Source organism: Lacerta agilis, chromosome 3 (assembly GCF_009819535.1).
Source record: "Lacerta agilis isolate rLacAgi1 chromosome 3, rLacAgi1.pri, whole genome shotgun sequence".
Taxonomy (NCBI): Eukaryota; Metazoa; Chordata; class Lepidosauria; order Squamata; family Lacertidae; genus Lacerta; species Lacerta agilis.
In genome coordinates this window covers 37,573,455-37,692,625 of record NC_046314.1, presented here as the reverse complement: position 1 = coordinate 37,692,625, position 119,171 = coordinate 37,573,455, and the positions used below count along the sequence as shown (strand labels likewise).

The window sequence follows — 119,171 nt, the reverse complement described above, 5'->3', positions numbered from 1 at the left end:
TTTTGTGTGGAAGGAAAATGCTGCTGGCTACAGCAGAGGTGATTAAGCTGTTTTCTGTTTCAGACTGATGGGTTTCAAACAGCAACTTGTTTACCATAAAGGGAATGTAACTTGGGCACAGCTAAGGAAATGCAGGTTTTTCTTTTTACTGCCTCATTCACTGAATTTATTGGAAGCTCGGTATTCTACAACATGGAGAATGCACCTCAAGGCCCAGGACGGACTGCACTGTTCTGAACTTGAGAGACAACCACACTGGGCAGTGTTCAACTAAGCTTTATTCAGAGTAGAGCCTCTAACATCAATTAACCTAAGTTGGGGCCATTAATTAATGTGGGTCTACTCTGAGAAAAGCCTCGTTGAATGCCACCCACTTATTTCATAAAATTTACACACCACTTGATTTTAAAAAAAACAACAACCCCAAAGCTGTTTACAAAAAGATAAAATAAAAACATTGCTGCATGCGCTTACCCAGGTTTTGTGTTCCCTTTGGGAATGAGGCACAGTGGAGACTGCAGTGTCCTTATGATGTATGGTTTAATTACACATATATACACCCTGAGCCTACAATGGAGGGGTTCACAATATCAGCACCCCAATAGGGTCTTGCTTCTCCCTGGATTCAAACAGGCATCAGCCATCATGCCCTGCCGGCTGTTTTGCATCTTGGTCACATAACTTCTAACTCTGTAAGCCAGGCATAGGCAAACTCTGGCCCTCCAGATGTTTGGGACTACAATTCCCATCATCCCTGACCACTGGTCCTGTTACCTAGGAATGATAGGAATTGTAGTCCCAAACATCTGGAGGGCCAGAGTTTGCCTATGCCTGCTCTAAGCGCTGACATTTCCTATTGAGAAAGGAAGGCGCCCCATCCATTTGCTGTCTCGGACCAAGTCCCTTGATATTTTATTCAAAATGGCCCATCCCCAGGCTATCGCCACAACACAGGAAGCTTAGCATTGCTTAATGAGTTGTTAACACCTACTAGTTTATTTAAAGGATTAGAAGTGTCTAGCATACAGTCTAATATGCACAGGTCTGACACCTAGAGCTTTAACACCTGGAGTCTTGATTAAATTCTGACACTTACTGGTTCCAACAATTTAGAAGTGTCCAGCGCTCACAAACTCATCACAATATGCTTGTGGCGAACAAGCCAAACCCGAACTGCTCGATCTACGCGTTATTTTGAAAAGGAGTCGTTCCACGTTCAATGCCGCATAAGTGTTCAGTCCAAGGTAAGAAACAAATAACTTAGCAGAGGGTTAACCTTGCATAAGGTTAAGCTGTTGCCTGTAGGTCAAGTTCTTGGAGCATGCAGGAGATCCAGAACTATGTAAAAGACTTACGTATCAGTGCAGATTTGGCCTATGCAGCTTTGAGTTCCCAAGTCATGCACTGCACATGAAGGAGACCTGATGCAATAAATAACTTGTTTTTGCTGCATACCTGGGCCTCGAAATGTGGGAGTCAAGTGGCCGGCAGATCTCCATATATGACTGGTGGTATCTCTGGTTTGAGTTAAAAGGTTTGGAGGCCTGGACTTTATCTTTGTAGTCTTGTGGGCTCAGAGCAGAATTCTCTACCCCAGAGCCTTTAACTGAATAATATATAGTCAATTTATAATTATCTCTCTCTTGCCCAGAACAGATCAGCCCCTTCTCAATGAAATGTTATTCTTCATTGCCATTTCTCAAGCTTGAGAGAGGCACAAGATGACATTGAGTCAACCAAACAGGAAAGCCACAACACAAACAGACAAAGGCAGAATCGCTATGGTGGAAATGTGAACAGGAGAGGGCAGGCCATCACCAGAGAAAGAGCTAGGCAACACAGGTGCTTGCTTCAGTCTGCTTAGAGGAGATACATAATGGACTAGACTAGTCTTGTCGTTCTCCCACCTTTTATTTGCAAGTTAAGTTCTCGCCTCATCCAGTTTCACAACCCATCCTGGCTCCTCTCCCATCCCTTGGGAATGGAGTGGGGCTGTCATCACTGAGGATTTCTGAGTTTATCATGCACCTTGGAGGGATGGGCTGTGAACCTGATTAAGGGCTGTGTTTAGAAATGTCATTCACTAGTTAAGAGGTCTCGGGTGTCAGATTTCACAGGCAACACCTGAAGCTCCCAACCATTAGATGTCCACCCACATTTTTTAAAATGTTGAGCATTGATTGCATGGATCCACAGATGGAAAGAGGCTGATTTGATTTGTTTTTGCAGGGGAGGGGTTAAAGCAAATGCTGAGTTGCAGGCAAAAAAAAAAAAAAAAAAATGCACTGAGGTGAATAAAGAAAAGGAATTTTTCCTGCACCAGAATGAGGCATCAGCTGTTGTGGGTGAAGGGAATGTGGAAAACCCATTATCTTCTCTCTGTATGCATTCTTGGTTGCCCTTTTTAGTGGGCTTGACTAGCCATCTCAGTTTCACTGGAAGCAGCACCCATATTATTATCCCCCCCATTATTATTGTTGCCATTATTTCATTTCTATTGCTTATTAATGCAGCCCATTAGCTTCTTTCAAATTGCTAAAAAGAGAAAGAAATCCAGTTGTGGACAAATAGTTAAACTCCTCCCACGAGTCTTTACACAAAAGCGCTGCCGCCTATCAACCAAGGAGTCCCTGCAATTTAATATAGAGCATTGCATATATCATTCGCGATAATGACAATGCCATGAGATTGATGCAAATGAAAAAAAAAGACAAACTAGCATTCATTTACATACCGGTATTTCTTCCCATTACAGAACTCAGTAGATGCAATGCTTTGAGAATTCTGCATCAGTAATAAGAGAGGGAAAGCAATCAGGGTAGAACAGATAGGACTTCCAACTAAGTGTTGCAGCGTGAATTGCTCCTGTTCAAATGGTTTAACTAGTTTTATATGATTGCAGAGCTGGATTGCGAGCCATCTTTGCTATTGGTGCTCCAGACGTTGCTTAACCGTGACTCAAATCATCCTAGGCCATTGGCCATATGCTTGCTGGAGCTGATGAGAGTTGGAAGTTCAGCAACTTCTGGAGAACCAAAGGTATCCCCATGCTTGTTCTATATGGTAGTGAAATCCTATAGTAGGAGCTTTACACTCTTAGAAAGCCCTTTTGCCTTGAAAGGGAGCCTAGAAAATTTAAATAATCAGTAACAGAGTTACCGGGTAAGCTCCAAGTTGGATCCTGGCAATCACATACCAAGCTGGATTTGATGTTTACAGGCCTATTTCTATACACATTCCCACCATTTGGTGGACTCTGTGGCAAAGTAATAATTACTTATATAGTGCTTTAAAAGAACAACTCCTAACTAAAACATTTAACATATGAGAAAATGAAGTACAGGTTCTTCTTGTAGGTTCATAATATGAAAACAGCCACACCCATCCCCCAAGAATTGCACAAATAAGGCTAATCTCCAGAGAAAGAAGTACTGCCAAAATTAAAAGCAAGCCACAGTATTTAAAATCCAATGTTGCCATTCCTGAAACTGCATTGGAACAGGTGTTAATCCCTGGACTAAATTATTCAGCTATAATGCAGATTTAATATGCTTTCTCTTTGCCTGAATGATGTCATAATTGTGCCTATAGTTAGAGGAAATGTCTACCATCTTGACATTAATGAAGAACAAATTCATAGAACTTGAAAAAGTTAAAGGAGCTATCATGGTTGAGCTGGAGACAACCTAAGATTTCACATACAGGATTATTTTGGTCACCTTTCCAAACTGTAAAGGTACTCAGTATTTCAATACTTATAGCTATTTAACTTTGGAAGAATTCTTCCATTAAAAAAAAAATCACATTCTAGGAATAACAGTATAAATCTTTTATTATTATTATTACTATTATTTACAGAGTTCATTTCTTATTTATTACAACATCTGGTGTCATTTATAAATCAAAACATGTCCATGTCGGTATTGTAACAGCATAAAACAAGAAGCAGAGCATAAGAGTAGCTAAATTATATAGTGTCCCACATCACCAGTAAACGAAAACAAAGAAGTCAATATTCCAAGAAAAATACTGGCAAATACTAGAGGCTTGCAAATAAAGTTTGTTCTAACCCAAAGTCTTTTTTTTCATGATTTAAAGAAATGCAACAAAATATCTCCCACATTTTCAACTTTTAAGGCTCATCTGTATTTTGTACTCAAATACCCACACATTGAACCAATCTGTTAAAGTTATATAGCAAGAATGACTGTCCCATCATACAAATACTGGATAAACAAATGACAAAGAACATTTAGACCATAAAACAATTATCAGAGGCAAAGCAGTTCAGTTTAAACTGACCAACTATTGCCTAGAATAGTCTTATCAAGTCCTCATTAACACTTTTTGAAGCTAAACTGTATGTATCACTTTGTGCTCTGTGTTTTCTTGTCAGAGTTTGCAAAAGCAGACACATCTAACCCTTCACCGTTGCTGCACTGCTCGTATAAAGCCTGAAACATAAAAAAGCAAATTAGATCATCAGATGCTATCATGTTTTCTTTCAACCCCCCCCCCCTTTCAAAGCTCATATTTTGCATGGAGCGTTTGACTTAACCCTTTCCCCCATATCCCCAGTTGAAAGCATAGTTATTTGAATTCTCACATAATCCTCCCCATCTCACTCTGTCTCCCCCTGCCCACAAAAAATCTAGCCCCAATTCCTTCCACTCTCTCCCAGTCACTGATGAAATTTAGACTGCAAGCTCCATGGGAAAGGGATCCTTTTGTGATAAACGACCTCTTGTCAATATGCCATTTCCATGTAGAATCTAGTGAAAATTCCTCTCCATAAGCAGGGGTTGAATGCTCACACTAGCCAGTGTCATACTGATTCTGGGAAGTGAGCCAGCAACGGTATTGTGTGCACAGAATTTAACCCCTCCTTCCCCCAGGGCTCGCAGTGCTGGGCTCTGTGTCCTTTGACAGCCCCTGCACCACCCCACTGGTCTCTGACGGTTACCTGACATCCACCCCCCCCCTCATCCCCCAATGCGTTCCAGCTGCCGGCCGAGGGTGGGAAGCTGGCGAAAGATTCCTCACTCTCTTTGGTGGGATCAAAAACTCTTTCCCAATCCTTGGGGCTTTCGAGCAAAGGGGGAAACCCTAGGAAGGATTCTTCGTCGGTTGGATTAAAAAAGGCCTCCCACCCCCCAGGGCTGTTGAGTGAGGATTGGAGCTCCCTGCTGCAAGATGGAGTTGGTTCTCTCGGCTTGCCCATTGGTTTGCGGGTGCCTGGCTGTGGAGAAGCTCACCTCCACCTGCAGCAAACTCATGAGCATGCACCAAAAATGAGAGGTGAATTGTACTCCACGGTCACTAATAACCCACGAGGGCATGCCATGAAACCTGAAAACATCATCCACAAACAGTTTGGCCGTCTCCTCCGCTGACACCACCCTGGGGCAGGCCACAAAGTGGCCCATTTTGGTCAACAAGTCCACTACCACCAGGACGGCTGTCTTTCCCTTGGATGTGGGAACATCTGTGATGAAGTCGATGGAGATCACCTCCCAGGGCCTGTCAGGGGTCTGCAGCGGCTCCAACAGCCCTGCTGGTGCGGTCCTTTTCCGCTCGGCTCTCTGACACACCCTGCACCCCATGACATAATCACTTACATCCTCCCAAACCTTGGGCCACCAGAAGTCACGTGTGACCAATAGCATGGTTTTGTGCTGCCCAAAGTGTCCTGCTGTGGGGTTGTCGTGAAGCTGTTTGAGGATCTTAGCTCTTAAGGCCTCCCCCAGGACATATAGTGATCCTCTGTGAAACAACAGCCCCCCTTTGCCCTCAAAACTTTCACCACCACCCCTGCCCTCTTTGAGATGCCTCAATTTCCATTGTGCAAAGGCATCCTTGAGTGTGAGTCTGACAAGCTCTGTGTTCTCTACTAAAGTGGCCCCACAGGTCCACTGTCCCGGCTGGAAGATGTGCCTGGCCACTGGAGGTCCCTCATCTTCAAAGTACAGTGGTGCCTCGCTAGACGAAAAACTCGCAAGACGAAGGCATTCGTCTAGCAGAAGGCTGCCCCGCAAGACAGTTATCCCACGGGGATTTTTCCTTGACTGTGGTTTACTTAATCTCGTAATCCCTTAATTCACTGTGTCCCTCAGTTTTTATCACAAGATCAGTAATCATTTAAATAAAATGCCTTGAGGGAAGTTTCTGCTGGAAACATCATATAGTTTAAATACAATAGGTTATACTCAACTAGCTTCTATTCAGACTAGACCCACTGAAATTAATGGACCTACGATAGTCATACAATTAATTTTAATGGGTCTACTCTGAGTTGACCTAGCACTGGAAACATGCCCAATAATTCATATGAATGGGTGACAGACTGAGCTTCAGCAGGTGGGTAGGAGGAACTACTGCTCTCGTTTCTGAATGCCTCCTGCATGCCAACCAAATCTTTCTTTTAAGTGAGAGCATTTCCCTTATACGTATTACTATTATGAAGTGCTGTCTGGTTTGTTTACTTGCCATAACACATTGCTCTGAAGATTACGAGCTTATATTCTTTTCTGTTTTATACCATGTCACTCCCTGTTAGGGTGAAAGCCTTTCCTCTCTTTATACACCAAACCATTCACCACTGCTTATTAAGATCCGCTGCTTCTCAAATCCACTATTTTTGCACCCTCCTCTCATGTCCATCTCACACAACATTCCTCAGTACACTTTTGTCACACACACCTTCCTGCCCCTAGTGGAATTTTTATGTGTCTTGTTTTGTATCTTCTTTATTTAGTATAAATAAATAAAAATACGAACTGTATCAGTTCTACATTCTCTTTCTGCTTTAAGTATTATAAATATTATGTTCTTAGTAACAATACCACTGCTACAAATACATTTACTTACTCTAGTAGCTCTAGAAATGGAGTTAGGAGAGTTCAGACCAACAAGATGACCGAGGATGCGCTTTATTTCCTCTGTTGTCGCTTTTGTACTTGAACCCACTAGAAAAATGTTAAAATCTGGTTATGCTTAAAATGTCCAGCTAAGCTGTATGAAAATAAAGATACCAGAGCACTTGGCGATATACTTAGGTTAGCAGGTATATTGTTTACTCTGTGAGAGTATCAGACAAGAGAATGAACACCTTTATATAAAACTCTGGCAAAATAAAGTGAAATTCAGTAACAGATAGTTACCTGTTTGTGAATTGGTTTGGATATGTACATAAGGATGAACCAACAATTCAGAGACAGATATTCTTTGCTTGGGATTCCTTACCAAACAGCGCTGAGGGGAGAAATTACAAGATGGAATTAATAAAATTCAGTTTTCTAAAGAATATTGTATCTCAACATTGTTTCCCACATTTTATATAGGGAAGGTATCCCTAGTGAACTAAAAGTGCACTCCATTAATCTAGTTTGTGCCTTGTAGCATCAGATTCAGCCTGCTGTTTCACAATGCAATGGATTCTGTAAATATTCTATATCAATGTTTCCCCAAAAGTGATCCATGGCCCACCAGCTTATTCAGGCGGTCCCTGCAGTTTCTGTGAAGAACACTTACAATTTAAATTTTACTGCTTCTCTTATATGCTTATTGTATTACAACTTACAGAATTTAAAAATTGTCATACAACAAACGTATTAATAGAAGCAATAAAATTAAGACTCATACCACATCTAGCACAAAGCATTAGAATCGCTACAGCAGGCAGATTTAAAAAAAACCCACTAAGTGATCTGCTAAGACCCTTATAAATTTTCAAGTTGTCCATGGGAGGGAAAGTTGGGGGAAGTACTGTTCTACGTCACAGGATTAAATAAACAGTTGGTCCAAATGATGCACTAAATGAATAAAAGTTATATCAACTCCGTAAAGAAACTGGCCATGTTAGAACAATGATAATAATAATGGATGATAATAAACTAAGATTAAGCAGAACGCCACCTTCTTTCCAATAGGCTATAGTTATCTAAAAGGAGCCAAGAAGAACTTTTTACCTAAAACACTTGTATGCTGTATCTTCTTCAGGTATAATCAAACACAGAACATACATTGTCTTTTTAAAAAAAAATAAAAATACATGGTGCTCTTAAACTTGCCTAGGCATTGGAGAGAAACAAACACATATAAAAGTGCACAGAGCTTGATTCCCAAGAATCAGGTGCCAAAAGATGCTTGTGGAATGTACTCTTTCTTGTCTCTGTCCTCTGCACTACAGCTCTACCCCCCCCCCAAAAAAAAACCCTCTCAAGGAAGAGGACCTTCTGCCAGATTTTGGGCAATTTCTTCCTTCCCTCAGCAGCTGCCTGTCTGTGCCCCACTGCAAGCTGTTCAGAGGGACCTTTCAACTTTCCCTGGGGCAGGGGGAGAAAACGTTAGGAAGGAGGAGAACCAAGAAAGTCCCCTTTTGTAAGCTTCCTTTCATGGTTCTTAGGATCCAAGCCCAGATGTAGTCCCCCACCCCCACCCCTCAGCCACAAATGATAAAAAGTCAGGAACTGTTTGATATATACATTAAGACTGCTAAACAAAATGATATTGTACAAATTTACACAGGGTTACCTTTAAGACATCCTGGAGGTCTTTTTCTGCAATATCAGGGAATGCTATTTCATGACTAGGGTCAATTATGGCATGAAGTTTTGCAATCTGATTTGTTATGTGTTGAAATGGAGTTCTTCCATAGGTCATACAGTATAAAATGCAACCCAATGACCATACATCATTTTTTGGACTGATCTAAAAACAAAGGCAAAACCTAGACAGCATCTTAAAAAGCAAAGACATCACCTTGCCGACAAAGGTCCGTATAGTTAAAGCTATGGTTTTCCCAGTAGTAATGTACGGAAGTGAGAGCTGGACCATAAAGAAGGCTGATCGCCGTAGAATTGATGCTTTTGAATTATGGTGCTGGAGGAGACTCTTGAGAGTCCCATGGACTGCAAGAAGATCAAACCTATCCATTCTCAAAGAAATCAGCCCCGAGTACTCACTAGAAGGACAGATCCTGAAGTTGAGGCTCCAGTACTTTGGCCACCTCATGAGAAGAGAAGAATCCCTAGAAAAGACCCTGATGTTGGGAAAGATGGAGGGCACAAGGAGAAGGGGACGACAGAGGATGAGATGGTTGGACAGTGTTCTTGAAGCTACTAACATGAGTTTGGCCAAACTGCGAGAGGCAGTGAAGGATAGGTGTGCCTGGCGTGCTCTGGTCCATGGGGTCACGAAGAGTCGGACACGACTGAACGACTGAACAACAACAACAACAAAAACAAAGGCAAGGATAGATAGATGATAGTACAGGTTACATACGCTCAGGTTACATACGCTTCAGGTTACATACTATGCTAACCCAGAAATAATGTAGGTTAAGAACTTTGCTTCAGGTTAAGAACAGAAATTGTGCTCTGGCGGTGCAGCGGCAGCTCCCATTAGCTAAAGTGGTGCTTCAGGTTAAGAACAGTTTCAGGTTAAGAACGGACCTCCAGAACGAATTAAGTTCTTAAGCCGAGGTGCCACTGTAGATAGATGATAGATAGATATGCCTCACACAATTAGCACAATGGCTTTGAAGCTATTGCTATTACATTAACATATGTGGTACAACTGAATAAGCAATCAATTATAAAACCTGGTGCAATAGCATAACAATTAAGCAATGAAGGAGAGCGTCTATATTTCAAAATCTGATCAATGACACACCTTTGCGTCGATGCATATTGCCGAAAGGGGGGTGTTAATTGTCAGGAAAATTAATTTGCAGAGTTAAAACCACACAGAGAAATCTACATTATCAGTTTTGTAATTTAAAAGAATGGAAACATTGCTTCAAAGGCAGACCATTTAAAATTATGAATAATATTGCTTATAAAAATTGTTTAAGAAACTGATGCCCTGGCAAGGGATCAACAGAAAATGGAATACAATGATAAAGATTCTCTCATACTACCTCGCACTGACTGAAACATAAACCTGTTACACTGGAATGTCTACTTTTTAACTCAGCATGAGTAGGTGAGTTTCAGAAGAGGAGGAATATGGACAACGGGGGCCTCCGTTTTGTGTATATTTAACATGCTGGCACAGGAGTCAGCTTATAGAAGAAAATGAACATAGGCAACTTAATGTAGGGCAATTTTACTCTGCTCACTTAAGCCCACAAGTCTTTGGCTGAACCAATTTTGCACAATAGTAAAATAAATTGCTCCCCACCTCATACCCCCATCTGCATGATGGGAATGCTAATACTTTATGGGGCTGCTTAACAAATTACTTAGAAAATGCATGTGAAAACCTTGACGTGTTTTTGGCTCGTCTGTTGGCTAACATCACCGTTACACAAGGTTTTTAAAAATTAACTTCAAGACAGACCACAGCAAGTTTAATCGTTTTAAAAATAGTGTAAACAAAGTGTTTTTGGCTCTTCTGTTGGCTAACATCACCGTTACACAAGTTTCTTAAAAAATGAACTTCAAGACAGACCACAGGACCAGTGGTCAGGGATGATGGGAACTGTAGTCCCAAAACATCTGGAGGGCCGAGTTTAGGGGTGCCTGCCGTAGCGGATCTGGGCTGTGAGTCCTGGGAGACCTGTTCTCTGCCTTGCAGGCCTTTTTCTGTCTGACCTGGGAGGCAGACCCCTGATTCACTTCAGCTACAAAAGCTGAACAGACTCTTGGGCTGGCGTGTTGTTTGGGGGTTTTATTGGGGGGCACTGTTGCCAAACTGCGAGAGGCAGTGAAGGATAGGCGTGCCTGACGTGCTCTGGTCCATGGGGTCACGAAGAGTCGGACACGACTGAACGACTGAACAACAACAACAATTACTTTCGTTATGTGGTAGTCATGTGAGCATGGTTTAAACTGTGGAAAAGAAATGCACACCAAAAATTATGTACATATGTACATATGTAGGCATGTTTTCCTGACCTCTGCGGTATTTTTGCTGGCTGTGTAGGGTCAAAATATCTCCCTGTCCTTACTGCAATGTCTAACAGAAACCAAACAGTTTTCTTTATGCTTTTAAAATCAGAGACAACCCTTCCCCAAAGTTCACTCTCCCATGTGGTTGCCTTAGGTGCTAGTTTCACATTTTAGATCTTCCTCTCACAAATTTTCATTTGGAAGCATCCAGCGCCAGTATAAGGACCCTTGCTCCTCCACACAGTAAGCCGTCTCCATCAGATGCCCCTCCCCCCATTCCTACTGCAGCCTCTTGCCCATCTCAGGCATTCCCGAAGGATCCCCCGATTGCCAGCCATCCAAGAAGGCTGCAGTGTCTTTAGGCAGGGACTGGATATAATCCATTATGAAGCTCTTATTAAACCCATGGTCAATTCTAATTTGATGCTACTTCAACTTCTGCTACTGTCACACCACACTGCCCATTACAAGCTTTTTTCTGACTGCTTTATTCACTGCATACAAAAAACCCCCAATGATTTTTTTCCTGGGTTTGTGTAAATTTAGAAAGTAAGATCCAAACCAAAGCATTTCCCTCCTTCAACCACAGGGTATGTTATTACCTTTGACCTTGGTTTTCCATTTTCACCACTGGAAGACATGTCTTTAATTACCTCTGGTGGCATGTAGTTAACTGTGCCAACCTGGTAACAATAAAAAATATAATCATGTAATTAACGGATAATTTAAATATAGAATCTCATATTTTGTTTGAAAAATTGCCCTAAAAAGGGGCCTGAAAAACAATGCTCACAAACCTTTATTTAAATTAATCCTCTTGAAATCCTGCTATAGTTCATTAGAAACTTTAGAACAGAAAAACAAGCTTGTCTAGGAAACTTCAGAAAGCTCTTAACATAATGTTTAAGGCAACTTTATCTCAGAGAAAATAGTAATACAGGCAATTTTCAAAATTCCTCAGTGATTCTAATCCAACACTCAATGATTCAGACAATGTCTACATTAACTGATATATATATATATATATATTCTTTGTACTCAAAATGGTGTTGTTACACTATATGCCCAATTCTACACCCCAATAAAGCCACCAGCAACTTTTGTCAGGTTTGGCAAGTCAGTTTCAAGCAACAGAGCTACAGTAATTAAGAGTGCTCTGTGGGATTGTGCACCTCCTCTCCACAGCTCTGCCCTTTCAGAGAAAATTCCTCCTGTTGCCTTAACTGAAGCTAAGGAATATAGCCACACGGATGTTAACCGTGGTTAAGGCAAATCAGATTCTGTGCGTAACCAGGACTTGAGGGTGGCTAAGAACTTTGGTAAAATAGGAGCCATAGCTAATGTCCGAACCAAAGTATCCATTGACTGTGGTTAAATTGGACAGGAGAGAAGGAGGAAATAATATGGCCCACTCCCCACCTCTTAAACTTTGTCATGGGATTAGGTCTGCTACATACGTATTGATTCTAAGTGAGCTGGATTATGTTTAACTATTTCCTAGCTTTAAAAAAACCCACAAAACAGTATTTTTCTAACTCTGTGAAATTTTATGCTATTTCACCCTTTATGAATACTCTTATCAGACTTATCTGAAGTGGGATATGCCCTGCATGTATACACTGCTATACATCTGTGTTGGATGCAGACATAAAACCTACACCTTGCAACATTTCCGCAGCAACCGGACATAATTCAGGCTGCAACTCCATGCCATAGCACACATACTTTCCATGCAATAGACCCCAGGTTCAATCCCTGGCATCTCCAGGTAGGGCTGGAAAAGATGGTGTGAAACCCCAAAAGATGCTGTTGTCAGTGTAGACAATATTGAGCTAGGTGGATCAAAGAGCGGACTCTGTATAAGGTAGCTTCCAATGAACCTTTGTGCAATATCCCTTCTCTCTTTCATCTGTGGTAGTTATGACTCCTGTAGTCCACACCCCAGGAAACCATGTGCCATGACTTTGTCTAGACCTGCAACCTGCCTAAAACAGGCAAACACAAATCAAGACCCACAAAACTCCTCACATTATTCCTGATGTCCCCTCATTGTGAAAACAGACATTTGTACTATTTTATTCATAATAGGGTAGCACAAGGATGCCTCAACAGTCTCACCTGTGAATCTTTAAAAATGCTCGTCACATCTGGCTGCATTTGATTTGCAATGCCAAAATCTATTAGTTTTAGCATTCCATCTACTAGCAGAAAGTTTGCTGGTTTCAGATCGCTATGAACAATACCTGCAAATTAAAATTTGTTCAATTAGTACAAATTAAAAATATGTGCATTTATTCTGTTCTCTCACACCAATCCTACAAACCTTCTTGGCCCAACACACAAGGATGGGAGGAAAAACCAAGTTCTTTTGTAGCTATGATAATAGATCTTGGAGATTGCAATTTGGCTGTGACATTCTCCCTCCTCTAAGAAATCGATTTACTTTCACACAGGGAACAGGTTTTTATCTAACCATCATCATTGTACAGCAAAGGAAAACAAAACCCCTCTGGAAACATATTCCCTATTAGAACTAGTTCATGTTAATTTACAAAACAAGACACTTTTCCCCAGAATGTTATAATTAAAATGCTCCATTCAACCGCTGCTACTAGCCTGGGTCACACTGAACATTATACCAAAATGAAAGTTCAATTTCATGTAATACAAATAGTTAACTTGCATGAATTCTGGTATACACTGCTAAGTACATCTGCCCATTACTCCTTCCTGACTTTGCTGTGCATTGGAGGAAACCAACCACAAGCATAATCTTGGTTTCTGCTTGTGGTTTGTATGGAAAGAAATCACAAGCACTGGTTTACACCTGGTTGGCTTCCTCCTGCTCCTGACTGGCACCAGCTCCCTCAACATCAACCTGGCCGGGGACACGAGGGGCTAGCCCATCGAGAGCCCCACAACCCAACCCAGATGTCCAATCCTAAGCTAACTTCAAACCAGTTACAGGTAGGTAGCCGTGTTGGTCTGCCATAGTCAAAACAAAATAAAACGAAAGCTCATACGAAGAACAAACTTAGTTGGTCTCTAAGGTGCTACTGGAAGGAATTTTTTATTTTATTTTGTTTTAACTTCAAACCAGTTACTGAAGCTGGCTTGTTTAAACTAACTGCAGTTAAGATTAGCTTTAATCCAAGGCCAGAATGACACAGCAAACTGTGGTTAATCGAAAGTGAAAGAGGAAACTTCTGAATTTCTCCTACTTGCACAGAAGGTAAGAATGCGGAACATGTGAGCCTTACGATTGTGGCAGCTCATTCCCAGCACACTAGACTATTAGTTGCAGTGATAGTGATGGAGATAACTAGATGGAGCTTTAAAAAGTATTCAAGTATTATAGTTATATAAACAGTTAAGGCAATGCAAACAAATAGTCAAATAGCATATGTCCCTCTCTGTTAAGATTTCCAGGAGGCAGTTTATGGATGCATAAAAAGATAGAAATCTAATGCATTATTTGACTAGTAATTCATTGGTAGCCATTCCTGTGAACAGCAAGTGTTGAAAGGTTCAGTAGAAGTCTTCAAATACATAGAAATAAGTTTTTATAGATACCATGTGTGTGGATTGTATGGACAGCTTCCAACATATTTTCCCAAAAGCTCTTCCGCTCCCATGGGTTAATTTTTTTCTTTTTAAGCCAAGTATTAAGATCAATGTTTCCACATTCCATCAGCATGTAGATACTCTTCTTGCTAATTTCACTAAAAGAAGTTATGAAAATGAAGTCATATATGGGAAATGGCACTTGGGAGGTGTTTTTAATTAAGTTGGGTTTGTAAAAACAATTACTCACTAGTCATACAGTCGGATAATCTTATCGCAATGTTGCTGAAGTTTATTTAAGTGTGCAATCTCATTTTTATAGCTTTCTAAAGTTTGTTCCTCTGCCTCTTCTAAATTGACATATTTGATAGCATAAAGCTGATTCTTTTCATCAAGTACTTGAAACACCTGTAAAAAAAAAAGCACCAGCTTTGCTTGTTTTTCCAAATGTTAAATACACCAAGGTCAGGGACCTTCTTAAACTTACCCTGTAAGGGAAGCTACCAATTACAAGCACAATACAAAAAGAATGGTGTTGCTTAAGAGAGATGGGGACAGGGGAAGCAATGGCATGGTATGTTATGTCAGTGATTATTTTTAAACCACCTTCCACAAGCAACAGTTATCAATGAACTAAAACCTAAATTTAAAATCTTACCTTACTTGATCCTCCCCTGCCGATTTGTTTCAGCACAGTGTACCATTTTCCTTTAATACTGATGCAATCATTTTTAGGTGAAGGAGTTGAAATCTGAATTTAAAAAATACACATCAAAAGCAACATAAGTTAGATATTTACCGTATTTTCCCATGTATAAGACACCACCATGTATAAGACGCCCCCTATTTGGGGGGACTCCAAATTAAGTAAATACCTCTCAGCACTACCCGTGTATAAGACGAGCCCCAATTTTAAACCTTTTTTTGTAAAAGAACCTAGTCTTATACAAGGAAAAATACGGTACTTAATATTCTTTCTTACTAGTATGTTCAGGTATTTCTGATAGTCCCTTGCAGGGCTGACATATAAAATTGTCAACACATTGCAGATTACAAGCACAGCTTAAAGGGCATAGCATCAAACTGCTAATCCAGAAATAAAATGGAAATTTGTTACCTATTTAAAACAAGACAACCATGTTATGAAAAATTAAATGTACATTCTTTCTTTCTTAAATTTATATCCCACCATCCCTCTTAAAGGAGTTCAGGATGGCAAACAACAAGTGATAAAACAATAAAAATTCCTAACTGCTTGCTTGTCCGTAAGGAATGGGTTGCGCCCACTATGAATCAGTTTCCTTCACTATCTCATAATGCGCTTTCAGAGTCATTTATTTTAGAAAGGTTACCGGTAATCCAGTACGCACTTGGAATGGAGTTGAGGGAGTACAAGGTTGCAAATAGGGAAACTGGTTGTATGGTGTGGTGTCCTTACTCAGGCGAAGAAAATTATTCGTTACAACTGGAGTACTGAAACGGTCAAAGGCATTTGAGCATTACAATCCTTGCACAAGCAGCAATACACTCCCCCACCCCACCCCCACCCTGCAATCAACCATATATTTAACCAGCTGCTTATTTTTTTTATCCAAGTCACAATATTTGAAGTTAAATGCAAAGTTTAAAGCTAGCTCAAAATAAGTAATACATTGCTCTAGCATTTTTTAAAAAAATAAAACTTTCCAAACATCTAAAAAAAATATTAAACTTAATCTTAATTTGAAGCGCATGTACTTCTAGAAAGAGGCTATCAATACACAGATGACACCCAGCTCAATCCTTCTCTTCCCCTGACTTGGAAGAGAAGGTTGAGGTGTTAAGACGAGTGCTTGGAGGCAGTAGTAGGCTGGATGTTGGCCAATAAATAGATGCTGAAAAAACTGAGGAGTCATGTGTCCCAAGTTCTCAAGTCCAGGAGAAGGGCAACTGGCATGTTCCGGATGCATAGCTGTCAACCTTGCCCCTTTCTTGCAGGAAATTCCCTTATTATAGCATTGGGAAACAGCAGGGAGGGTTGACAGCTATGCGGATGGGGATGCTTGGAGGTCCTTTTGGATCAAACATTGTCATTGCAAGGCTCGGGTGGCCTCATTGGCAAGGAGTCCCTTTTCCAGCCACAGCTGGTCTGCTGACTACAGCCCCTTTCAGGCAGAAATTACTGGACCACTGTACTCCACCATGCTCGGGGAACTTACAAACTGGATTCTTGCAATATGCTGTGTGCAGCTGCCCTTGAAGACAACTCAGAAACTTCAACTGATCCAAAACACAGCAGCCAGTTTACTAGCTGGGGTTCCCTTTAGATCTCATATAACCCCTATTTTAAAACAGCTGCATTGGTTGCCAATGGGCCCAATTCAGGGAGCTCACGTTAATGTTTACGGCCCTAAATGACTTATGCCCCAAATATCTGGAAGGCCAATTTCTTCTGTGCAGACCCTCATGGGTGTTTAGATTGGCACAGTGATTGGAATTTGTTTTAAATTTGTTTTTAATGCATTTTAAATTGTTGTGACTCGCATCCATTTAGGGTAAAGGGTGGACAATAAATAAAACTACTGCTGCTGCTGCATTTTTACGCCATGCAGAATTATTGATGGTGGATGTTTTTTCAAGTTCAGGCACTCTACAAATACTTTAACCAGCACTGAAGACGCACACCTCTTTTTAGTACATATAACTATTAGCTTGCTTAAACAGCACAAAAGCAAATTCCATCAAAAACTAAAATTGAAAAAATAAACCACACACACACACACAAACAAACAAGTTACCAGGCCATGTAATCTCGCAGTGTGTTGTTGCTAGCTACTGGGCCAACAAGTGACTGACTGTTTATCTTTGATGCAGTCTCTGGCGGTGAAAGTTTTCGAAAAATTGACTCTGGTGGTGAAAATCTTTTAGAAACTTGAAATGCTGGCTGTTCAGCACTTGAGGTTTTCCCCTATAAAATGGAGAAAATGTCATCGGTTCTCAAGTAAGCATACATCGTATAAAATCCACTTACTAGTGCGTGCTTGCTAAATAAATTTTAAGTGGAAATCAAAGGTGCAATTTCTTTTCTTTTTTCTTTTTTAAATTTACTGAAGATTTTATTAGACAGATTCTTAAAATACATGCAATACCAACAGAACAACATTCACTGTGTTATAAAGATTATAAAGAATAGAAATATAAAAAGAAAGGAACGGGAAAGAACAGAAGAAAAAATAAAGAAAAAGAAGAAGAATGAAATTGTGAATAAAGGCAAAGACATAATGTTATCCACTGTTTGAATCAGCAAAGAAAAGAAATTTCCGACGATGCCCATTGTACTAATTTACAATTAAACTATTATTTACACAGTTACGTGAAGTTGTTTTTCATTAATTTAACTATTTAACAAATACTTTATATTGCATGGCTCATTCAATATCTGCCAGAAAGCATTTATTATTGCAGTACCCCTTGAGATATTCCTTAATTATTGACCATTCCTTGTTTACTTCTTGTGTTGAATTTCCTCTCATTGCCCCCATTCTCCTTGCTAATTGTAAGTACTCTATTAGTTTGGCTTGCCATTCGATCTTCAAGGCGATGGTTTCGGTTTTCCATTTTCTTGCTATTAAAATCCTTGTCTACAGCCATACTACCCTGAACATGCCCAATCTCGTCTGATCTAGGAAGCTAAGTAGGGTCAGGCCTGGTTAGTCCTTGGATGGGAGCCCCTCAAAGGTGCAATTTCACTTGATCTTTGAATCGCACACATTTCTGGAATTCAAAGCTCTGCCTATCCCTTGAATATTATGGTTTGTACTAGCATTTGCATGTGATCTGTCATGCATATCTAAACACTAGGCAAGCACCAAGTACTTTTAGGAGGTTTTGATAGTAAGTTTGTCCACACAACACCATATTCAAGCAATTCTGGCCTACTAGAGATGGGAATACTGGGATTTAAATTATATGCCTGTATCACGTATGTCTTGAAGACCACTGCTTTACTGGTTAGTTGCACTACCAATACAAATTTTATATTTGTATTTTAAAGATGCCTCTTTGCTAGTGCCATCTTTGAATGCCACTGACTAAAAACAGGATTTAATTTATAGCTATGAACTGCTTCCTGGCAATGAGACACTGAATGAACATGATATACCACTAAAGTATTACACTAAGGATTGTATCTAATGAAGTTGTACGTGAAAGGCCTTCCACTTTTGCAATGAAAATCCTTTCTCCCCATGTGCTCCCAAAATCTGTTCTGGGGTTTCCAACCACCTGGAACAGATTTCATGGGGTGCAGGGGAACAAGAGAGGGAGCAGAAGTTCCAATGTACAAGTGACTCAACATATTTCTTTATACAACTTTTATTCTACTCAAAAAGGGATTTCAGGGTGGCTAAAGTATCACTACAAACAAGGCAAGGTGGATTTTTTCTACATTTCAGTACTATTGACAATGCAGACAACATAACCAAAAAAATCACTTTTATAAGTCAATAAAATTACCTCCAAGTTTGTTTTGTGCATTGCTTCAAGATTAAACCACTTATTTTCAGATGCATGATAATTTAATCTTAACTGTTTCTTTTCATCATTTTCAAGAGGAACAGAGGGTTGCTGTAGTCTTTCTAGGCAACTTGGTTCTATGGTACTTGGCTCCTTGTGGTGCTCCTCAGTTTCTAAAACAATAGTTCCAGTTATCCAAAAGAATATGGTGGGGTTTACAGCAAGATATTCAGAAAAGGAAGAGGTTGGACTACACAAGGAGCACAAAAAAACTTAACATGAATAGACTAAATGTACTGCTGAGCCTTACTGAATTTATACATGTGGTGGACTGGGAGAAAGTAGCAGTGTGTGGTAGGAGCTATGGTCATCCTTAGGGGAAGGGGAGATGCACTGGGCAAACTGAACTTCTGCAGTGGCCTCAAGTTACAATGGAGACAGAGGATCTAAAATATGGGACTCTAGGGCAAGCAACAAGAACTACATTCAGAGAGTCATGCTTTGGAGGGAAAAAAGGTAGCCACTTTTCATTTCTTTTCTAATTTTCAGCTAAGCCAACTATGCTCTGGCTACTTTAATCAAGGGCAGAATGAACAATCCACAAATGCTGAAGTTAAAAGTCTACTGAGATACCCACGTCAAATCCCCCAGAGTTAAAGCAAACCTTTTTGTTTAACAGCGTAAGTAGAATCATATTTATTCTTTAAGGTTGGAGCTGAATTGGTAGCTACTTCTGAGCTCTCTTCATCAGGTGGCTGCAATTCCATTAACCATCTGCTTGGTAAAGGCTTAAAAAAGAAGAGTTTTTTAATAAAACCAAGAAAAAAGATAGCCACACACTCAGCTGACTCCATGGTTTAATATAGAATTAAAACTAAAGGAATTAAAACTAAAGGAACCTAGCCTGCTCATGCTCCTGCATAATCTTGATGCTGGTAGTGGTGGTGATAATAAATAAATAAATAAATAAATAAATAAATAAATAAATAAATAAATAAATAATTTTATTATTTGTACCCCGCCTATCTGGTTGGGTTTCCCCAGCCACTCTGGGCGGCTTACAGCACATATAAAAATTGTAATACATCAGACACTAAAATTTTCCCAATACAGGGCTACCTTCAGATGTCTTCTAAAAGTCAGAGCATTGTTTTATTATTTATATCCAGCCACTCTGGGCGACTTTGTTAAGTTCTTGGAAAGTGAACTATAACTTGACTGCAATAACAAGACAGACTCTAGAAAGAAGCAGCTTTTACAGTTTTATCTTCTATTGGAGCAAACTCTGAAATTTGTGTTGTATAATCTTCAGTTGCTTGCTTCCTTTTTTAAAAAAAGTTGTTGTTGTTGTTATTATTATTATTATTATTATTATTCTATGAATAATTTCTATGAATATTCTATTACGGTTTACCATCTCTCTTCCCCCTCCTTCCCCCCCCCTAGTCCTTCCCCCTCCCCTCCCCTCCCACCCTCCACCCTGGGCAGACCTTCCTTCTTCAGATCTTTATCCATGTACACAGTCTGTTCATTTGAGCTTGTATGTTAGGGTTGGCTTCCCCCCTTTCTATCCAATTCCTGTAAAATGCCCATTTATTTGTGATTCTTTGGCATTTATTTTCCCATCTACCCTCTGCCAATATCTGTGCAAATATTTCTGATTGTACGTATTCAAAAACATAATCATTCCATTTTTTCATATTCCATTTGGCCTTTTCTTTCCATCCCAGAGCAATAACTGCCATTCTGGCTAGAATCATAATTTTATACAACTCTTGCTTATTACTTTTTACTTTGTTATTTCCCAGTATTCCCAAAAATAGCAAATCCCTATTAACTTCTATGTTTATTTGAAATAATCCAGAAATTACTTTTATAATCTTTTGCCAATATTCCTTAACCAGATTACATTCCCACCACATGTGTGAATATAGTCCTTTTTCCTGACCACAATGCCAGCATCTGGGACTAAACCCTTTCACTATATACGCCATTTGTGCTGGAGTTCTATACCATTTTAATTAAAAAAAATCTACTTAATTCTTTATATTTTTCTATTTTAATATTGTTTTTATTCTTCATCAGTTCTTGGACCATGTTTTGATGGATCATACCTTCTTGCTCCTATTTAATCTGGATTATCTTTATCATTCTTTCTTTGTCACTTATCAGCAGTTTATATAACATCCCTGCTATCCCTTTCTCCGTTATTTGTCTTTTGTTCAGCACCATATCTATTTTCCTTTCTGTCCTCAACGTCTCCTCTGCTCTTTCCGTTTTTATTAAGTCATAAAGTCCTTGCACTTTCAGCCAATATTGTTTTCCTATTTTTTCTATAAAAAAACTTTTGTAATTAAATTCCCTTCTTTTAATTTATAAAATCCCCGATCTTCTAATTTCTTCCACCAACCAGGTTCCCTTTGACACTCCTGCATATATTTTAACGGCATCCACCTTGAGTATGTTGGCATCCATGTCTTGTTCCAATTCTTCCAGATTCCTAATGCAGTTTTCCTAGGGGCCATGCTAATCTCTGTATCATTCCAATTTTAGTATATGTGCTGCCGAAGCGAGCACACTTCCTGACAAAATGTATCCTTATCTTCAAAATTGAAAGATGAGAAATGCCACCAATAATATTTGCATATGGGAAAACGCTTGAGATTTGTGTCTGTAAATCTGTGCAAATGCCTTGGTTTGATGCTTCTGCATATTTAGTCAGCAAACTGGCCAATTTGAATGGCAACATGATCTCCAGTTCAGAACAGTTTCCCCAACCTTGCTTCATTTCTTTCCTGTCACATAAGATGCCACAAGCTGCTTTGAGAAGCAGCTCATTAGTTCTAGAACATCAGCACACCAATTCTATGGGCTGCCACCCACTTAAGGTTTGGTTTAGTGTAGCAGCTAAGAGTGGATTTCCTCGATTAAAATCTCACCTCAGCCATGAACTCACAAAGAGATAGGTGGGCAGACTTCAAGCTTGTGGGAACTACTTTATTTTTAAACTAGAACCCCATAGTTGATAGGGCCAAGGTGCAAAAAAAATGGCAAGAGATGTGGGAGGAGTTAGATGCAAGATAATAGTTAAGGGAGTGAATCCAAGGAGCTACTGCAAGTCATAAGTCAGAAATTCTAACAACTCTAAAACTGTCCAGCGAAGCTTCACAATTCAAAAATTGTTCAAAAATTAATAGGCAAGGAATACCAAGACATGCCACCAACCATGGCAGAGAACTCTTTTTTACTTGCTGCTGAACAACTACTGAGTCAGAAAGCCTTGCCAATAAAGCAGAGATCCAGATCTGCCTTCTGCCTGCCCCTGTTGACATTTAGGCTAGCTAATTTGGCTGTTTTCATCTACAATATGGGAATAAGTTTATCAATGTTTGTATTTTGTAAGGATGATAAAAAATGAGTGCTTTAAACACTTAAAAATTAGTATTGTCATTAAGCCGTGACTTCCTTTTCTTAACAGCCATTCATATTGTGAACATTTCCATAGGCCGAATCTTATTTTTTAAAAAGAACATTTTAAATGATAACTGAAAGGTGTAGCTAAGAATAGTTTGTTTATGATTAATACTAAAAGTGCCTCCTCTAAGAGCCCAAATAGAAAGGTTCTAAATCTAAACCACAAACTTTTCAAACTACTGCACATAAATAGCAACATCTACATAAACAGTAACTCGTTTCATTGTTACCTTAACCCACAAATGATACTCATGCATGTATTGCTTAGTCCAGAGCTTTCCAAACTGTGTGTTGTGACACGTTAGTTTGTCAGCAGCAGTGTGCAGGTGTGTCACACAAACTCTCCTCATGCTCCTCCGGAAGCTGGAAAGGGGTTGCTTGCTAGTAAGATTGAATTACTGTGTCGTGAAACGATGCATGTCTAAAAGGTGTGTCACCAACATGAAAAGTTTGGAAACTCTGGCTTAGTCCCTTGGGGAGGGGGGCAGAAATGAGTAAGGAGTTTCCCAAATTGAATGTTGTAACTTCACTGGGATTTTAAAATGGGAAAGGTGATCATGGAGTCTTGAATGAGATCAGAAGGAGAAAGCATGATTGCATGCTCCTACTCCCATATCCTCCTGCTCACATGCAAATTTCCCCCCAGCTAGTTTAAGCCATGGCAAGAGGAAGAACATGATTTTCATGGCCTGCTCCTGCACTCTTGGTTCCATGAACTGTGAGCAGTGGATCCTGCATCAGCTTAAGGAAGTTTGCAGTTAAAATGATTCAATGACAGGTGGGATTGCCAAATTCATTTCTCCTGAACCCCCACCTCCTTTTTGCCCCTTCTTTTATTGATAGATTGATTGATTGCACGCCCAAGTCTGAATGTACACAAGTTAAATGAGTGTATGTTGCGCACTTAGTGTATGTCTGAATGAGGCAAGGAGGGAAACCACCCTCAGTAGCAGCAGTGAGTAGTTTGCTTACTTTGTATTTCCTCATTTAGTACCAAATTAATCTGTTTTTGCATCATAGTGTTACTAAACTCCTACTTTGTCTACACATTCTGAGCCTGTTTCTGCATCCCCCACCTGCAGTCTTATCAACCATGACCATTAACTTGAGTAAGAACATTCAAATTACCTTCAAGTCTCCTGGTATATCGCTTCCATTAGGTTTTGACTCATGCAGTGGCAACTGGCTCAAATTGTTGTCAGATATTTTCCTAATTTATTAAACAAAGCATTAATTGTCTGTTAACACTAAGCCCGCACAAGTTAATCTGCATGTGTCCAGAAAAGTGCAAATACACAACTCTGCTCAGGTATAAGCACAGAAAACAATTGCATAGCATCATGTTAAAATTAGAAGGCTGGCATTTACGCATTACAGAGCCCCCTACAGTAAATGTTGTCATTATTAAGAACAAACCCAAATGGCGTATGACACATCAGAAGACCCTAGTAGGGATGTAAAAAGCAAAGCTTGTGAAACTCTTTAATGACTTGAAATGTGGAGAAAGAGCATCTGTCAGGCTAAACATAAACTTGCAGTAAATAAATGATCAGAACTAAGCCTCTCAAATTCACACAGGGACAGACACAGTGCAGTCTCAGCTACTAGCAGTAGCTGTCCCATGCATCAACCACAAGTTACAGGTAGCTGCTTGCAGTTTTAAATATTTTCTACATTTTATTTAAAGCTACTGCTATTGGTTGGTCAGGAAACGGGCTGTAACCATCAGCTACAGGATCCTGCCCCTTTACACTATGGTTACCAGATGTTTTTCAATGAATCCGGGGACACTTTTCAACTTCAATGTATTTTGTCAGGCGACTGATTTGTAAATCCGGGGACTGTCCCTGGGAAACGGGATGTCTGGTAACCTTACGTTATACCTGCCCTTCAGGAAAGGATGCAAAGATGTGGTTTTTAGCTGATGTTGGCAGTGGAGTCCTATTAAGCAGTAGCTGCAAGAGCTACTCACTCTTCTCTGCAGAAAAGTGAGGTGTGAAAAAATGCTTCCCATCCCAACCAGCTCAGCTTTCTTCCATGCTTTGGAGCTTGGAAGGGGATAAGGAACTCTACCAAGACAATCCATGCCCCACCTGCGCAGTTCAGAATTGGGAGGAATAATTTTCACTGCTGACACTCAAGAGCTTTAGGCTTCTTAAACACATCTATTGCTTGCCACTAAGAAAAAAGCCCCAAAGCAATTCAAAACCAAGTAACACAATTAAAATTATAAAAATTGCATAACTACTGGAGTACAATTTAATTAGTGCTGCTAAAAATCCTGGGAAAACAAAAAATGTATTTTGCCCAGCCCCCAAATGATGACAGCTAGTGCTAGGCAGAGAGCATTCCATAAATCAGAGAGTTGTTTGTATGTTTACTAGGGGGAACATAACTGTTGAAAATCTGTATATGGACTATTTGTTTTCTCGAGTAGACTAATAAATGACTTAATAAAGCCATCATCCTTCCTTCTGGCTGGTTGTTGGGCGTGCATAGATCAGTACATACTGGCCATTATTCTCAATGGAAACCTCTGGCGTACATCCTATATAATGATTCATCTACCCCTTCATTCCCTTTTGCAGTGAACCACAAATTGACGCACCAGAATAATGGATTGTACTTGATATCTTTGTTCAATCAACAGATACTTTAGTGTTCGTGAGTATAAAAGGGACTGTACCTCTTTGCAATACTAGTTGCACATGGAATATCCATCCCCACAGAGTCATCCTCATCATCGCTTACTAATCTGAAAGGAACTCTTCCAAACGGACGCATCTAAAAATGGAAATGGAAGTAGAACTCAACTCAATTGCAAAAAATCAAGTACAAGAATACACAAACATTTAAACAGGTCTACCTTGTTAGACTTATTTAATTGCTTCAATGGTTTGCGTTCACTTTCCTGAGGAGAATATTTTTTCTCCCTGAAAGAAAGAGTTGAACAGTTCAAATTGTACCACAGCACTTGGAAATAAAATAAAAATAATTCCACACAATATTTGAATTTACTTACCCATGGCAAGAACTATGAGTACTGGCAGTAATCTCATTAGAATCAACATTTATTTTCCTATTCAGGAAGTTTCCAGCTTCATTATGAGAGTTTAGAGCTGTAAACATGTAATTTATTAAGAGACAAAATTAAACATTTTAGTTGTTGTTTAAATACCAAAAGTTGGGCATTTGATTTAAAACACAGAACAATGCAGCCTTTATATACCTTTTAACCACACTGTAGTGATCTTTAAGGAGTTTATTTTAGCAATACAAGGATTAGATTCAATACAACTGTGGCACTTGAATGAATGTCTAAATTATATTGATCATGACTCCAAACCTAACATAGAAACATGAATCTATAACTTATTTTCTCCCACCTTCGATTATGTTAACTATATTCAGCTCTGTGTATATGCTAGGATTTCACAAAAGTGAGTGGGAGGCATTGGTAATGAGCACTGTATTTAGTTTCTTGAAAATCTCAAGTTTCTTTCTAGCCCCTTGGCTGCAAAAGCAAGCTAGGAAGCAAAGAAGCACGTACATCTGGGATCGTAATGAAGTGTCCATGGGTTCCTCCAGAGAGCTGCAATAATCTGTTGCCTTCCACACCATTTGTATCACTTAAGAAAAATCTAAAGGGTTTACTGCACACACCCACTGCCATTCTGATTAGACAGCAACAACCCTTGAACTGGTTGGAAACGCGAAGGACTGATGGTGGCTTAACTCTGTCCATGTGCTCATGGATTCAAGTGTGAAAGGTAAGAAATATGGCACAGGGGAGGAAGGAAACAGGACATATGGAGATAGGGCAGGAAAGAGGCAAGCCAGGCTCATGGGAGGAGAAGCCTTTTTATTGCAACAAAATGGACCAGATTCAACTAAATCAACTAAACCAGATTCAACTAAATCTGCAGGAGACAGCACACCAAGTTCCACGAGTGCAAAGGGGCTTTCCCTCCTTTCCTCCTCCCAAGCCCCCTCCCATCGGCTCGTGGGGGTTGGGGCTAGCAGAACACTCAGCATGCAGTAGCAGAAGAGGGGAGAAATGCTTGTGCTGGATCACCTTAGTGCAGTGGCGTAGCTAGCCTCTGCGCTGCTGGGGGCGGCGGCAGCGCAGAGGCAGCCCCCCTGGGGGAGGGGCACGAGTGTGTCGTGACATCATCATGACGTCACGACGCACGTGGATGCAGAAAGGGGGATTTCCCCCTTTCTGAGGCTTTTTTTCGGCGGGGGGTGGTGGCCAGCGGGGAGTGGGTGACAGGTTTGACACCCCCCCCTTGCGGGTCCGACCCCCCCCACCGAAAAAAGCGGCGGAAAGGGGAAAAAGAAGCAGGGCAGGGCTTGAATGCGCCCTGCTCTGCTTCCTCCCCCCCTCCCAGCGGTTTTTTCGGCGGGGGGTGGTGACCAGCGGGGAGGGGGTGACAAGTTTGACACTCCCCCTCGCGAGTCCGACCCCCCCGCCGGAAAAAAGCGGCGGAAAGGGGGAAAAGAAGCAGAGCAGGGCTTGAATGCGCCCCGCTCTGCTTCCTCCCCCCCCAGCGGTTTTTTTCGGCGGGGGTGGTGACCAGCGGGGAGGGGGTGTCATGCCAGCGTGACACCCCCTCCTCGCTGCCCCCCCCCGCCAAAAAATAGCTGCTGGAAGGGGGAAAAGGCGACATGCCCCTGTTCGGGTCCGTCCGTCGGGGCGGGGTGGCAGGGGCCGGCCAAAGTGTCACCCTCCCTCCCCTGGAACTAAGGGCCCCCCGCCCCCCCTTGCGACGCCCCTGCCTTAGTGCAACACTCAATTTCACCATATATTCCACTTCAGACTCACCTGTCAGGTTCTCTTTTTCTTCAACCGAAAGTAGCTGCTTTCTTTGTAAACTTAAGTTTCTTACGGCAATTTCCAACATTTCTACTGGAAGTGCTCCAACTTCTGCAGCTTTTTCAAGCAGCTGTTTAGCTTTTTTCAGATTTCCTAATTTAAAAAATACGAAATAATGAACTTTGTGCTAAAATAGAGGGGAGGTGACTTTAAAAAATAAATAACAGTATCCCTTTCCAAGCTGTTAGCATTTTACAACCATTATCCAGGATAGGAAACGTGGTCAGTAACAAAGCTTAGCCATGCCAAATTTTGAGTAAATCTGTATCCACATACCTTGAGAGAGTTCAAATTGTGCAAAAGCCACATGAACAAAAGAAAATTTACTGCAGGTTAGTCTGGCAAGATGAAACTGATCGCGTGCCTCTTCTGGGTCTTCAGTGCTGCAAAGAAACAATGGTTTGAAACAAGTGTTTCTATCATTCACCCTGTCTCACACATGCATGCAAATGATATTTGTTTACTGGGAAAAGGGTGATGCCACCTAGATTTTGCAGTGCTTACAAATTAGCCCAAAGAAAATTAAATTGTTTTCAACAGGTTAGTATGCGTCACATTACATACTGTACAGCAAACCAAGTAGCCTGCAAATCATCTGTACTCACTCTTTCCAGTCAAAAATCCTATCCTGGATCCACTCTTCTTTGCAGAATTTAGACAGAGATAGTCCTTTTTTTACACAGTTTAGTGCTGGTATTGGTGAAAAAATACCTTCCACCTGCAAGCTCCACTCCCTCTCAAAATCTATTAAATTTTACTTAAGTACATGAAGGAAGCCACCTTCCAGGTGTGGTCCAGACACATTTTATTTAGTGTTCACAATAAGAAAATAAAATTTTCAACATTACCTTATCTTCACAATGCACAAAGAACTGCAACTCCAAAAGATAGGAACCTCATATATTGCCTATTGAACAAATGCTGACTGTGCCTCTATTCTAGAGGCATATATATATATATTCATATATTCAATCCTAAGCATCAAAGCAATTACCGTATTTTTCCATGGATAAGATGGCCCCATGTGTAAGACGACCCCTATTTTTTTGAACCCTAAATTAAGAAATCAAAACTTTAAACACCCGAGATCACCTGAAGTTGTTGAGCTTGTTCACCCAAAAAAATCTACCAGTGGTGTGTGGGAATCAGGTGGTGCTTGGCTTCCCTGCCTCCTCCTGGGTGTGGAGCACTGCTGCTGAGGCACATAGGCAGGCAAGGCAAGGCACGGCACAGCAGGCAATAGCTAGCGGGAAAAGGAATTGCCTTCCTGGCCGCCTGCTCGAGTGGAGAGACCAAGGAGGTCCTGCGACTGCTGGAGCGCGGTGCCAACATCAACTACACGACACCATCCTGGGTGTGGTGTATTTGCCTTAAACAAAAAATATCATCTTATACATGGAAAAATACGATATATAATATCAACAACTGACATATGATTTTTTCCTTTTAACTTAGGTATTGTAAGGTTCATGTGGTGGTGCTTTGCAAGTAACGGAGCAAGAGCCCAAAAAGTCTTTTGCAGTTTTATTGTGCAAACTATTTACAGTGCAGAGCTACAAAAAGCATGTCTGTCTCAGTCGCTGGCAGAATCCAGGAGTGGCCCCTTCCAGCTCCTTCCCCAGCATAAGAGCTTTGGCACCCCAAATCTCCTCCTACCCTCCTTGCGTTTCACCCCTCTGTGCAATTGGGGCGCCAAAAACGGCGTGTTTCCCTCCTGACCAGCCGAGCGAGGTGGGGTGCTGGGGCTCTTTGCAGCACCCCCAAGCCCTCTCCTCTCCCGGCTGGCCCCTTCCCCTTCCTCCTCACTGGAGGTGTGGCTGCTCTTCGCACTGGAATAAGTGCTGCTGCTCAATTGGCGTCGGGGCTCTCTGTATACTAATAGACCCTCCATTCCCCTCAGCGAGCCAAGAGGCAGTTCCCTGACATCCATAATAACAATTACAAACAAATATCAAACACTGGGAGAGTATAAAATTTTATACAGTAATCTTCAGGGACGGTATCCAGTAAGTATAACCAAAATAAAATGTTTTATGTTGCAAATTCAGGAAATGGGGATATAAAAAAGGCACGTAAGAAGAAAAGATACAAAGAAATCATGAAACTTCAACTTAACCAGGTTGTTATAAATGCCAATGGCGGAGACCAACTGCGTTCTTGGATATTGACATAGGTCACAAAATCAAACCACACAGATATAAACTTCTGTTCTACATTGACCTCTGGGTACTTCTAATTAAAATGTTAACTTTTCCACTGATACAATATCCCATGACTTTCTGTGCCATATCAGCTCCAGCAATATCTCCCCAAAACCTTGCAATCATGAGTCATACAGGGGTCAATAATGTCCAACTAGCTCCCAATTGTAAGCAACAGAATCATCTTCCATAAAAGATTAAGGAGTTGTAGTTGCAGTGAGGGTAAAAGACAAATGTTGAAACTTTCTGTTTGCCAGATATGAATACTTACACATTCAGTTCTGCAAATCTAACCAAGATGCGAGCATAGCTTTCATTCTGATGGTATTTTTCTGCAGACAATGATGCAACTGCTTGCCTGTAACAACCAATCAGTCTATTTAACAAGCTGATGTCAGCCTCAGGTGTGCACTTAGCCTCCAGTTTAAGCAAATGATTTAACCAATCTTCAGGATTATTTGCAGTCATCATTATCTGATTAACAGTTCCAGAGTTATCTAAAAAAAAAACAACCAAGAGAAAAGCATTGTTAAGATTTTTGTTATAAAGAACAAAATGCAGTCTTGTCTACAAACAGCTAAAGGAACCATTAAAACAACACACATTTTAGTTTCTTTTGGTTCCAACATTTTGATTCATCACTCTAGAAATGGCCAGGCTACTACCTTCTGATCTAGAATGGGCAAACCTACCTTTGGTTTTGAAGGGCACTGCAACAAGCAACAAGCAACAAGCAACAACAACAACAACAACAACAACAACAACAGAAATTATACAACACCAAAATGTCAATTGTGTTCCACCTGCCAAAAGTGTTCTTATTTTCCACATGCCATGGCACAAGCCATCTAGTGGCGTGGACTTGAAGTGGCTTCACAGAACTGGGTTGCAAGAAGGATTTAAGAGGGGTGCTAGCAAACCAAATGAAACAAACAACTATCCAAGTCTTAAAATGCACCAAGCTTCTCTGCAAATAAGATCACTAGAGACACAAAAATTCCGATACAATCTCGGCAAAACAGAACAATGGAAACCCCTTTGAAATCTGCACAGAAGGGGACATACTCTTAAAATTGGAGCATTTCTCCCACATCAGAAAAAGTAGTGTATTCAAAGTGCTGAGGGATCCACTTTGAATTCAAACTGTTTCCTCAGGAAAGAAATAAAAATGTTCCTTTAAAAAAAGCTCCCCAGCCCCGCAATTGCCAAGTCCCTTGTGAAGCACTTTTCAAACACCCAGCAACTAGCTAATTGTTAAGTGTTTAGGAAGCAACATGCAAGAAGTCAGTTGCAAGTTGTGTGGTCAGCGCTCCCCAAGCAGCAATCACAGAGCTTCCAAAGTTGCTTGTGCAGCATTTCAAAAACATCTGACAAACATCTGGTTGTCAGGCACTTTGGAAGAGCTGCATAAAGCACTACCAATCAGCAGTCACAAAAATACTACATACCTGTTGTATCCACTGATGCCTTGGTGAAATTAAGCTCAGCTGTAGTATTGTCGTCATTTTTATATTTGCTTTTCAGGTCTTGAACCCTACTCATAATAGAAGCAACGAACATACCATTTTCACTTAAATCTTCTTCCTGCATTTCTAGAAAAAGAAAAGTCAGTGTTGAATACAAAAGGTGACAAATGTTACAGATATGTAACTGGAGACTGAGGGGGGGGGGAAACAAATTCCTTCGTTGCTAATGTTTTGGTCCAATTACTAAACATGTCCTAATCCTATACCTAATGCTATTTATATTGTTGTAGTGTCTTCTTACAATCAAATAGCATATAATTTTTGTTAAATAAATTATTTTTAAAAATTATTTCAATAAAATAGAGTAATACAGTAAGTCCACAATTTATGCAAGGCTTATGTTCTGGGATTGCGCCCAACGACAAAACTGTGTATAGTCAAAACACATTGGGTTCAACTACGCCCCTCTTCTCTCCCCACCTCTCTTATCCCCCAACCTTATACTGTATACAATATTAAGTCTCGCATCAAATATAACTGATCTGTAAAATGGACTTTATGGTCTGAAAATAGAGACGATGTATGTACTTTTATAACGCAATAAACTTTAATAAAAACATTAAAAGAAAAAACAGTGGGTGGGATTGTCAAAGTCATTTTTTTCAGAAGCCTGCCCCCTTTCTGCTCCTCCTTAAATTTTATTTGCCACGTGCATAAAGCTGAATGCACACAAGTTAAATGTGCATATGTTGTGGGCCTACTGTACTCTAAGGAAGCAATCCTATGCACAAAAGTTGGTGTAAAGCAAGCTGGTGTAGATGAGCCAGTGTAAAGCTACATGAGATCCAAATCCCATTTAGCAGCAGATATGCTACTGTTCTACTCAAGCCTGGCAGAGGGAAAACAAGTATTTAAATTAGTGTTTTATGCTGGGTTGCCAAGCCACATCAGCTTCAGCTGAGCTTGTTATACCCGTATAAGACAGAAATCAACTGGGTGAGCCAGAGGCCTACTGCATCCCGGTGGATCTTGCCATGCCACGCAATTGCCCTCTCAAGCTTCTAGCCTAATCATATACATTTAGGGGGAAAAACAAATGACTCAATAGGACTTACTTTGAAGTAAATGCATTAGATTATTGGGGGGGGGCGACCCATTTAGTAACTTGATGGGCAAGAACAGGTATTTGCCCTTTCCCTAGCTTAAAAAAAAGACAAAATCCTGTATATTCCCACAAAGCCAGTCAAGCAACTCTTCTGAAGACATGACACAATCACACATACATGTATGTGCCCGTTTGCTGTCAGTAATCTACTTGTGATATAGCAAACAGAGATTGCAACAACTACAATGTGTTGAAATAGTGCAAGGCCACCCTAGAGAGTTGCCACATTTGTCCCACCCCAATCCACCCTAAAACTATTCCCATCTGTACCTCTGGGGCGAAGCAAGTATTATACAACTTCCGTATGTATTCAGGTGGAAGACAAGGGAATCACATTTGAAGTAATTTTGGTACAGTACTTCCAGCTGCAAACCTTTGCAATATTTTGCTAAAAATCTTAAATTCTCTTCTTGCCAACAACCCTAGAGATTTATTTCAACTAAACAAAATAAGAGGTAAAATTCAATGTCATTTGCACAGCAGGACTTCCCCGTCTTCCCTTCACTTCTCCAGCTTCCTGCACCCTCCCCAAATCTGTTCTAGAGGGTACCACAACCCTTTAGAGATATTGGGGTTATGCAGCTGGGCAAATACATGTAGATCAAAGTTATTGCCATTTTGTCACAAGGGAGCCAGTTCTACTAAATGGATTATGAGTCTGTTGAGGAAGCTCTACTAGATAAGATAGTGGCCTCTTCTCCAGAAGGAATAGAGCAGTAACCTGCAGAAGGAGGAGCACCAGACTAATTCCTCAATGACCACTGTAGCAGCGGGAAACTCACAAAATGTGAAACCAGGTTCAGAGAGGTTTAGTAGACCGATGCAGTGTTTCTCCTTACACCGCTGGTTAAGACCATAATATTCCAGGGCAAAAGGTTACTTTTCCTACAGAATTATGTGAAAAGTTTATGTAACATTACCTTTTTGTCATTGAATTGCTGTTCTCTATACAGCCTGCAAATGTAGAACTTGTTCAACAAACATACCGGTAAATTGTAAATATTTAAGTTACTCGTCCTGTTTGCAAACTAAGTATTTTTCTATTGGGACCAAAACATCAAATTGTTTATTCAATTAAACCTTGGTTATCAGGAAACTAAACTTCCAAAGCGCAAGATTTTACAAGGAATGGGTGTAAACAGGTTTGGATCACATTTTAATGGCAAAGTAGGCCAAGAGCTGCTTAGCTCCTTAACATAAGCAAAATAACTGAGTTTCTATAGTAAGCCCTGAGGGCAGCTGGGAATCAATTTCATCTGAGGCGTACCTATGAACTGTGGCAAGACTCATCCTTAAGGGCAGGTGGTATCCGCCTTGCAAATTTATATAAAAGGGAGTGTCAGAGGCACAGCTAGAGGCATTGCTTCATTCACAATACACCTTAACAGATCCTTCTTGAAGGTAACTTTTGAAAAACCTTAGAGGATTGGTCTCTTGGTTTCCACATATTCAGAACTGAATGAAACTATTAGCAGTAATAGTAATATATTTTTTCAATTTAAATAGAGGAATTAACAATGAAAATCAGAGACTGATTAGGATTAAGTATCACTGGAGGCAATAATACCAATAGCATACTGCTATCATTTTGCACCAAGTCCCTCCCTATCAAAGATTCTTTGCAAACATTGACAAACGTAAGCAATCTCATTATGATTTGTTGCTTTAATTTTATGAATTATGTATATTTCCCACCACTTCCTACTACTCTTTTTTTTGGCGGTGACAGGGAGAGAAATTATCTGGATGTAAGTACACAATTTTTCTGTATATAAGACGCCCCCAGGTATCAGACAACCCCTATTTTTTAAACACAAAATTTAAAATCAATATTTTAAACATCAAACAGAACAACTTTGAGCATTTTCAGGGGAGGTCGCCCAAAGTTTAAGCTGCCATATTTCAAGAGCCCATGCCCAAACATGAGCGTGGACCACCCACACCAGAGCCCAAACCCAGGGCCAGAGCCAGAGTCCAAATCCCTGTGCATTCACAATCTGTGTATAAGATCCAAAAAAATTGACTAAAATTGCAAAGGAATTACAATCACAAACCAAACAGACTAAAAAGCAATAAAATAAAATGGGCCTGTCAAGCAAAATGTTCAACCAGAACTGTGACCCACCAAGCTAAATGGAGCCTATTAAGTCTATATAGCAGCCTGGCAGGTTTCACATCAGAGGCTGGAGGCTTAACTGAGATGCTAGTGGACTGCTTTTATTGTGTTGTGTCACAAACTAGAATGACTATCATAAGATGTGAAGTAAAGAGTTAGGAGGTGAATGGGAACATTCTCAGAAGATTCAACGGCCACAGGATGATGAGATCAAAATTTCAACTCTGGGATTTAGCCCAGAAATTCTGTTGTTGTAGGCAGTCTCCAGAGTGCAAAAGAGTTTAACATGTTGGCCAATCAAGGACTATGCTTAATTGCATCCAGGAAGGGAAGGGAATCTAACACATTCAAATAAAGAGCATCTTAACTGCATCTTGAAATGAAACAAATTGGAAATGCCAATAGTAAGTTCAAACATTTATTTTCTAACACAGATGCACACAAACCCATAGAGCAATAAATCCTTCACAATCTTGGGAGAATGATTTTAAATAATTAGTTGAAATTAATCCCAAAGGAGCAAGATTACAGATAGCTAGTATGAGTAGGTAAAGAATTCCCACGCTGTCACACAAGTAGAAGAGAATTAAGAAACACTGTGTTACATCGACACCAGACCCAGTGCCCCAAGTCTCACTTATGTGGGGGTGAGAGAAATTGCAATTACAATATCACAAAGTTATACAACTTCTCCCACTGGCAATTTCCATGGGTTAAGACTAGTAACCAGCTTCCTTATATGTAAATGTGAATAGGTTTGGACTGCATAGCAGCTATTTGTGAAGTTTTATTACCATTTACCTACATTGTAAATTGCCCTGTGAACTTTTGAAGAATGGTGGTATATAAATTTAATAAATAATATCAGCCACCACAATTAGTTTGGTTTCATCTATGCAATGTTACTATACTTTAGGATAGCAACACTACTCAAGCAACATCCTCAAAGTCTGTCAGTTGCATTTAGAGTGGAACCTTGGATCCTTTGAACTCTTCTGACTATGAAAGCATTTATAATATCTTCCTTCCTAGCCAACATTAAGCCCTGGTTTAAGAAGATGAATTCTTGTTTGATTAAAAAAAAATCAGTGGCTCCAATTTGACCAAGAAAGAGTAGTTTATGGAGCTCATGTTTTCATATGGTTGGGGGCAAGGGAGTTTGGTGATTATTGGACAAATAGGCAGTGTTACACCCTAATTAATTGTGGTGAGGGCTTCAGCCTTAAACAGGCTTACTGTACAGTGGTACCTCTGGATGCAAACGGGATCCCTTCCGGAGCCCCGTTCGCATCATGAGCAGAACGCATCATGAAGCGTCGTGTCTGCGCATGTGCACAACGTGATTTGGCGCTTCTGCGCATGACATTCCGCGCACATGCATGAACCGCCGAACCCGGAAGTAACCCATTCCAGTACTTCAGGGTTTGGTGCGTTCATAACCCGCGCCAAACGCAACCCACAGCGGCCGCAGCACAAGGTATGACTGTACATCCTCACGTTAGAAGTTTGAATGTCTAACCCTCCCCAGAGATAATATATGGAGCATAACAAAGAAAGAGATGAGCACTTTAGGAGTAACCCACATGATAATCCAAATAAAGATTGAGAGGACATGTGGTCAGCCTAACTCCAAGTGCCCCATCCACATGATCAAATAACGCTGAACTGAAACTGCTATCAGGAATTGGTTGTGTAAATACCTTCACTATGCCTGCTTAACTGTGGCATAAAGTCTGGAACAGTTGCAAGTGACTTTGCTCTCAAAGTGCTTTGCAAAACGATTAAATAGCATTCAACTACACCTACATTGGTCTCATTTAGGCACAAGGTTAAAATGTTTTTGTTTGCCCAGGTCTTAGTAATATAATTAACTTCCATACTGACACTGCTACTTTGCATACATTGCTTTGTTGCCAGTATTTTTTATTGTTGGACTATATTGTTAGCAACAACATGCTACTAATGGAATGGTGGGACATATACAGTGGTGCCCCGCTAGACGAATGCCTCGCTAGACGAAAAACTCGCTAGATGAAGGCATTCGTCTAGCGGAAGGCAGCCCCGCAAGACAAAAAAGTTTATGGGGCTGCCTCGCAAGACGAAAATTTTTCGTCTTTTTTTCTTTTCGTCTAGCGAAAGCGCGGCTTGCAGTGCCGCTTCACTAGACGAAAAACCCGCTAGACGAAAATTTTCGCAGGACGAATTATTTTCGTTTAGCGGGGCACCACTGTACCGGTAAATCCTCTGATACAACATTGCGTTTTAGAGGTGTGACTTCAAGCTCTGTTTATAATTTCCTGTTATTAAATATACTGTACCAAGAAAATTGGGAATTTAGGAAGTTACGAAAAGGTATTCACAAGGGACGCAGGAGGAGGAGGCAGGAGGAAGTCCCACTACAATGTGAGGAGGTAATATTCGGTATAAGAATCATGTATTGTTTTTATTTGTTGTTTATGTAGTTTTGTTATTTGTATGTTATATGTATGTTTTGGTGTAAAAACCTTAATAAATATTATTTTAAAATAAATAAATAAATAAATAAATATACCAAGAAAAAAGTGCACCAAGAACTCTGGCCAGTAAATTTCAATGGTGGGAATAAATCCTACTCACAAGTCAAAAATCAAACAAAAGTATGTATTCTGAAAAGAATTACAAACTTAAGCAAAGAATGCAAACTTTAACAAACAATACAGCTTCAAACTCACAATGATATGTGCAGCACAATAATTCGTTACAGTGTAAGAATACAAAAGTTTTTAAGTAACAACAAATTCATATTAGTCCATACTCAGAATGGCCGTTTCATGTATTGAGCTGAAGTTAAGAGTCGATTCTGGGTCAAGAACCAGGACAGGGCCCTGTTTCGATGTGGACACCTTCGCCACCTAGTTTTTTGGGGGTCGTGTTAATTTGTAGAACTCGTATGAATATATCTTGTAATTTCTATGATGTAGCAACTAGGTGTGGATTGATCAATGTGTATCTCAAACTTTTCTGTGCGCATCGAAGAAAAGTGAGGGAGAAGCCACCGAAGGTCCCCCCTCCCCTACACCCCCCTACCAAGGCCAGCTCTCTTATATATGTGGTCAGCTCACCCAAAGCCCAAGGGATGCTTCCTTGTGTAATATTCCCACATGGTCTCTTACCCGTCAGGGGAGAAAGGCCCGCGCGAGCAAGCAGGCAACGGAGGGCAGCCTCCTCAACAACCAGGCAGACACCCGCCAATGCTAACCTACCCCCACCACAGACCCGGGGCGGGCGGGTAAGTCGAGACTCACCGTTTGTTTTTTATTTTTCCACGCCTCCCAGGACGCTCCACGGAAAGGGTTGGGAGAAAAGTAACCGCTTTCCTCAGTTTAAATTCCGTCACCAACCGAAAACTGGCTCGTGATTGGCCGGTTCTGTAAACGCCAAAGAGATACGCCCAGTTCCCGATTGGCGCGCCGTTTGATTGACGAGCCGGCGGGCCGCTTTCTTTCCCCCTACACACACACTCCGCCCGCCTCCGCAAGGTCCCGACGGCGGCTTCCCATGGGCTTGCGCAGAAGTGGACGCGGAAAGGACTCGCGACGGGGAAAACCGAAACGAAGCGAAACCTTGGAAGTGGCAGAGGCAGAGCGCGCGCTGCAATGACGTAAGAAAGCCACGCCCATCCCTGGCGCCCGAGGGGGCGGGGTCTCCAGGTCATTCCGCGCCAGCCTTGGGGAAAGTCCGTTCAATCCGGCTCTGCGGGATGAGAGCGGCTGAGAGGCTTGACGTCATGGAAGGCGGGAGGCCCCGCCCCTTCTTGGGCACGTGAAGTAACAAAACAGGAGCGCTGCTGAGGCCGGAGGTGACCGGGAACCCAGCGCGACGGTGGAAACTAGTCTCCACGCGCCTTTAATGGCTATAGGGAGACTTGCGTCGCCGTCCTGTCCCCACGCCACCCTCAAAGCCGTCTAGATGCTTTCCAGCGCTGCTTAGGAGCAGCCTTGGCTGCCTCCCTCTGGTCGTCAGTGGGGGTGGAGGACGACGACGACCCCAAAATTGACCCTAAGAACATGAAACGGACTTGACAGCGCACAGTCTATACAGGCCCCAGTGTTTTGACTTTATAAAGGAAAGAAATTTGAGGAGGGGGAGATCAACAACAGATCTTGGGAGTCCAGCAGGAAATCAAAATTCTCACATTAAACTCTTAAGCTTTTCTCTTTACTTTATTGTTACTTTTCTTCTAAAAAGGAAAAAAAAGATCAGTTTGAACATTTAAGGCTGCAGGCCTTAAACTTGAACTCAATGGGAATTACTTCTCTGTGCGCAAGAGAGAGAGAGTACGAAATCCAAGTAACTTACTGTGGTTGAGTAGGTACCGGTAGTTTGTGGAACATGTTGCAACAAGATATTCACCATGTGACATTCAAAAGTGAGGTATTTTGCATGACAGCTTTGTCTGCAAACAATTCCCATTTACTTCACTGGGGGCTTCCTTTCAAACAAGTGTACAAATCGTTCAAGTCAGTAAGATCAACTGCTTGTGTACATAGGTTGTGCAGTCTTTAAGTAACATTGTAGGGGCATTTGATGATATTAAACAAAAAAGAATCATGTCATTAATATAAACAATATAGTAAAATCAACTAACCATAAATAGCAACTCCCTAATTTTAATACCTTAATATTTATTTATTTATCTCATGGAATTATACACTGCTTGATTGTTTTTTTTATATAAAAAAACACACACAAACACACAAGAACCCTCAAAGTGGTTTACAAAGAGAAAATTGACAGTAAAAACAACTCTTTAAAAACATTCAAAATATAAAATCAGCAATATAAACAGATTGAAACATACATTAGTATTCTACATGTCTGGGTAGGCTTGTCTAAAAAAAAAAGTTTTTTGCAGGTGCCAAAAAGATGACAATAGTTCCAGAGTGCAGGTGCTGCCACACTAAAATGCTATTTTTATCTTTTTTACAAATACGGAATAGTTATTATAACAGTGCTAGTTCTGCAGATCAAAGTGGTCAAGTGGCCATATATGGGGTAAGGCAATCTCAGAGGTAAACAGGTCTCAAGTTAAGGGCTTTACATGCTAATAGTGACCCATGAAACCTGGCCCAGTAGCAAATTGGCAACCAGTGCAGATTTCTGAGCACAAGCATTATAGGCTGACAAGGAGATTCCGACTAAACCCAAATAACTTTTGGACAGTAAGAGCTGCTTGACAGTGGAACAGACTCCCATGAGAGGCAACGGACTGTCCTTCATTGGAGGTTTTTAAGCAGAAGATAGATGGCCATCTGTCATGGATGATTTAGTTGAGATTGCTACATTGCAGGGGTTGGACTAGATGGCTCTCTGTGGCCCTTCCTACTCTATGATTATGTGATCTCACTGTTTTCAGCAATTGTGCTGCAGATTTCTGGACTAACAGCTTCTGGATCAAGCGCAAGGGAAGCCCCACATAGAGCACAGAGCAGTAATCCAGTCTGGAAGTAGCCAATGCATGAACTACTGTGGCCCAACTTTCCCAGTTCAGGAATGGTTGTATCAATTGCAGTTGGTAAAAGCAAATCTAGCCACAGAGGCTACCTGAGCCTCCAGTAACAGAGCTGGAACCAAAAGTGCCCCCAGACTGATCCTACCCTTTCAGGGGGAATGCAACCTCATCCAGGGTGGGCATGACCAATTTCTTGGACATAGGAAATATTCACCCACGGTGCCTCTGTCTTGCTAGGATTCTAGTTCAGCTTGGTTTTCCTCATTCATATCACCACTGCATCCATGCACTGCCCCAGGGACTGTACAGCTTCTCCTGATTCAGATGTTAATACACATACCATACCAGTCCAATACATTTTAATACAGTAAATAAAACACTAACTTATCTTAAAGGGACTTTTGCTAGTTAACTAGGTTTATAATGCACAGCCTAAAACCATCAATGTAAATACTTCCTTAAGGTTCTTAAGAAGCTCTGGTAAACCATATATTTAATAGATGTGTCTCCAAAGGAATCATTGAAGAATAATTCTGTCAGTATAAAATGTTCAGTTAACTGAATCATCCAGGTTACTATCCCTAATTCGTTGCTGACAGATGACTGTGCTCTTATCACATAATGCTAAAAATTAAATCAAAGCCACTTACTTAGAGGAAGATTAGATGAATATTAATGTGAAAGGATACAGAATCATTCTTGCAAACAAGTACACACCTTAAGGTAGTTGACACACCTATTATGGAAGGTGTTGTAACAACAGCACACACCTGCAATGTGTGAGACAGTGAAGTGTTCAACTTGTTATGTGGAAAAGTGTTTTAGATTTGACCATACATGTTACTCTAATTTCAACATAACACCTAAGCATCACTTGGACGCATTTTTATGCTCAAGAGTCGACAAATGAATCTTGCAAAAGTTTATTCACCACACCTAGTGTGTGTTAGATGTTGTGATAGCAATACTTTAAACAGATATTCAAACTGAGCTTTTTTTAAAAAAAATGAATGTACTGTGTAAAATTGCATGGTAAACAGGAAGTCTTATGTGTCTATCGTGAATTTATCAGTAATTTGTCAAAAGACTGTGAGTATAGCTTATATGTGTTGCAAGGGAGGCAAGTCATACCTACCTTCTTCAGCTACTGGTATATTTTTCCTGTGCTCTTTGCCTCACTCCCCATCTTCAGCTGCCCATGACAGCAGATATACATAGCACAACCACATTGAGGCTATCTCAGTGATAGCCTCAAGAATGTAGACCTCTCCAGAGAGGTGCTTCTGGCACCATATTTTTACAGCTTCTGTTGGTTGCTAAATATGTGCCTCTTTACTCTGGCCTTTGCAAATTGATTAATTGGTTTTACAGGGACCATTGTTTTTCTTTGGGAGTCCTCCCCCCTACCTCTTCTGTCTTTCTACCTCTCTCCTGCCATTCAGTGACTAGCTGAACAGGGATGCAAAATATGACACCTTTCTGAGTGCTACTCATCTAGCATTGCTGGGGTGAGGGAATAAGGGGGCAGCCCAAACATATGCAACTCTTTCAACTGTTCCTCATAAGGCTTGGGTTCCAGACCCTTGGTCATCTTGGCCGCCCTGCTCTGCATACGTTCCAACTTGTTAATATCTTTCTTAAATTTTGGTGTCCAGAACTGGACACAAAATTCCAGGTGTGGTCTGACCAAGGCAGAATAGAGTGGTACTATTACTTGCTTTGACACAGACATACACTTCTGTTGATGCAGCCTAGAATAGCATTCACTTTTTTGCTGCTGCATCAAATTGTTGATTCATGTTAAGCTTGGGATCTACTAAGATCCCTAGATCCTTTTCACACGTACTACTGACAAGCCAGGTGTCCCTCATCATAAACTATACAGTCACCGAAAACAAGGCCTGGAGCTGACTGTGGCTCAGATCATCAGCTTCTTATAGCAAAATTCCAGCTTAAACTGAAGAAAGTAGGAAAAACCACTGGGCCAGTAAGACACAACCAAAATCAAATCCCTTATGAATACACAGTGGAAGTGAAGAACAGGTTTAAGGATTTGGTGGACAGAGTGCCTGAAGAACTATGGATGGAGGCTCGTAACATTATACAGGAGGCAGCAAAGAAAACTATCCCAATGAAAAGGAAATGCAAGAAAGCAAAGTAGCTGTCCAATAAGGCCTTACAAATAGCAGGGGAGAGAAGGCAAGCAAAATGAGAGGGAGATAGTGAAAGATACAGGAAATTGAATGCAGATTTCAAAAAAAATAGCAAGGAGAGACATGAGAGCCTTCTTAAACAAGTAGTGCAAAGAAATAGAGGAAAACAACAGCATGGGAAAAACCAGAGATCTGTTCAAGAAAATTGGAGATATGAAAGGAACATTTCGTACAAAGATTACCATAATAAAGGACAAAAGTGGAAAGGACCTGACAGAAGCAGAAGACATCAAGAAGAGGTGGCAAGAATACACAGAGGAATTATACCAGAAAGATATGGAGGTATCGTACACCCCAGGTAATGTGGTTGCTGACCTTGAGCCAGACATCCTGGAGAGTGAAATCAAATGGGCCTTTTGACTGCTAATAACAAGGTTAGTGGAAGTGATGATATTCCAGCTGAACTATTTAAAATTTTAAAAGATGTTGCTGTTAAGGTGCTACACTCAATATGCCAGCAAGTTTGGAAAACTCATCAGTGGCCAGAGGACTGGAGAAGATCAGTCCAGTCCCAAAGAAGGGCAGTCCAATCCCAAAGAAGGGCAGTGCCAAAGAATGCTCCAACTACCACACAATTGTGCTCATTTCACACACTAGCAAGGTTATGCTTAAAATTCTACAAGGCAGGCTTAAGCAGTATGTGGACCAAGAACTCCCAGAAGTGCAGGTTGGATTTCGAAGGGGCAGAGGAACCAGAGACCAAATTGCAAACATGTGCTGGATTATGGAGAAAGCTAGAGAGTTCCAGAAAAACATCTACTTCTGCTTCATTGACTACGCAAAAGCATTTGACTGTGTTGACCACAGCAAAATATGGCAAGTTCTTAAAGACATCTGTCTCCTGAGAAATCTGTATGTGGGACAAGAAGCTACAGTTAGAACTGGATATGGAACAACTGATTGGTTCAAAATTGGGAAAGGATTACAACAAGGCTGTATATTGTCTCCCTGCTTATTTAACATATGCAAAATTCATCATGCGAAAGGCTGGACTGGATGAATCCCAAACCGGAATTAAGATTGCCGGAAGAAATATCAACAACCTCGGATATGCTGATTTCACAAACTTGATGGCAGAAAGTGAGGAGGAACTAAAGAAGAAGAGTTTGGATTTGATATCCCGCTTTATAACTACCCTAAGGAGTCTCAAAGCGGCTAACAATCTCCTTTTCCTTTCCTCCCCCACAACAAACACTCTGTGAGGTGAGTGAGGCTGAGAGACTTCAGAGAAGTGTGACTAGCCCACGGTCACCCAGCAGCTGCATGTGGAGGAGCGGGGAATCGAACCTGGTTCACCAGATTACAAGTCCACCGCTCTTAACCACTACACCACACTGGCTTGCAAGGATTTTTAAAGAACCTTTTAAAGAGGAGAGCGCAAAATATGGTCTGAAGCTCAACATCAAAGAAAAAAAACTAAGATCATGGCCACTGGTCCCATCACCTCCTGGCAAATAGAAGGGGAAGAAATGGAGGCAGTGAGAGATTTTACTTTATTGGGTTCCATGATCACTGCAGATGGTGACAGCAGTCATGAAATTAAAAGACGCCTGCTTCTTGGGAGAAAAGCAATGACAAACCTAGACAGCATCTTCAAAAGCAGAGACATCACCTTGCCGACAAAGGTCCATATAGTTAAAGCTATAAGGAAGGCTGATTGCCAGAGAATTGACGCTTTTGAATTATGGTGCTGAAGGAGTCCCATGGACTGCAAGAAGATCAAACCTATCCATTCTGAAGGAAATCAGCCCTGAGTGCTCATTGGAAGGACAGATCCTGAAGCTGAGGCACCAATACTTTAGCCACCTCATGATAAGAGAAGACTCCCTGGAAAAGACCCTGATGTTGGGAAAGATTGAGGGCACAAGGAGAAGGGAACGACAGAGGGTGAGATGGCTGGGCAGTGTTCTCGAAGCTACCAACATGAGTCTGACCAAACTGCAAGAGGCAGTGGAAGACAGGAGTGCTTGGCGTGCTCTGGTCCATGGGGTCACGAAGAGTCGGACACGACTAAACAACTAAACAACAACAACAACAAAGTGTTCCCTTACAACCTCTTTTCCTGTCATGGGCTGCAGCTTCCTCCTTGCATCTTTTATTCTGTTTATCACCAGGTTGAACACTGCTTTCTTTTTGGACAAAGTAGGTGTTGAGCAGTTCTGCCTTCTCTCTGTTACCAAGTAGCATTTCTCCGTCTTCTCTATGCAGAGAACCTACCACTTGCTTGTATTTCCTTGCTTCAAATATAGCTGAAGAAATCTTTTAAAATTATTCTTAACCTCTCTTGAATGTGTGAGGTCATTCTGAGCTTTGGCCCGCCCACCCGACTTCTCCCTGCAACTGTGGATACTTGTGGATACTCCTCCTTCATGATTTCCCCCTTCTTCCACTTCTTATATCTCAGCTCATCTCTAAGCTCCTTATACAGCCACACCGGTTTCTTTAGATGCCTCCTACTTTTCATTGTTGAAATTGCCTGCATTTGTACCTTCAAAATTTTACCTTTAAGAAACTCCCATCTACCTTGGACTCCCTTCTGAGTATTTCCGACCATGGGATCTCACCCAGTAGTTCTTTAATCTTTTTGAAATTTGTCTTCTTGAAGTCCAGAGTGCATGTCCAACTACACTCAACTTTCCCTTGCCACTGTATCATGAAATCAGGAGGTCATGATCATTTCCTCCCAAGTTCCCCAGTACCTCCATTTCCTCAATCAGTTACACCTTGTTGGTGAGGACCAGGTCCAAGTTAGATGATCCTCTTGTTGCTCCTTCCACCTTCTGGGAAATGAAGCTGTCATCAAGGCAATAGAAGAATTTGTTGACAGGAAGAGAATAGCATTCTTGGCAGAGTTTGAGTCCCCATAGATATCAAGGGAGCTGAAGTCTCCCATGACTACTGTATCTCTCCTTTTTGAATGCTTGGTAATATGCTCTAGGAAGGCATCATCCAAGTCTTCAGTCTGGCATGGCGGTTAATAAGTAAGTAAGGTCATTGTTATTTCTTTCTCCTACAATTTGTACCCACCTATTCTCATTCTGCCTTCTGTGCTCCAGGTAATGGATCTCTTCACAAGTGTACATATCCTTTACGTATACTCCTCCTCCTCCCTTCCTGTTTGGTCTATTCCTTTTGAACAGGTCATACCCTTCAATTTCTACATTCCAGTCTTGAGTCTTATCTCACCAGATTTCAATGATGCCTATTAAGTCATATTTGCATCCTGTGTTAAGAGCTCCAATTGGTCCTGTATGTGGGTTTCCCATGAACATCAGATTACCTTCTTGAGAAAATTGTATGGTTCTGAATGACTCATCTTCCTTCCCCTGGACAGATATGAAGCATGACTTTAGCCATATTAACACCTTTTAGATAGACAAGCCCTTGACCTATTCCTTAACCTTGCCAGGAATAATGTTTAATTATTAGAAGCACTCTGTCAACAGGAATAGATAAGAATCCTTCAAGGCCTACATTTTGAGGCCCCTCCTTTGAAGTTGCCGATCTGCTATTCTCTTCCTGGTTCACTGCTATTAAAGCCAGGATGTCTATGTTCATGCCACACATTCTTATTTATTATTGGTTATTATTTTCCCGATTTATATACCGCCCTTTATCACCCAGGGTGGTGTACAACATTAACAACAGAGCATAATAATACAAACATAGTACAAAGATTAATGATAGAAGAATCATAATAACAGTCCCCTCCACACACACATATTTAACAGGCTATAGATTATTTAATAGCCGAATGCAAGGGTAAAGAGGAATGTTTTTGCCTGGCACCTCAAAACATATAATGGTGGCACCATTGAGAGCATATCACCACTGACCTCTCGGAGAGAGGGGACATAGAGCTTGCCTCGGATGACAAGCGCAGGGTCCGGGTCGGTCCGTATAAAGTATTGAGGTCCTGAGCCATGTAAGGCCTTATAGGTCAGCACTAGCACTTTGAATTGGGCCCAGAAACTAATTGGCACACAGTGCAGTTGGGCCAGGATTGGTGTTATATACTCAATATATGTCTTGTTCTGGTGAGCAATCTGGCCATTGAATTTTGCACCAGCTGAAGTTTCTGACTATCTTCAGAGGCATCCCCATGCAATGACACATTGCAATAATCCAACCTAGAGGTCACCAAAGCTTAGCCCCATGTTCATACATGTGGGTCACAGGGATTCTAACCCTCCCCATAGCATTGCTGCTTCTGTTGCAGAGCTACACTATCTCTCTCAAGTGCAGTTTTGAGGGTTTCGTAGATGACATGCTAGGAATGATATCGCCTTGTTTGTGGTGTTTATGATGAAGCACTTCAACACTGCCAAATTTGTCATTTATATTGGCTCAAGAGAAGGCCCCACCCAGTGACACTGCATCACTACATGTTACAGAAATTACAGGGACAGATTTGAAAATAAATGCTGCCCATAGCAAGCAGGCAGAGAACATGTAGCAGCAGGGTCAACAGAACACAGTAAATGTGGTATCCCCCACATCATCTGCGGATAAAACCAGGCCTAGCAAGCCCTGCACAGGCTGTGGAGGGTTGCATCAATACTCTCTTTGCAAATTCAAGGACACTTAGTGCAGATTTTGCAAAAATTAGGGCCAACTTGAGCAAGTATACCATTTAAAATCTGCTAGGAACTGCAATAGATCCTGACTGTATGGCAGTGAAGTCCAGAAGTTGTATCAGTTTCAGCATGCCTATGGATTCTGCAATTTTTTCCAGATGTAAATGGCTGTAAGTGCAAAATGAAAATGGGATCTGGTTCTGGATTATCAATAATCAATAAAGATGCCTTTCATCATATTTTCTCTTGGGCTCAGTTGCTAGAGTTGAGGCCAACAAGTATACTTTGTGATTACAATGAGAAGGTGGTTGATCCTGCTAGAAGCTGCGATGTGAATGTGCTGCATGGCTCTTTCAAAGGGAAGTTTCCACTCAACATTGCAAAGGGACAGTGTGAGAGCCTCCTGGGAAGGAACTGAATCGCACCACTAGGAATCAGTGTCCAAGGAATTCATGGCATCACTGCAAGCCAAGTACCGAGAGTTGTCAACAGATTTCCCAGTGTTTTCTCTGAGGAACTGGGAGCTTACAACGGGGAGTCAGTGTCATTCCATCTGGATCCAATTATTGCACAAATTCACATGAAGCCCAGAAACTTGTCTTTTGCCTTGCAAGGAAAAAAATTGAGGAAGATCTTGAGCATCTCATCAAACAATAAGTCTTTGAACCAGTTACACACACCCAGTAGGCTGCACCAATAGTGCCACTATTAAGCCTAATGTTAAGTTGAGACTTTTAGAGATTGCAAGTGCACTGGGAATAAGCCACTTACACAGTACCCATAAGCCTATGCATGCTGTGCTGGAGTCTTTTGCTCAGTTTTTATGACAATACACTTGTCCTAATCATCATCATCATCATCACCACCATCATCATCATCATTTATTATTTATACCCCGCCCATCTGGCTGGGTTTCCCCAGCCACTCTGGGCGGCTTCCAACAAAAGATTAACAGTACAATGAAACATCAAACATTAAAAACTTCCCTAAACAGGGATGCCTTCAGATGTCTTCTAAAAGTCAGATAGTTGTTTATTTCCTTGACATCTGATGGGAGGGTGTTCCACAGGGTGTGCGCCACTACCGAGAAGGCCCTCTGCCTGGTTCCCTGTAATCTCACTTCTCGCAGTGAGGGAACTGCCAGAAGGCCCTCGGAGCTGGACTTCAGTGTCCAGGCTGAATGATGGGGATGGAGATGCTCCTTCAGATATACTGGGCCGAGGCTGTTTAGGGCTTTAAAGGTCAGCACCAACACTTTGAATTGTGCTTGGAAATGTACTGAGAGCCAATGTAGGTCTTTCAGGACTGGTCTTGGCAGCCACTCACAGTCACCAGTCTAGCTGCCACATTCTGGATTAGTTGTAGTTTCCAGGTCACCTTCAAAGGTAGTCCCATGTAGAGCGCATTGAAGTAGTCCAAGCGGGAGATAACTAGAGCATGCACCACTCTGGCAAGGCAGCCCATGGGCAGGTAGGGTCTCAGCCTGTGTACCAGATGGAGCTGGTAGACAGCTGCCCTGGACACAGAATTGACCTGCACTTCCATGGACTGCTGTGAGTCCAAAATGACTCCCAGGCTGCGCACCTGGTCCTTCGAGGGCACAGTTACCCCATTCAGGACCAGGAAGTCCACCACACTTGCCTGCCCCCTGTGCCCCAAAAACAGTACTTCTGTCTTGTCAGGATTCAACTTCAATCTATTAGCCGCCATCCATCCATCAACCGCCTCCAGACACTCACACAAGACCTTCACCGCCTTCACTGTTTCTGATTTAAAAGAGAGGTAGACCTGGGTATCATCCACATCTGATGAACACCCAGGCCAACCCCCCTGATGATCTACAAGTCTACAAGTCAGGAAGAACAATTTCTAAGGCTGATGCCCTGACCCATCTGCCATTATGGAAACCAGATTGTGATGTGCTACCTCCAATGGAAGTTTTGATGTTTGAAAGCCCTTCCACATGCACCTCTGCAACCTGATCAAGCTGCAGTAGTAACTTCTTCAGATCTTCTACTACTTTGTGTCATTCTCGGGGTGTGGCATGGGTGGCCAGTTGCAAAACTGTCTGATGAATTCAAGTTCTTCACAAGCCACCAACATGAGCTGTCTGCTCATAAAGGATGTCCTTTATGGATAAACTATGTTGTTGTCCTAGAATGTGATTGCCAAACCATCTTGGCCACACGTTGTGCAGCATATGCATGAATCGTATGCATGAAAGCATTGGATAAAAGCTATGTCTGGTGACCTGGAATTGATTCTAACTTTGTAAAGATTGTCAATGAGTGCAGCACATGCCAGGCTACTTGGCATAACCTACCAAAGACATATCTGAAGAAGTGTGCATGCACACGAAAGCTCATACCAGGAACAAACTCAGTTGGTCTCTAAGGTGCTACTAGAAAGAATTTTTGATTTTGTTTCTACCAAAGACATCTATGTTCCCATGAGAAGTAATCAAGATGCCTTGGTCAAGACAATATTGATTTTGCAAGACCCTTTCAAGGGAATAATTTCTTGACTGTGGTGAACTCCTTCTCAAAAAGGCTTGAAGGGCTTTTAGTCCCATCTCAAACATCTGCTGCAACCATCACAACCTTGCAACAATTATTTGCAACACATGGATTGCCAGATCCTATGGGTCTGTGTTCATATCAATGCAGTTCAGTGAATTTGTGGACCACCTTATCCAAGCTGTCACCATTGCACCTCATTATCCTCAAGCAAATGGCCAAGTTCAAGGGATGGTGCAGACAACAAAGGACGCTGTGAAGTGGATTGTCCAGAGTACAGATGGACTGGTGTGGCATCACCATGTTTATCAGTTGAGTAGGCATACTTCTCCATGGTTGGGAATTGCATCATTTCCTCCACCCACTTTTGCCTCTGGCCCCAACCACTACTGGCATTCACCCCCACCCCACCCCAGAGGTTGACCATAAGAGAATGTGGCTGGCCCATGGCTTGAAAAAGTTTCCTCATCCCTACTCTAGAGTGAAGAAGTAATAGAGGAGAAAAGGAGGCAGCTCTTTGGCACAGGCACTTTAGCAGAGGAGTGAACAGGGATAGTGTGAGTGTGCTGGTCCCGTGGGTTACCCAAGAGGCGAGGTCAAAGTCCGGTCCATGGTCAAAGGTTCAGCATAGAGACAGTCCGTAGTAGCTGAAACTGGGTGCAGGGCAGGGAGTCAGGCAAAGTCAGGAACAGGTATGCAGGCAGGGAAGCAGGGCGGGTCAGGAGCTCAGGCAGGAAAGCAAAACAGGTCTCAAGCAGGAACTAGCAACCAACAATGTTGCTCCCGCAACCCGGGGTGGGGTCTGGCTGCCTTTTATCTAGAACGGGGTAACGGACGGCCCCAATCCCCTGGCGACTCATTCCCTTGCCTCGCCTGCAGGTGAGGACTCCTCCTGCGAGTACTCAGGTCTCTCCTTCTATCAGCCCTGAGTCTCTGCAGCTTGAGAGATGCCTGTGGGTTACAGGACCCAGGAGCCACCTCAGCCCCAGCTGGCAGTGGGCCAGCTGCTGATGATGACCCGGCTGATGGCAACAAGGTATCCCTTGCATCTGGAATCAAGGCAGACTCAGGCCCTAGACTCAGCTCAGCTGAGTCTTGTTGCAGGGGAGGCTGAGCAGACTGAGGCTCCTCAGGACCAGGCCTCAGACTAGGTTCAGCCATTGTCCCAGGCAGAGGGTCCGGTCCGGTGCAGGCTGCAACTCCTCTGGCTCCGAGTCCAAGCCCGACTCCCAGGCCATCACAATGTGCCTGTTCACTCCCTTTGCGTAGCAGTGCTTGCCCCACCCAGAGGAAGACAGGAGGGGACTGACTGAGGGGGGGGGTCACAACAGCAGCAGCAAGGGACAAGTTACCACTCCTCTGCCAGAAAGAGACTGAGAGCTGACAAGCAAGCAGAGGTTGCTACAGGGGCCAGTACCACCTCTTCTTCCTTGCCCCTCTGTCTCGTCTCTCCCTCCCTCTCTGGGTCCCAGTGCAGTGCCCAACACTGCTCACCAGCTCGCTCCTTGCCCTATGCGCACCTGCGCAAAGGCAGAGAGCAGGTGACAATCAAGCAAAGATGTCTATCCCTTGCTGCCACTTGATTGCAGCAGGTGAGTGAGAAAGAGTGGCACCTCCCTGACATGATGGGCAACAGCCGAAGAAGAGGTGGTTCTGCCAGTGTGGGGTAGTTTTTAGGGCACTGGCTCTCAGCTGGTGGGTTGGGAGTTCCTACAGGGTCATGGCCTGAACTACGGTGAGTCACAACAGCAGTGCTACCAGCATACAAATATATGGTGGTGGTGGTGGGGGGTGGGAATTGATCCCTAAATACATGTTTGGGTTGAAGGTAGATTCTGGGTCTGAAAAGACTTCTGGGTTAGACTGTTGGACTAGGCTCCAGGAAGCTAAGGTTCAGATCCTTGCTCAGCCATGAAGTGGGGACCTCATTGATTCAAAATTTTATTTATTTGTTTCATAGAATTTATATACTGCTTGATTGTAAGAAGAAGAAGAAGAAGAAGAAGAAGAAGAAGAAGAAGAAGAAGAAGAAGAAGAAGAAGAAGAAGCAGCAGCTCAGTGGGCTACAAAAAGAATTAACAATAAAATTATGAGTAAAAACAATTTTAAATTTCCAGCAAAAAGAATAAAAACATATAAGCATTCTAGATATCTGGGTAGGCTTGTCAAAAGATTTTTTTTTTAAAAAGCAGGTGGCTAAAAAAAAAGTACAGTGATGGCTCCTACTTGATGTCAATAGGCAGGGAATTCTGAAGTGTAGATGCCGTCACACTAAAAGATTGCTTTCTTACAGATTTGGGGATGATATTATATGGCACTTGTAGTAGTAGTTCTACTTCCACAGAACGAAGCAGTCAAGAGGGCATATATGGGGATAAGGTGATCTTGCAGGTAAACTAGTCCCAATTCCTTAAGGGCTTTGTATACCAATAGTAACACCTTAAGCAGTGGCCCAGTCGCAGATTAGCAGCCAGTGCTGATCTCTTAGCACAGGTGTTCTATGCTGACAAGGCCTTGCTTCTGTCAGCGATCATGCTGCAGTATTCTTCACTAACTGCAGTTTGCAGCTCAAGCGCAAGGGAACCCCCCCCCCCCCACAGTGCATTACAGTAACTCGGTCTTTTTTTAATTATTATTAAAGATTTTCTTGATTTACAAAGGTAGTGCAATGTCTCTCTCGTATTTTTTCCATGTAACATTTTTACAAGTCAATTTTGTTTGTTAAGACATTAGGAGGAAAAGGGGGAGAAAGGTGGGCGGGATGGGGAGATGTGTGGGGTGACGATGTTTCTATTTTACTTCATATATGTAGGGTTTGGTGTCAGCACTGTTTGTGCAGGTTCTCTGTTGTTCACTTGTGTTCCTTTGGAGGTGAGAGAGGTCAGGGTTGGTGTAAGATGTGATTTTTCATTTGTGGTTGGCTGTGGTGGTCTTTGGTTTCCTGTGTGAGTGGGGTGGGTGAGTGTTTTTGGTCAGGTTAGCCATATTGATTTGTATGCTGTCAGTAGATTTTTGTCATTGTCTTGTTGGGTTGTGTGTGTGATGAATCATAGAATCATAGAGTTGGAAGAGACCACAAGGGCCATCCAGTCCAACCCCCTGCCAAGCAGGAAACACCATCAAAGCATTCCTGACAGATGGCTGTCAAGCCTCTGCTTAAAGACCTCCAAAGAAGGAGACTCCACCACACTCCTTGGTAGCAAATTCCACTGCCGAACAGCTCTCACTGTCAGGAAGTTCTTCCTAATGTTTAGGTGGAATCTTCTTTCTTGTAGTTTGAATCCATTGCTCCGTGTCCGCTTCTCTGGAGCAGCAGAAAACAACCTTTCACCCTCCTCTATATGACATCCTTTTATATATTTGAACATGGCTATCATATCACCCCTTAACCTTCTCTTCTCCAGGCTAAACATACCCAGCTCCCTAAGCCGTTCCTCATAAGGCATTGTTTCCAGGCCTTTGACCATTTTGGTTGCCCTCTTCTGGACACGTTCCAGCTTGTCAGTATCCTTCTTGAACTGTGGTGCCCAGAACTGGACACAGTATTCCAGGTGAAGTCTGACCAGAGCAGAATATAGTGGTACTATTACTTCTCTTAATCTAGACACTATACTCCTATTGATGCAGCCCAGAATTGCAATGGCTTTTTTAGCTGCTGCATCACACTGTTGACTCATGTCAAGTTTGTGGTCTACCAAGACTCCTAGATCCTTTTCACATGTACTGCTCTCAAGCCTGGTGTCACCCATCCTGTATTTGTGCCTTTCTTTCTTTTTCTTTTTTTTTTTGCCCAAGTGTAGTACTTTACATTTCTCCTTGTTAAAATTCATCTTGTTTGCTTTGGCCCTGTTGTCTAATCTGTTAAGGTCATTTTGAAGTGTGATCCTGTCCTCTGGGGTATTAGCCACCCCTCCCAATTTGGTGTCATCTGCAAACTTGATCAGGATGCCCTCAAGCCCATTATCCAAGTCATTGATGAAGATGTTGAATATGACTGGGCCCAAGACAGAACCCTGTGGCACCCCACTAGTCACTTCTCTCCAGGATGAAGGGGAACCAAACCGGGGTGAAGGTGTCTTCTTCTGTTTGTCCCCGTGTCAGTTTCAGGTTACTGGTTAGTTTTTCTAGTAGGGCTGTTTCCCATACTACTTGGTACCATTGATCCATGCTTACTCCTGACAGGTCTTTCCAGTGTCTGGTTATGATGTTTCTGTCTGCTGAGAGTAGATGGATTATGAGTTCTTTGTGTTGTAAGTGGGCATTATTGTATTGGAAGATGTTTAGTAAAACCAATTCTGGGGTGATTTCTAGCACTTGCTTGGTTATCTTACCTATTTTTCGTATGGTTGTTGTCCAGAATAGTTGGATTTTGGGGCACTCCCACCACATGTGCCTGTGGAGGTGCACCCTCTCCAGCATTTTGGTGATGTTCCTGGACGTATTAGCGCTAATTTTCTTGGTGTTAGATACCACCTGTAGGAGTAACCCAGTCTTGAAGTAACCAAATCATGAAATCCTGTGGCCAAGTTTTCCCAGTTCAGGAATGGTCATAGCTGTTGTACCAAACGCTTCTGGCCACTGAGGCTACCTAAGACTCCTGTGACAGAGCTGGATGCAGAAGCACCCCAAGCTGTGAACCTTCTCCTTTGAGGGAGTCCAGGGTAGGGAGTTGACCTATTTCTTGGATATGGGAACTGCCTACCCACAATGCCTCTGTCTTGGCAGCTCAGCTTGTTTTTCTCCATCCATTGCCCCACTGCATCCAGGCACTGACCCAGAGATTGTATGACCTCACCTGATAATGATGTCAAGGAGAAATAGAATGGGGTGTCTTTTGCATTCTGGCGGCACCTTGCCCCCAAGCCAACCAGTGACCTTTTCCAGTGGCCTCGTGTTCTTATTAAATAGCCTTTGAGATAAAATCATGTCCTGCAGCCATGGCTGACCTGTCTATGAGGCGGCGGCAGCTTCCAGAGAGATCTCACATTTGGTACACTGTGAGATCTCGCTGGAATCCACCATGGGCGTCGCAGCTTTGTGGGTGCTGCCATGCATCCCACTGGCAGCAGGGTGGGGGGGTCGCAGCTTCCCATTTTGCCTCAGGTGACAAAACGCAACACATTGCCTCTGCCTGCGACCCCCGAGGGCTGAAAAGCACTCTCCCGATGCTACTTTCTGGACACGGTCCCAAAGGTGGGATTGGAACCACTGTAGTACAGCGCCCCCAATTCCCATTTCCTTGGAGCCAGTCCAGTAAGACACCATGGTAGAGGGATGGTATCAAATGCCAATAAGAGATCAAGAAGCAGTAGCAGCAAGGTCTCACTCTTCCTGTCCCACTCTTTGCAAAGGCCATCCATCAGGGTGACCAAGCCCGACTCAGTCCCACAGCCAGGCCTGAACCCAAATTGCAATGGGTCAAACTAATCTGTGTCACGGACTGATGGTCTAAGGGGTCCAGGGTTGGTTTTCTCTGGGAACTGTTGCACCACACCCTCAGGCAATGAAGTGTTTAACTACACTGTGGACCCAACCAAGTCAGCCCACCACTGCTAGATTTAATAAGCCAGAAAGGTGACTCTCACCTGATAATTATGTTACAGAGAAATAGAGGGAATGTGGCTAAATGTCTAGAGGGCATGTGGCTAAATGCCGCCAGGACCCAGCAGCGGAGTGCGCAAGCGGAACCTGATTCAACGGTGGCACTTGCTACTTCAGCTGGAGCTGCCACAAATGCAGATTCGAGATCACTCTGAAGGCAAAAGACCCCCCCCACACAAAAAGGTCCTTATTTTCTTCTTCTACCAGTAGTTTTAAACGTTTGTTTGTACATTTAGTCGCTTCGAGTTGCTTTCGTGAAAAAGGCAACAAATTCCCATTGAGGTATCTCGGCGCACAGGGCTGTTGTGAGGATTCAACATGCGGACCAAGGGCGGGAGGAGGGTGCATGCCACTCTAAGTGCCTTGGTGGAAAGGAATATAAATAAATAGGCAAAGGGGGGGAGCGCGCGCACACCGTCTCTTTTGGGGTATGGAGGGTCACACCGCCTGAAGGGTCCCCCAGTGCCAGCGCTCCTCCGTGGCAGCTGGTCAAGACATGGCAACCGGGGAAACCCAACCCCGCTCCGCGCTTCAGACACCCACCCACGACAGGCGCTGCAATGGGGGCCTTTATGCGTCTGGCACTGGGATCGAGCGAAGAGACCAAGGAATCCCGCCCCGCCCCCGCCCCCGCCGTGATCCATAAAGCAGGTGGTTCAGCTCTGAGCGCGCCCCCCCCCCCGGGTCTGCGCGCGTGCGCCTGGACGGGCGCTTTGTGCGCTGCCCCCGGGAAAGGCGACGGCCACGTGACGCAAGCCGAGCTAAGCGCTCCGCTCCATCCCAAGGTGCCTCAGCCTCGGCGCCTGTTCTTCTGCCTTTTCCCTCCCTCCCTGGCCCCGGGCACGGGAGTCGTCTGAAGCGAGGCGGGGCCTGCAGATAGATACCCAGAGACAGAGATTTAAATTTCATTCTCAGCAAGAACAGCAGCAGTAGCGGCATTAGCAGCAGCAGCAGCAGCCCCGGCGCACAGCGACAGACGCGCGCGCGCCCCGACCAGTCCTGCCGGCTCCTCTGCCGCCGCCGCTCGCTTGCTTGCCCTGCCCGCCAGCCAGCCAGCCAGCAAGCCATGGGCCACTCCGCCGCCGGGGAGCCGGGCCTCATCGCCAACGTGGTGAACGACACCTTGGAGTTCTACCGCTGGACCTGGACCATCCGAGGTAACCGAGCCCGTGTGCGCGCCCGCCAGCCGGCCAAGCGACGCGCTCCCAAGCCTTTGTTAAGCTCCCCGCAGCCGCCTCCTCTGCAGCCGCGCACCCTGCAGGCCCCTTATCCCAGGCCAAGTTGCATCCTCTTAGCGCGCCTGGCTGGCCACAAGGCACCTGCCGCCGCCGCCTCTGACCCCCCTCCCCCTTGCTGCTCCCGCCGCCGCCGCCGTCTCAGCTCCATCCCCGTCTCCCTCCATCCCCTTCCCTCGTCCAGGCCGCAAAGAGACGCCCAGGCAGCAGCCTCCACCCCCCCGCGCCCCGTCTCCAATTCCTCGCCTGCTGTCACTGTCACACAGCGGTCAAAATGGCTTCGTGGCTTCTCGGAAAGCAGGTCTGGGGGAAGGAAGGTTGCAACGCGGATCTGGATATGGCTTTAGATGGGGCCTGTTTTAAGCGCTCTCTCCCACCACCCCGCCCCCAGCAGCCAATAGCTCTGAAAGTGGATGTTTTCGGTTTGGTCTTCTTCTTTTCACTTCACCCTCATTCCCCTTAGGGGAACCGCCAGCTAGAGGTGCAGCAGGAGGAGCAGGATCCGCTTAAGTTTTGCTGCATAAGGTTTTCTTCCAGCAGCTCCCACGCAGCCGCCTGAATATTGGGTGGAAACTGCAAATATATATACATACATACACATATACATATACAATATAAAAAGATTCCCCACCCCATTGTGACTGATTCCAAATCCTTTGTACTGGAGACTTAGCTTCGATAGTAACCATGTTAATTGCTGGTCAGTGTGTTCCATCACTGCATAGCGGAGCTTTCTGAGCAAACTGGGAACGTGTCAATCACGTTGCTGCTCTTGGGCCCAGGCCCAGAATGAGAAATGGAGATGTTTGCATAGTGTCTCCCCCCCCCCCACCTCCCATTGTTACAGGATTCGCTTTGGGAACATGTGGAGGACACACTGGGAGAACAGCCCTGGGGTCATATGCCATCGTGACACATTAGATATTAGGCTTAAGGCAGATTCCATTTTGGTAAGATAGACTGGTTTGCATTGTAATCTGAATGTTATAGCAGAGTTTGATCAGATGGCTATGTGTGATTTATTTAATTTAAATGAAATGCAGTTCAAGGCCTGGTCTCACATTTCATTTTATAAGGTGTAGACTCTCCCCCCCCCTCCGTTTTTGAGATGAGATGTTATTGCAGAATTGATGCTGGATAGATCAATATTCATCAAGTACAATCAGTAATAAAACAGCTACAACTGGAATTTGGAACAAGGCCAAAGAGTCAGGAAGGTACTGTGCAATCCAGTGCATGTTTGCTTAGAAGTCAGTCCCACTTAGGTCAGTGAGATTTACTCCCAGGTAAATGGGCATAGGATTGCAGTCTTCGAGTTGCTTCACATATGCAGTGGCAAGGATGTTGGTCAGTATTTGTACATACAATTCTGGCTTATGAAGGGCATACCTGAACAACACACTAAACAATATTTTTAATACATACTCATTAAAGGGCAAAGATGCACTTAATGAATGTGTATGACTGCATTTATCTTAAAGAAGGCAGGACTGTCTTTTATGTATACCTTTTACTCTTAAGTATCACTTCTGTACAGCTGTAAAGATGGTCAGGTACTTATTGAATGCCAAGATGGCTCTGCAATGAACCTATAATGGATTTCACTGCTATGGAATCCACATGGCCTTGGTTATAGATCCCAGTAACTCATTATTGCATGAGCTGCCTTCATTCCTATTCCCATCCCTTTCTGCCATCTGTCAGATTGTAAATTAATCTTACGTTTTCAGTTGAGACAGCACATTCTTGCTTGACCTGCATTATTGTACTAAATCTCCTGATCTCACTTTCAGACATACTTCAGATATATTAACCAACATCTGCATTTCCCCAAAATGTAAAAGATCAAGTAAAATGCTGTAGCTGTATGTTTTCAATGAGCCATTTTCATTCCTACAGTGCTTTTATATGATTCTCATTTAACATAAAAGCAAACTGCTGTGCTAGTCATCTCTAAGAAACTTTTACAGACAAGGTTTTAATAGCAAAGTGGTTCTATGGTCCTTATTCATAACTACTTTGCCTCTGAATTGCTAGAGTTTACATTGCACAAATCAACAACAGCCAAAATACCAGATCTTATGGAAGAAGGTAGACTATTAGTGTGGAAGAAATTGGCAGCAAACCAGAATGCTATGGTATGGACTCACTCTGCTGTCTTTGAGGGAATACTAATTATCAATTATCATTTAAATTGCTGAGGAAATAGTGCCTAACTTATCTTGCTTAGTCAACTGTTTGAGATTGGGATACATAGGTGTCAATTGTATGGCATAAAATGAGATGCCTCTGTGACAAAAAAAAACCCACCCTAGTTTAAAATGTTAAAGTAGGACATTTTAGTTTATTCATTTTTTGGCTCTTTGGAGAACCATGAGATTGTGGGGACATGGTGTAGCTGTGGGTGAGGAACTGTATATGAGATTTCAGCTGCTTTCCTAAATATACTGGCCTCAAAATCTGTGAAAAATACGTGTAAGCAAGCTCTTAGAGTGTGCTCTTGCAGCCCTTATCGGTGTATCCAGTTTTTTAGAATCAAAATAATATTTGTATCCTGGTTGTATGATGTCACAGTATACTGTAGGAGGAGTCCTCCAAGCACTGCAGCTGCATCTCTCCATTCATTTAATTGGTTCTTGAAGAAGCCACACCCCAACGTTGTTTGAAATAAATGCGGTTCTGTGGCGGCACTGTTAGGGCATATTTATTTGTCTTTCACCAAATAACATTGTTACAGTGCAATGTGCTGGATCATTTGGTTACACAGCACCAATGTTTTTAAATTTATAACAGTACAGCTATTTATTTACTACAGGGGTGGGTAGCTTGTGCCCCTCCAGATGTTTTTGGACATCAGTTCCCATCATCCCTGCCTATTGGCCATGCTGCTAGGACTGATGGGAGTTGGAGTCCCAACATCTGGGTGGCTAATGCCCCCCCCCATCCTTAATGGCTGAAGACAACATTGATCTGAGGGCTTCCAGCATGCATTTAACTACCACCCAGTGTTAACTGTTACCTTCCTTTTCTGAAGTTTTATTTTAGAACAAGGATGGAGCAAATTTTGGCTCAGTTGGTAGAGCATAAGACTCTTAATCTCAGGGTCATGCGTTCAAGACCCACAATGGGCGAAGGATTCCTGTATTGCAAGCAGTTGGACTAGATAACCCTTATAGTCCCTTCCAACTCTACAATTCTTTGATATGATTATGTGATGTAACTCTATGTAACCTCTGTGTCACTGTCTATGCTATTGAGAGAGTCAGGAAAGCTTGAGGTGTTGGATGATGCTTTCAGTGGGATGGGCACTTCTTTACTCTTGCTCTTCCATATTTTCCTGGCCACATTCTCATGCTAGTTGTAACATTTCCTGAATACTAATCCCTGATGCATGCAAATACTGGTGTTTGTTGTTTCAAAAATGTGGGTTTGTCTATCAGATTGTACAGCTCCTTGATAATAGCAGTGATGCTACTCAGCAGATGAATCAGATCATCTGTTGCTCCGCAGCATCATTTCTCAATCCACGTCATCTTGAAATTATACCATGCTGTGGCCTTGCCCAACAGTCATATTGTAAAGGCTTTTGCCTTGTGTTAATATTGCTCAATGAACAAGACATTTCACCATGTTGGAAACATCACTACACAGCAACATTGCACAAGGAATGAAGAAATTTTTTTTCTCAGACACCTACACAGTTTCCCTTCATTGTTCTTAGCATTCCCGTATTTCTAAAATCAGATTCCTAAATATTTTTTATTGTTCTTTCGCAACTCTAATTAGGTCCCTCAAGGCCAACTCATGCAACTGTATCACTCATACAATGTGATAATTTTCTGGAAGTTCCTTTCTGGAAGAGATTTCATAAATCACAGAGTATAGCATGAATTTCTGTCACAAGTTGACTGCTCAGAAATTGCATCATGGTAAAGCGGAATGTGAATTAGCTGCTTTGATGTTCAAAAATTGTTCGCTATGTTTCTAATTTCTTGCTTTCTGTAAGTTGAGAACCTGCAGGATGTAAGAGATAAGGAAGAAGGTTGGGTGAAATTGTGTGTGTGTGTATTTCTAAATTAGAAATTGAGCAGCTGTTGCTTGACTAGGAGGTTGATATAAATCTGAAGTCTTCTGAAATATTATTAGTAATACCAGATATATACCAAATTATTATTATCAATGTTATACAGCATCTTTATGGCTTAAGTTCCATGTGATCACTTTATTTTAAAAAAGGCAATAGTCCTGAAAAGGCAGATTTCTGACTAGCAGTTCTGAATAAGTGGTAAAATGACCCAATATATTCAATGAACATAGCTATATAGAGTGTGTGTGTGTGTGTGTGTGTGTGTGTGTACACACACACACCCAATTATAAAGCAATATGTAAAGTAGTGCTGGAAGTAAATATAAGAATTCTCGGCCATTATTCCAGCTAAGGAGAGCCCTTAGCTGGAATATTTTTTGTCTCTTGTTTTTTTTGTTTTTGTTTTTAACCTGTAGACTCCTCACTTCAAAGCACTTGAGCATGAGGATAAGTTAATAATATTACTGGGAGAAGTGAACTTCTAAAACCATAAACTCAAATTACAAGTTAATGTGCACAGAGAACTCTCTCCAGAACATTTTCCATTCATTTCATTGGAAGGACCAAATCCACACATGCATAACTTCTCTGTATGGATCAGGTGCCTTCATTGATATCTGTGGGACAATCCATATGGGCAAGAGATCAATGTGCAAATCTGAGCGCAGTGATCAAACGGCAGAGCACTTCCAGGTGTGTACAGTATGAATAGCTTTACACAACATCAGATGCTACTGCGGAGGATCCCCTTGACCCTCAGAAGCAGATTTGGGCATGTGTGTGAAGGATTGCTAAGTAAAGAGAAAACCTCATGTTTACAGATTACAAATAAATCCCTTTTATAGTTTCATTTCACCAAGGGGATTGTTCTGTTCTCTGTGATAACCTGACCCATTCCAGATAGAAAGATAAACTGGGACGCTTGCAAAAGCAGTCCAACTGGCATTCCCCAGAATTGCTATGTAAACTTAGGTTGTACATACCTCTTGTACCTCTTCCTACATTTCAAGTTTAACACCTGAATTGCACCATCACTAGGGTGGGGAGATCCTGTTTCATGATAGAACAATGAACTGAACTCAACAGCACAATCCTATACACCAGGCTTCTCCAACCTGGTACCCTCCAGATGTTTTAGATACAACCCCCATTAGCCCCAGCCTTGATAGCCATCAGTTATGGATGATAGAAGTTGTAGTCTACAATATTTGGAGGTCACCAGCTTTAGGAAGGCAGCTATACTGAATACCTGCACATGTTCACTCAGAATAAGTCTGCTGAGTTTATTGGGTCTTATGCCCAAGCAAGTTAGTATAGAACTGTATCTGCCTCTTTGTTCTCTGCCACCACTATATTGTTTTTGACTGAGCATTCATTGGGTAAGATGGGTAAATCAGAGTTCTTATTTCCACAACACATTGTCTCACAGTCTCATTTATTGTGGTAATTTGAGGGGTTAAAATATAGGTTTGGATCCCAACTCAGTTGTGCTTCGCATAGAGCCATTGAAATCACTAAGGCTGAAGTTTCATCACAAGTATCAAGTCACATTGAATTTGATGGGCTTACTCTAAGTATGACTGAACCTAGATAGGCCCAACCCCTAATATTTAATATTACAGGCAGTAGAGTAATTGAATAGCTGTGCATTTTGACTTCAATATAACTTTGCTCCATGTTCCTTCTAGTTTTGCAGGGACGTTCTCTCAGGAGGCTAATTGCTGTATGAGCAGAATAAAAGGAACTGTTTTGCTCTTCAGCATTTTACTTAAATCAAGGAGGAGAAACCTGTGACCTTGCAGGTATTATTGGACTCCAACTCTCATCAGTCCTGGCCAGCATAGCCAGTGATCAGGGATAATGGGACCTAAAGCCCAACAGCATTTTGAGGGCCACAGGTTTCCCCACCCATGATTTTGAGCAATTGCTGCAGAGGCAGTATTCATACATCCCTTCATTGTGATCCCTGTGCATTTCAATATGCTTTCTAGCTTACAGTGCTGGGATAGGAATGGGGGTGGAGAGATGTTTCTCATCAGAAACTCAGTGCACACTTCATAGGACTGCAGGTGATTAAAGAAGTATTATTCAGTTATATATTTTCCCAGGAAATCATACATATGTATCTCAAATACTACTACAGTTCATTGTGCTTCGTGCTTAGGAATTCTCTTGCCCTGTGGCAATACATTTTCGCATGTGATCTAGCCTAGAGAGTGTGCTGACAGAGGAAATAGTGACTGCCCTTTCCCCTGTTCATAGAAGTTACTAGTGAAGGTGCCACATAGAACGTTAAAAAACAAATTCTGGTGGTGTTACACTACACAAAATGATCCATTAGATTGCAACTTTATTGGGCTTTTTCACTCAGAAGTAAGTCCCTTACTGATCACTGGAGTCTACTTTTAAGTAAGTGTGCATAGGATCATGTTCTTTTACTTGCCAGAGGCATTTTGAGGTGCTTCAGACTTAACTATAAACCTCCCCCCCCCCCGTGATTACCAAATCTCTATGTTAGACCAAGTAGGCAGACAGCTTGTATTGATCCTAAGCAAATTTTTACCATCCAGATAACAAGGAACAACAAATAACATCCCCCCATAGCAATTTAAAGTAAGATTGGGAAGAATGATCCAGACCCCTGATTTGGATGAAGCAAATGTGTCCCTCTGCCCAACTTTGCCTGATTATCAGTGTATATATATCCAAGTTTTGAGAATCACTGAAGAAGCCCATAATCTTTCGTGGGGGTGTGCTATCTGCAAGCCCCAATCAAAGGGCCCCGTTGGGGGCGAATAACGGCCTCCTAAACTACAGGATTGCCTGGGCGAAACAGGTGAAAAACGCCGGCACCCTGTCTCTTCATCTTTATGTACATCTTTATTAATGTCTGTTTGTAATATCATCAACTCCTCACGCTTTTGGAAACCACAGTGAACTTACCTTTGTTGATACAGGTATCTTCAGGAATTTATTTAAAGGAAATCTAAAGACTGAGTTTAACATCTGCAAGACATACTAGAATTAGATATTTAGATGGTATCAAACTTTTTGTGGGGGAAAACATTGTAATTAGATATCAACAGTCTGTTTTCAGATTTGTCAGGTTATAAGTCCTTGTGGCTTTTGTATAGGACTTTATATATTTTTCTCAGAACTTTGATTACTAATATATGATTAAGAATGTATAATTGACTTGGAGATTATTGTGCGCCGCCAACGTGTTGCATATATTATACTAGATTACTACATGTATCAGCAGCACAGGTACACTTTTTCAGTATTCACATTCACATGATGTTAGGCTGGCTCAGGTCGCAGTGGATTCTGTGCTGTGCCAGCTCTGCATTCTCCTCACCTCCCAAACATGCTATTTCAGGGGTACCCACTTGTTACTGCCACAGAGAATGCCCTCCTCTGGGTCGCCGCCGCCATCATGAACTTCTGAGTGCAGTGAGACTACCAAGAGACCACCCTCTGCTGATCTGATCCTAGAGAATCTGTTGTTGTTGTTCAGTCATTCAGTCGTGTCCGACTCTTCGTGACCCCATGGACCAGAGCACGCCAGGCACGCCTATCCTTCACTGCCTCTCGCAGTTTGGCCAAACTCATGTTAGTAGCTTCGAGAACACTGTCCAACCATCTCATCCTCTGTCGTCCCCTTCTCCTTGTGCCCTCCATCTTTCCCAACATCTTTTCTAGGGAGTCTTCTCTTCTCATGAGGTGGCCAAAGTACTGGAGCCTCAACTTCAGGATCTGTCCTTCTAGTGAGCACTCAGGGCTGATTTCTTTGAGAATGGATAGGTTTGATCTTCTTGCCGTCCATGGGACTCTCAAGAGTCTCCTCCAGCATCATAATTCAAAAGCATCAATTCTTCGGCGATCAGCCTTCTTTATGGTCCAACTCTCACTTCCGTACATTACTACTGGGAAAACCATAGATTTAACTATACGGACCTTTGTCGGCAAGGTGATGTCTTTGCTTGCTACAGTTAGAACTGGATATGGAACAACTGATTGGTTCAAAATTGGGAAAGGAGTACGACAAGGCTGTATATTGTCTCCCTGCTTATTTAACTTATATGCAGAATTCATCATGTGAAAGGCTGGACTGGATGAATCCCAAACCGGAATTAAGATTGCCGGAAAAAATATCAACAACCTCAGATATGCTGATGATACTACCTTGATGGCAGAAAGAGAATCTGTAGGGAAGGATATTTGAGGACTAGGTCAGTTAGGGTTTTAAATGCCAGTATAAGCACCTTGAATTGGGGCCCAGAAACAAATTGGCAGTCATGGTGGATATGTTCTTATGTATATGACGAGTTAAAGCCTCATTCTTATAACACCAACCCCATTTCAATACAGAAGGCTTATATATTTTGTATTATCATAGAATCATAGAGTTTGAAGGGACCCTGAGTGGCATGTTGTCCAACGCCCTGCAATGCAGGAATCCTAACTAAAGCATCCATATTCTTTATATTTTGTGGGCTGTTTGGCTACAGCATTACCTGTGGATAAAGAAATAGCTCGATCTGTGGAAATTACCTTTGCCTAGCAATCAAATGGTCACAATTAGATTTTTAAGCACACTTGGCAGGAGGTATGTGGGTGTTTCTAATGCCACCCTTGGCTAGATATTATGATGGTAGTTTACTTGGAGTTTCTTCTATGTAGCATTTCTATTGAAATGCATGGAAGCTTCAGAAAGGCAGAAACTTTTGATGTAATGATCCCTAGGACACCAGTAGGTATTGTGCAATTGCTCTTTTCTACAACACACGGTCATTTCAAGTCGATTGTATCCTTGGTTGCTGTAGTCTAGCAAGGATAGTGTTTTAATAATTAGGCTCCTCCATATGTGGATCATCTTTGCAAGAGTAACACCAAACAGTGGAAATTCCAAATCAACACCCCATTGTGTGTGTATATAGTGGAACACAGGGGAAGGAATGTAGCTCAGTGCTAGAGCATCAGCTTTGCATATGGAATGAACATCCCAAGGGAGAGATCCCTCTACAAAGTCCTGGAAAGCTGCTGTCCATCAGTTTCAGCAGTTCTGAGCTAGATGAACCAAGGGTAGAGCTAGATGGACCAAGTACTGTATAAGGCAGCTTCCTATTGTCCTGCTAAGGAACAAATGGCAGTCAGCAAGCACCAGTCAAGAAGACAAGTCACAATCTCTTAGCCCTGCTTTTGTCACATGGGTTATTGTGAACTTAAAATACGATTTCCCTTTTGGATTATCTGAGCTTTTTGGAAGAGAAATGCAATACAGTATGGTGAATAAACGAATCAGAGGTAGCAGCACTAGTCATCTTTGGTAAAGGTGATGCTCGTATGCTGATTGCTGCTGTAACAAGGAAAGGTAACTGAGTGATTTCATAGAATCTTAGAGTTGGAAATGACCCAAGGGTCATTTAGGCCAACCCCCTGCAATGCAGGAATCTCAGCTAAAGCATCCGTGACAGATGGCCATCCAACCTCTGCTTAAAAACCTCCAAGAAAGGAGAGTCAACCACCTCTTGTGGGAGTCTGTTCCACTGCCGAAGACTTATTGTCAGAAAGTTTTCTGAATGTTGCTTGGAATCTCCTTTCTTGTAACTTGAAGCCATTGCCTACCCCCAAGAGCAGGAGAAAATAAGCATGCTACCTCTTCCATGTGACAGCCCTTAAGATATTAGAAGATTTTATTGATGGATTGATGGATGGATGGATTGATTGATTGACTGATGCAGTTTAAACCTTAGGACTGTAACACACATGTTTGTGATACAGCATGTGATTTTGTGTGTTTGACAATTCGCTACTGTCTTTCATCTCAGTGACAGACATATGCTGTGTTTTTCATGTGTTTTGAGAAGCATAACTTGGCAAAATTTCTAGGATTTGATCTATAGCATGTATTGTTGAATCAACCAGTTCAACAGGGATGCTGTTCCACAGAACATGGTCAGCCACACTGCACTGCATTTTTCCAGATGTTTGTCTTAGTTGTTTATAATTATTTAACTTGTTTTAATTGATGGTGATGCTTTTGTTCTATTGTTTGTTTTATTATTGTCATTATCTTGTAATGCCATATGTGAACTGGATTCTTGAGTTTTGAAGATTTTTTTTTGTTATTGTCTTTTGGATTGACAGGATGCCAGTATGATTTTTGTTGTTGCCCATTTTGTCATTTCTGCAGTCTCTAAACTGCTTTAAATACAGTGAGGTAGATAGGTGGTGGTATACAAATTGAAAATGAAATGCAGGGAGAACCCCCCCTTCAAGTTACCGTGCCTGCAAAAATCCTACTCTGACCATTGCAACCGTTGTGTGGTCAAGTTGACAGCATGTATATGAATACTGAAGGAACTGAAGGAAAAGAAAATACAGAAGGTCCTCCCTGCTAGCCTACATAAGGAAGTCAGAATGCTTGCAGTTGTTCAGTGGTGCTATTGCTGCAGGAGTCCAAGTTAATGACACAGACATCTCCTAATGACACTAGTATCTCTTAAATGCCACAAAATGTATTTGCAGCTTAAATTGTCTTGAGTAAACTAAATCTAGATTCCTTAATATAATAAAGGGTAGTAGTCAACTAAGTCCTACTCAGAGTAGACCTATTGACATCAATGAACCTAAGTTAAACATCCCCATTCACTTCAACAGGTTTACTCAGAGGAGGACTAGTGTTGAATAACACCCAATAATTTCTCCTGCATAGAAGTCGTTGCTTTTCTTCCCTCTTCAAGCCCCTTCTGGTTTTAGGAGATAGCGGGGCAAGGGATGGTGACAGTTCAACTGGTTCACCCCTCACCTCACCCTCTGCTTGTGACCCGCCCATCCTGCATCCTTTGACTGCACGGATCCTTCCTCCCACCCTGTCTCCTGTCTCACAGCTGGCACCAAACCCCATAAATCACCAGCCTCTCTCCTGGGTCCACCTCCAGCTCGCCTGCCTCTGTCACACACTTGTCAGAGTCCTGCCAGTCCTTGACAATTTATATTTAATTGCTTATGCAATAAATATTCTTTATATTTTCAGCCAAAACTAATATGCTTTCCCTATATTATAATTTGCATTCCCATTATTGCCATTACTATTAGGTATTTCTGAAATTATGCATTTTGAGTTTTAGTGGGGGTGTGTGTTTTGTTTTTGCTAATTCTGCAGTGGCAGAAGTATGGAGGGGGAAGTATCCATAGCAATAGTATTAATTTTTCTATTGTTTTTCACATTTTGGGAGCAAATGTTTGGAGGGAGTGCCTTAAATTGTAGCAGCAGTTTCATTCCCCTGGTGTGTCAAACTTAAGGAGGGTCTTGCTGAAACTGCATTTGTAGGAATTCTGCATTCAGTAGTTAAAATATCCAGGTTTGTGGTGGCATCAGAAGCCATGCGGCTGGAATTTTCCTCCAACTAGTCTCACATTCTTTAAGGCAAAGTTTTTTCTGGGAATGTCACTACAATTAAAGAGCAGATATCTGTATTCAACTTTCTGACCACATTTGTGGTGGTGTGTGTCAGCGGTTTTCATTTTGACTGTGTTTGTTCAGGATTTAGTTGGAACCACATTTTGGTTGTTGTGGTTGTTGTTCCAGTACAATTGTTAACTTAGTACATTAAAGCTAGGAAGCTGTTGATTCTGCCAATGACTGTTTTTTTTTTTTTGAATGTTTGCTGTGCTTCACTTGGAGCTGGCTTGTTTTCACTAGTCATAGGTACCTAAGTTTAACCACAGCTTGTGGTTTAAATGACACACTACAACAGAAGCAGAAGCTTCCAGTCTCCTTGATGTTGTGCCAGAGAAGGAATGGGGAGTAGCATAGTGTGAGATGGAAGGAAGGGCGGGCTCACCCCCTAATGCCAAACCAAAAGTGTGTGTACATACATGTGCAGAGACATATACATATATATGCCAGATGAAGTTAATTTTGAAGGCACCTGCAGAAGGGGGTGGATGGAAGCTAGGAATGGATTGATCACCACTCTTATTTCCTATCCATGCCAGTTTTGAATGTGTTCATTTATAGGTCTGTTTTGTCCCGCTTCCACATTAATCTGCAACATTTTATTTTTAAAGCTTGGCACAGAAATTGGTAGTTTAAATACATATATTGGAACACATTTTCTAACAAACTATGCCATTCTAAATGTATTTTCTCTCACTGTACACCAGGGCTTCCCAAACTTGGGTCTACAGCTGTTGTTGGACTACAACTCCTATCATCCCTAGCTAGCAGGACCAGTGGTGAGGGATGATGGGAGCTGTAGTCCAAAAAAGAGTTGGAGACCGAAGTTTGGGAAACCCTGATGTATACATTACTAAACATATTGCATATTAAAATACACATTTTGGGATTTCTTTGAGTTGAGAAGTGCAAAATCTGAAGGATAATGGCAGGGTGGGTGTCAGAAGCAAGTCAGCAATAACTCACAAGGTGTCAGTGAAATTAATTTTTTATTCAAAGAAACAAAACAGCTCAGACCTAGTGAGCACAGCAACTCTTCCCAGAAGATCTTACCCCAGTGAGGCAGTTGCGAGGACAGAAGGTTCCTGCCTTCCCACAGCAATCTAAGGCTCCTGTTCCCCCAGGTCCTTCCCAAGCAACCGGGGACTCTGACTCCTTGTCTGTCTCTGCTTTGCTCTCTTCATACCTTTGTGGGTTCTGGGAAACCAGGGGGAGGGAAACTGGCCACAGCAGGAGGTGGAGACCCCCTGGATTCTTCAGCAGCCTGCCTGATCTCTGCCTCTTGGGCCCCCTTCCACTTCTCCAGCCTCCACTTCTGCCTCTGATTCTGTACTGCTCTGTGCCACAGCCTCTTCCTGCTCACTAAACCTTGCTCTCTCTTCAGCTTCCGACACCTCCTCCTCCCAGTCTGTTCCCTCTGACCACTCATTGTTGTCCTACCACCACTCCCTGGGCTCTGAGCCTTCTCCGCTTGGGGGTTCCCCAGCTGGTGCCTCCTATCGCTCCTCTGCATCCAGCCAGTCCATCACAGATAACCGTATTCCAATATGCACATTAATCCAGGAGCTGCAGATCAAATAATCACTTTGAAATGCAGACCAAACAAAATTCCTGAGCATTCCTAGCAGAAGATGAGTTTCCTGCTCTCCTCAGCAGCTTAATGTGCCCTCTTTGTTAGAGAAAGCCCTTTTGTCCATTTCCCCCCCACAAGCTTCCCTTTTCCCTCAGCCGCCCACTCCTCAGCACAGTCCCCAGTCCTCATGGTGACCCTTTAGTTTAGATTAAACTCCCTGTCCTTTAGATACCAGCACACTGAATAAGTTTTGAACTGAATAAGTTCAAAAGTCATTTTCAGTAAACGTGTATGCTGGAATTGCAGTACTAAAATTGACATTCTGGTAAGGGAATGTCCCAACAGAATATTGTTAAATTAGGTGCAGTGATGAGCTTCTGCATTGCATTTGATTGACAGGCAGTTCTACAATTTTTTATGACAGGCATGCTTTCTACAATGAGTTGTTTGATTTAAGGGGAGTTGAGAATTTGTAGTGAAGCTTCACCCATGTTCTTCAATATAACGCCATGCCCATTTATTTGGAAGTTTAAGAACATATTCTTATAAACATTGTATGCCCGGTTACTTATAGGATGCTAGCTGGAGCCTTGTGAAATGTTTCGTTGCTGTTAAATACAAATGCTTGCGTGAGTCTTTAAATATATATATATGAATGAACAAACATGAATCATCTTGATTTCTTTGTCATTTTTAAAATTAGTGATAGACTGTCATGAGATAACAGAACCAATGGAGAGTGATAGAAGAATATCTGCAAAACACTCTTTATGCGCTATCATAACAAGATCATCAGATGTTTCAGTAATATCAGTCAGAACGTACTTTGTTTTTTTAAAAAAAATATTTATTAAATTTTATATAAACAATACAAACACACCAATACAAAACAATACAACGATAATAAACAAAAACAAAACTACAATAAAAACAAAAAACCTATGCTATCCTTAACATCTATCCTTAACATTGTATCCTGACTTCCTCCTGTCTCCACTTCCTCCATTTCTTGTGAATCATCTTTAGTAATTTCTTACCATCTTAAAATATCTTACTTTACTACAGAACATACTTTGGACTGAAATGTAATTTAAAATTGTTCTAATGGACAGGCCTACTCAAAGATTTTTTGAAAAGCCGTTACAGAGAAAAGTGCATCCTGGAAGGGCTATAAAGATTTGTTCACAGTGAATGTTTCCCTCTTAGTAATGCAATTGCAGACATCATAAGGAGCCATGCTGATTGGACGGAGGCATGTGCTAGATTGGCCCTGTAAGTGCCTTTGCTCTGAAAATAGCAGCCATCGCTATTAATACTTAGTAAGGCTTCCCAGATGAATTAACATGTAGTGGTTTATAGCTAAGGAATTAATTTGCTATCGGTATGAATATTTAACATTTAAAAATGCTGATGTAACTTAATATATGAGGAGCATTTACCAAGATCTATTACAGCTTTTTTAAAAAAAAAACACATTTTTTTTTCAAATTAAGTATGGCAGTAGAGATGAAAAAGACTCAGGTTGCAATTCACACTTACGATCCAGTACTTCCATATCATGTTGGTTTTAACTTGGAGGGTTATATGCATACTTAAACCCCGCCCAATGAGATGTGTGGGACTTTGGCTTGATTGTGCCCACTAATATTTCTTAATTTTTTACTTTTACTATATTGAGCACTGGAAGGTGAAACACAGTTTTCTCATAGGCCAAACTTACAATGCTTTGAAAATACGATTATGGGTTTCTAAAGCATTTTATTAAAATTTTGATACATTGACTACAAAATATATAGAACATTTACCAATGTGTTATTATTACACTGACTGTAAGAGTTAGTTTCCATTCATCCTTTGGCACATTGTGAAAATTAATGCTTGAACATACTTATTGTAGCTGGTATATTAGCCATACAACTTACTCATAGTCTACCGATGTAAGGAGAGCCGATATATCTCTAGACTTACATATGTGATTTGTTTTGAACCGTTTCCTAACAACGCAGCCATTTTGCTTGTGATCAAATTAGTACCTGGGTCTTAGGCTTTGAAAGACAAATGCATTAATCCACTGAACCACTCAGTCACTCCATCAGTGCTAATCAGGAAAAGGCATAGGCAATTGTCAAATGAAGCAAATATATGCATTTGACATCAGAAGTGGCTAATTTCTTAGTATATTGTAGCTGTGAACTTTTACAAATGCTCCTATGTCATCCAACCCGCCTTGTAAAATTTATAGTCATGTATTCTGTCCATTCAGCAGAGCAGAAAATAAAGATGTAAGAGTAATTCTGATTTTATCTCCTATAATTTAGGTTAAGAACAAATTTACTGGGCTGATGAGTGTTTGAATTAGTTCCTTTATGAGAAACATGAAACAAAGTGACAGATGCACATAACACAATAGCTTTTTGTAATCTTTGCTCATGTGTTTTAACCCACAAATGAAAATGCTTTGTTTTTCCCAAATCTGTTTTATTATAGAACAACTGATTTGGAAAAACAATTATCAGCTAATTTACAATTGTACTTGTATGACTGTAAGAGTTGTAAGAAAAGCTGGAAACAATTTGTGCCTTAAATAAAGCTTCCATATTGCAGTCCACCAATTACTAAATTTTATGCAAACTATCCCAAGGCCCTTTCAGAACATATTATTCTTCATTGGACAGTGTACTTTTAAGATTAAAAGATGAACTAAAATAGAGACCCATAAGTGGGGTCTTTCCTTGCCTTTTTGGAAGGGAAGACTACTAGGTTCTTTTAACTCCAATTGAAGACTGCAAAAAATATGAAATTTTACATTAATAGGACTTTTTCCTATGATGCAGTGACATGATCTGCTAGAGGATACCAGGCTGGGGTGAAACAAAGGTCACCATTAATAAGCATCATTTATTTTTGTGCCTAGGAATGTGCAGTGGCACTCCTGTGTGAGACAAGGGCCCAGACCCAGACTTTTAGACTATTGGCAGTTTCTGCAATATAACCTGTTGCATCCCTGATCTGTGTGACAGAAATAAAGCAGATTATCACAATAGATAGGCGAAAGGGAGGCATTGTTTAGTTTAAGTGTTGACTTGATACGCTCATGTGACACCTTGTGGAAGCAAAACTGAAATCTATATGTGACTATAAGGCATCTTCATGCAACTGAACACGGGATTTGTTCATTCTTGTTTTATGGAGCATCCATAAGATGTTGTCGTTCTGTGTTTTCACTGCACTTCTTCTGACTTTTGTGAGATTGTGGAAAATCTGACTTGAAAAGAAAAGAAAAACGGAACAGTAACATAATACCTATATATATATAGATAGATAGATAATTCATGACACCATCCCTACATCCTTGCTTAGGGTGCTTCAGATGGAGGCTTTATATTGCAGGGTTGTAAGGTCCTCTGTTCGTTGCTCATGAGTAAGCAGGCAAAACTCCGAGTTTCCTTTAAGAGTTTTATTGTGCAAACTATGTACAGTGCAGAGCTAATAAGTTCATGTCTGTATCAAGCATCATCAGAATCCGGGAATGGCCCCTTCCGGTTCTGACCCCAACAAAAGAACTTTGGTATACAGAAACCCCGCCTCCCAGCCTTTCGTTTCACCCCTCAACGCCTTTGGGGTGCCGGAAGCTGCGTGTCCCCTTCCTCGCCCCTTGAGCGAGAGGAGTGCAAGGTCTCTCCAGCATCCTCAGAGCCTCTTCCCTCCATACCCTGAAACCCATGTGCCTCCCCGCTGGAAGCCTCGCTGCTTCCTCTGCTGCCAGATGAGGTGCTGCTGGTCAGGTGGGGCCGGGGCTCTCTGTAGCATCCCGAGAGCCCTTCCACCACCTTGCGCTGCGCCGGGGACAGTTCCCTGACAAGGTCATTGAGATATTAAAGAATGGGTTGTTGGAAGCATGTCAGATTTCCCTGGGAAAGGGGAAATCCTAATTAAATGGGGTAGGATTGAATATGGGCTGGCATTTTAATACTGATGATGTCATGTGGCATGCTGCAATGAATTTGCATACATAAGGAGCACCTGTCCCACAATAAATACCTGCCTTGAAGCACCCTTAGAGGCTTGGGTTTTGTTGTTGTTGTTGTTGTATTCAGTGATACATCAGGCAGATTAACCCATAGGCACTCCTTTCCAACCCAGGGACATTTTGTCACCCATTTTGGATAGCGTTTATGGTTAATCTTTTACTTAGCGCTAAACAAAAAAGGCATTGGTATCAAAGGTGAAATTGACCTTTAAGACTTTAGTCTTAAAATGCTTATATGGGGTTATGTCCCACTAGGGAAATAAAATGGAACCTGCTTCTGAGTAAACATATATTGGGTTGCACTTCCATAGGGACTGCCATTTTTCACCATCCTTCTCCCCAATTATTCTCTGCTATTTCTTATGGCTTTTTGCTGCCGTGTGCAGCCTAAAGGACTATACTACTAAGACTGCACATCGAGCTCTTATTTCTTTTCGAAACTTATTTATTCTGTTTTTATATTATTTGTTTGTTTGTTTTTATTTAACAAAATTTATATACTGCTTGATTGTAAAGAACCTCTGAGTGGTTGCCAGAAAAAAGTAAAAACTTAAAATTATCAGTAAAAACAGTTAACAACAGATATTTGAAAACATTCAAAAGATAGTTAAAATCAACAGTAAAACTAAGAAGAGATTTAAAAAAACGTGTCAACATTTCACATGTCTGGATAGGCTTGCCTAAACAAAAATATTTGTTTATATTTTTGATATATTTTGTTGATATAGCAAGGGCGCCTACCTGATGTGAATAGGCAAAGGAGATCTTACCTTTCTTCCATCACGGGATTCAAAAACAGTGGGGTTTTTTTTTAATGTATGAAGGGAGAATGAGGCAAGGCCACAAGGCAGTGAGGCCTATATTTATTTGCCTCTGGGGAGAAAAGGAATAAAGCAGAAAGACTTTGAGCCACGGAAAAGGAGGTGGTTGGTTGAACCTCACTTCAGGATCCTTAGGACTGATTTAAATAATGGAAACAGTTTGTGATGTTCCTGTGGAGAAGTTGCAGCCGTGTTGAGAACAGGACTCAGAAGAATGGTAGAGGAATGTGCTTAGCCTAGCAGCAATAGCCTCAACAGAAAGTATATGCAGAAAGTATCTTCCCCACAGGGAAGGTTGCTTATTTTATGAGGAAACCTTGCAACATTTCTGCCTTAATACCATAAAGTAGCAATCGCAACTAGGACTTGCTACATAGGTAAGACTTGCCCATAGTTTCCAGTTAGTTCCTACAGAGTTTTATGGCAAACCACACCCAGGGAGGGAAGTTTCTGTTACTGATCAGATACCTTTCTTTTTATTAGAGACTGGCCATGCACATTAGCCTACATACAGTGCCGCTTGATAGGATTTTTGTGATACATTGTGATATATTTCTTACAAGCGCAGAGTTAACAGGACTATGATTGCAACAACAACAAAAATTGAATATTAATATAAAACAGGGCAGGAATCTACTCAGTTTGCTCTCTAAAACTAAGTGATGCAAGATAACAGCCTATAAATTTAGGCGCTGATTTAGAAAAAACGTTCTATTGCAAGAAAAGTATTATGCACTTGGAAAAGTGTTGACAGGTTCCTCAAAGTTCTCACTATAGCCTTTTGCCTCTGTTGTTTCAATGTTTCTCTACAGTTTAATTTAAAATAACTTTTTTTAAAAAAGTATTGATATGTTTCTATGCTAGATATAATCATTGCAATCAAACTTTTAAAAGGTGTTGGATATAGTAGCTGATATGATATGGAACAGAAATGTGAAATTATGTAGTGCTATCATTTTTACAACTGTGGTTCTGCTGGACCAGAACAATTTGTAAGTTTCTGGTTCTTCTTAAGTTGTTTTGGCTCATTGTCTGGGATAATGATGGAATGCTTCCTTGTAATGTGTGTTTTTCAAAGCTTTATGTCCACTGAATATTAATTTATCTTTGTTTGGTTTCTTGGTCCCGTCCCCCCCGACAGTCTTATTTAAAAATTGAAATTAACTTGGAATTTGTACACTTTGCTGGGTGTTGCCTCTTGGTCTTGCATGTCTAAATATCCCCACACTTAAGCTTAAATGATCTGACAAGGGCTTGAAAATCAGAAATTTGTTAAGGAATCTAAGTCTATTTGAGTGAGGAGAAGGGTGAGCCATCTGTTGCTCTTTGCACTTCACATCATGATTTTTGTGTGCAAAGAGCTTCAACCTTGTCTAATGGGACAAGAGAGATAGGCATTAAAAAAAGAGGAGCACAGTACAGCACAGTACAGCACTGTGAACTGTGAATGCACATTGTCCTCTTAAAAAAAAAAGAATATATTTGTGTGTCAGTAGCATAGCTTTGAATGAAACACTGCTATGCTTCAGATACTGTAGGACTTCTTGGCTACAGCCACATTGTCCAATCCTTCCTCCTGTAGGGGGACTGAAGAGCCCTGCAGACACTTGTCTGAGGAAGGAGGAGGTTGTCCTGCTCAGCAATAGAAAGTGGAAGGAGGTAGCAGAGGCAGCACATGGAGCAGTCTAGCAAAGCACCTCCTCCTGTGGTCTGGCAGAAAGTATTGTTGCATGCACCCCAATCCCTGGCAGTGGCAGATTCATGGGCGGCAGCACACACCTCAGGTTTGGTTTCCTTGGAATGAAGGTCTCTGAAGACGGTGGTGTCTTTGTGCAATTTGTTTTTTTTTTTATTTCTACATATTTGTATCATGCTGTAATGGCAGTCTTTACTGCTAGGGGGCACATGAGGCACATGAACTGAGCCAAAACTTGGAATCTGACTTGCAGGAATCCACCTCAGAGCTCAAATGGGTCTCCTCAGGAGAAGGACGGGAAAGGGGAGGTGCTGTCATTACCTGCTGAGGGGGGACTCTTCTCCCTCCCTCCCTTACTCCCTGGCACCAAGGGAGGTTTTCTTGGCAGGGGAGGGAGAGAAAGAAAAAAAATGAAAGAGAAAAAGGGAGAGGGGGAATTTTGTTGTCCTTTTGCAGGGGGAGAGAGTGGTCTTTGGGTTGATGGGGAGATGCCTCATTGTCCTTTTGGCGGGAAGCTGGGGATGGGGGAGACGGTATGTGGAAGTTGGGGGGAGATATGGTGACTTTTTATAGGTTCAGAAGCTGAGGAAGGAAGATCACACTGTGGTCTTGGAGAGGGAAACAGAAGAATGGAGAAGGGAGATGGACCTGAGGGGAAACTAAGGCAGACGAATGGGGGATATTTTGGTTGTGGATAGGGAAACTGAGGCAAGAAGAAAGGGTTGGTGAGTAGAGTGAGCAGGGGGTCACCCTGTATTACACATATATATTCAAGCCGAGCATCAGTTGGAAGAGCCCACAACATTAACACTCCCACAGTTCTTGCTCCACCATTGGGGGCCCTCCAAAGCCATGGCTTTGAATTCAGCACAGAGATCAAGCCAAGCCTCTGTGTCTCTCCCAGCCCGTTTCAATACAAGTCTGGTCTGTTGTTCTCTTGGTGAGACACTTGCTGATGATGCCGCCCACTGCTGATGTAGGGGGCAAGGCCTGCCCTCTTTAGCCCACCTTCTGGAAGCTTCTTCAGCTGGTAGTTTCTGTGTGGCAACCAATCACCTGTATATTCACACAAAAAGCTACTTAACAGACTTGGCTGGATGCCTTCACTTGACAAAAAGACTGGTTTCGCCACTTCAGCAGCCTCTTTCATTATTATTACTATTATTAGACATAATCCCATTTTACAGCTGTAAACCCACAAACTGGGAGGGGAACAACCAAAGATAACATCTATACCAACCTTCCAGCCATAATACTATTCCCCTGCCCCCTCAACTGCTGCCTCTTGTCTGTTAATGCTGGGGCGAGTGGAATGTCTCTTCTCATCTCAGGCAGGTAACACTGGGGCAATTTATTCTGCAACAAGAGGAAAGAGTGGAGGAGTTAGCAATGCTCAGCCAGTGTCTGTATTACTACTGTTCAGTTTGATTGCTGTACTACAAACATATGCCTGTTCAAAAGCACATTCAGTGTGCATTATTTCAATATGGATCTATCCAAGCTTTTGCAAGACAGATCTGGATGAAATCTTGAATTGTCCTGTTCCTGACCATTTTACCGTTCTAACTCGCAACCTACCAGAACCATTTACATTGCTGAATTTGTGTACACAAAATTAAAATATTTTAATATTATAAATTTTAAGCCACCTTAGTACCCTTAGCAGAAAAGTATATAAATTAGGGAGGTAAGAAGGCACCGCTTTCCATTCTCCCCCAGATTCACCACATGCGGCACTGCCTCTGTTCTGCTGCAGTTTGTCTTCCACACAAACGGCGCTATTTGTCTCATTGTTCACCATAGCAATATTATGCCATCTGTGTCATAACGTTATTCCACCCCATTCATTTTAGTGCGAAGGAAACACAATGTAAATGGAGAGAAAACGTGATCAATTATGTATTGCTTGCAGACTAAAAGCAACCACGCCAGTTGTTCACTGGATGGAGTTCCATTTTGGACACAGGCTGAATAAACAACCACTGGCAATTTCTGCTCCCGTTTTTGTCAGAAATGTCCACAATCCCTAATATAAATAAAATAAAGAAAGAAAAGGCACTCATTTATTTGCTTGCAGAAGCCAATAAACTAAAATAAAACCCGAGCTTTGCTGAAGGTCTCCATGGCATTCTGAATGCCTGTACTCTTTTTTTTTTCCATAGTGCATCAATTTTATTGCACTTGACACAGGTGCAATTACAGAACTTTAACTATTTAATTCAAGCATCAATTTGAGAAGGCGGAAGCAGATACATATCAGAAATAGGTGAAGACTAATTCATTCTAGGCCCCAAGGGACTGCTGGAGCAGACATACTGTTGTTCCTTCCTTTGCTTTGCATTTCTGTGGCCGGAGGGTGGGCTGTATTGATTTCCTTTTGTTTTTCCTTTTGTTTTATCATTTTGTATTTTCCTGTTGTGAACTGCTCTGGGATCTTTGGATGAAGGGGCGGTATGCAAATTTAATAAATAATAATAGTATTTTATGTCATTTTGTGCTGCTTGGGTTCCTACCCATGCCCACCCCACATCTCAGCGCTGCCTCATTAAAGCAGCTGTATCTTTTTCCTTACTGGATGCGATCAGCATGAATGTCCCTTTCTTTACTTTTAGTTTTAGAGTTATTAGCAAAATTTGTCATTTTTATAGCAAGTCCAATGCCCAAGCGTTGTTCCACAGCAGTTTTCTGTTTGTTCTTTCCTGCTGTTTTTCATGTTTCCCCATAGATTCCTCTTTTCTGTGAAAAGCCCAATGGACCATAAGTTGGGGGTGGAGATGGGGAGAGCAATGCACGTTGTTTGTGGTTTGAATTAGCTTTAGCTCAATTACTTGTACTCAGTGTTGTTTTTTCAGGGGGTACACTTTCTAGGAAAAAAATGTGCTGCTTGTACTACAGACAGCTGTTTGGTGTTTATGTTTGCTTGTTTTTCATAAAATAAACACATAAACACACACACATGACAGTCAGATAAGAAACAGCTAGTAGTTCACAACCGAGATATCTAGAAGCTCCTGCAGCCAATCGGAAGCCACGTCTTGGTTTGCTAAGGGTTTTGGGAGTCGAACGGAATCCCAGAATGGATTAAGTTCGAGAACTTTCAGCTTCCAAAAAATGTTCGCAAACCAGAATACTCACTTCCGGGTTTGCGGTGTTCAGGAGGCAATTTGTTCGGCAGCTAAGTCGTTTGAGAACCAAGGTACGACTATACCTACTTCTAGAAGGCACTGCCTGCCTTCAGCTATCTGGAGATGATTCACTTTGAATGATGCCTACCCTTCCTCTGTCCTAGGGGCATGGTGGGGAGCGAGTGTGCGCCTTCCCTCCCCACAGTCCCAGCGAGACTGTCCCAGTGCCCATGAGGGGATTGCACACTTGACATGCATAAACTCTAATGTGCATGGGCCTCGATCACGTGGTGGATTGACATAATGGATTTTATATGTTGTTGTTCAGTCGTTCAGTCGTGTCCAACTCTTCGTGACCCCATGGACCAGAGCACGCCAGGCACGCCTATCCTTCACTGCCTCTCGCAGTTTGGCCAAACTCATGTTAGTAGCTTCGAGAACACTGTCCAACCATCTCATCCTCTGTCGTCCCCTTCTCCTTGTGCCCTCCATCTTTCCCAACATCAGGGTCTTTTCTAGGGAGTCTTCTCTTCTCATGAGGTGGCCAAAGTACTGAAGCCTCAACTTCAGGATCTGTCCTTCTAGTGAGCACTCAGGGCTGATTTCTTTGAGAATGGATAGGTTTGATCTTCTTGCAGTCCATGGGACTCTCAAGAGTCTCCTCCAGCACCATATACCTAGGCCCCATTTAAATGATCTTACATATCTTACAGGTACCGACAAAACATTTTACAGATACCACAGCTATATTTAAAAAAAACTATCAGCAGAATCAAAGTTAAGGATTAAGATGTGAAAGGTAACTGCCCTCCACCACCCTGTGGGCAGCCAGGGATTTCAGAGGAGGGATCTGTGGGTGAAGAAAGAAGGCACACTCTTGCTTCCTACCATGTGCGTGGCCCATGTTGTGAAAATATACTTTATGCTGACTAGCACTAATCCTAAATATCAAGTATTCTTACTGTTCATTTTGACTGTGGGAAGCACAAGGCTGATGTTATCAAGCTGGAACTTTAAACAATGTAATTTACTTTACAACTGGTAATGGAAACAGAAAGCGTTTTAATGACTTGTTTGGCTTAATTGTATACAGTCATACCTCGGGTTACAGACGCTTCAGGTTGTGCGTTTTCGGGTTGTGCACCGCGCTGAACCAGGAAGTACTGGAACGGGTTACTTCTGGGTTTCGGTGCTTGCGCATATGCAGAAACACTAAATTGTGCTATGCGCATAAGCGCTGAATCGTGACCGCATGTGCGCAGACGCAGCGCTGTGGGTTGCGAATGCTGCGGGTTGCGAATGCACCTCCCGCACGGATCACATTCGCAACCCTAGCATCCACTGTATAGGCACATTTTTATCATAATGTTATACAAGATGTAACGCTTTGAGCCTGCAGTTATACCAATGAATCTTATTTAACTGAAAGCTTTTTGAAAATTTAAATGAGAAAGCATGTTCTCAATAATTTCTTGTCTGTTTTTCCCTAGACAAACGCGTTGATGACTGGCCCTTGATGCAGTCTCCATTTCCCACATTGGCTATAAGTACTCTTTACCTCCTCACTGTTTGGCTTGGTCCCAAATGGATGAAGACAAGGGAGCCTTTCCAGTTCCGCTCATTATTGATTTTTTACAACTTCGGAATGGTTCTACTTAACTTCTATATTTTCAAAGAGGTACCACTCTTTTTACATATATGATTTGCTATTTACAGTTTTGAATTTTGTATGGTTTTTATGTGTTGTGAAAAGCAAATGTATCTTCGGGTGTATTTGAATCAAACTGTTGATTAATGTTTTTTTGTTGTTGTTGTTCAGTCGTTCAGTCGTGTCCGACTCTTCGTGACCCCATGGACCAGAGTACGCCAGGCACGCCTATCCTTCACTGCCTCTCGCAGTTTGGCCAAACTCATGTTAGTAGCTTCAAGAACACTGTCCAACCATCTCATCCTCTGTCGTCCCCTTCTCCTTGTGCCCTCCATCTTTCCCAACATCAGGGTCTTTTCTAGGGAGTCTTCTCTTCTCATGAGGTGGCCAAAGTACTGGAGCCTCAACTTCAGGATCTGTCCTTCTAGTGAGTACTCAGGGCTGATTTCTTTGAGAATGGATAGGTTTGATCTTCTTGCAGTCCACGGGACTCTCAAGAGTCTCCTCCAGCACCATAATTCAAAAGCATCAATTCTACGGCGATCAGCCTTCTTGATGGTCCAGCTCTCACTTCCGTACATTACTACTGGGAAAACCATAGCTTTAACTATACGGACCTTTGTCGGCAAGGTGATGTCTTTGCTTTTTAAGATGCTGTCTAGGTTTGTCATTGCTTTTCTCCCAAGAAGCAGGCGTCTTCTGATTTCGTGACTGCTGTCACCATCTGCAGTGATCATGGAACCCAAGAAAGTGAAATCTCTCACTGCCTCCATTTCTTCCCCTTCTATTTGCCAGGAGGTGATGGGACCAGTGGCCATGATCTTAGTTTTTTTGATGTTGAGCTTCAGACCATATTTTGCGCTCTCCTCTTTCACCCTCATTAAAAGGCTCTTTAATTCTTCCTCACTTTCTGCCATCAAGGTTGTATCATCAGCATATCTGAGGTTGTTGATATTTTTTCCGGCAATCTTAATTCCGGTTGGGGATTCATCCAGTCCAGCCTTTCGCATGATGTATTCTGCATATAAGTTAAATAAGCAGGGAGACAATATACAACCTTGTCGTACTCCTTTCCCAATTTTGAACCAATCAGTTGTTCCATATCCAGTTCTAACTGTAGCTTCTTGTCCCACATAGAGATTTCTCAGGAGGCAAATGAGGTGATCCGGCACTCCCATTTCTTTAAGAACTTGCCATAGTTTGCTGTGGTCGACACAGTCAAATGCTTTTGCATAATCAATGAAGCAGAAGTAGATGTTTTTCTGGAACTCTCTGGCTTTCTCCATAATCCAGCGCATGTTTGCAATTTGGTCTCTGGTTCCTCTGCCCCTTCGAAATCCAGCTTGCACTTCTGGGAGTTCTCGGTCCACATACTGCTTAAGTCTGCCTTGTAGAATTTTAAGCATAACCTTGCTAGCGTGTGAAATGAGTGCAATTGTGCGGTAGTTGGAGCATTCTTTGGCACTGCCCTTCTTTGGGATTGGGATGTAGACTGATCTTCTCCAATCCTCTGGCCACTGCTGAGTTTTCCAAACTTGCTGGCATATTGAGTGCAGCACCTTAACAGCATCCTCTTTTAAAATTTTAAATAGTTCAGCTGGAATATCATCACTTCCACTGGCCTTGTTGTTAGCCAGGCTTTCTAAGGCCCATTTGACTTCACTCTCCAGGATGTCTGGCTCAAGGTCAGCAACCACATTTCCTGGGGTGTATGAGACCTCCATATCTTTCTGGTATAATTCCTCTGTGTATTCTTGCCACCTCTTCTTGATGTCTTCTGCTTCTGTTAGGTCCTTTCCACTTTTGTCCTTAATTGTGTTAATCTTTGTACGAAATGTTCCTTTCATATCTCCAATTTTCTTGAATAAATCTCTGGTTTTTCCCATTCTGTTATTTTCCTCTATTTCTTTGCATTGCTCGTTTAGAAAGGCCCTCTTGTCTCTCCTTGCTATTCTTTGGAAATCTGCATTCAATTTCCTGTATCTTTCACGATCTCCTTCGCATTTTGCTTGTCTTCTCTCCCCCGCTATTTGTAAGGCCTCATTGGTCAGCCACTTTGCTTTCTTGCATTTCTTTTTCATTGGGATGGTTTTCGTTGCTGTCTCCTGTATAATGTTACGAGCCTCCATCCACAGTTCTTCAGGTACTCTATCCATCAAATCTAAATCCTTGAACCTGTTCTTCACTTCAACTGTGTATTCATAAGGAATTTGATTTAGATTGAATCTTACTGGCCCAGTGGTTTTTCCTACTTTCTTCAGTTTAAGCTGGAATTTTGCTATAAGAAGCTGATGATCTGAGCCACAGTCAGCTCCAGGTCTTGTTTTTGCTGAGTGTATAGAGCTTCTCCATCTTTGGCTGCAGAGAATATAATCAATCTGATTTCGATGTTGCCCATCTGGTGATGTCCATGTGTAGAGTCGTCTCTTGTGTTGTTGGAAAAGAGTGTTTGTGATGACCAGCTTGTTCTCTTGACAGAACTCTATTAGCCTTTGCCCTGCTTCATTTTGATCTCCAAGGCCAAACTTGCCAGTTGTTCCTTTTATCTCTTGACTTCCTACTTTAGCATTCCAATCCCCTATAATGAGAAGAACATCCTTCTTTGGTGTCATTTCTATAAGGTGTTGTAAGTCTTCATAGAATTGATCAATTTCGGTTTCTTCAGCACTGGTAGTTGGTGCATAAACTTGGATTACTGTGATGTTAAAAGGACTGCCTTGGATTCGTATCGAGATCATTCTATCATTTTTGAAGTTGCATCCCAGTACAGCTTTCGCCACTCTTTTGTTGACTATGAGGGCCACTCCATTTCTTTTACGGGATTCCTGCCCACAGTAGTAGATATGATAGTCATCCGAACTGAATTCGCCCGTTCCTGTCCATTTTAGTTCACTGATGCCTAGGATGTCAATGTTTATTCTTGCCATCTCATTTTTTACCACATCCAGCTTACCAAGGTTCATGGTTCTTACATTCCAGGTTCCTATGCAATACTTTTCTTTACAGCATTGGACTTTCCTTTCGCTTCCAGGCATATCCGCAACTGAGCGTCCTTTCGGCTTTGGCCCAGCCGCTTCATCAGCTCTGGATCTACTTGTACTTGTCCTCCGCTCTTCCCCAGTAGCAAGTTGGACGCCTTCCGACCTGAGGGGCTCATCTTCCAGCGTCATATCTTTTATATGCCTGTTGTCTTTGTCCATGGAGTTTTCTTGGCAGGGATACTGGAGCGGCTTGCCAGTTCCTTCTCCAGGTGGATCACGTTTGGTCCAAACTCTCCGCTATGACCTGTCCATCTTGACCTGTCCATAGCTTGCCTGAGTAATTCAAGCCCCTTCGCCACGACAAGGCAGTGATCCATGAAGGGGGCAGTGATCCATTACTCTTCATAAATTCTTTGATTTGCCACAATATGCCTTTGGGATCATTACACTGGCTTTTGTTTTTGTCTCGGTGTGTGATTTAACACTGGAATAATTTGATTTTGTATACATTAGGTTCTGCTGAAGGTTGCATTCATAAAGGCTAAGAAACTGAGTGGCAAACTATGCCACAATGTCAAATCAGGAGAATAAATAGCTCTACAAATTCTTTAAAGATGGCTGTCTGGGGTGCAGGCAGAGCACTTATCTCTTGTCCTCAGTATTGAGCACCACAGTGCTAGGATTGGGAGACTGAGCCTTGGTAAAGGACCCCTGACAGTTAAGTCCAGTCGCAGACGACTCTGGGGTTGCGGCACTCATCTCGCTTTACAGGCCGAGGGAACCGGTGTTTGTCTGCAGACAGTTTTTCCGGGTCATGTGGCCAGCATGACTAAGCCGCTTCTGGCGCAACGGAACACCGAAACCAGAGCAGTGCACGGAAACGCCTGAGGCTACACTACATATAAATTTGTAATACAGTGGTGCCCCGCAAGATGAATGCCTTGCTAGACGAAAAACTCGCTAGACGAAGGCATTCGTCTTGCGGAAGGCTGCCCCGCTAGATGAAAAAGTCTATGGGGCTGCCTCGCAAGACGAAAAATTTTCGTCTTTTTTTTTCGTTTAGCGAAAGCGCGGCTGTCATTGCCGCTTCGCTAGACGAAAAAACCGCAATACGAAATAATTCGTAGAACGAATTATTTTCGTCTTGCGGGGCACCACTGTAGCATTGGAGATAAAATGGTGCCCTTCGGCACCTCATAGCGTAACTGCCAATGCCAAAGCAATCTCCCAATGCTGTTCTCTGGACTCAGTCCCATAGGTAAGACCAGAACCACTGTACACAGTGACTCCAGTTCCCATTTCATAGAGGTACTGAAAGCTGCAAGAGAGATCAAGAAGCAGGAGCATGGTCTCTGTAAAGGTTATCCATCAGGGCCACCAAGGCAGACTCAGTCCTAGGCCTGAAACCAGATTTGCCTGAATCTAAATAATTGTTTTAGAAAATATAAAGAATGCATTAATAATGATCTAAGATGCAGAGAGAGATTCGCTTTGATTTAGAGAATGATGAGCACGATAGAAGGTTGCACTTGCAGAATAACCTTTATAGTAGGATAGGAAAGCTGAAAAAAATTCATATCAGGCAACCAATGTGCCCCTTTGGTTTCAGATAGTACATGGGAAGATGAGTCTAAAAAGCCCGGGACACAAATTCTCATAGCCCTCTAGTGGCTATGGTGGCTCATTTACCAGAAGTAATGCACTGTGGACGCTCAGGTTGCGAACGTGATCCGTGCGGGAGGCACGTTTGCAACCCGCAGCACCGCGTCTGCACACGCGCGGGTTTGTGATCCGGCGCTTCTGCGCATGCGCAAAGTGCAATTTAGTGCTTCTGCGCATGCGCGAGCACCGAAACCCAGAAGTAACCCATTCTGGTACTTCTGGGTTCAGCGCGTTGTGCAACCTGAGGCAGCCATAACCCAAGGTATGATTGTATTTAGTGTTAACCCTGGAAGTGTGTACTTCATTCTGACCAAACTAAGCCTTCTAGAACAAGTGCCTCCTGCATCCCAGGCTTTTTAGACTTGTCCACCCATGTACTGTCTAAAACCAAAGGGGCGCATTGATTGCCAGGTGTGAAATATATTGGCATTGTTTGCAGCTCTCCTACCCCCACCATTTAGCTCTGGGAGGACTCTCCCTCTTCCTTAGACTTTCCATCTTGCTGCACTGCTCAGTTGAGTGTTCTGTATGCTTGTCCTAACACCTGGTACATGGTGGGCTAAATTGGTGACATACATACTTTAAAGCGATTTTTAACAGTTGAAATTAACAAGACAACTGTTTGATAGGACTGTGAATCCCAATTTAATTTTCTTCTCCTCGAGATCATTATTGTAATACTGTACCTTCAGAAAATTAAATTGAAATGAAGTATTTCAATAGCCATTATCTTTATCTTGGAGATTATCTCGAATGGGAGAAATTCTTTTTTAGGCTAGTTTTCAAAAGTCAGTTCTACAAATCCTGTTCAAAACTGTATTCAGCGCTGTTGCAGTTCAATGATGAAGCAGAGAAATTTTGTAAATATAATCCCATCTGTTAATATTGGGTACAGAACCATAATCAAACACATCATCCTTCCAAAAGAAAAGCCAAATGGTTTTATGGTCCAGCTGAGTTAAGATTATATCCTGCCCTGTATGGGAGCACTCTAAATTATGCCCAGTCTATAAGCCACTTGTGAAAGTTTTATTTAAGCAAACTTGAATTGGAGATACTAAATAGCTAGCCAGTAATGGAAGACTGATGTCTTCAGAATTTCTATTTATTTTGGGGGTTGTTTTGTTGTTTTGTAGGCTTGGAGTTAGTTGACTGTAGTTTGATGCCTGAATGAGGGACGCTGTGAAACAAGAAGCTGATTTTTTAAATTTGCCTTTTTGATTTGCACATAAAGGCCACAGGCCAGAACCCTGCCCTTCTGAAGAAGAAGGGGTGGAGTAGCTTCTTATGAGACTCCAGTATGAATGATCCTTAACACCTGCAATGCCACCCTCATGCCTAGTGCTTGACAAACCAATCACTTAAAGGCAAGACTGCACCTCACCTTGGGACACTAAGCTGCCTAGGCTTGCCTAGGCCCAGTGAACAGCTCTCATCCTGCTTTTGTTGATTGATATGGATGCTAGGGACATGGAGAAGGAACAGGTTGCTGTAGGCTGTAAGGCGAGGTGAGTGAGGGCCTCAGTTGGAAGTGAATAGCCACATCACACTGGATATGAGACTTTGGACAGATCCATACCACACATTTAAAAGCTCATGGCTTTCCCCAAAGAACCCTGGGAACTCTCGTTTGTTAAGGGGGCTGGGAGCTGTAGCTCTGTGAGGGGGAACTAATAATTCCCAGGATTCCTTGGAAGAATCAGGGGGTTTAAATGTGCATTGAATGGGATTTAAATGTGGATCTGTCCTGCAATAAGAAAGAACATAGGGGTGGTTAAACTGCAGGCCTTTTAAAAGACACTGTGACCCCCTCCTCTTTGTGCCAATTTGTAAAGAAATATTTATTTAAATTAAAGAAGTGATTGCTTTCATGAATAATCATTAACAAGCCTATGAAACATTAATTTGTGGATTTAACATTTTCAGCTACTTTTGGCATCAAAAGCTCGAGGATACAGCTATATCTGTCAAAGTGTGGATTATTCAGATAACGAATATGAAGTCAGGGTGAGTAGTAACTTCTTATGTCAGTTGTGAAGTCTGCCATTTATAACTCAGCTTTTGAATGATTAGCATACTGTGCCAATTTTCTGCTACTAGTTCTTTTTCTGTTGAGAACAAACTATTCCTGATACAAAACAGTCACAAAACACTTTTTAAAGGACCATATTACGTTTTACACAAAAAGTGCAGTCAATCTAGATTGGAGCCCTTTGCCAGTTTCCCACCAAAAATAATATCTCACACTTGTAAACAGCAGCTTTGAAGAGGAGAGGAACAGCAACTCAGGGGACAATTTTCAGTGGGGCTCTGGATGTGGGCCTTGATTACCGAGACTGGGCCTCTCATGGCTACTCTTCCATGGGAATAACACTGTCTTGCTTAAGCATGCTAACATGTCGTTTCACCCAAAAATTCATGGCTTGTTGGTTTGTTTTGCTTAAAATTGTGATACAATATCTTAGGCATACCAATCATTCTCTATATTTCCAATTCAAGTCATCCCATGCTTGCAGAGAAAAAGCCAAAAGGACACAATTTACATACAAGAAGAAAGATTCAGCAAACTTAAGTTAAGTCTGAGGTTTGCCGATCCTCCAAAAAATCTTTAGGAGGGGGAAATCCCAAATGGGTAAACTCAAAAACAGCTAGGATGAACTAAACAGATGAACTAAATGGGATTTGCTTTCTCCACTGTGTTTTTGTTTGGGGGCACCAATTCTGTAGTGTTAGATAGTTGCCTGTTGGTCGGACACTGAGCAGTATGTTTGAGTGTCTCAGTCTGGCATTGAAAAACTCCGCCACCCCGAAATCCTTCGTAGTTGCTTCTGCTTCTTGAGAGGGGGATTTCTCGCTTGCTCTCCCTGCACACCTGTTCCCCTTCCTGCCTGGCTTCTCTGCCTCTTCTCTGAGCAAGAGGGTTTGATGCTGGTGCATGATGAGGCTGGTAGTGGCTTAGTGCCCAGAAACCTCCCCCCTGCTCAGCTCCTGCAGTGCAGGTTGATATCATAGCTGGATCCCTGCTAACTCAAACTAGTCTCAGAATATGGCTCTGCTGCTGCTCCCACTATGGAAGGGCCATAGCTCAGTGGCAGAGCATCTGCTTTGCATGCAAAAGGTTGCAGGTTCAGTCCCCAACATCTCCAGGAAACCTGTAGCTGCTATGTAGCTCTGCTGTTGCCTGTGGCAATAGAGGTGTGTTTGAGTTTGGCGTGGAGAAAACTGAAAAATTCAGTGCTGCAGCCAACACCTCTGCCCATTGCCCCACCCCTCCTTCTGGGTTGCTGTCGGCACCACATATGATCAAACACAATAATTGATTATTATTACCTTTAGGGGTGTGGTTGTGTATGATGTTAACGATAATGACAAATTACAGGTGTATCATGTAGCTCTTGGTTGCTTATAACAGTGAGTGTTTGTGCACCCAATTAAATATGCTAAGCTTAGTTATTGTTCTTGCATTTAGCAGACACTTGCTTTTTGGATGCACAAATTGCCAAGGCTCCATGGAGCAGTTTGTAGGGTCCCTGCTTCAGTTCAGGGCACCTTGTACAGCTCCAACTTCACCTTGGACAAGGCCAGAATCCTTCACTTTTGGCTAAGGAGTCATCACAGTCTTCTGCACACCCATAACACCTACTATAGATAAAAATCATATGACTACTTCATAGTAAGATGTCTTCATTGACAGTTGTACACTCCTAGCTGAGACACATTTACTTGCTAGTAAGTGCCAGCTCATGCTCGTCAGTGACCTCAGGGCAACTGTTTCTGGGTTACCAATTAATAGGGCCCAATTACCATTTATTTCTATACAATTCTTACGTCCTGGTTGCGATATGGAAGACGCTTTAGGTTGCTCCATAAGAAGCTCTCCCAGAGATGCAGATTCAGATAAAGCTTCAAATGCAAATATTGTTTCACACCTAAGATCAGATTCTGATAATTCGGGCATTTTTAATCTCACTTTTCCAACTCCGCTTTGTGTTTGTGTTGCTGCGGTGAAACTCTGCTGAACCATTGTAGGCAGCCAGTTTGGCTTCAATACTAAGTCACAGAACACAAGTGTGAATCTGATCTTTAAAAATAATAACCAAAATTCTGCATCTACAGCAAAATGGGCTGTGCTTTTGATGTAGATGTACAAAGAATTTCTGTACGTAGCCTCTTGTAAACTGATTTCCAGTTATTTGTGTGAATCCATGAGGGGCTGAAAGCTGGAAAACAGATTCAAAATGAGGAGTTCCAGTACGTACTTAGTTATTTATAAATTAACTGTATTGGCTTCTACCAACTGCATTGTATTACATTTAGGGAGGCAACATTTGAGTTTTGTTTCAGCATGTTTTGACGGACCTTAATTCCAGTTGCTATAACATGAAACTACTGATAAAATCATGGGATTTAGCAACAATAATTTACTTCCCTCCCTGAATCAAACTAATGACTAGAAGTTTCCTCTCTCCTGTTAATTCTATTATGTCATACACAGAAGCAGAATTTCCATTTGGCCTCAGTTCAGAAAAACACCTACACTCAAGCACAGATAGCTATCGTTGAGAAATACTATAGCCGCTGCTGCTATGCAACATTCATTAAGAATTAAAATGAAGAATCTCTCTGCGGCATTGAATAGTCTCCCATCGACCTTGCTCACACTTTAGAAAGGGTTTTAGGGAGTAGTAGACCAAAAATGGAACTATCTTTAGTATTTACATCACACAGCAAAGACTTCTGTGAACGCTGTAGGCTGAGGAACTTGTGAAGTTTTGATGTGTGTGTGTCATCTTTTGAGGCAGAAAGTTCACAATATTGGTGATGGTGCGAAATGTTCTATGGTGCTATATATTTGGATCAAGGAAGATGTTACTTGTATGCTAGGATCAAGGGTTATATTAATTGTATATTACAGATCTCTTCTGTTGTGTTTGTTTTTTAATATTGACTAAGTGTGATACATTTTTCTAACTAATTTTTTGCAAATATTGAAATAAGAACTTGGAAGCAAAGACTAGGAAATAAACATCCTTCTTTAATGTTTGTGTCGTGTGGCATTCTGACTCTAAAAGTTCAGCATCCTGCCTTATAATTAAGGCTGGTATTGTAATGCCCTGCCACAACCCAGCAGTGTTTCCTTGCCTGGTTCACACATAATGCTAAAGCTAAGCTTGAATAAGCAAGTCTGCTGGTGCACAGTTAGAAAAACACATCCACTTCGCTCCTCCTTTACTCCCGCCGGTGCCTCCCTGTCACTGGGAACCAACCCATAGACGCAAACCTAGGCTTGTGATTTATCTTCCCTAAACTACATTCAGTTAGCTAAGAACATGCCTTGGTTGCTTCTGATGGTTTGTTTGGAGCAAGACAAACCGGAAGCCCGTGTTTGCATGTAATGCTAAGCCAAACCATGGTTTAGCTCATGGTACTGCAGCAACAGCAGAAGCAAGGGAGGGTTGATGGCTGCAATTTGCTAATGGTGCCAACACACTCGCTTATTCACACTAAGCTATAGTTTGGCTTAGCATTAAGTGCAAACCAGGCCAATGTGCACACAAGCTCCCCCTTTGGAGAACACTTTCCCAACCATTTAAATGGAGGAAACCAATTTACACAGGCAAGTTACTAAAACTTTGCTTCTCTGTGCATAAAAGTGCTCTGTGATGATCATCTAGATCAAAGTGTACCTCTTTTCCTTAAAATGAAACAATAGAAAAGAAGTTGCGCTCTGCAAATTCTGCTTACTGGTAGATTGTACTTTATTATTTCCCCCCCTTTTGTCATTAGTCGTGCCCCCAGCCCCCTGGCAAACCCCACCACAAGCTATGTAGTACCCATGCAAAAAAGGCTAGTGCTGGCACTACTCAGGCATAGAACAAAGGAAGCAAAAACCTACTGTTAAAAGAACTCCCAGTGAAAGCAGTTATCACAAACGTGAAGTTGACTCTGAAGTGCAAGGTACGAAGACCAGGGACCTCTCACTGACCCTTTAATCGTAGTTGTTAATGTAATCTTTCTATGCCATCTGGTGTCTTAACAGACTTAGATTTTACATGTATCAATGCTTGCTGGGACAGGGGAATGGCTATACACATTTCTGATATAATTCTGATATTTAGAACATTTTAGGCATTTTAGAATGTGTTATTATGTCATTACTGTCTGTCAAACTAGCTTTTATTGGAAGTTTATAGCACAATTCAACAATTGTGTCCTACTTTTTTTTTTGCTGTTGTTTCCAACAATGCAACCTGCCTGCTCTTAACCTATTACCACAGTGTAATATATATGTAAACCTGTATGTTCTCATCTGTGTCAGTGATTGCCTCTCTGGCCTTGGGCAAACTTGCTAAATGCTTCATCCTCCCACCCCCCTCATATGAAAACTGAGATAATAATAGTTACATATATCCTCAGGCATAATGCTGGCTAAATTACTGTTTTTATTTCACTTTGAATCTCAGCAAAAAAAAAAAAACCACAAAAAAGTAAAGCAGATGACTTACAGCGGGGTAGTAAAAATAAAATCTGCATTTATTTAATGTTCTTGGACTGAAAGGTCACAAGGTGTATTTGTAGAGCTGTGGGAAATCTAGGAATAAGCAGTCATTGGGAATTTAAATTATTTGGAGCTGGAAAATTAAAGGGAGTCAGTGAAGTCTGTAGTCAGTTGCATTCCCATGTTAGGAGAAGAATTGTGCACCTGAATGGCGGAGTTCCAGACTTCGAACAGTGCTGAGCTTATTGACTATCAAGCAAAGGAACCAAATGCTATACACCATGAAGACCCTTTTAGAGAACAGTGCCTGTTTGATTTCCCTCACCATTTCTGTCTCCTAGCTGCAAAGTCCTTATGGAGGCAGATAGAATGTTGTGCATCTCATTTCTTTTTAATCACTCAGTTAGGAAATAACTGCTCTTCAGTTTTGGTTTGGCATTTCATTCTGGTCAGTGCGAAACCTTAGTGAGTTTGCTAATACAGAGAATGATTGATAGGTTTTGAGGTTTATGACTGAAGCAGTTAACCATGTTCTTTTGATCCTTATCAGGCATGCGGCCTGATCTGTTGATTTGAAAATAAGCTCCAGTGTACTCAATGGGGATTAAACCCATGGTGCAGGAATGGCAGCCTTAGGCACACTTAACTTTCTCTGGATAATTCCTCTAGGATATTAAGACTGCAGTCCTACTTGAACCAATTGGGACATCCTTCTGATTGAATTGTTATGCTCTCATCCTAAATGCACTTAAATTTTAGTCATTTCTGCTAAAACAAAGTGCGATTTCTCATATGGCCATGGTTTACATGTCACATTCAGGCATGTCCAAAGTCCGTTTCGGGGGGCCTAATCTAGACCGTCGGTAGGTTTAATCCAGCCCCTGTGGCAGTTTATTTCCCGGGGTAAAATCTTTAAAAAGCTCTACGAATTCAATCCTTTAAAAAGGTCAGAAACTTTGGTCAGCCCCAACGGCCCTTCACTTCATCAAATCTGGCCCTCTTTGAAAAAAGTTTGGACACCACAAACCATAGTTAAAATAAACAATGGTGCTGCTGAAATGGTGGGTGCTTTGCTCCTCCTCTGCTTCTGCTGTTACTTCGCAGGTGGGAAGGAAGCCATTGTCTGGCTTGCCATGTTCTCTGAACCCAGGCTCAAAGTTTGTTTTTCTTTAAACAAATCATAAGCAGAAGCCAGGGTTTGGTCTTCATTTACTGCTCATAGTTTGCTTTGGGGAAATGAAATAAAATGAAATAGTTTATTTAAATTATAGTTTAGATGACATGTGAACCCAGACCACAGCAATTGAAGTTTTCTACTCAAGCGGTATTTGTTTATAATTTTATTTAAGATATTTACATACCCCTGAAGAGAGTCTAGTCTCTACCCTGTCACACATTTTTACTCCAGATCCAGAAGGGCAAACAAAGGGCAAACGTTTCCAGATTTAATAGTATATTTTCAACTTATATACATATTAAAAATAATGTGGGTTCTACTTGTCACCTTGACATTTCCAGAGTTAGGTTTCTGAAGCATATTACAGTGGTTATAATTGCTCCTTCAGTCCACAGCAGGAGTGACTGAGGGAACAAAATTAATAAAAAGAAGCCAACATATTGACCTTAGCAAAGTCACCTAATTAAAAATACAGCTACAGTGGCACCTCGCAAGACGAATGCCTCGCTAGACAAAAAACTCGCTAGACGAAAGGCATTCACTAACGAAAGGGTGACTCGCAAGACAAATTTCCCTATGGGCGCGACTCGCAAGACAAAAAAATTTCGCCCCCCCCCGTCAAACCGCGCTTCCCCCGTCCGTGCTTCGCAAGACGAAATTTTCGCTAGACGACAGCACTCGCAGAACGAATTAATTTCATCTTGCGAGGCACCACTGTATATTGTATATTGAAGGGGCAGAGATTGCTATGTAAAAAAAAAACAGGGGCAGCTGTTGGGCCATCCACATAGTGCACATCATCAAATACACCTTGATATATAGATTAGGCTTGCCATATTTTTTTTTGACAAAGTTGTTGAACTTTGGCCAGGCCCTAATGCACCCCTTTCTCAGACACAGCCCCCCAGCTTACTTTCCCCTTTACTATACCCCACCCAGCTGCTCAGGCCTCCCACAGCCCTCAGAAATGTGTAGTGAGCCGCTGCCACCTTTCTCCCCCCCCCCCTCACAACCTCGAACTTACCACAGCCGGTTTTGTTCCTCTTCCTCACAGTTTGCTACCCTCGCTATCCAGGCTTATCCAGGTCTCATTTAAACTGTTTCCTGCACACACAACCCCCCCCCCCCGTTACCTGCCCAGCCCCCATCTCTGCCTTGACGGTGCTGCAGCTGGAAGGAGACGGTGGCCCTGAGCGGCTGCAGCCCTCCCCAGCAAAACAAGGAGGTGCCTGGCTGACAAGCCCAAACCAACACGACCACCTCAACCCTCTCGGGCGAGGGGGCCACACTAGCAGCTCCTGAGCACCCAGCTGCAGACCCTCTCTCACTGCCTCCGCTGCTGCGACTGAGCCACCCGCAGGACACCCCTGGCACAGTGTCCCTTTTTCAACACACTAGGGACAGCTAGGCTTTTGCATCGCCTTCCTCCATCCCCTGTCTCCTCACTCTGCCCCACCACCCCCCGGCCAAGGGAAATGACCTCTCATCACTTCCACTGCTGCTGGGTCACAACCTCCCCTGAATTTTTTTTTAACAGCGAAAAACCAGAAAACCGAAAATACCCGAGTTGCCATAAATTCAGGAAATTCTGGCGATCTTTAACATTTTTAAAAGTTCCCCCGGCGTCCAATTTCTGTACATGTCCGGTATATTTTGGACATATGTCAAACCTAATATAGATGTACTTTGAATGCAAGAACTCTGCATAACAGAGAAGGGAAAGGCATGCATTTCTGGAAAATCACTGCACAATCACCCACAATAGTATTTTTCGTAGGTAAGAGAAGCAATGATCATTCCTTTTAGGTTAGTTACGATTATATAGTAATAGTAAACGTTTGTAATATAAAAGTTACAAACTTTTATCCAAGGTTGCAAGTCTACTAAACAATTCTAAAGATCCATTTTTCAAGCTCAGGTTGTGTCACTCAGGTTCCTGTAAGAGCAGCAGCATGTTAAAATTCCTTGGGTTGTATGCAACTAAGTCATACTCCACGTAGACCCATTGAAATAAATGGACCTACTTTAGTCATGCCTATCAATTTAAATGGGTATACTCTGAATAAGACTAACATTGGAATCAACCCTTAGTACTTGCTGTACTGTATATACATTTTAAAGTAAGAATCTTGACTACTCTTTGTAAGTGTCAAAACTTGATTTGATCAGTTAATGAAAATGAATGTAGCATTCTGTTTTTTATCTTCTCCCAAAAGGTGATGTCTTAATCAGTGCAGCACTCTTCAGAGTACTTACCGTACTATAGCTATCATTAGTGGGTGTTAGCACAGACTTTGATGTGGGAGTTAAATACATGACTATCTGGCTCAGGGCAAACAATGCTACTTCTTGAGCAATGTGCATTTTAAAACCACTTCTGGATAACCTTTATATCTGGGAACTCCTAGCTCTGTAGGAGTCTCCCTTCATCTTGCCTCTCCTTTCCCATTACACCCGCATGTATCCCAAATAGTTTGTCTTATAAGACTCAGAGCAAGTCTGGCAACAAGTAGGGAAGGAAACAAACTGGTTTTATTTATATCCCACACAATTTTGAGGACCATTGATATCAAAAGTGTCTGGGGAAAGAGGCAAGAATTCAGAATGTGATAAATATAGTCAACCGAAAGCAAAAAGTGCTTTCATTCTATTTGCCAGATCACCAATGCAGAATTAGCCAAATTCTTTAATGATTCTTTGACATGTTCTTTCTTCCTAAACCTTATCCAAAGTTCTGTAGTTGGTCTTTTTTGGTTCTTCAGTGTAAATTAGAAATGCCCAAGGAAGAAATGTTCAAAATAAGGAGAAAAGAAAAACTGTTCCACTATTTCGAATTGAAAAATGGCGGTGTAGTAATACACTATTGTTTGTAAAATACTGTTTTAAATGTAAAGATGAGTGGAGCTCTAAAAAACAAATAAAGGACAGAACGCAGGTATGGATCCATCAGGTTTCCATGGTAGATTATAGAATCTTGACTAGATCCTGCAGCCTGCTTCATGTGTGAGACAGATCAAATAAGGGACCGTTACAAAAAAAAAACTTTTCCTGTAATAAAAGAACTAATGGTCACTAATTTAAGTAGAATAACTACCTATTATTAGTATTGCAGTGTTGAAAGACTGAACAGTCAGGAAGGAGTTACCTACTGTAATTACTATCCTGTTGCTTGTCCTATTAATAATCTATTAATCCAATATACTCAAAGGATGTAACTTCATGCATAGTATATAGGGTCACCCCAGCCCAGTTTAAGTGCTTTAAGCTTGATTCCTATGCACACTTATTTGGGAGGAAACCTTCCTGAGCTCAGTAGCAGTTACTTCTGAATAAACAGACATAAGGTTGAGCTATTAACAATTTACAGACTTAGAACACCTACAGTATAAGTGTGCGTTTATTTTGTTATGAGTACTTTAAGGTGTTTTACCTTAAAGGGGTTAAATTAAAAGTGTCCCACGGCTTATTTGGACAGTCAGAGTGAACTTCCAACGATATTTTCTTTTGTAGAGGGAGGTTGCCTTGTTCCAAGACGACATGCTTGCTGCTTTTTTGAAAAATAAAACTGGGGAGGAGTGTGCATCAGTGCTGGAGTCATGGGCCGTTAATTTACCTATTTACTTATAGCCATAAAAGAATTTTTAGAAGATTAAAAAAGCAAAAGATTCACAAAATGGCCTTTTAAAAAGATCTGCAGTAGTGTCTTGCAGTTTCAGTGCTGCAACTGTGGTACACCCAGCTTCTAAAGAATTAAAATAAAATAAAATAAATAACAAAATGTAAAGGGTGAAATCCATTGTCAAATGAAGCATCCACTCTCACAATCAATTTCCCGCTCCCTCTCCTTCCTGTTTCGCCTCCATCTGCTGAAGAGCCCCACCCCCACCTTCTACAGCCATTTTGGTGGGCATATGGGGAAGGTTGTCTTTTCAAGGTCCATTTTCGTAATACATTAATATCAATTAAGGCTTCAGCTGTTGGTTATAGGAGCACCGTTTAACAGCATGACTTTATACATGTCCACTCAGAAATAAGCCCCATTGAATTAAATAGGACTTGCTTCCAGGAGTAGCTAAAGACTGCAGTATGTGAATAAAATTCACTTTATTTGAAGACTAAGAACACTGGCTGTTTATTTTCTAGAGAAAGGGGGGGGAGAGACTGGCAAAGGCCATAAATGACTGGAGTCTTGTTCCAGCTTGTAGTAATAAGCTGTGTTCTACATTTAGCTCTTTAATGGTCATATTACTACAATATGTTTTGAGAGGTGCCTTTTTTAAAGTTGTAATCCTATTCATGTCTCTGAAGATACTGTTTAATCTTTGTTGTTGTGAGATGAGGGGGCTGGGTGGGGTGTGTATATATATTATTTTATATTAATTTCAAGGGGTGAACAGCACACAATGAATAGCTTCGCAAAACACGATCTTGTTTTTAAAAGCCTTTCCCCCCAAGAGAAAGAGAATGCACAAAAAATATTTCTTTTTTATTTACCTCTTTGAAATGACACCACAAATAAACTTGTAGAAACTCTAAACAAAGAACAAGGTAGTAGTGAACAAGACTGTACGACAGATGTGGGAAATCTTTGGCCCCCCAGATGTTGCTGAATTTCAGCATCCCTCTCTGACCAATTGTCTGTGCTGGCGAGGGCTGATGAGAATTGTCGTACAGTATTTGGAGAACCTCAGGTAAGTGACTTCAGCTCTAGAGGTCTATGACACTGGGCTACGTGGTCCATGTATCTGACTCCAAATTGGTATATGAATTCTTACACTCTTCTTTCTGTATTACAGATAGCTGGGGCTTTATGGTGGTACTTCGTATCAAAAGGAATTGAGTATCTGGATACAGTATTTTTCATCCTAAGAAAAAAATTTAACCAAATCAGTTTTCTTCATGTCTATCACCATTACACTATGTTTACTTTGTGGTGGATTGGCATAAAATGGGTTGCAGGAGGGCAAGGTGAGTAGTCTTGTTTATCTTCCCAAATAAGGGGTACAAAGTGGGGACTCTACCTGGAAGCGAATATTCATTTTGACAGTAGCGTGTAAATCTTGTTTCCTTCTTGAGTAATGGAATGCCCGTTCAATTCTGGAATGCTAAAGTTAAAGGGTATATTCCTTCCTTCTCTGGGAAATGAGGGGGAGGAAAGAAGTATATGATTGCACTACTAGGAATTATGAAACACTTTACATGGGCACAAATGCATGATTCGGATTTCGCATGTAAATTCTTCTTTTTTTCATTTAAGTAAACTTGCTGTGTGAAGCAACACATGCGTCTGGCTTGCTCAATCTAAAATTCTGCAACCATGAAAAAGAAGAGATTATTTTATTCTGCCTTGCTTATTCCAGAATATTTCCATGGCGACTAAAGGATTTAAGGCCCAAGCTTATCCAATATTATTCAGAATTAAGTCCCATTCATTTCAATGGGATTTACTTCCAAATAAGTATGATTAGGAGGTTCACTACATTTTATATATGCATAAGTATTAATATGTATGTGTGTCTGTTAGCAAGCCTAGTATACAGGTATAAAGCAGGCAGCAGTTCGAAACACAGCTATAACTTATATTCTAAACACAGAAATTGTTTGAAAACACACAATACAGAATCCTGTAATTATTTCCCAATCATTTTGCTCATCCTATATTCACATCAATTCGTTTGGAACATCTTCATTTCCTGTAATATGATAGTTCTGACCTTGGTTTGCATTGCCTTTCTTAAATTATAAATTCTGCAAAGACTATTCATGCTAATCATGTCACACAGCTTGATAACCATCATTAATTAGGAGAGCACAGGAGTGACTTCTTCCTTCTGGATCCAGATAGAAAAATGCCCTTTGCAAAACAGTTTTGGTTTGGTGCTTTTTCTGTTTTGTTTTGGGGTTTTTTGTTTTTTCAGAGTATGCAATTTGATTTTGAAATTATATTGGAATTTTGAGAACAGTCTGCAATCCTGCACAGACTTCCCTGGGCGCCAGTCCTTACTGAGTGCACTGTAAACTACCTAATAAGAGTGATTTCTGTTTATGCCCCCTGTATTTTTTTAGTACAGTTGGTATTATTTAACAGCCAGCACATCACAAATACACTGTGGTTAAAATATTTCAGGTGATAACTGAATAAGTCACCCTCAGACTTATTGACATTAATTAAGTCCATTGGTTTCATTGGGTCTACTTTGAGACTGGTATGAGAGCCCAAAAGAGAGCCGACAATTGGGAGCTTGCAGCATCCATCGTTGGTGCTTTGCTGACACATTATGACCTGGCAAGCATGACTGAATGGAACTTGGCAACCTTTTGCAACTTACACGCCAACCCTTACCTCCCCACCCCATCCCAGAACACTCATTTTATTACCTACAGGTGATGTGTGGCTCAAGACGAGCCACAGGGTTTCATGCAAGGGAGTAAAAGGTCAGAGCACGGTTGTAATGCAGCAGAGGCTAATTTAGATGGTAAGGTCCTTAGGACAGGAACCTCAACCTTTTCCTGTTTATATTAATTGTACTCTGTAAAGCCCCATGTATATTTATGATGTCATACAACTAAGAATAAGAATATAGGACATTCTGCTAGACTGGGTACAGTGCCTGCACATGGAGGAGAAGGGTAAAAGGCGAAGGCTGAGTAGCAATATGGAGTGCTGCCCATGATGGTTCAGCTTATTGCCTATGTGCAGGTGCACTCACACGGAAGGAGGGAGAACAGATCTCTGTAGGCCACTGAGGTTTCCCCCCCCCCCATGAGCTGATATATGATATACATTGCAAATGTTTCCCGTGTTTTATATTTAGAACTGAAAATACCTTTCCACTGTGAATACTAGGATGTAATTATTGTAATGCAATATGAAACCAAATTATCTGAGCTTTTATTTTAATGTGTAATGGGAATAATAGAAATAAGGAGAATATGAGATTACACCTCTTGCAACTTTCAGATAACTTTGTTCTTTGTTTCTTCCTCTTGACAGCTTTTTTTGGAGCACAAATCAATGCTTTTATCCATGTTATTATGTACATGTACTATGGACTAGCTGCCTGTGGCCCAAAATTTCACAAGTACCTTTGGTGGAAACGATACTTGACCATAATGCAGCTGGTAAGTAATTTTTTTTTAAAAAAAAAAACTATTATTTAGGATACTTAGAACCTTGAATGCTAGAACTGTAGAGCTAGGTGGAGATCATGCATCCACACACACCATGTACCTCTTGAAGCAAGGTCCTCTGTACTCAGATCACACCATAGACATGAAAGAGCAACCAGGAATGAGATTGGTATTCTAGCCAGATGAAAGAACAAAACTGAATACAATGAAATGTGTAGAAATAGCTCCAGGAAATGAGTACGAACCAAAACAATATCTTACATACCTATTTGTAGGCAGAATATCTTAAAATAAATTAGAAATAACTGTAGAATGGAAAGTATACGGTAATCCATCGAAATCTGTTCACACACTGAATCCAGTGATTATGCTGTGCACAAAGGGTTTGGCTGTCTGAAATAGTTGTCTTACACATGTAAGGTTGGCCACTGGGGGAGCAGGATGCTAGACTAGCTGGGCCATTGGCCTGAGCCAGCAGGCTATTCTTATGTTATTATCTTATGCAGTCCTTTTCTGGATTTTAAAGACCAGATTAATCCCTCCATATTGCTGGCAAAGGAACAACCCTGATTAGGGGAGGTGATTTATGGACCACCACTCCCTTCTCCGAAATGCATGGCTGTAGATCAGGCATGGGGAACCTGTGGCCCTCCAGATTTGGGGTTCCATCTCCCATCAGCCATAGCCAGCATGGGCAATGAGCAGGGATTGTGGTGGTTGTCACTCAGCAGAGTTTGGAGGGCCACTGGAGAACAGTTCCGAAAAGTATGGTAAAGGCTAGTTGTTGGTCATGAATATTATGAAAAGCAGAATAGCAGAAGCATGTTTCTGATAATAGCAGATAGCTATTATCATTTCTCTGTGACATGTTGGTGAATCGTTTTTAAAAGTATACCTTCAGTTTTGCAGTTTGCATATTAATTCTTTTCAATATCTGTTTAGTATTCAGACTCCCCCCCCCCCCAGGATACATTATAAAATGCAATTGAGCAGAAGCCTATTGATCAGGATCTTTGACATTCTGTTTTTCTACCTTTTCAGATTCAGTTCCATGTGACAATTGGCCACACGGCCATGTCTATTTATATTGATTGTCCCTTTCCTAAATGGATGCACTGGGGTGTCATTTTCTATGCCAGCACTTTCATTATCTTGTTTGGTAACTTCTACTATCGGACATACAAGATGCCCAAGCAGCCTGTAAAGAATGGCAAGATTACCAATGGTGTAGTGGCAAATGGTATAAGCAAACCCGAAAATGGTCTAGTTGTGGAAAATGGAAAAAAGCAGAAAAAAGCAAAAGGAGAATAACTCGATCCAGGCCTTAACCATTGCTGGCAGTGAGGAGTCTCCAAATTGGTTGTAAAAGAGAAAGAAACGTTATCCTATCTATACCAATTGACCTTTAGGTTATTGAAGAGATAGAAAACATTATTTATGAAGATCGTTTTAACAACAACCCTTCAACTTTAAAAATTCTATTGTAATTATGTAATTATTAAGACTCTCATGATTTCTATGTAAACTTTTAGACTGCTGGTGTTGGTAATGTAAGAAAGAATTGCTGAAGCATATCCTGTTAATTCAATGGTTAATACTACAATTAACCAAGGGTACAGTTGACTTGTTGGAACAGACATTTCTTTGAAAAAAATGAATAGTGTATGAATATTTCTGATCCTGTCATTTGTTTTAAAACCAAATCATTCCCTAATTAGGACATGAATTTTTTCTTGCCCTTTTTTATCATAGTTTTGTTTTATAGTCTCTTAAACTACATGTTACCCTAATTCATCCACTATATCTGTTAAAACTTCTCTTGCGTGGAAATGCACCTACCTCTTCATTTTTTGAAAGTAACACCTAACATTAAATACTAATTTTTAAAATACAGAATCTGCCAATATAAATTTTGTTCTATTCTAATTAGAAAAAAGTATTTCTCTTTTTTAAAAAAAATGTATTTTCTCATTAATGAAGAGGACATATTTGAAAGGTCTGTATCTGAAACAAATGACAAACCATGGTCTAAGTCTAAGACAATCCTTGTTTCTAAGATGTCATGAAACTATTGTTTGATGTCTCCAGTTGCATGAAACCCATGGTGCTAATGCTTAAAATGGTTGGATGTTACATTGTGGTAGAGGGGAGGACAGAACTCAAGTTTTTATTTTGCTAATGGCCTACTTATTTAGTACTGGGCATGTTAAATATAAAGAGGAGAAATTCATCAGCATAGAGTCTTGCAGCTGAAAACCTCCACCCAACAATAGAACTCAAGTTAGCCACGACCAACTTGTTCCATTGGGTTCAGTGGGACTTAAGTCATGATTAAATTTAGTTAAATTGGGGCCCAAGTGCTTAAATGTCATGAGCAAATGCACTGTAGATAATATTGTTGTGAACTGTTTACTCACAAGGTGGTCTTGCCTCTAGTACTGTAATACTTGCGGGCTCATGATCTTTTTACAGGTACTGTACAGATAGACTCGTAATTGATTTTTCTTGCAGTCATGTAACTGCAAGAGCAATATTGGCTGGTTAAGATTCCATTCCTTCCATATCAGCTTCTCTAAGTCTAATTTCCATGGCTGTTCTGCTCATCATTCCTTCTGCTGCACCATTATGGCTTGCCTCTAATGGTTATTGTCAGAGTACCTCAAGCTTGACTCCGCTATGGACTGGATACATTTTATTGCACAACTGTGAAGAAAGTACAGTAAGGATTCTCCATTTGCACAGCCCTGGAAATGGATGTGGAGAGAAGTCATGATTTGCTCCAGCTTGGATTGAGTTTGAGACACAGCTGAAACTAGAACTGAGGAGGTCGTTAGATTTCTCTGCTCTGAATACAAGAGCCATCCTCATATATTTATGAGAAAGAGATTTCTCTCTAGTAATGTATTTTATATCATGAAAATAAAGCTATTTAGTTGAGACAGAAGCTTGCAGGACATTCTGTTTTTACTTTTACCCATCTTGTATTGACTGTAAAAACAATAGGAGAACAACACCACCACCCCCGGTATTTCCTAATATTTACTATGTCTCTGGCTTAATGGTTTTGCCCAAAACACCCCCAAAGCAATCCAAAAGTATAATTGGAAAGGTTATAAATGTCTGGACACAAATCATCTTTACAGGTTAATTTGGCAGGCTGGTCTCCCAAAGTAACCCAAGCTGGGTGTAGAAATATTGGCATGGGCTGCAGCCCTAACTAGGGAGTAGGCCCATGGAACACAGGGGGACTTACTTCTGAATAAACCTGTTTAGGATGACACGGTGGAAATGCACAGCAGATCTCTTAAATCTTAACTGGTCTCGGACCATCAACTAGCTTCTCTGATTAGGCTTGTTTCTTTTGTGCTTTTCAAAATGGAGCCGAAAAGGGGAGTGTTGTTGCAGGCAGCTGGCAGAGCAGGGTGGGATGACCTTGCTCACCTGGCTTCTGAATGTGGGGGTTGCTGCTGCTAATAGGGAGGGGGTGACTGCAGGCACAGTAGCTGAAGCAGTGGGTTGGCTCCAGCACCTGAAACCTGCTGAACTCCCCACAACCTCAGCCCTCCCCCTCTGTTACTGGCAGCGAACGCCATGTTGGGAAGCCAAGTACGCAATGCAGCTCCGCCCCACCAGCTGCTGCTGCTGCAGGCAACAAACATCTTGGGACATGATACCCTAAGGGCTGTTGATTTTATTGGGGGAGAATTAAGCATGTGCTTAACTTTTTCATTGAAATCAATGGGACTTGCATGTGCTCAACCTTGTCTGGATTATTCCCTTAATGTATAGAAATAAAAAGTAAAAGACGTTTGCAGATCTTTTGTCCTTTTTATAATCTGTTGGGATTTCAGCATGGTGTGGTGTTCTGTCGTCATCCAGGTTGGTGGGGGGAAACCTATTTCAGACAACATAATTGACTTTGCCAGTTGTGTTGAAAATATTCTCTTCCAGGGTGGTGTGACTTTTGACTTTGATTTCATTTGGTTTTTTTTTTGGTGTTTTTTTTTTTGCATACCACAGTCTCCTAGGTCTTTGTGTATTGTAGATTCATATCCATGAGAACATACACTAACCCTAAGGTACAATTCCATCAGAATATTGCTGCTGGAAACCCAAATCCTGCATTGCTTGTAAACAAAGCACTTGTTGGCACTGATGACAATGCAAAGTGCACCACAATAAGATACAAATCCTGGCATGCTTGACTGTGTGGCAGATTTGGTTTAATTAGAATCATGTTTATTTGTTAGTCTCTTTTCTCACAAAAAGTGACTTGAAATAACTTTTAAAACTAATATAAACCCAACAAATAAAAGTTTTAAAACACATCTATACAAGTAAAAAAGACAGGCCACACCAACAGAGACCATATACACCTGAAAACACTCAAAAGAGGGGCCAAAATCCAGGGTTAAAAAAAGGTTTCTGCCTGGTACCTAAACATAGATAAAGATGGCAAGCCTCCCTGGGTAGAGCATTCCACAAGTGGAGAGGCACCACTGAAAAGGCTTGTTCTCATATTGGCACCCTCTGCACCATGGAGGAGCTACCTGGAGAAAGGCTCACATGATGACCACAGGGTCAAGGTCAGTTCGTGTGAGGTTCGGCAGCCCTTGAGGTCATTGGGGTCCTGAGGCTTTATAGGTCAAAACCAGAAATTTAGCCCGGAAACTAACTGGGAGCCAGTGCAGTTGCGCCAGAATGAGTGTTATATATTTCGGCTGTCCCCAATCTGGCTACTGAATTTTGGACCAGTTGTAGTTTCCAAACAGTATTCAAATGCAGCCCCCTGTGTGACACATTTCAGTAATCCAAACCAGAGGCTGTCCCTGTCCAAATAGGGGCACAGCTGGGCCACAAGTTGAAAGCACTGATGGAAAGCACCCGGCAGAACCAAGGCCACTTGAGCCTGAACATACCCGCAAGCTATGTTCCTGCTCCTTCTGAGAAAGTATAGTCCCATCCAGAGTAGGCCACACCCCACCCATATGGTTGAGGGAACCACCCTCTAATTGTCATCTGCCTCTGTTTTATCTGGATTAAGTTTCAGTTCAATGGCTCATAGCCAGTCCATTACCAAGGCAAGACACTGGTCCGGCGCATCCACTGCCTCACCTGCAGATGTAAAGGAAAAGTAGAGCTGTGTGTCATCAGTTCTCCCAAACTGCAGATGACCCCACTTAATAGTTTTCATGTACATTTTGAACAGCATGGAGGATAACATTGAACCTTGGAGAACCCCATACTAAAGACTCCATGGGGTTGAACAATAAGCACCCAAACAACCAGGTGAATTAACAGACAAATTCCCCCGTTTCTCTCCCAACAGGCCAGTCTCTGTGCCAAAACCGGGCCTAAACCCTGTTGAAATAGATCTAGAAATTGGTTCCATCCAAGAGAGCTTGGATTGGGGTGCAACCACCAGCTCAAGAGAGGTTGCCCAAGAAAGAAAGGAATCAATTGGTAATGAGTTAGATTTCCGGATCCAGGGAGGGTTTCTTAAGGGGTGGTCTTACCACTGCCTCCTTTAAGCAGGCAAGGATAGCTTTTAAAGAAAATTGGACAAATTCAGGTATCAATGACTGCTAGTCATGATGGCAGTGCTCTGCTTCCATGTCAGAAGCAGTCGTGCTTCTGAATACCAGTCACTGGAAGCCACAGGAAGGGAGTGCGCTTGTGGGCACTGGTTCTGCTTGCTAGTTTACCATAGGCATCTAGTTAGCCACTGTGAGAACAGGATCCTGGACTAGAGGGGCCATCGGCCTGATCTAGCAGGCAGTTATGGCTTTTGTTATCTCTACCATATGCCATGTTTCAGTTACAGGTAGGTAGCCATGTTGGTCTGCCATAGTCAAAACAAAAACAAAAAAAAATTCCTTCCAGTAGCACCTTACAGACCAACTAAGTTTGTTCTTGGTATGAGCTTTCGTATGCATGCACACTTCTTCAGATACACAGATATGCCATGTTGCATCATATCTCCATGTTATCTCCATCATATCTCCAACTTTATAATTAAAAGAACAACAATTATAATATGAATATACTTTATTGGGGGGGAAATCAAAGTAGACGTGTAGATGAGTCTGATGTAATATAATTTGCAAACTGAATATATTTAGCATAGCATTCAAAATATGGTTAAAAGATGGGGACACTTTTGACAAACATCAGGTCTCATTTTGTTTGCCTCAGCACATGATTAGACTTTCATTCATGGTGCATTTTGGAGTTGATTACAGTATCCTTATCTGGACATCTTTAATAGGTACCAGCAACATTTTGAAAGACATCCACACCCAGTACATACATAATGCAAAGTCAAATGTTCAGGTTCCCAGAGTAGAGACTGCAGCTGCAGTGCTCTTCTCCCTTGGTCCTCCTCCTCCTGCTGCTGCTGCACTATCCAACACCAAGCCATGGTTTGGCTTAGCATTCTGGCCAAACGCAGAAACATGGTTTGTTGTGGTTTGTTGGGTGAGGCAAGCCCAGGTTTGGATGTGACACTAAACCAAACCATGGCTTAACCCTAGAAAGTACAGTAGCTGCAGAACTGAGGAGGAACACTCCACGTACCTGCATGTTTTCCCTGTTCATGCTAAACCATGGTTTGTCTTAGCCTCGTAAGGAGGTAATTGTCATGGGTCCACAGAAATCTCCGTAAGCATTGCAACATTTTGTCATAACTATTTTAAAAACTTTATTTTTAACACTTAAAAATAAATTCTAGCCCTGCAACCATAGATGTCGTTTCTACTGAAACTCATCTCATCACTTTCTCCTTTCCAGTGGTGGGGGAAGGGAAAGATGGAGCCAAGATATTCCAATAGCACTTTCCAATTGGCTGTTAATCTTGTACTTTTCTTAAATCAAATGTCCTACGTAGATAGCTAAGTTAATGCATGTTGGGCTTGCATTCCCCAGCTTGGGTTTTGGCATGTTGCAATTTGGCGAGGTAGGGCGAGATTTGATACTGGCTGATTGCACGAAACAATATTTTGAATATATGTCAAATACAAACATCAGGAAATAGATTTTCCAGAGTTGTTTTGAGATATAAATCATCTTTGTAACATGTGCTTGTCATAAATAATAAGCAAAAAATATTTCTGATTTTTCAGGCAGCTAAAACTTATTTCAGAGCAATGGAGTGTTGCTGATTCTATACTTGCTTTATTGTCTCCACAAAACACAGAAATGCAGCTGGTTTGTGTGTGTGGCAGGTTTCTAGTAACTGAGCAGTTACATGTGATGAGGAGATAGTCCTTGGTTTGCTACACTGTATGGCGCAGCAGTTAATTCAAAGGATAAACAAATGTCATTTTTGCAAAGGATATTAAAGGGGTGGTGAATAATGTGAGACTCCATTGCTTATCTCAAGCATTTTAATTTATTTATTCTAGTAAGGCTTCATTCCTCCAAATGAACCAGTGCCTTTGCATGCTGTGACTCATTTTCTTGAAGTGGCCTACTGGCTACACATGCATGAACAGTATCACACATTAACAGCAACCGTTTGCAGGATTGCAAACACACTTGGTGGCATGAATAAGAGCAGATGTGGAGGGAAGTCTTTGATGTTGGAAAAAAAACAGCAAGTTAACCCTAAAACCTGCCTTTAGAAACACAAAAATATAATCCAAGTATAAATAATGAAGCCATATATCCCTACCATTCAGTACGTCTATGCAAATGGGCTCTTGGGCAAATGCTGACACATAGGTTAGCCATGCACCTGGGCGATGCACAATCATCATCGGACAATGCGTGGATGGGTGGGTGGTTCCCACAAGGAGTCAATTCCTGCTCAGCAAAGGTTCTTCTTCCAGGAAGGGAGTCCTCTATGTGTACGTCCATACATGTGTAGGAACCCCTTCGGACTGACTCTGTACACATGTTGGCTGTGTATGTGTACTAATGTGCTCATTAGCATCTAGGAGGCTTCAACTAACAGGTCCTGTTAGTGCAAGATTTTCTGCTTTCCCCCTCCCTCGCCTCCTGCCCCCTTTCATACCACACCCTTTTCCAAATCTGCTCCACAGGGTTGGAGGAACGCCTAGAGCAGATTTCTTGGGGGGAGAATATTCAGTGGTGTAAGCAGAAATCATTGCACTGACAGAATGCTCACATAGCAACAAGCCCGGGATAGTCTGTGTATGAGCATCTTTTCCTACATCTGTACTGAACAGGCTTCTTTGAATACCAGATGTTGCATGTTAGAGAACACATCTGAATTAATCTGAGGCATTTGAGTCACTAGTGGGGGGGGAACCCTTTTCTCAGTACAGGATAGCATATGCTGTGCTTCTCTCGATGCCTGAATACTCACCACGACTGTTTTCTTAGATCAGCTGAATCAATATCTGCATAATTGTAAAGGTCAGCTTCAGCAGATCCAGAAGCTGCACATCATTCATATCACAGAACGATCCTCACGGTGTGGGTCTATGCATTTTCTCTTCAGAGCTCTTTAATTCTGCTTACAAAGCACCTGACTGAAAGCCTGTTTAGATCAGACTCAGGAAACTGGAGACAAAGAAACTGCATTTGCTGAAGACGTCTTATTACCGCATTTTGATGTGGTGCTGTTATTGCAGGAACAGATACCAGGGAATTTTCATTGTCAGTTTATGTAAGCCTTTAATCGTTTTTATATCCTTAGGTTCATGTATTGCCTTATGCAAGGTAGCTTTCTATGTTTTGATTAGTTGAAATGTACGAAATATTTCTTAATGATCAAAGCACTTGTTCTCAAATTAAGGGCCGGATCCTTCTTCCCATTGGCTGCAAACAGAGATGGACTGGGGCAATAGATGCATAGCTGTCAACTTTTCCCTTTTTTAAGGGAAATTAGCTTATTCCGAATAGGATTCCTTGCAAGAAAAGGGAAAAGTTGACAGCTATGAATTGATGTGATCCAATTTTTAAAAAATCTGTTCTAGATATTACAACAAGGATTTGTACTTTCAGCCTTTAAACATTTTTATGACTTGACTTTTAGGAATTATTAAGTATTGCAATTTTAGGAATTATCTACTATTAAGATTTGGGGCTGTATCTGGGAATTTAAGGTTCTGCATGCATACATCTTACAGGAATCAATGGAATTTGTGCGTGAAAATGGCTGGATGAGGACTTGCAGCCATAACTTCCATTGAGAATGCTCCCTTTAAGAAAAGTGAATAGCTTCTTTGATGAAGTACTGCTTTTGTGTAAATATGTAAAACTACCCGGAATGGACATATTAGCTTTTAAAAAATGTATAAAATAATATTTTGCTATTTTGATAGGTGGGAGAATTTGGTAAAGGATTGGTGTAACAATGACTTTGCTTATTCTATGTAAAACTAGAATGATATAATTATTATGTCATATATGCATTTGGTTTGAATTAGATGAGACAAAATGGCTATTAGCGGTTAATTATTATTTTTCTGCTGCTTATATGCTGCTTATATGCTGATAAATTAACATATGTGCCATTTTATGTCCCAATCTAACTTTTGGTTTCTAGGGAATGTTTGGAATATTTGGAGCTTCACTGGCTAATGTACATAATAGGGTTAGCAAAAATAAAAATAAATGCTTAAAAATATTCGGCTTTTGTTTTTTGTTTCGTTTTTGCCCCCTCTTTCATTATATTAGAATTCATGACATCAGAATCCATTAGAATCCATGTCAGTATGACACAACTACCATGCTATCTTGCTCTCAGCAACATGTTGTCATAGGGGCCAACTCGTAGGGGCCGAGGTCCTTTCAGCTCCCCAATAAAATATTTGAGGGGGCTGGGGGCCCCCTAAAGTTGATGGGCATTGCCATTCAAACAGTATGCATGTGCCACGTCTCATGATCAATTATGCAGGGCAGGGATTACCTGCCTCCCTCCCCCCAAAAAAATATTCTATTCAAGTTGGCATCCCTGCATGTTGGCATCATCCTGACTTCTAACAGACCTATCCTATTCATGTTTACTTGGAAATAAGACCCCACTGTGCTCAGTGGAGTCTGTGCTGTATTAAGTATGTTTAAGATGGCAGCCCAAAGTGGATATTTTAGTCTATCAGTAACATTTCTGTGGGGGAGGGTTGTAGCTTAGGGGTAGAGCGCTTGCCTTTCATGCGAAAGGTCCCGAGTTCAAACCTTGGCACCCCCAGGTGCAGCTGGGTAAATTGCCTGCCTGAATCCCTATTTTCGTTGGAGGGCATGGAATAGGATGTCCCTATATTCATTGGTGAAATGTTGGAGGAATAGCCAGGGAATTCCCAGGTTCACATGTACACTGTCACCCTATTCCGGCTTCCAGCACCCATAGGCACTGAATGTGTAAAGAGGCCATCAGTAATGTATAGGGCCAGCCCCATCCCATGGTATTGGTGCATATGACAACAATGTCCCTGGCCTGAAACCCTGGAGAGCTGCTGCCAGTCAGTGCCGACAATGCTAAGCTAGAGAGACCAACGGACTGACTCAGTGCAAGGCAGTCCCCTGTGTTCCCATATGGTTGGCTCTATCTGAAGGAAGCTGCTTCTGCACCTGCAGAGTTTCCTCCATGAGGGCAAGAGCTCTGATTGGTCAGGATTCCCATTGCCATGGAAGAAGCCCTGCCTGTGCTTAAGCCGCTCCCTCACTTTAGACATGTCATAGTGCAACATCTTCCAAGACAGGTTGAACCTCTGTAGCTTTTCCATTACAGATATCAGACTGATTCAGAATGGAATTGCCAGCATACCCACAACCTACACACAAATCTCTCTCTCCTTTCTGTCTTAATTCAGCGGTTCTCAAAGGGTGTGGTGGCAGGAGAGGATGGTGAATGTGGCAGGAAGGTTCAAGGGCCATCAGATAAACTTCTAAATTAGTATCAGACTAATTCTTTTACTTGCAGAATATGGATAAATGTCATTTCAAAATGAGAGCAACAAGCGAAAGACAGCCAGAGAGAGGGTTATCTGTACTTTCCAGGGCAAGATGTTCACTGAAATTGGTGCAGCCCTTTTATCTTCTTGCCATCTTGTCCATAAGTGGGACACAGTGCAGCTGGAAGATTACTAGGGACATAAGGTGCATCAGTAAGTCCCCCACCCTTTATCATGGACTCCATAAGGTTCTTCCCCACCCATTCCCATCCTTGCAACAGCCTATGGCAGGCATAGGCAAACTTGGCCCTCCAGATGTTTTGGGACTACAACTCCCATGATCCGTAGCTAACAGGACCAGTGGTCAGGGGTGATGGGAATTGTAGTCTCAAAACATATGGAGGGCCGAGTTTGCCTATGCCTGGCCTATGGGGAAGGGGATTTGTCATACCTGGGCAGAATGGTTTGGAGCCTGTAATCTCATCTCACAGAGTGGGAAGGTGGTTGGTATGGGAGAAGACAATTCCCCAGAGAATCATGGACCCACAGATCCATACCATCCATGTAAATCACAATTATGTCACAGTCATGGTTTCCCCTAAATAATCCTAGGAATCTTCACAGGGCTACAATTCCCAGCACCCTTGGCAAACTACAGTTCCCAGGATTCTTTGGAAGGAAGTCAAAATGGTACAAGAGGGCTTTAAATGTGTGGCGCCGCGCGAATATGACCCTAGTGTCCTTCAGCAGGACAGAGCTAGTGCCCAAACCATCCTCATAACTCAGGTTGTTAGCCACCCTCCTACTGCCTGGCTGCTTATCAGAAACTTCTTTTCAGATGCAACCAGCTCCCTTCCCTGCAGCTAGTTTGTGACAAGGATGCTGAACCTGATGCACATTGTGTCCCTAGTGATCCTGCTTGGGCAGCATACCAACAGCCCTTGAGAAAGATCCCCAAAATCAAAATTGCCTTTGTAAGTCAGCCTGCCATGTCAGCATTTCAGTGTGTATCAAGCTAGGGATGTTAGCCACATGGTCAAATGCACGTTCTTGCCTTGGCAATCCTGAAGTCATTACACAAGATAGGTGTGCCCAAACGGCATGAGCTAGGAGTACAGCGTGTGATATGCCCAAAGGCCTGGATCTCCAGGTGCATGGATGTTCACCTGCGCAACCTAGCCTGGAATGCACCTTAAAATGGTCCAGTATGATGCTGATGCAACTAATACGGTGTGTGGCCAGCAGGTTATTAAATGGGATGGGATCCCATAACACCTGTCCAAATCTGCCCTGATTGACTGCATGCTTCCAGGCTCAAATCAAGGTGTTGGTGAAGCAAGGCCCTACATAGCTTGGGATCCAATCATCCTAAGGAGCTCCTCCTCAAACGCCAGCCAAATCAATATTTAAGATCAGTGTGCGAGGGCCTCCTCTGCTTGCAGGAACTGCCAGAAACTGGGGTTACAAGACATGTAGATGGACCTTCTCCAAGGTAGGTTCTCAGCTCTAGAATTATCTCTCCTTAGAGATGTATCTGTCTCCCACATTGCTAGGTTCCAGATGCCATCTAGAAACATTTTTATTTGCCGGAAGTTTCATAAATAAGAGCTGCATTCCTCACCTGCAGTGTACCGGCATATGTTTTTCTTTTTATGGTCTGGTACTAAAATTTTAGTATATACAGACAGGTTGTTTGCTGTAGTCTTTTCCTTTGTTTGATACACATCACACTGAGCTCTTGCTCAGGAAGGACTGTCACGTATGTAGGAGCGTGCATGTGCCTGTACATGACCCCAAAACACACAGGAACATTTGCAGGTGAAACATGACCCCAAAACACACGGGAGGCAGGAACATTTGCAGGTGAAACATTTGAGCTCTTGTGTGTCTACCCAGTCTTTATTACTGTCAAGAACATGCGCTCACACAAGACTACTCAAAAGAGGTTGTTTATAACAAGAAACAAAGCCTGCATCTAATAAAAGCAATAAAAAATACTTTTAAAAAAAGAAACAAAGCCTGCATAAATCAGAGGTGTGGCAATTAATGTGGGGCAGCATATAAGCAGACACAGAAATCACTAGTGCCTAATACTCCTAATCTAGAGACGTGAAATACCGTAATCTCCTAGGAAACAAAGTGGATGAGCATAGTGTTTGTTATGAACTCTGGATAAAAGGGATAGGAAGAAAGTTACACCTTTCTCAGCTTCTCGTCGGTGTGACCCTGCACTTGGATGAATGAAAAGAGATCAAGAGGCAAAGTTTGGATCTGGATTTCTATGAGAGTCAAATTCTGACATTCTAATCCAACAGGCAACCAAGCAATTGCAAATAGAGGTCTTATGTCCAATGAAGCATTAAAGCTGTTTCTTTGTGAGTGATGTGAAGGAGTACAGAGATTGTTGGATCAATGATGTTCTGATTACCATATAATAATTCTGTTGTGAACTCAGAAAACATTGTTATGCCAGCTACATGAACTCCACTGACCTATACTAGTCCAACGTTTTGGTATATATCACTTATATACACACCTACTATCTGACAATCTGTTTTCAGCATTTCCCCCCGTGAGGTTCCTGTTGTGTGTGTGGAAAAGACGGAGGTTTATGGCAAGCTCTGGCTGTTTCATGGCTCTGCTTGTCATTGATGAAAGACATTTTGTCAACGACACCTGCTGTGACTTTGTCCGATGACTTCCTTCCTTGACGACTGAGGCAGGGCTAGGAGAGTCTACAGACAATTCCCAGCAAACATCAATTTAGGTTTTCCATGGATTGACATTTGCTCCGATTGAGTTCTAAAGAGCGGGTTTTCAAGGGGAAATCTCCAGATTAAAAACAGGGCTGCTCAGGCACAGAGCTTTAAAGCGCAGACTTGTGCCTAGAAATAGCGGTGGATAATGTGGGTATGTCTATGGTCAGCAATGCAATGGTTTGTTCTCTGCCAGCCAGTACACGACATTAGCTTACTCAAACAAAAACACTTGTCTCGTTCTCCTCTTATTAGGACATTTATGGCAAAAGGGGCACATCCTCTGATGAAATGCTGGAGTATGTGATCTGCTTTATGTCCTGGTGTATTTTTCATTTAATGCTATTCATACTAGGAGTCTCCCAGAGTGGCTGAGGAAACCCAGCCATATGGGTGGGGTATTATTAATAATAATAATAATAATAATAATAATAATAATAATAATAATAATAGTAACTACTACTACTACTACTACTTTTCATTTAATGCTGTTTCTGTCTTGCACAACTTTTAAAATGACTTCTCAATGAAGACTGTTGCCAGGTCTACTCTTGCCTGTGATAAACATACCTTACATGTTAATGCATGTGTCTGCATGTGTAATCAAAGAGTCATGAACATAGAATCAAAATCATGACCCAAAATGAGCTCTTTTAGTCATATGAAGTTCCATTGTACTCTTAATTACTTCATTTACTTGGGCACAAGCAAGAGCCCCTAGATTGTATCCAACTAACTTCTACTCAGAGTAGACCCACAGAAATGAATAAACCTAAATTAACCATATACATTAATTTTAATGGGTCTGACTAATATAATGAGTATGACTAACATTAGAAACAACGCACTTGGTATCATGCGGAAATTGGCCGTACCTCCTGTTTATAACTCTCTTGTGTTACATATCAGACAACAAGGGCCTTCCCTATTATTGACAGATAGCTGATCCTTAGTCCATTCACTTCATATAACTAAGCTTTTTTCAGGCTACTTCGACATCTGGGTGTCTCATTTAGGAGTGCATTTTCTGAACAACCACTAGGGGGAAATAGTGACTGAGTTAACAGCATCTGCATCATTTAAACACATATTACTACAATTGACTTTATAAAGACAAAAAAATGACAGATGAATCATATACATTCTGAACTCTGCACCATTATTAAATTTAAAAAAATTAGGATATTGCAGATCTGGAAAAGGTTCAGAAAAGGGCAACGAAAATGATTTTGGGGGGATAGAACAACTCCTCAATAAGGAAATTCTACAATCTCTGGGGCTTTTCAGTTTAGAGAAATGGTGAATATGAGAAGACATGATAGAAGTGTGTGATATAATGCACAGTGTACAGAAAGTGGATAGAGAAAAGTTTTTCTCCTTCTGTCAGAATACTAGAACTTTCAGACATGAAACTGAGCACTGGAAAATTCAGGAAATGCAACAGGATGTACTTTTTCACTCTGTGCACAGATACACTATGGCACTCGGTCACACAGGAGGCAGTGATGAGATGACCATCAGCTTGGATGGCTTCAAAAGAGAACTAGGGCTCATCCACACCTCTGTTTGTCTCTGATCCTTTCCTCTGTGGAAATGCCTGGTTTAGCGCTGAATCAGAACAAACAGAAATGGGGTTTTCTGCGGACTGCTCTTTGTTCCGATTTAGCGCTAAAGAGCAGGTTTTCCAGGGGAAAGTGGCAGGGCAAAACCACTGAGACCTGAGCCTAGAAAGCATGGGGTAATGGGGAAACTGCTTGGACTCGTACTTTCTAGGCATAGGTGTCACTTGAGGAAGAGCCAGGTGGTTTCTCAGCCGAGCCAGTGGAAGGGTCATGTTCCCCTTTTCTCTTCCCTAATCTCTTCCTTGTCTCTTTCCTTTGTCAGCTTCCTCAGTCACTTTCAGTGCAATTCAGCTTACAGCGTAGGTAGGCTAAACAAGCAACAAAACAAAACAAAACAAAAAACCCAGGGTCACTAATCCTCTTTGTTCCTTCCAATTAAGGAATGTTTGAGTGGCTACTGGCAGAGCATGGAACAGACCAGGACAAACCCACAAGGACACTCCCTTCCACAAGCTCTAGTTTAGTGTGGTGTAGGAGAGCCAGTGTGGTGTAGGGGTTAAGAGCGGTAGACTCGTAATCTGGTGAACCGGGTTCGCGTCTCTGCTCCTCCACATGCAGCTGCTGGGTGACCTTGGCTTAGTCACACTTCTTTGAAGTCTCTCAGCCCCACTCAACTCACAGAGTGTTTGTTGTGGGGGAGGAAGGGAAAGGAGAATGTTAGCCGCTTTGAGACTCCTTAGGGTAGTGATAAAGCAGGATATCAAATCCAAACTCTTCTTCTTCTTCTTCTTCTTCATCTCTCCCCTTCTCCAAGCTGCCTCCCACAAAATTTCACTGGCTCCTAAATTTTGCATCATCATCACCTAAATAAAAATATTTTCACCCCATTAAAAGTTATGCATTGTCTTGTTTTCCTGTTCAGAACACACACTTGGAAGCACCTAAATTTCTGAGTCATGAAACCACCACATTATCTATCTAATTGTGGTCCACTGTGCACATATTAAATGCCCTGCCTTTTATAGGGAGATTGGATAGCAGCTTAGCTTCCCAGGAAGTCCAGACAAGTTACAGATATTTTATGACCCTTTTATACTTTCCTGCACATTCCTGCTGGTATTATTCCAAGCTTCTTGATTTCTCTGTTAAATGTTACAAGGAGACAAAGCATGCTGGGAATATTTCAAAAGAGAAGGTCTCCACAAGGATATACCATTCATCTTTCTGTCTCAATAAATAAATAAATAAATAAATAAATAAATAAATAAATATTTAGCATCTTATTTCAGAGCTGAAAGAGATTTTATTTTTTTAAACCCACTAATGTAGCGGTATTCTGAATATTAACCTTGAACACTGATCAGGATATTTGAAGACTCTACACTGACTGGCAAGACAAAGCAGAGAAGTCTAATTAAATCACCAGGGTGCATAATTTCTTCCATATATCACAGACCCTAATAAAAACAGAGGCTGGTTTTATTCATAATAGGGATCTTGTTTGCTCACCCCAGAATCTGATATTCTCTCTAGAATACACAAGTCTGTTTAATGAAAAACACACACACACAACCACTCATTTAGGGCCTCTAATACAGTGGAACCTCTACTTACAACCATAATCCGTTCCGGAGGTCCGGTCATAACTAGAAACGCACATAAGTAGAGGCACACTTTTCCATAGAAAGTAATGGAAAAGTGAATCGATCTGTTCTAGACGATGAAAAACACCCCCTAAAACAGCGATTTAACACGGATTTTACTGTCTAACGAGACCATAGATCCATAAAATGAAGGCAATAATCAATGTACTTTAGTATAAAATAAATAAGACAGCATTGTAGATGGGAAAAAATTAACTTTTTTTTTCTTTTACCTTTATCTATACTTCAAGAGGGTCTCTCTAAACAACAATAATGCAACAACACTGGAGAAGCATCATGAAACAACTAATAAAGTGAAATAATACTCAGACAATCCAGTATAAATCCATCACTAGTCCAGGGTTCTTGTGTCAATTACATGTTATAAAAGATGGCTGCATTTTTATTATTTTTTTAAATCCTGTCTTCAGGGAACCTGTGACATTTTATGTACCTGCCACACCTGCTGTGCAGATGTTAGCTGTTGCTGGGCAGCACCAAGGCTCTGCCTTTCTTGGGTCCTTTATCTTTAAAATTGACTTTTCCTGCACAGTCCTTCAAACAGAGGGCTGTCCTCTGTAACGTAAGACACATGCCAAATCATTAAAAGAGAGAAGCAGTAACTCATCGAGGCCATGACGCCTACTAATCCTCATAACCCTAGTCTTGTTTGGACTCATGAACTACCGGTAAACACTTCTGCTTAACTAGGTAATGGAGTGAAATGACAAAGGCTTTGTGCTTTTTACTTTATTGCATTGACTTAATCCAGCTTCAGAGAGCAGGCCTCGGATACCGCTGCTGCCTTCAGGAGTCCGGAAGATATCTGGAAGATGCTTTGTGAGTCATTTTCCTCAAGGTGTAAAGTATCAGGTTTCTGCAAACCCTGCTTTCTGAGGGAGAAATAATGATCTATTGAGGGAGGCATAATTTGCTGGCACATTCTGTCATCTAACAAAGGGAATTTGCTTCTCCTTGTAATGACTGCAAACAAAGGTGGCTCGTATCCCTGGGTAATACCATGAAACCTGCTGCTACCTTTCTATTATAAATGACTCAGAGAGTTTATAGGCAGTTCTTTGTCACCACCGATTTGAGCGTCTCAGAAAAACCAAACACCACACACTTTATAGCGCAGTGTTGATGATGAAACATGAAGGTGCAGCATCCTGGCTAAGAGACGCCATGTTGACTGACAACCTGCTAAGTGCAGGGATCGGAAAGGGTTGGGCAAGCTCTTTCCTGAGAAGGAACAGCTGGTTCCTGTATGCATCCCTCAAGGTGCTGCACCCAAACATTGCTCACTCATGGATGTGTTTCCTCTTCCTGGAAATCAGATTCACAACTTACAGCTTCTGCTTGCTATCTGTGTATCCAGTGGATCAGCAAGAAAACACTGAAAGACACAAGTTACCCCATTGCCAATAAAACAACTGTGTGATTCTTTCCAGTGAGAACGTCAGGAAAGGTCTGAACTCCTCGACACCTCCTCATGTGTTTCTTTGATTCTTTGGTAGAAAAGCAAACTTCTACCATATTTGTATCCCACCATACATGGGGCTATTCAATTTTAGCTTCATGAAAACTGGTGTGAAAGTTAGGTAGGTTAGTTTCGTATGGCTGCTCCCATATCATCCAACACCCAGCTTCCCTTGCCCAAGTCTAATATTCTATTACTACTACTATATCAAACTGAGGTAATACTTCAGGTCGTGCAGAAGAGCCAGTGTGGTGTAGTGGTTAAGAGTGGTAGACTCGTAATCTGGGGAACCGGGTTCGTGTCTCCACTCCTCCACATGCAGCTGCTGGGTGACCTTGGGCTAGTCACACTTCTTTGAAGTCTCTCAGCCCCATTCACCTCACAGAGTGTTTGTTGTGGGGGAGGAAGGGAAAGGAGAATGTTAGCCACTTTGAGACTCCTTCGGGTAGTGAAAAGCGGGATATCAAATCCAAACTCTTCTTCTTCTTCTTCAGCCCTGGAGTTAAGACTGGTAGGAGAGGCCTTGTTAGGAATTCCACTTCCTTCAGAGGTTTGACAGGTGCTGGCATGCAACGGGGCCTTTTCTGTGGTAGCACCCAGGCTTTGGATCTCTTTGCCTTTAGATTTGTGCCAGGTGCCAACTCTGTGCATGTTTAAAATGTGTGCTTAAGGCACACCTTTTCAGCCATGTTTTTGAGAACTCTGATTAACTACCCTTCTGTTTAGTAATTTTATATTGCCTGTGGTTGTAGTCACTAGAATTGTTTTGATTGTTAATAAATTGTTCTGAATTATAACACTGTGCTTTTCTATTTGGAAACTCGCCTTTAGGTGAAGGTCAGGTGATTTAAGGCTGTGTAGTATAGGGTGATGCTTTTAAACTGAGCCAGGGGCTTGTGATCAATCTGCTGCATGCATATCCATGACTTTCCCAGTCATAGGGCCATCCAACATGAGCAACATGATGCCCTTCTCTCTGTACCTCATTTGAGGGGGAAATAGGTCTCTTCATTGGTGGCCCTCATTTGTTGGAATGTGCCTGGTACCATCGTCAGTGGTTAGGCACCAGTGACAATTTTATTTCCCGAGGGATTT

At 41.9% G+C, this 119,171-nt stretch overlaps 2 protein-coding genes and 1 pseudogene across 2 annotated transcripts; 1 reads left to right on the top strand and 2 right to left on the bottom strand.

Moving 5' to 3' along the window:
• Window positions 1–4,086: 4,086 nt before the first annotated feature.
• Window positions 4,087–37,372, bottom strand: TTK (TTK protein kinase). The gene is made up of 22 exons (XM_033143290.1): window positions 37,350–37,372; window positions 30,950–31,093; window positions 29,773–29,998; window positions 27,577–27,683; window positions 27,250–27,393; window positions 25,447–25,543; window positions 25,291–25,357; window positions 25,111–25,208; window positions 23,553–23,634; window positions 19,615–19,738; window positions 18,951–19,123; window positions 17,235–17,403; window positions 15,809–15,936; window positions 15,115–15,207; window positions 14,707–14,864; window positions 14,466–14,614; window positions 13,011–13,135; window positions 11,495–11,575; window positions 8,533–8,709; window positions 7,161–7,251; window positions 6,868–6,965; window positions 4,087–4,454 (listed from the first exon to the last, which is right to left on the bottom strand). The coding sequence occupies exons 2-22, from the start codon at window positions 31,089–31,091 to the stop codon at window positions 4,368–4,370; spliced, it is 2,616 nt and encodes an 871-aa protein (XP_032999181.1). The 5' UTR covers window positions 31,092–31,093; window positions 37,350–37,372; the 3' UTR covers window positions 4,087–4,367.
• On the bottom strand, window positions 21,467–21,527 carry LOC117044836 (annotated as a pseudogene).
• Window positions 37,373–55,681: 18,309 nt separating the features above from the next.
• Window positions 55,682–103,582, top strand: ELOVL4 (ELOVL fatty acid elongase 4). Its single transcript, XM_033143289.1, has 6 exons — window positions 55,682–55,803; window positions 80,169–80,356; window positions 86,896–86,976; window positions 97,442–97,613; window positions 99,640–99,767; window positions 100,818–103,582. Exons 1-6 carry the CDS (start codon window positions 55,713–55,715, stop codon window positions 101,085–101,087), a joined length of 930 nt encoding a protein of 309 aa, XP_032999180.1. The 5' UTR covers window positions 55,682–55,712; the 3' UTR covers window positions 101,088–103,582.
• The last annotated feature ends 15,589 nt before the right edge of the window (window positions 103,583–119,171 follow it).

Excerpts from the sequence above, each read along its gene's own strand:
- TTK (XM_033143290.1), bottom strand. The coding sequence starts at position 31,091 with ATGCAGGAAGAAGATTTAAGTGAAAATGGTATGTTCGTTGCTTCTATT. Across the intron at positions 29,999-30,949 it reads GGCATCAGTGGATACAACAG|ATAACTCTGGAACTGTTAAT; the intron begins GTATGTAGTATT and ends TTTTTTTTTTAG. Across the intron at positions 23,635-25,110 it reads GCAACTAGTATTGCAAAGAG|GAAAATATCTGACAACAATT; the intron begins GTACAGTCCCTT and ends TTAATAAATTAG.
- ELOVL4 (XM_033143289.1), top strand. The coding sequence starts at position 55,713 with ATGGGCCACTCCGCCGCCGGGGAGCCGGGCCTCATCGCCAACGTGGTG. Across the intron at positions 55,804-80,168 it reads CTGGACCTGGACCATCCGAG|ACAAACGCGTTGATGACTGG; the intron begins GTAACCGAGCCC and ends GTTTTTCCCTAG. Across the intron at positions 97,614-99,639 it reads ATGGGTTGCAGGAGGGCAAG|CTTTTTTTGGAGCACAAATC; the intron begins GTGAGTAGTCTT and ends TCCTCTTGACAG.